The sequence below is a fragment of the Hyla sarda genome, chromosome 1, assembly GCF_029499605.1.
Source record: "Hyla sarda isolate aHylSar1 chromosome 1, aHylSar1.hap1, whole genome shotgun sequence".
NCBI classification, from domain to species: Eukaryota; Metazoa; Chordata; class Amphibia; order Anura; family Hylidae; genus Hyla; species Hyla sarda.
The window spans coordinates 306,291,731-306,412,166 of record NC_079189.1 but is presented as its reverse complement, the minus strand read 5'-3'; the positions used below and the strand labels follow the sequence as shown (position 1 = coordinate 306,412,166).

The following is a 120,436-nucleotide window of genomic DNA, read 5'->3' as shown; positions in this document are numbered from 1 at the left end:
AAAGGATAGGGGATAAGATGTCAGAACGCTGTGGTCCCCCTGCTGGGGAGCCCTGGGATCCCCGCTGCGGCACCCCGCTAACATTACAACACATCATGGCTCCGCCCCTCGTGACATAACGGATCGTCCCCTTAATGCAAGTCTATGGAAGGGGGCGTGACGACCACCACGCCCCCTCCCATAGACTTTTATTGAAAGGGACGGGCCGTGACGTCACGAGGGGCGTAGCCGTGCCGTAACGATGCTCCGGCCTCTGTATTGCCCGTCATTACGTGAGAGCGAACTCGCTCTGTGCTGTAATGATAGCGCAGTGCCGCAGCGGGGATCCCAGGGCTCCCCAGCAGTGATCTGACATATTATCCCCTATCCTTTGGATATGGGATAAGATGTCTACGGGCGGAGAACCCCTTTAATGTCTCTCATAGTTGAGGTATACCTATGATGAAAATTACAGGCCTCTCATCTTTTTAAGTGGGAGAACTTACACAATTGGTGACTGACTAAATACTTTATATTACAGTTGACATTTGTCTGCAGCTACTGCTATTGGACATTAATCTGACTGACTGCAGAATTTTGAGGAGTTATTTGACAGGTGCTGCTCCTGTAAGAGCTCCAAATAACACCTCCGTAAGGCAACTACGGGGTGTCAATCTGTGGCCATGACAGCCAGGGGCCTTTCTGAATGCTTGTCACGGTCATGGTAGATTTTCTATTCTAGCATGCCCCCTTAAGTTGTAAAGTTTCATGTTTTTGGGTTATTTTTGGTTAAAAACCAGAAGTTAGTCGGTCATTAAAGGGATTTCGCACATCTTTAAAAGAAAAATCCCTCTGCATTGGGTGTCCGTTCTAGCACGTTTTGATTGATGTCTATACTTGAAAATGAATAAACACGTAAGCACATTAAAGATACAACTTAATCTTTATTTTCTATACAAACCTCTTTACACTATCTACAGAAGAAAATATAGTTTTCATTCAATAACAGGGCTAAATTAAAACAACAAATGCAAACTGTACAGAGAAACTGGAGGGACAGATGAGGTTTTATTAAATAAGAAAAACTAATTAAAAAGAACAGTTCAGTATAATTCCACATTATGGTTGTATGAAGTTTCTCCCTGTTTGTTGGTATAGGGTGGTGGACAAGAGAAATGTAAATTCTGGACTTTTAACAAAAGAAATGACCTGCTGAACCAAATAAAATCTTCCAGGCAACCTCAGACACAGATAAGGAGAATTTATGTGTAAGACAATGCCAGTAGCAGTTATACTTCACAACTTTATTACCAAACTAAACAATATATTGTTCCTTATGTAATTATAATGTATGTGTTAGAAGTAGTTTGGAAATATAATCTGAGTTAGTTTAGAAAATATGGTTTGATGACCGGTACTCTTTAAAGCTGGAATCCTCTCCCCCCATTACTCATGATCTGTTCTTTATGGAGTCATTTATGCTCTGTTCACAATGGTGTTTTTAGGATTCCATCACAGGGTCTACAGTTTTTTTGTTTTTTTTTTATCTTGAGAATAAAGCAGTCTGCAGCATTATTCTTGCCATTAAAAATATCATAAGATACCTCTTTATAAATCAATAGTGTCCACCAGAATTTACTAGACACTGTTTGGGTAGGGATTGGGTTTACTGGTCATGACTTGGTAGTAAAGTCATGACACCAGTGTGAACAGAGCCTTAAACATTATGTTGGGATATATAGATGTCGTGATACCACATGTCTGCCACTGTATTAAAATCCCTACAGCAGATTTATAATTAACAGTTTAGGGACATAATGCATACAACTAAAGTATTTGCATAAAATTAACATGTTAAACAAAATATTCTAGCAAAAAATAATAAAAAATAAATAACCCCCATAATTAGATCAGGCATCATAAAAAGTATAGCCAGTCTAACACTTTCTAGTGTGGTTTAGTACAGGAGCTGAATATTTGTGCAACATGAATGGGGATGGATTAAGACCAAAGCAATAATTTATTTTGTTTTAACACCACAATAAAAAAATTTAAAAAAAGGCTTCCCTGCTTTGGTCCGATGCCATTCTTATAACAAAATATATGGCTCCTGTATAAAGCTGCATTATGGCATTAGATACATTTACAATAAACTATATTACATCATAGGGCAGCCTGTATTTCTTCCATGAAGCAGGCAATGCTGGGAGTAAAAGGAACACCATTTACTACATACAACTGTGCAGTGGTATATTAAAGTGTATATTTACCTTATTTGCATTAACAAAAGTCCTGGTTTAAGGTCTCCTGTGCCATAGGATGAATACAGGCTGCCATAAGAGTATTCTGTTAACAAAGGGCAGCTTGGGAGAATTAGATTTACAGTCCTGCTTACAGGAATACATTAAGAAACGTCTGTAAATATAATTTCCTACTACATGATCATCACTTTGTCACAGGTGCACCCTACTTTATAACTCACTTCAGTCAGTCATGATTCTTAAGTAAGGATTATGATCAATTAAATTTAATACAGTATCAGTCACATTCAGGCATGTTAAAGGGTATAAGTCAAGAGTATTTCTGGCATGTACTCTGATGTGTCCAGACACCCATGCACCTAGCATATGCAAAAAGGAGTCAGTGGCCAAAGCATTTTAAGGTATACACCTATATAGTGGCATATGTTGCACAAATTAGTTGGGGAATACACCCAGGTGTATACTTCCAGCATGCCTAATAAAACTAAGTGTGAACCTCTACTTACACACATGAACCTGAACTTGTTTGTTGTTTTTTTTAAGTTTGTAAAGTACAATTTAAGCATGATGAGTAATTTAGAGTATAAGACATACATAAGGAAAGTATAAAACAAAATATGTTCAGCTAGTAAAGTGACCATAATAAGTCACATGAAATTAATTTTCAGTGGTTTGGAAAATATTTCAAGGTTATGTTAATAGGGGGCGCCATTCATTGATTTCTGGAACTGTATAGTAAACTGTAAACATAAGTAACATGGATAAAAGAATAATTACCAAACAACAAGCGTGATATTCCTAAACCCACATCCTCTGTAAGGGAATTGCTCATTGGCAGGGCACTAACCAGTGTCAGGTCTGTATGAATGGAAGTTAATATCTTTAAAGCCTCTAACTACACTATGCTTGTGTGTTAAGCTGGGTTTATACAGACCGTTTTCAAAATTATCTGTTATCCTTGCTAGAGACATGAGATATTTATCTGCAGGCCATTGGCACATACAGCTCTCATAGCATTATTTCTGAACATTTCAGGTATACATCAGCATCCCTTAAAAAATGCAAAATATACAGATTTATGCCAAGGCACACAGCAGCGGATACATATACTTTAACGTCCCAAACAGGCAGCTAGTGACCACATTCAAGCCACATCCCACGTGTACATATTTTGCTGTGCTCTGTACCACGCTATAGAGTACAGAAACAAATGACTGTGGGAAATGGCCTTAACATAGTGACCAACTGACCATGTTTGGCCATTTGACCTACTGCTGCGCGCCTCAGAATACATTTTTTTTTTATGTATGCACATAGGAGTGACTTGTAAAAGATGTTACCAGTCTAGGGCGATATAAAAAAAAACAAATATGTTAAATAAGTCATAAAATAATCAAAAACTACATTCCAATAAGATATTTATTAGTTAGAACATAATGGGGCCCTGTTCAAGCCCTTCTATGGAGTACCTGCCTGTTAGCTGTAGGTCCCCTGTCCTTATTACCTGGGCCTACACCGGATACCCCCTAGTTGGCACTTATCTAGGTCGGGGTAACATAAGTTACGCTATGACTGTCAAATGGTTTCAGACAAAAACATTACCATGAAACAGATGTTGTCAATAATGATGCACACAATAGGTTGCATGACAAGTAGAAACATGTGATAGATAATATAGCAATATAGACCCATGGGCATACCTCAGGGGTATTAAACAGTATTCATCAATTAAACATGAACATTTATCTCAGGGCCTTACCAATTAGATAGCATTATGCATATTTGGATAATACCATATACATCCACATGTGGGTATATATGGTATTATCCAAATATGCATAATGTATTTGTATGAAGTCATTTGACACTGTAATACCTTAACCTCTGTTTGTATCCCCGACCTAGATAAGGGCCAACTTGGGGGTATCCGGTGTAGGCCCAGGTCATAAGGACAGGGGACCTACGGCTAACAGGCAGGTACTCCATAGAAGGGCTCTAACAGGGCCCCATCTCTCATCTGACAAATTGGCTTCATATATCTGTACAATTTTTAGTATTTGTCACCAGGTCTTGAACCACTAATATTTTGTTCCAACTAATAAATATCTTATTGGAATATGTCGTTCTTGATTTTTTTTGATGGTATGCAGACATATATAGCTGGGATGTACGGCAATAATGCCATGTGAACAGTTTAAATGTGGTGTGATCTGCTCACAAGCTATTGTTTGTGTTGGTTATTTTATTAGTATCTGCTTTTATCCTAGGTGTATAAACCAGGTCTGCAGATGAATATTCTATGGCCAGCATTAAAGAGGTACTCCGGTAAAGTCAAACTATCCCCTATTCCAGCAGTTGGATCCCCCATGATCAAATACTTATCCCCCTATCCTGTCGAGTACCCCTTTTAGATTGACCTAACAGCTGTCAACCAAACAAACCAGCAGCTATTCTAAACCCCCCAACCCCGAAATACATGCACGCTCAGCTGACTATACACATTCAATATGGGGACAACTAAATACTCAGATACCAAACACCTGCCAGAAACGAATTCCCTGTGAGGAATAGGTGATAAGAAAAAACCCTTATGAGAAAGATCAGCCCGTTACACACTCCTACAGTTCTATCTATTGTTACGAGAGCCAGTTTATCTTCCCCTTCTGTTTTAGGTAAAAAATGAATTTTTTTTTGTACTCACCGTAAAATCTTACTCGTAGCCTTCATTGGTAGGCACCTATACTGATGGGTATATGCTCCTGCCACAAGGAGGCACTGAAAATAGGATAAAAAGTCGGCTCCTCCCTGGCAGGATATATCCGCCCACTGGAAGTGAGGTAATCAGTATTGTCACAAAGCAGTAGGAGAAGCCAACAAAGAAATATGTCCAAAAGGACTTTAGAAAAGAATCCCGGATTAAACAAAAACACACAAACAACCGGGAAAGAATATCCGGATAAAAAAATAATAATTAAGAAATGGGTGGGTGCAGTGTCCCCCCAATGAAGGCTACAAGAAAAATTACTGTGAGTCCATAAAAAAAAAAAAAAATATTTTCTCGGTTGCTCTTCATTGAGGGACACCTATACTAATGTGATGTACAAAAGCAGTCCTCTAGGGTGGGAATAACACCCCAGTGAAATGGAATCAGTCCCAAGACCGAACCCACTCGTCCGTAAGGCCTGCAGATGAGACCCCAGAAACCAAGGCCCAGAAACTGAGCTCCCGGAAGGTCCCCGGCTATGGAGATGGGCTAGGACGCAAAAAGAAAGGCATGTAGAGACTCAACCTACGGTCTGTATAGAGGGACAAGAAAAGGTCAACTAGGAAGCCAGATGGGCCAGAACCAGGTAGGAGGTAGGAAATCAACTCTACAGAACAGAGAAACAGACCGGAGGGCTAGCCCAGCTGGAGAGAAAAAAATTGAAAAGGGCACAACAAGAGAACCCCATGCAGAGTGAAACGATTCAAGAGAACATGGCGGAAAAAAAACGCCAGAGCAGTGTATGCCTGAGCAGAAGGCAAGCACATAAGGTGGAAAACAGAAAACCACTGTAAAAAAAAGACAAACCAGCTCTAGAGAGGCCTGGCGCAGAAGATCGATGATCCTAACATCTGCTGACCCAAAACCCCTAACAAGGTGCCTGCCACGAGCACCTGGGAGGTGAAACAGCTCAACTGGAGTAATCCGGAAGACCGTAACACCCTCCATCTCAAGAGAACATGGACCCTGAAGGAGGAGCCAGATGGGAATAATGGCCAAGAAAGGAGCGGAATGGCCAGAAAGAGGGGTATCCTGGACACCGGAGCAACAGACATGGGAACTAGAGGTTCCCGAGTCACCTGGAAGACAGACAAGGAAGAATAAATGGCCAAGAAAGGAGCGGAAGACCCTGAAAAGGAGTATCCCGGAACACTGGAGCGGCCGACATGGGATTTGGAGGTTCACGAGTCTCCTGGAAGATTTACACCCGAAGGGTAAGTAAACCAACATCCGCGAAAAGCTCCAGGTGACAAACATCCCTGCAAAGACAAGAAGAAGTGCGGTGCTGAAAGACCTGCCCATAAATAGGATCGCGGAGAAGTCTAGGCAGGACCGCTACACATGCCCGAGACCTCAACCATCACTAAGGCCCAAGGAACCAGGAGGGCCAACCTAGAAAAGAAGGCACGCCACAGAATCCAAGGATAGTGCCCAAGACAAGGAAACTAACCAGTCTTGGACCCCGGCGGTCCAAGAGAACCAGAGCACTCCGAAGCAACAACCCATCAGGACGGGAACATAGGGGAAACAAAAAGGGAACCCGGCTAGGACACAGGAAGGTTACTCCAGAAGACTGCAGCGTCAGTGTGAACACACCCTACCAGGGAGATTGTGCAGAGGGTGGGGGGGGGGGGGGGAGGAGAAAGCAATGACAGGACCTAAACAACAGACTGGGGCTAGAAAGGCTGTCGCCGAGCCATACATGATTGCATAAACCCCTCCAACAGAGGAGAGTGCCTAGGCAGCATGAGCAGCAGTAAATAACCAAGAAACAGTAAGGGAGCCAGGCTGCAATAGTGAGCAGAAAGCACACATGCAGAGACGGAGAAAAGCTCTTCCGAATGCTCTCAGCAAAAAACAAGGGCCCAGCCAGATACCCCACCTCTAATAGTGGGAAGAGAGAGATGGCTCCATCTCGGCAGTAGAAAGAACCCAGGCAAAGATGCAAAGGCGCGACTACAAATGCAAGGAAGAAGCACACACACACAAACGCAGCAACCAACAGCGTTGGGTAAAACCCTGGGCCAGATGGGTGCCAACAGAGCCAGTCTGTCGTGTGCAAGGCTGAGCCACCCTGCACAGGAATCCATGAAGATACCTGGAGGCATGCATGGGGGGGGGCTAAACTGACTGCGATGCCCCACCGGGCTCCATGCCAGAACAGAGATGTTGAACCACCGCGACCGAGCCGACAGGTGACCTGGCGGTGTAGGAGACCCAGCAGATAAAAGTCTGGCTGACTGGTATCAGACCCGTGTTATTGCAGGGACCCTCATCCAGATTCCTCACACCAGCAGTGATGTCTGGTTGTTGCCACTAGTTTGCCTCTTGAAAACGCCGTGGGGACGGCGAAACATGTAGAGGCGGCAATCTAGCGTTTTTAGTTGATGTCAGAGTAGGCGTACTGGGCTACTGCAGAACCCCTTATAGTGGAGCAATGATGCTCAGATCGTACAAACACTAACCTACCTGACATCCCATTTTTAACATTGATCTCACTGGGTTTATATAAAAATTTTTATTTTATTTGGATATACAATAAAAGTTATGTTTTAGGGGGTACTACTTAGAGGTGTATTGCACCCCAGGCTACGGCCTTGGGGTTAGGTAATTAGCTGTGTCTGGGAACCTGACCATGCCCGTGGCAGGCCTGAGATGGGAGACTGCCTGCGGCGGAATCCGTGCAGACAATAGTCTGGTTGAACAAGTACACTTCCAGGCACTGGTATAAAAAAATTTAAAAAAAGGAGGGGGGGCGACAGCCAGATAGGCGATCGCTGTGCCATTCTGTTGCATGTGGGAGGGGAGGCCTAAGAGCCATGGATAGTATCCCCGCCACCCTGTGAGATCAGGGGCGGCTGAGGAGCGGTGGATTATATCACTATCCCCCCTTATAGGGTCCAAAGGACAAGCCGGGTCACTCCTTCATACACCTTGCACAGCAGCAGGGTACTAAAACTCCAGCCGAAGATACATCAGCTGTGTGATGAATGACAGGCGGCAGAGGAACCACACAAACCACTGTCTGGCTTAATAGTATTGGCCCATAGACAAAGGGTCACTCCTTTGGATACCTTGCACTAGCAGCAGGGCACCAGAATCCAGCCTCAGCAGCTGTGAGATGAGTGACAGGCAAGACTACTGTCTGGCATATTAATATCAGGTCCCATCGCTGCCCACGCAGGGACACTTCCACGGAGACCTCACACTGGACGTGGGGATCCGGAGCACTAGCAGTGGATGTGGCAGCCTGTGGAGCAACATGACGCCACTGACCCATCGGGTTCGCAGAGCAGACTCGGGCGCAGAGGTGTGGTGGTGGATCCCAGCACATGCTAGGAGCTAGGGAAGAGCCGGCGGGTCTGTAGCAGACCAGTTCGAAAGTAGATGGCTCCGGCGCTGGCTTAGAGCGTGGAGCCGCAGAAAGTGAAGGGCTGGCAGCTCCTGGTGACCACCAGAAAATAAAAACTTGCAGAGAGCTGGTGGAGAACGTTGGAGTAGCTCCCTCTTAACTACCCCACCCTAGCGGCTTTAGACCGGGGATGCAGCAGAAGCTGCCGGAATAAAATAGCGAGGGTTAGCCCCTCACTGTCCAGATCCCAAAAACAGCTCCAGAAGCAGGGCTACTATTGCTCGTCCGTTGGGAAGGAGGGGGGTTACCTCAGTTGCCACATACTTACCCCTTGATTGCTTCAGCCAGCATTAGGCCACGCTGCATCATGCCAGGCTGCCAAACAAGGGCAATGGGGGACCCGGACTCCAGGTACAACCACCAGGCGCTGGCGATAAGGGCCCATACTCTTCTGTTCCGTGCCCATTTGTCGCATGTGGGAGATCAGGCAGCACCATGCTCCTGTCACCGAACCTAGAAAAATAACTAAGGAAGAGGAACCTAAATAGACCTACTTAACTAGAAAATAATAAACTAATAGACCAGGTCTGGGAGAGCTCCCAGACCTGTGTCTTGCCTCCTACTGACACTAGATAAAACTGATTAACTTACTTCCAGTGGGCGGGTATATCCTGCCAGGAAGGAGCACACTTTTTTCCTAGTGTAAGCACCTCCTAGTGGCAAGAGCATATACCCATCAGTATAGGTGTCCCCCAATTTTTTAAGATGTCTTTTAGATGCTGTTTTATACACTTCAATCCTTGTGGCAATAAAGACAGATTAGTTACTTGTTTTCTGCTAATGACAGGAAGAGCCCCTTTATCAATACCTTTACTAAGGTTTTTTTTTACATGGGTGATTATTGGCTGAACAGGCAGATGTAATAGGCCCAGCAACTAACAAACAAGCAAGCAAACACTCGGCTGATCACTGGTATTGTGCAAACCTGAAAATAATTGTCAGCCGCACATCTTCCCATGTACACAGACAATGTACTAGATAAGATGACTGCATGATCTCCACGAGCCTCATTTCCTTAGGTTTGCCTATTGTTTCCATTGTGAAAGTTAAGCTTCAAATAAATACAGCTTCTCACCACCATTCTCGGGAGACAGATAAATAAGACAGAACATGTAACTCCATTTCTAACAATAATCATCACAAAAACAAAAGTTCAGCAAGTTAAAGATCTTTTGTACAGAAACCTGAAGCATAATAATTTGCACTTAATAAAAAAGTTATGATTTATAAAAATACATTTCCTATGAAAAATGTTTTATATACAATAGTCTACTTTATGTACATAGGCATAAAATGTGACAGCTAATGTTAAAACCTATACAGTATCTGTTGTGGCCCACCCTATTTTAATATATCCCCAACTTATCTTTAGGTTACTATATCAGGTGACAATATATGTACAAATCTCACTTGCAGCCCAGACCCAGTAATTTCATATTTCATAGCTTAAATACCCTCACTGGAAAGCAGTACATACTCACCCATTTAAAACAGTATCAATATTGACACACCCATACATCAAGAAAGCTAGCACCCATATAGAAAACAAAAAAAATTGTGAGCAAACAGTCCAGAAAGGTGTCTGAGAACAACCTAATTTACATACATTAGTGAAAAAAAGCAGCTCTTTTATAAACTACATTATAACAAACTGCCAACTTTAGGTAGAGAGCCCCAGAAAAGTTACCATTGATCCACGGACATACTATATTTTGGACTGACTTGTACATCACACTCATCGGACACTCATAGGTCATACTGCTGTCCTGCTCTGTCTAGGAGACCATGTAACTACGATAGCTTAACCACCATCTACAGATGCAACTGATGACGTTCTTAGCAGTTAATAATCAGATTATATTTACTATCGATACAGAAACACTATCCTGGACATTTACACTAGACAATTAAATTTTAAATACTGCATTCACATTTTATTCCAGAGGGTAAAAGAAGATAGTCTACAGTGGCTCTCCTTGGTATGATGTAGAAAACACTAATTCTGTGATGAAAGTCAGTGAAAAAGCATTGGTCTCCAAATTCTGAGGATCAGTCTCAAATCCACCAGCACAAACACATGAAATGACAACTGAAGACGCATGGTAGAGAGGTGGGACTCTTCAAGAAAAGACAACACCACTTATAATGGGCTTTCCAGGCAGCTTTTGGATGTATGGGTACTATTACTATAAAAGTGGTAACGTTATCTAGGCACCTAATACATGTCTATAGTTTATACATGCCTGCACCATTGTATCTTAAAATATTTCTTGTTATGAAGTTACAAAAACACAGTAACTTTGCAAACACCTTGCTTTACTTTTGTTGCATGAGTGTTTTCTTTGAGCTCACACGCAAAGGCGCAGTAAAAGGGCACTGTAGCAGTAATGGCCAGGTGGAGTTAAAGAAGCACACCAGTTTTTTTTTTGGCTTGTATTGTGCATACTTCCATACTTCTCATCACCAGTTCTACAGCTCCATCTGTTTCTTTCCAGCACAGTTGCATCTATGCATAAATGGGTCAATGTCATCACCAGCCTGACCCTGTTTAATGAGTCATAGAAAGTGGTCTGTCCTGCAACAACTAACTTCCACCGGATTACATCATTACCTACCAGATCACTCCTAGCAGCTCAAAGACTCCTCTACCACCAGACCTGGATACTGCTGCTATCTCAGTGATACACCTCCCTGACGCTTTGTTTATATGGGGGGGTTTAGCTGAAATTTTCTGTGATTTTCAAAAAAATTAAGCAAAGGGCCACTATTTTGCTATGATTGGGCAAATCATGATAACGCATAGGCCCAGTTTTATCAAACTGTGTTAGAAAAAAAATTGAGGGATTTTCCCATAACAACCAATCACAGCTCAGCTAACAAGTTCTGGTAAAGTGAAAGCTGTGAATGGCTGCTGTAGGAAAACCACTCATTTTATCTCACAGTTTGAAAAATCTGGGCCATAATTCTTGGAAGGGAAAAAAAAAAAAAAAAAGCACAGCCTGAAAATATTCATAAAACATATCGTGATTATGGGTTCAGTCACTCTGCTCATGGGAATCTCTCTTTAAAAAAAATGCACTATTATAATATAATATAATATAATATATATATATATATATATATATATATATATATATTTTTTTTTTTTTTTTCCTGGAGTGCTTCTTTAAAAGGGGTTTTCTATCAGAAAGACAGCCGATTTCTTTAAAAAAAATACAGCACCACGCCTGTCCTCAGGTTGTGTCCTATTGCAGCCTAGTTTCATTGAAGTGAACTGAGCAAAGCTATAATACCACACACCCCCTGATAGGCGGTGCTGTTTTTTGGAAAATATGATGTATTTTTCTTACTCCTTTTACCTCAAGCTGTTAATCTATGCATGAAGACATTCGCATGTCATGTAGCAAGTTGAATAGTTATGGAAGCAGCGCTAAATTTGATTGGAAAAAAATAAAAAAGCTGTAAATAAAAGTCTGTACAAGACATGTAAAGATGAATTAGTGCCAGTTACACAACATAACTGTAGATTTACACTGTGGAATGTTAGACATGACACCTCATATGTCTAATAAATAAAAGGCATACAAATATGCAACGAGCAGGATAAACTGTAAACCGGTCTACAGAGACATGTCCTTCATAAAAAGGTATCCAAGAGGCTACTGCTGCCATCATGGATGCCACCTAGAAGATACCTGAACAAAAATTGGAGGTACTATTGTAAAAAGGTAAACCTGAATATCTATGATAATAACATATAAAAGACTGCCATTGTTATGAACAAGTCACTGCTTAATACAGAACTGAGAAAAGTGCCCATCATAAGGAGGGTGACACAACATAACTGAATTTCATGAGCAGGAGACACTGTGTTGGAGGATGTGAGCTTTGGAACCATAAAAACTAAACTAAATTTCTATTGGTAATAGTGTATGGGGGCTGGGAAGATTGCATGGGTATGAATACTTACGAGTAGTAGCATGATAAATAAAAGGCATAAAAATATTTCAAGATTATTAAAAGATGACAGGCCTCAGTTTATGCTACTGAAGTCACATGACTTGATTGCTAATCATCTGGCCCCCTCTTGGCTGTAGCGAGGGGCTCTGGGTAATGTTTGCCTACAAAACTATATCAAATATCAAAACCATTCCCGTGAAAATATAATTTATCAAAAAGGGGGAATGAAATAGGGAAAGCAGAAACCTCCCGTGCCCCAACAAAACCGTATTTTTGTGCACAGAAAAGTTTTAAAACATTGATAAACTTAAGTATTATTTATATATATATATATATATATATATTTATGGATATAAAATTTAAAAAATGCCCTTCTCTGTTAAATCTATTCAGTAGAGGAAAACAAAGCTAAAGGCAGATATTAAATATAGCACAAAAATATTGTTCCAAGGTAATTTAACCCCTTATCGTGCTGTAGAGAAAGCTTGACCTTTTCCACATCATATACTTGGGGAGGGAGCAAATATTACTTGCAGACAAGGGAGTGTCAAAATTTTGCAGCATGTTGATAGATCGGTCTCCAGTTTCCAGAGTCACTGAACTGAGGACAAAAATTCCTTTCCATCCTGTTAGCATGTCCAGAACACAACATCCCTTCATCTCTACAGTTGGCATCAACTGCATTGTGCATTTTTTCGCAGTTGTAGACCCTCCACAGTTTTGTATGCAGAGAGGAATCCTCTACAGTGAGTGCTGGGTCTATCCATGGAAGGTCTTTGTCTTCATAAGAGGCTAGCTAGGCTGGTAGTAGGTCCATTCTGAGCCTGAAATTGTACAGGTGGCGACCCATCTGTCCACTACAAGGAAAACAACAACTGTTAGGTCAAGAAAGGAAGAGAAGAGAGTGTGAAGCTCCTCACAGGCCTCAGTGACAGTTCTGAACTCCGTTGTAGTCTACGCTACTTCCAGTGCCTGTTAGGTGCACTAGGAGGATCACTGTGATGCCTCATAGGGATAACAATTTCGATCGAGTACCCCTTTAAGCTTTGAAGAAAACAGTCTAGTTCAAACGTTTTCTGAATAATCAATAATAAATCATATGCATCACATTATTACCCACATAATCCTCCTGCCAGTCATTCCAACGCTTACCAGGTCTCCACTGCTTACTGCTTAACAATCCTGTCTCAACACAAGGAAATATGCACTCCACCAATTACTGTCTCCCACAAGTTTCTGCTGCAGCTAGTGATTGGCCAAGTGGACCTGGGTGACTGGAAGCTAGATTCGTCAGAGCTGAGAGGAGGGGCCTGTATCATTGATGAAACTAGATCCAACATATTTGAGCTGCTGCTTATTAACACTAACCGTTGTGAGATTGTGTTCAGGAAGACTGCAGGCTTCTATGTGGTCCTGTAGCAGCTGCTGGGAGAAGTTTTGGTGCATCTGTGCAGCCTCATGGGCATCAATTGTATTTCCACATGCTTTATTCAGGTCTGCATACAATATAAAACAAACATGTAACACCAATTTCATCTAAAGCAACACAATGGCCCAGAATGATCAATCTGCCTGAAACCAAAACGGTTTTGTTTTGCCCACAAATCACAGCTCAGTTTTCATACCTTAACGAACCCTGAGCTGTGATTGGTTGTTATGCGTAAATTCCCCAGTGTGCACAGAGCAACAGAACCCCACTGAAAACAATGGATCCCTGCTGCAATTAGGATTCCCTAGCAGAATGTCCACAGTGTAAACTAGCCATAAAAATAAATTCCTTTCTAAACTTTATTCAAAAGCTGTGTAATTAGAGAAATGATCACTCAGGTATGCCAGTTTTATTTGTTAAAAAGGTGCACATTTTTGTAACTGTTAGGGTGCTTTCCCACAGGGCGTATACGCAGTGTATTTGACGCTGCGCAAAATTTATGGCAGCAGCGGGAAATAGGCTGCGTATCCCTCGCTCACTATACACACAGGGCTTTCCGCCAACAGCCCTGTGTGTGCAGGGAGTTTTGGAGGCGGGGCCGCGAGTCACAGACACGACGGCACACGGCTCCACCTCCAAAACTCACTACACACACAAGGCTGCTGCCGGAAAGCCCTGTGTGTATAGTGAGCAAGGGATACGCAGCGTATTTCCCGCTGCTGCCGTAAAATTTGCGCAGCGTCAAATACGCTGCGTATACGCCCTGTGGGGACGCACCCTTACACTTTTGTGCCATTCACCAGAAAGTGTCATGGGCTTAGTGGAGAGTCATGGCCTCCTGAGAGACAATCGGGGGAGATTTATCAAGACCTGTGAACAGCAAAAGTGGAGTAGCAGTCCAAAGCAACCAGTTTGATTATTTAACCACAATTTTATTTTTAAGTTTTCATTTTTTCCTCCTCGCCTTCAAAAAAATCATAACTCTTATATTTTCTTCAACAGACTAGTATGAGGGCTTGTTTTTTGTGCGACCAGTTGTCCTTTGTAATGCCACTCACTTTACCATAAAATGTACGGCGCAACAAAAAAAATACTATTTGTGTGGAGAAATAAAAATAAAAAAACGAAATTTTGCAAATTTTGGAAGGTTTCGTTTTCAAGTCATACAATTTATGGTAAAAATGACATGTGTTCTTTGTTCTTTGGGTCAATACAAATAAAATGATACCCATGATTACATACTTTTCTATTACTGTTGTGCAAAAAAAATAAAAAATAAAAGTCGCAAATTTTAACCAATAGTACGTTTAAAATCCCTCTATTTTGAAGACCTATAACTTAAATTTTTCCGTATAAGTGGCAGTATGAGGGCTAATTTTTTGTGCCATGATCTTTACTTTATTGATACCATATTTGCATATATAAAACTTAATACATTTATCAATTTTTGGGGGGAATAAAAGGTTCTAAAAGAGCAGCAATTTTGGAATTTTTTTTAATGTTCACGCCATTCACTGCACGGTATCATTAACATTATATTTTAATAGTTCGGATATTTACGCACTTATTTACGCGCTTATAAAATGTATTTTTTATTTTTATTTATTTTTACACTTTTTGGGGGTGAAATGGTGAAAATGGGACATTTTACATTTTTATTGGGAGAGGGGATTTTTCTAATTTTTGTTTACTTTTATTTTTACACTTTAATAGTCTCCATAGGGGACTATTTATAGCAATCATTCGATTGCTAATACTGTTCAGTGCTATGCATAGGGCATGATGAAGCTGCTTTCCCAGAGCGAAACGTGTTGCATCTTGGGAAATAATTTACCTCTATTTTATCTGATCTCCATTCCTTTTGTATCCTGCGCCACGTGGAGCCGGCGTTCTCCTTGAAGCCAGACCGATTGAATACCTTGCCTAGCCAGAGGGTTGTAGATACACTATCTCTTGATGTGCTTACCATTGTTGTGTATGACGTTACACAACCACATCAGCTGTCTTATTTCACTTTTATACTGATTTTCTCTTTTAAACACACCAAGAAGCGCTCTCCCTTTTCTCCCCTTTAGACCTATGCATAGGGCATAGCATTTATCAGTGTTATCTGTCATCTTCTGCTCTGGTCTGCTCGATCTCAGACCCGAGCAGAAGACCCGTGGAAGGCAGCGGAGGCAGGTGAGGGGACCTCCGTCTGCCGTTCTGGATGATCGGATCGCCGCGGCAGTGCTGCGGGTAATCCGATCATCTATTTTAGTGACCGCAGCATTACAGATGTCGTGGTCTGTATTGATCACGGCATCTGAGGGGTTAATGGTGGACATCTGCGTGATCGCGGATGTCGGCCATTACCGGTGGGTCCCAGGCTGCTATCAGCAGCCGGGACCTACCGTGCATGACCCGAGCATCACTCCGATGCTCACCGTTATGTATAGGACGTAAATGTACGTCCTGGTGCGTTAAGCAAGCTTCCTCAGATGCCAATGGCCGCTGCTCACTGCCAAGAAAGTAGCCCAGAGACTGAGCTGCAGTGTGTGTCATGCTGCCTCCAGCCTCCTAGCAGCCTTTTCTGCTTGACAGACACTCAGTATTACAGGAACTTCATGCAAAGCCCACCCTGGTCATAATGGTTCTGGGGCTTAATACCTCACACTGCTGCTCAGCCAATCACTGAGGTGGGACATCACTGTGGAAAGCTTTTCGCCTAGATGCAGTCTGACAAGTTGACCGAAAGAACACGAAAGAAGTCTGCACCGGAGGACGGCAGCAGGATACCAGCCGCCAGCTGAGCAGAATTTTAAAGAAACGTTATTTCCCGAAGTAGCCCTTTAAGAGTATTATAGTATTATTTGATTTGGAGCATCTTTAGCCATTTCATATGAAGTGCACTGTATTGATAGAGTTACCCCACAGTGTTAGTTACCCCACAGAGACCTTTTAAACCCCTTAATGACCATGCCAATCTTCATTTTCAAATTAAAGTCTTTACTGCCTTGTCTTCTAAAAGCCATACCATTCCACAGAGCCACGTGAGGGCTTTATTTTCGTGGGACTATTTGTCCTTTCTAATTACACATTTAAGCATAAAATATACAGCAACAATATAGCGTATGGTTTTCTGTGTTCATGCCACTGTGCGGGATCAGGAATGTGAACATTTCATAGCTCAGACAATTCTGTTGATATTTGAAGTTTAAATGAGTAGTGTAATGAAAGATAACTTATCCCGTATCCAAAGGATAGGGGATAAGTTATAGATCGGGGGGCGATCTCCAGAACAGGGGCCCGGCAGTCTGCTGGAAGGAGGCGTGCCGACCTCTGCACAGAGTGGTGGCTGACACGCCCCTCCATGTATCCCATAGAAATACGTGGAGGGGGCGTGTCGGCCGTCGCTTCCTGCGGGGGTCGGAAAGGCCACTTCCAGCAGACTGCCGTGCCCCGTTCAGGAGATTGCAGGGGTCGCAGCACCGCTGGATATCCGATCATCCATTTTACCAACCACACTTCCGCAGCAGTGATCTGTATTGATTACGGCATCTGAGGAGTTCATGGCGCACATCAGCGTGATCACTGATGTCCGCCATTATTGACGGGGGTCCCTGGCTGGTTATAGCAGCCGGGACCTGCAGCGCATGACATGAGCGCTCGCGGTCATTTACAGGATGTAAATGTACGTCCTAGTGCGTCAAGTACCAGAACGTACATTTATGTCCTTTGTAGTCAAGGTGTTAATTAACGTTATATTTTTATAGTTCGGACATTTACGCACACGGCGATACCACATATTTATTTTAGTTTACATTAAAAAAAAAACTAAAAATTTTAATGGGGGGAAAAAATGTAAATGGGAAAAAGATGGTGATTCAAACTTTTATTATTAGGGAAGGTGAGTTCCCATTTATTAACTTATTTATTTAATTATTTTTTAACACGATTTTTAAGTCCCCATAGGGAACTATCACATGCAATTCTTGGATTGCATACACTGTTCAATGCTAGCATTGATCAGCGTTATTGGTGCTCTGCTGCTCAAGCTTGGTGGCATTGAACGGATGACGTGGAGGCAGGTAAGGGCCCTCCCGCCGTCCTCTCAGCTTATCGGGACATCGTGATGGTTATGTCTGGCATTAGACATGTGTTCACACCGCTATGACTCGGGGTCAGCTCCTGAGCCTGCATCATAGAAGGGCAGCAGGCGCAGGGTGTACAGGTACGCCCTGCATCCTTAAAGGGGTACTCCGGTGGAAAACTTTTTTTTTTTTTTTAAATGAACTGGTGCCAGAAAGTTAAAGGGGTACTCCGCACCCCTAGACATCTTAACCCCTATCCAAAGGATAGGGGATAAGATGTCAGATCGCCCCGCCCGCTCCCCTCACGCCCCGCCCCCTCAATGCAAGTCTATGGGAGGTCCGTCACGCCATTTCCCATAGACTTGCATTGAGGGGGCGGGGCATGACGTCACACGGAGCAGGGCGTGACGTCACACGGGGCGGAGTCGTGATGTCACGCTCTTCCGCCATTGTAGTTAGGATCCGAAGCCACAAGCAATGCCGATGTGAGGAGGATGCCGTACAGGTGGGTTCTGCAGCCGAGATCTCGGGGGTCCCAAGCAGCGGGACCCCGGCGATCTGACATCTTATCCCCTATCCTTTGGATAGGGGATAAGATGTCTAGGGGTGCAGAGTACCCCTTTAAACAGATTTGTAAATTACTTCCATTAAAAAAATCTTAATCCTTTCAGTACTTTTTAGCAGCTGTTTGCTACTGAGGAAAATCTTTGTTTTTTTTATTTTTTTGTGTTGTTCACAGTGCTCTCTGCAGACACCTGATCAGGAACTGTCCAGAGCAGCAGAAAATCCCCATAGCAAACCTATGCTACTCTGGACAGTTCCTGACATGGATAGAGTTATCAGCAGAGAGCACTGTGGACAATGTGGAGAATTTCCTCTGTAGCATACAGCTGCTAAAAAGTACTAAAAGGATTGATTTTTTAATAGAAGTAATTTACAAATCTGTTTAACTTTCTAGCACCAGTTCATTTAAAAAAAAAAATAAAAAAAAAAAAAAAAAAAAAAAAAAAATTAATAAATTTACACCGGAGTACCGATTTAAGGAGTTAAAGGTTTCCTACCCCAACAGCACAGGGACATGTAAAAAACGAAAACTTTGAAATTATCAAAACATAGAACAAATCTAAAAGTATAAATAGAAGAAAAATTAAGTGATAACTTTACCTCTAAGCAGAGCTGATGACCAAAGCTGTACAGACATATCTGGGATCTTGCTAGCCAGCTGCATAGCTGGGACAACCATATTGTTGCTCTCCTGAAGATACATTTAAAACATAGTTTATAGCACAGGATAGCCTGTAGATAGCTCTAGTAATCCAACTGCAAACACAAGGCAATAAAATCTTTTGAATACAGTACATTATATAGAATCACTAAAAGAAAAAACTAGATAGTTTCATAGGTTAGTTGATACTAGTTGGTAAACTAACTGTTCTCTCAACCAGGACCGCTTTACAATCACATGAAAGTAGTGCCAAATTAAACAATATTGATACTTATTTGACCCATACTTCACAGATGAGGCAAAATCAATACCCTGCTAACAATATCGGTTCACAGAAGGGGTAAGGACATATAAAACATAACGTTTAATCGTGCTAATTAAAACAACAGAATCCCCACTGACAAACAACAAGGAGATAGATCAAAGAGGCCCAGAGGCCACAACTAGCGATGATAGTTGGAGTCAAACAGTTCAGTGGCCTGAGTAGAGATAACAAGTGGGGGGACCGGGAAAAGGTGGAGACCAGGTGGGGTGGGACTCGGACCCTAGTGTACCCTGCCAGGGGAGATGTTGTGCCCACTAGCCCTGCTCGATCAGGGAGCTGTCGGGGCACTCGTCCTTGAAAGGACGACCCCTGCCCCGGTCTATCCCTTGGTCAGCCCCTAAACTAGAACAGATGTAAAGCCCACCCAACGCGTTTCCCCCAAGTTAATGGGTTCATCAGGGGCTCCAGGGCAAACAAAAAAGTTAATACTGCGTTACCGAATGTAAACAATAATACATAAGGTGCGATGCAAAAAGTGCAAGCAAAAAATCAATTAATAGGCCAGCAACGTGCAACAATAATAATGATAAAGTGCACTAATTAGAACCAACACGCGAACATAGTCCACAAAAATAAACAAACACAATTCCCTTAGAGCAAAACCAAAGGAGAAGGTGAAGTAGGTGTGCTGGTTACCCAGAGCAGAGCCCTGCTACTGGGTTTGACTCACGTGACCACAATGGCGGTCGGCGAGATGTCGGGAACTGCAGTGGCAGAGTGCGCGGTTATGGCGTCTGTATCCCGTCGGTCACATCAGTGAACCTGGGATCCTTAAATAGCACTTACCAAACAGGCTGCTTCCACGCTCGAATGTGCGCGCGCCACTTCCGGGCGCCGGCGCCCGGAAGTGGCGCGCGCACATTCGAGCGTGGAAGCAGCCTGTTTGGTAAGTGCTATTTAAGGATCCCAGGTTCACTGATGTGACCGACGGGATACAGACGCCATAACCGCGCACTCTGCCACTGCAGTTCCCGACATCTCGCCGACCGCCATTGTGGTCACGTGAGTCAAACCCAGTAGCAGGGCTCTGCTCTGGGTAACCAGCACACCTACTTCACCTTCTCCTTTGGTTTTGCTCTAAGGGAATTGTGTTTGTTTATTTTTGTGGACTATGTTCGCGTGTTGGTTCTAATTAGTGCACTTTATCATTATTATTGTTGCACGTTGCTGGCCTATTAATTGATTTTTTGCTTGCACTTTTTGCATCGCACCTTATGTATTATTGTTTACATTCGGTAACGCAGTATTAACTTTTTTGTTTGCCCTGGAGCCCCTGATGAACCCATTAACTTGGGGGAAACGCGTTGGGCGGGCTTTACATCTGTTCTAGTTTAGGGGCTGACCAAGGGATAGACCGGGGCAGGGGTCGTCCTTTCAAGGACGAGTGCCCCGACAGCTCCCTGAGCGAGCAGGGCTAGTGGGCACAACATCTCCCCTGGCAGGGTACACTAGGGTCCGAGTCCCACCCCACCTGGTCTCCACCTTTTCCCGGTCCCCCCACTTGTTATCTCTACTCAGGCCACTGAACTGTTTGACTCCAACTATCATCGCTAGTTGTGGCCTCTGGGCCTCTTTGATCTATCTCCTTGTTGTTTGTTTGTCAGTGGGGATTCTGTTGTTTTAATTAGCACGATTAAACGTTATGTTTTATATGTCCTTACCCCTTATTTGACCCATATGCAAAATTATATTTAGCGTAAAGGATAATTTAAAAAGGTATTTTAAACGTTTGAGACTCAAGAGGCCTTGGAGTATACAGGGACTGCCAAGTATCAAAGATAAAATTGATAATAGGCAAGTTACCATATTGCATCTTCACATTTGTAAGAAACATCCTGCCTCCTCATCTTACCCTGTGATTTCCTAGTACATAGAAGATGTGGCCAAGAAGCACTAAAGAGCACGCCGTGAGTCGGTTTAGATCCTCGGCATTTGACATCTTTAAAGTTTCACGCAGAAATCGCCTGTAATGTAGAAAAACCTTTTAGGTCAACATCTAGTCAACACAAGTTACCAAAAGATAAGGTTTAAAGTGTATTACTAAGTTTTTTCATCTAAATTCACCACTTCCCTTTATCCAGCAGTCTGTTACCCATGACAGGTAAGACAAGACTGACAAGTTACACAACTGACTATGACGTTTACATACCACACACAGTAAATAACATGGGACATAAGTTGTTTCCCCTTTAGCTTATTCTTTACTTTGTTAACTAGGGATCGACCGATTATCTGTTTGGACGATATTATCAGCAGATATCCACGATTTTAGACGTTATCGGTATCGGCAATTACCTTGTCGATAATGCCCCATGAGGACCCCAGGACAGGCAGGGGGAGAGAAGCGATGGCGGCGGCAGTCTCTGGCCCCGCAAAAGCCGCTGCAGTTCATTGATTTAAAGCGCCCGGGGGGTAGATGGATGGGGGGGTAGATGGATGGAGAAATAGCCAATAATTTATACAGACATTCCGGTATGATGTGCAGGTAGTTTGCACACCATGACGTTTATATAAGTCATTCAGTTAACCCGGCGATCGCACAGGTTAACTAGCGGAAGTCTTGCTGTTACCAGCTGAGGACAACTTCGGCAACCCCCCCCAGGACCATCTGTGGATGGTACTGGTCAGCGATCACAGACTGGGGGGTTTAAATTCAGATCCCCCGCTGTGCAGACCCCTATAAGTCTGGCAGAGCGGGTGAAGACGATCCTAAGAGCTGCTGGGGGTGCAACGCGGCACTGGGGACCGGCGGCAGGCACACGTGGAGGCGGCAGTGAAGGTCGCTCTAAAGTGATCTTCACTGCGGTTTCTAGGAGTTTCAAAACTACAACTCCCAGCATGCCCAGACAGCCGAAGTTCTCCAGTGGTCTCCAATCTGTGCTCTTCCAGATGTTGCAAAACTACAACTCAGCATGCCCAGACAGTCCAGGCATGTTGGGAGCTGTAGTTCTGTAACATCGGGCGCTTCAGATGTTGCCGAACTACAACTCCCAGGATACCTGGGCAGTCTAGGCATTCATGGAGTAGAAGTTTTGCAACATCTGGAGGGCTACAGTTTGGACACCACTACTTAGCGGTCTCCAAACTGTTCTTCTCCAGTTGTTGCAAAACTACAACTCCCAGCATGCCCTTCGGCTGTCTAGGCATGCTGGGAGTTGTAGTTTAGCAACAACTGGAGGCACACTGGTTGGGAAACATTGTGTTTCAGGTGGTTTACAGCGAGTTTCTAGCTGTAAGTTTGGGATGCAGCAAATTTTCTATTGCAGCTCAAACTCCCAGCGGGAAACTCCCTGTGAACCCTCTCCTGTGTGAATGTACCCTAAAAACACTACACAAATACAAAATAAAACACTAAATATACCCCTACACAGCCTCCCCCACCCCAAAAAAAAAAAAAAAGAAAAACCATCAGGTACGGCATGGTTTCAAAAACGGAGCCTCCAGCTGTTGGAAAACTACAACTCCCAGTACTTCCAGACAGCCATTGACTGTCCAGGCATGCTGGGAGTTTTGCAACAGCTGGAGGCACCCTGTTTGGGACTCCCTGGCATAGAAACCCCTATGTCCATCACTATGCAAATCCCTCATTTAGGCCTCAAATGCGCATGGTGCTCTCACTTTGGAGCACTGTTGTATTTCAAGGCAACAGTTTAGGGCCACATATGGAGCATTTCCGCACTCTGGAGAAATTGCCTAACAAATTTAAATTTTGTGGGGCTTTTTCTCCTTTGATCCCTTATGAAAAGGTAAAGTTGGGGTCTACTCCAGCGCCACGTACATTTGAGGTGATTTGCACAGGGGTGGCTGATCATTACAGCGATTCTGACAAACGCAAAAATAGAAACACTCACATGTGACCACATTTTGGAAACTACACCCCTTATAGGGGTACTCCGGTGAAAACCTTTTTCTTTTAAGTCAACTGGTGGCAGATAGAAGTAAATTACAAATATGTTTAACTATTAAAAAATCTTAATCCTTCCTGTACTTATTAGCTGCTGAGTACTACAGAGGAAATTCTTTTCTTTTTGGAATGCTCTCTGATGACCTCACGACCACAGTTCTCTCTGCTGACGTAATTATAATAATAACGCTTTATTTATTGTTGTCCTTCGTGGGCTTTGAATCCAAGTCCCCAGCACTGCAAGGCAGCAGTGCGAACCACTGAGCCACCATGCTGCCCTTAGCATACATCTGCTATGCATGGTTGCTAAAATGGACAGATGTCAGCAGAGAGCACTGTGTTCGTGATGTCATCAGTGTTCCAAAAAGAAAGGAATTTCCTCTGTAGCATTCAGCAGCTAATAAGTACTGGAAGGACAGTTATTTTTTCAGTGACAGTTTTGTCAATCTAATGGTGGAGCAGACGAATCTGTACGCCAGGCAGTTCATCGCCCACCACCCTGATTCTGTTTTGGCCAGGCCCAATGAATGGTACGCCATTGATGCAGCAGAGATGAGGACATTTTGGGGCCTCTTGCTGCATATGGGCCTGGTCAAAAAACCAAGTGTCAGACAGTACTGGAGCGGGGACATCCTCTACCAGACCCCGCTTTACAGTATGGTCATGGCACGGAGGCGGTTCTAGGCCATTCGGAAATGCCTGCATTATTGAGATAATGTGGCATGTCCGCCCGGAGGTGACCCCGCCCATGATCACTTTGGGGCCAAATTTTTGGAGGCCTACGTACCCCTCAGGGAGCTCTCGGTTGATGAGTCTCATCAGTTTTAAGGGGAGACTCATCTTCCGCCAGTATATACCCTCGAAGCGGGCGCGGTATGGCGTGAAGCTCTATAAACTTTGTGAGAGTACCTCCGGGTACACTCTCAAGTTTAGAGTGTATGAGGGACGAGATTCCCATATTGAACCCCCAGATTGTTCCCCCACTCTGGGTGTAAGCGGGAAAATAGTTTGTGAGCTTGTGCACCCTTTGCTGGATAAGGGTTACCGCGTGTATGTGGACAACTTTTATACCAGCATCCCTCTCTTCACATCCCTTGCCGCCTGCTCCACGTCCGCTTGTGGGACCGTGCGGAAAAACCAGAGAGGCCTCCCTCTAAATTTTCTGCAGACACCTATGCCCAAAGGTGAGTCCCGTGCCCTTACCCATGAAAACCTGTTGTTGGTCAGGTATAAGGATAAGAGGGATGTCCTTATGCTGACCACTATTCATGGTAACGGCAGCTCACCTGTCCCTGTGGAGGTACCACAACACTTGTCTTCAAGCCCGATTGTATTCTGGACTACAATCGGTATATGGGGGGAGTTGATCTTTCTGATCAAGTCCTCAAGCCATACATGGCCATGCTGAAAACACGGGTATGGTACAAAAAAGTTGCGGTCTACTTGGTACAGGTTGCCATGTACAACGCTTTTGTACTGTCCCAGTACACTGGCAACACAGGGACATTCCTCCAGTTCCAAGAAGAAGTCCTAAAGGTCCCGATCTTTGGCGACCGGGAAAGAGCAGGCCGGACTTCCCAAGGAACTGCAGTTATAGGTGCCAGGATCGTCCCAGGCCAACACTTTCCAGGTGAAGTCCCCCACACTGGAAAGAAGGGACAATCCCAGAAAAAATGCAGTGTGTGTAACAGGAGGGGGATTCAGAACGTTACCAACACTCAATGTGACACTTGCCCGATCATCCGGGCCTCTGCATTAAAAACTGCTTCAGGGAGTATCACACTTCCATGCAGTACTAAATTTTCCCTTTTCATTTAAATTTTCCATAATTTGACCCCAATGTACCATGTCCAGAGTACATTCCAAATTTTAAACACCATAAAACCACTAAATTGCCCAAAAAAAAAACTCACCTAAAAAAAAAAAAAAAAAAAAAAAATGATGAGACCTCTGGGGGTATTTTTTTCTCTGGGTCATGGGTTACTGACTTTTGTTGCCTCAAATGCGCAGCGCTCTCTCTCCACCTGAGCGGGGTGCGCATTTGAGGCAACAGGTTAGGGACGGCCACACACGTCACATTCCCAGAATGATGATTCAGAGCAAAGGGTTTGGGGTGGGCATATTTTTTAGTCTTGGCTATGTTCTGGGTCATCATTCTGGGAACATAACCTGTTTTATCCTTTTATGTCCCACTGTACCCCATTTTAGTTATTTAGTGTACCCCAGTTATTTACCCCATGTAATGCCCCTTGAGGGGGGGTCCCACTGTTCTGGCTCCATAGGCCGCAATGCAGAAGCTCAAGGCCCCTGAATGCGACCTGCTCCTCTCAGACCAGTGTGCAAGCTGTTTACGCCCAGACTTGAGGTATGTCCTTACTCCAAAGAAATGTATTTACAAACTTACGGTGACATTTTCTCCTTTTATCACTTGTGAAAATGAAAAATTTGGTGTAACCCCAGCATTTTAGTGTAAAAAAAACAAATTTTTCATTTTCACATCCCACTTCATGAATATTTATCAAACACCTTTGGGGTGTGAAGACTCACTGTACCCCTTGTTATGTTCCTTGAGGGATGTAGTTTCCGAAATAGTATGCCATGTGTTTTTTTTTTTTTTGCTGTCCTGGCACCATAGGGGCTTCCTAAATGTGACATGCCCCCCGAGCAAAATTTGCTCTCAAAAAGCCAAATATGACTCCTTCTCTTCTGAGCATTGTAGTTCGCCCGTAGTGCACTTCAGGTCAACTTATGGGGTACCTCCATACTCAGAAGAGTATATGCAAAAGTTGTGAAACCCCTGTGGGGTATTAAGGCTCACTTTATTCCTTGTTACTTTCCTCAAGGGGTCTAGTTTCCAAAATGGTATGCCATGTGTGTTTTTTTTGCTGTTCTGGCACCATAGGGGCTTCCTAAATGCAACATGCCCCCCAAAAACCATTTCAGAAAAACATACTCTCCAAAATCCCCTTGTCGCTCCTTCCCTTCTGAGCCCTCTACTGCGCCCGCCGAACAATTTACATAGACATATGAGGTATGTGCTTACTCGAGAGAAATTGGGCTACAAATATAAGTATACATTTTCTCCTTTTAACCCTTGTAAAAATTCAAAAATTGGGTCTACAAGAACATGCAAGTGTAAAAAATGAAGATTGTGAATTTTCTCCTTCACTTTGCTGCTATTCCTGTGAAACACCTAAAGGGTTAACACGCTTAATGTCATTTTGAATACTTTGGGGGGTGTAGTTTTTATAATGGGGTCATTTATGGGGTATTTCTAATATGAAGACCCTTCAAATCCACTTCAAACCTGAACTGGTCCCTGAAAAATAGTGAGTTTGAAAATTGTGAAAAATTGGAAAATTGCTGCTGAACATTGAAGTCCTCTGGTGTCTTCCAAAAGTAAAAACTTGTCAATTTTATGATGCAAACATAAAGTAGACATATAGGAAATGTGAATACATTTTTTTTTATTTGGAATATCCATTTTCCTTACAAGCAGAGAGCTTCAAAGTTACAAAAAAGCTAAATTTTAAATTTTTTCATCAAATTTTGGGATTTTTCACCAAGAAAGGATGCAAGTTACCACAAAAATTTACCACCATGTTAAAGTAGAATATGTCACGAAAAAACAATCTCAGAATCAGAATGATAAGTAAAAGCATCCCAGAGTTATTAATGTTTAAATTGACAGTGGTCAGATGTTCAAAAAACGCTCTGGTCCTAAGGTGTAAAATGGCCTGGTCCTTAAGGGGTTAATGTCTGTTTTTAAGATAACATGTAAAATAAGTGAAAAAAATTTAACCACTGTGTATATATATATATATATATATATATATATATATATATATATATATATATTTTTTTTTTTTTTTTTGTTTTTTAAAGCACAAGGATATGTTGTAACAGAACAGAGAAGAGAATATTATAGACTGATTTCCACATTCATTTCTGTCTTGGGAAAATAAAATATAGAGCATGATGCTGTGTGTGAAGAATCACTTACTTTGCTTCATTATATCTGCCTTGAAAGAAAGAAAAGAGTCCTCGTATGTAGAAGGCAGCAGCACGGAGACAGTGTGAGCTAAAGGAATGAACAGTAGAACAGTTTATGTCAGTAATGCTTAGCACTTTATTACAGCTAACTTATCTGGTAACTACAATAACTAGAAAAATACTACAAAGATTATGAACGTTTCAGTATTCAACCAGTGTCCAATCTGTCTATATTACTTCTCTATGTCCACCAATATATTTGTCTTTATGTTTACATGCAAAATACATCCAATTATAAGGGATAATGAACTGATCCTGGTCACAAATGGATACAAAATAAAAAGATTTTTTCCTAAAACTTAAGTTCTAATCGGCTCTATACATCACTAAAAAGAGTTTCCCAACTCACTATTCACTGCCTGTATGTCCTCATAAGGGAGAAGCCTACCCAAGCCCCGACACTCTTAGCTCTGGTATGGTGGCAGGTAAAAAAAAAAAAAAAAAAAAAAGAAGCTGGCTACATTAAAGCTCCAGCCTTCCTCTAGCATGTTAGCTGTGTGGTGTCACTTTGTTAAATGACTGAATTAAGACTACTTATCAGTCTAAAATAATTTCTCATATGTCTTCATAGAACAGTTGAAAAATCTCACCTGGTTATCTCCATATAAAAATATGCTTGGCATATACTTTTTGGCAAAAATGTATAGCCAAATTCTTGACCTTATAAAGTGTGAATGAGGCATAAGTCTTCATGCACATGGTTGCATGTATCCTTCTAGTTGGTTCTACTATATTCCTGTGTGCTTTTGGTTGCATGTATAGCTTACCATATGAAGCTAACAAAGTCTAAAATAGTGGCATGCCATGCTTCATAAAATGCTGTTTCGGTGAGTACCAATAGAGCTGTACTCCATGCCTTCGGAACAGCCACAGAGACACAGCTTTTCCCCACAAAGCCTCCAACATATGATTTTTTTCATGTACACAAGTTAGAACAACTCACATGTGCAGTTTTTGCATGATATACAGTTGCTGTATAATTCTAAAGATCTGTTCACATACCAGAAAATTATCTAATGTGTTTTTTTAGATGCAAAAACCTGAGGTGGATCCTGTGACCAATTTTCACTTTGGAAGTGTGAATACAATTTCTTTAAAAAAAAAAAAAAAAATCTCATGCACAATGCTGCTGTTATAATACAGTAATTCTGCAAGCAGATATGCTACGGAAAATCTACAGCATGTACATCACATGTAAACACAATCTTGAACATATAGGACACTACTAGTGCATTTGGAGCTGGGTCATCAGATAAATGTAAAGCTTTATGACCCTTGTAAACACACCCTAAAGGAGTAGACAGCTGTTATTTTGTAGCAGGACTCCAAAAAAAAATGGGTCAGATAGTGGAGTAGTTGACCACAGCAACTGATTATAGTTTTAATTTTTTAAAGGCCTTTGAAAAAAGCACTTTCCCCTGATCTGTATCATGTATGTCACATAAAAACACACCCTTGAACCTATACAGTGATCCCTCAACTTACAATGGCTTCAACATAAAATAGTTTCAACATACAATGTTCTTTTTGGACCATTGTAAGTTGAAACCAGACTCAACATACAATGTTACGGACAGTACAGATCTGCAAAACATCAATAGCTGGAAGAACTGACCAATCAGAATGAACATTTCACTGATAAAACACCTGTATTACTGAAGCGTATGCACTGACTGATGTCTGGAAGCGCCCCCTACAGTATAGGGAGATATTACATGTTCTGTACTCTTTACCTGTACCAGGGTTACCTGGTCCTTAGGACACCAGGTGAGGGCTACTCCATGTTACTTTTTTTTTAGGACATTGCGTGTTCTGTACAGGACCCAGAAGAAGCTCCTGTCCTCTATATAGACCAGCGTTTCCCAAGCAGGGGGCCCCCAGCTGTTGCAAAACTACAACTCCCAGCATGCCCGGACAGCCAAAGGCTGTCCGGGCATGCTGGGAGTTCTAGTTTTGCAAAAGCTGGAGGCTCCCTGCTTGGGAAACACTGACAAGACAGTGATTACAGCTCCCAGCAGATCTTTCTTACTTTAATATGTAAGGATTTGCTTTATATATCTATTAGTTATCTACTTATTTTTCTTTAATCCTCACTTTTTCCTATTTTTGGATGACATTTGGAGCCTTTAGAACCAATTACCAGGTTTCCATAGAGTTATGGTCTCAAGATACAATGGTTTCAACATACAATGGTCGTCCTGGAATATATTCATATTGTAACTTGAGGGACCACTGTATGTCACTACTGGTGCATATGAACTGTTAGGGTAGGGTCACACATAGCGTAAACGTTACACATTTCAAGCATGTGCGCTTTTCAGTGCTAGCAAAGTATATGGGTTTTATTATTCCTTTCATAGACTTTGGTAGCACAGAAAAACGCACGCGAGTCAAATACACAGAATTTACGGTACATGTGACCCTACCCTTCTAGGGATATAGTCTGTGCTTTATCCTTATAAGAAGGGAGAAAAAGAAAAAGAAAAAAAAAGAAAAAAAATGCAACGTCCCCCTAAACATACCCAATTTGGAAATCATACAGTGCTTGGACACGCAACAAAAGTACACATTATCTACATACAGACATTGATACAGCCTGTTAACTGAAGGGAGATTTTACTAAGGAGAGTGTGTGATTGATGCCGCTAGAGATGAGCAAACTTACAGTAAATTCGATTCGTCACGAACTTCTCAGCTCGGCAGCTGATGACTTATCCTGCATAAATTAGTTCAGCTTTCAGGTGCTCCTGTGGGCTGGAAAAGGTGGGATGCAGTCCAAGGAAAGAGTCTCCTAGGACTGTATCCACCTTTTCCAGCCCACGGGAGCACCTGAAAGCTGAACTAATTTATGCAGGATACGTCATCAACTGCCGAGCCGAGAAGTTCGTGACGAATTGAATTTACTGTAAGTTCGCTCATCTCTAGATGCCGCTATATAGCTTTTTGTCACATGACTTTGTTAAGCATATACATTAAGTTATAGTGATGTAGATGTCCACATACATACATCTCACTGGAGCGTTCTCAGGTGGAGATTTCTCAATGGAATGCTCTACCACGCAGGGAGGCATCAGCAATGTTGGGCATGCTACACTTACAGTTCTCACCACTAGCATCTACCATAAGCACTGCTCTGGTTCCTCAAGGAGAAGGGGACTGTATTTGCAAAATATTTCATTGTATGCCTGTACAGTGGGACATATTTCAGGTTTTCATTCGAGGTTGTTGGAATGCACTCAAAGTATACCTCCAACAGAAGGCTCTGGATGTAACATGTACATTCCTAATACAACAACTAGTATGGCAAAAAAAAAATTAAAAAAAATAAACACATGCTCAGCAACTTTTGGGTCATGAGACAGATAAGTGTGCACTGACCAGCCACAATAATGTGCAGCAGGATGCAAGGACTGTGGTAGATTTCTGTAAAAGGACTGAATAATTCATACTTTCTCCATACTAAAATAGGTCTTACCTCACTGGGAAATTATGATCTGGGTTAATTCTTTCCAGTAAACTATAAAGCTGCACAACAAAATAAAGACACTAAAATTAGATAAGCATTTTACACGTATACTACACATCATTAATGTAGAAAATCTAGTAAATATCTGCATTACTTGTAATCGTGATTTTATAAGCCTGTTGGGAAAAAAGGAGATTTTTTTAATACTAACCGTAAAATCTCTTTCTCATAGCCTTCATTGGGGGACAGAGACCATGGGTATTAAGCTGCTGTCCACTAGGAGGCCGACACTAGGCAAAAAAAAAAAAAAAAGTCGGCTACTCCCAGCAGGATATACCCGCCCACTAGCACTGAGCTAATCAGTTTTGTCACAAAGCAGTAGGAGAAGCCAAAACCACAAAAGGAGAAAATGTCCGAAGGACATCAAAAGTAATAACAGGCAACAAACAACCTGACCAGGTAACTGTAAATGGGTGGGTGCTGTGTCCCCCCAATGAAGGCTACGAGAAAGATTTTACGGTGAGTACAAAAAAATAAATTTTCGGTCGCCTTATTGGGTGACACAGAGACCATGGGATGTCCCAAAAGCAGTCCCTGGGGTGGGAGAAAAGAACCACCGGAGAAGGGAAGGCCAGGCCAGAGATTGAGCCATAACAATTCGCCCAAGAAATTAGACGAGGCCAAGAGGAAACAGGAAACTGGCAAACAACCACACGGAAGCCCCCGCAAAACACGAGGGGCGAAACAGGACCCAAAAAGGAAGGAATTGTGCAGGGACTGGAGTCAGATAGGCAACCAAATAAGACAACAAATGGTCGCCCTGAAGGCCTGCTGGGCCGAATCGGTCCTCACAGGAGAGCAGAAAACACCTCTGATGAAAAGACAGAAGACGCCAGATCACCAAGGCCTTGCCAAAATGCAGGAGAGAGAGAAGAGAACCCTAATGCAGAGATTCGTCCAAGTAAGGCAAACGTGGCGAGAAAACACCACTCCCAGAAGAGAAAAGCACCGGTGAAGCTGGAAGGGAGAGCCCTGACAGGAGTCCAACTGCAAACCATAGGGCAGAGGAGAGAGAACAAGAAAAAAACAGCTGAGCACGCCCAGCAAGAAGGCAAGGCTCAGAAGGCGGATACCAGAGCCGCTAAAATGGGACGAAGAGTGAAATAAAGCAAAACTCATGTATAGTCCCGAGCGCCCGAAGAAACCTTCCCGGAAGGAGGCTAGGGCAGATGCACCTGCCGACCACCCGAACCGAAAGGGCCAGACTCAACTCCTCAATCCTAAAGCCACCCCTCGAAAAAACGGAAATAAGGGAGAATGCAAGAGTGCGACACATAGCCATGAAGTGACCAGGTGGACTACGCCTGTACGGCCAGACTGGGCAACCAGAAAGACCGGCAGGCCCTCTACCCTGAGACCTGCTATCCGGGCCCCTCCTACTCCGGAGGGAGAAGGAGGAACGCAAATAGACCAGAGGGAAGGAGCAGAGACATCTGGAACACTGGAGCCGTTGCCCAGAGAAACAGAGGATCCCAGATCCAGAAAGAAATGGAGGGACCCGAGTCCCAAACCAGGAAAGGCAGAGAAACTCAAGCCGGAGTGAACACTATGGCTGACGGGCACCTAGGCTGGGGCAGGATATGGAGTGGCGAACAAAGACTGTCCCTGCAGAGAAATGGTGGAGAAGAGCGGGACCGGAACCTCGCCAAGGCCAGAAACAAGAACCCCCAGAATGGTGGAAGCATCAGGAAGAACTGCCCCGGAGCGCAAGGCATGGAAAGGCCACCCAGAAGAGAGCCCAAAGCAAGGAGAGCCTGAAAAGGCAAAATACCAAGGGAGAGGGACCAGAACGACTCTGGGGCTGCCAGGTAAGAGTGACCTACCCTAGGGGAGAATAGTGGTCAAAATAAAAAGGCAAAGCTACCCCTGAGGTCCCCGGCACTCTCAGACACAAGAGACTAGGGGACAGACAAGGCCGATCAAGCAGGGGACTCCAATGGTCGGAACGGACTGGAAGACCGAGAGAGTAAGGACTCTATGTAGACTGAAACACGTCACCTTGCCTGTCCACACCTGTAACTTCATATTACTATGGAATAAACTTGAAGTTTTCTTACACGAGTTTTCCGGCTGGACATCCTCTTTATGCTGCTGGATGACCGACAGAGTAACAACCCAGAAGGACAGTCACCAAGAGGAAGACAGAGGGGACCCAGCGAGATGTCAACCGAACCAAAGCAACAAGGCGAGGTAAAGACGACATTACCAGTACGCCCACCTAGACTGGCGGGCAAGCACAGGACAATGGACTCACTCCAAAAAAGGAGGAGTGACTTGCCACAGCTGAGACTGTAGAAAAACCCCGGGGAGCCAAAAAGGCACCCAGAACAGAAAGGCCTCAAGAGGTAGGCCTAGAGAGACACTAAGCAGAAAGATCACAGGAGAGTAAGAGCAGAGAACAACAGAGCCTTCACATCCAGAAGGAAGCACAAGGACAACCAGGATGGCTTCTAAGCAAGACATAGCCCGACAGGGAGAGGGCGGGCAGCGCAAGGAGCTGGAGAAGCCAGGGTATGGACCTGGCAAGAACAAACAGAACCCCACCCAGAGAGAGGGGAGAAAACAGGAATTTCCTCGGCAGGACAAAAAAGTGCCTCAAAGAGGGTCAATGTGAAAGCTAGGATGGCAACAGCTGCAACTAAGCCAAACCAGCAGAACTCCGAGGGCAGGAGCGGAATAAAGGAAACCTCAGATACTGGGAGATCGAAAGACAACGGCTGCAAACGCAAAAGCAGGAACCATACCGTACAAGGGCCACACTACCCCTTATAAGACGGGGGAAGCACAAGGGCTGAGCCTCGATAGACACCCAATAAGCTACCCCCAAGTCGGTAGCGGAAGGGTTCAACGAGATGGCTGAATCAGCCACAGGAGGAAGCATCGAAGACAGCACTCCGCCTAGAAGAGGAGGAGAAATTCAAAGACCGCCCATGCAATAGCAGAAACTTAGGAAACTCCACCAAAACTCCAAGGAAGCGTTCGAAGACGTACGAGCAACGATAGGCATCCCAAACTAGGCAATAGTAGTGCGTAGCCGGACCACTAATACACCCTCTCTGTAGAAAGAAAAAGAAAATAGCCGGAACAGGCGGCCTACCTAGCCCACTAAAGTGCCTCCCTTGGAGTGGGTAATGGAAATCCTGGGTGAGGCAGAGGTGGAACCAACTAAACCTTGACAGGAAGGTACCTCAGCAATGGCAGAGACACTGCAAACAACTCCACCCATAAGTAGGGAAAAGAAATGGCTAGAGCAGGCTCTCCACCAACAACCCTGTGCTGTGTAGGCTACAGCAGGAAACACGCAAACCACTGGCACAGGGAGGCCAATGATATCCCCCCTCCTAGGGGGAGAAAAGGCAGATGCCATTACCACAGAGCGTAGGAATACGCAGGGTCACTAACTGGATCCCTCATACTATAAACCAATTCTACGGCAAACCAACGGGACATCACCCATGTAAGCGGATGCTGCTGCCATAGAAGGTCCCTTGCATGTGCAGGGACAGATAGCTTGGTTGTCTCCCACCGGTAGCGGGGGTGCAGAGTTCAGCCACAAAGTTGGCGGAAAGCACGCTCCCAAGGACATCTGGAAAACCTGGGTGCATGGAGGAACACCCTCCCGACAACACCCACATGCCACGGTGCACCAGGACTGCAGGCATGGACATAACGTCCTGCATGGGCATTGCAGAGGGTTTAATAAAAGTCAACTGACACATAGCAGGGTACCAAAGCTGCAACCGCGGGTGCGGCAGACGTCGCCACCTTTATGGATGGTGTAGAAGATTCATGGTACATCGGTCAACTCTCACTCCCAGTTGAGTACTGGAATAGCAGCTATGGCAGACGAACCAACCTCCATGGGTGGTGTAGCGGGTCCATTGTACATCGGTTAACTCTCACACAGTTGAGTACCGGAATAGCAGCTGCGCCAGACAGCACGTCCTCCATGGGCATTGTAAAGAACCATGACCACCCATGAGGAGTCCGCAAAGAGTCCATTTCCCACACAGGGGCACCCCTTTAGTCGCTTCACCCAGGAAGTTTGACACTGGGACTGCAGTCGTGGACACGGCAGATGCTGTAAGGGTGGCCGGTGGAGTAGGGAACAGGCTGAATGTCACTCCCTGTGAAAACATGCAGAGAACATCCTGTAGATGTTGTCCTTGGGGGGGGGGGGGGGGGGGGGGGTTTAACCCAGGACCCCAGCATTGCAAAACAGTGTTAACCATCCTTGGCGAGCAACTCTAGTAACAGTCCCCAAGTCCGAACCTCTGGCATAACTGCACACCCCAGCGAAAATGACCAATGGGGTGCAAGGGAAAGCTGGGAAAATCCGAAAAGAGGTTACCCAGTAAAAGGGTCGAGAAGCACCTAGTGCGGACTCTAGGTCCGCAGCCTATTTGAGCATAAGGGTTCAATGCACAAGGCTTGTGCCGCATACACGATCAAAAGCCTAAACTTTCCAATATATGAGGTGCACCAAGCCAGTTTTGGGGAATTGACAGTCCACCAGACTGTGCCCTCCACGTGGCACCTAAGGCGATGAGGGGACCCTCCCAGCACAGCCACGTATAACGGTGGCTGAGGAGCTGTGCACTATAGAAAAGGGGGACCCAAGGGAGAGAGAAGGGGGGGGGGGGCTGAAGTTCATACTCACCCACGGACTGCATCTTCTCATACTCACCATTGAAGTCTTCAGTTAGCTAAAGGCCGTGCTGCATCGCGCCAAGCTGCCATAGCGAAGCAGGCAGGGGCAAGTGGGGGACCAGAACCCAGGGTACTACCGCCAGGTGCTGACCGTTGGCGAGAAGGGGTTGATGGCCCATACTTTTATGCACCGTACCCCCCTTTGTCGTATGTGGTAGATCAGGTAGCACCATGCTCCTGTCGCCCAATCTAGAAAAATAATAAAAGGGAAAAAATGCTAACTAGCCGTACCTAGCTAGAAAATAATTAAAGATAGAAGACCAGGTCTGGAGAGCTCCAGACCTGTGTCTGCCTCCTACTGACACTAAGCTAAAACTGAAACTCAGTGCTAGTGGGCAGGTATAGCCTGCTGGGAGGAGATGACTTTTTTTGCCTAGTGTCTGCCTCCTAGTGGACAGCAGCATAATACCCATGGTCTTTGTGTGCCCCAATAAGGCGACCGAGAAATAAGGGCGTTTCAATTTACAAAGACCTAAGTTACCAGTGCTGTATCATACACATACCATGTATCTCAGGCATGCAGTAGATATTAAACACTGCCTTCCCATATATGGCACATATGCTATGGTTTGTTTGATAGATCCATCATGATCCTGTTTTTTTTATCCCCATTGCCTTATATTGAAACCATAATTTTTTTTAAACTGTCAAGAGGCCATGCTAGTCTGACCATGAAGTCAGGAAAAAAAAAAAAAAAAAAAAAAAAAAAGGAGAAAAAAGTGAACACAGCCTTACATTCTGAGCTTGTTTTAATTAAACACATTTTTGTGGTTCATATTATATAAATGTATATGATATTTTTAATATACATCTGTTCTATTCATCATAGCACTGAAAAGGTGTGCAGTGCAGGAAAAAAAACATACAGATTTCCAATATTCTATAGAGCAGAGTTAAACCATTTATTTCCATTACATACATGTCTATGGAAATTTTTATTCTATGGTCCCCATAAATAAATAATGACACTACCCTCCTGGAGAGACGGACACCCTTTTGTCCATGCCCAGATACAACAAAATAATTGCATGGCAAAATTTATCAAAATAAAAATGTAGTCTGTAAAGGGTAAAAGATTGACACACAAGTTATTGTCTCTTTCAAAAATTGCTTCTACCAACCTCTTGATGTCTGTTTCCTTCCCGAATATACACACTTGCCAGGTTTGTTACTATAAACGTCCATAACTCTTGGTGTGTAGTGAGCTGTAAAGATACAGTCTACAAATAAAAGCAGTTCTACTAAATATACTATCACGTCAAAAGGGTAACTATCACTTTTAGAAACGTATGACATTGTCATTGTTTAGAGGGGTCTGGGTGCTAAATCCTTACAGATGTGGCCATTGGTTTCTCTGCTCTGAAAGACTTTCTATAAATCTGCACATGGAATGTGCTGTTCTTCTGGCACGGCTGACCAGAAGTGAATGTGCAAAGCACTCTAATCAATACAGCCCATTCATTTTAGTGATCAACAGGGACCTTGGCACTTAAAAGGACAAGTATCGTGTTAAAAAAAAAAAAATGGAAGGATGGGGGATAAGTTTTAGATTGCGGGGGGTCAGAGCCCTGCCCTCCCACGATCTCCTGTTTAAAGCCCGGCTCTCCTACACATCGGCACGCCACGACTCCCGACCAAAGCGGGGGTCCACCACGTCCCTTCTGTATAGTTCTATGAGAGAGCAGAAGATTGCCGAACAGGAGAGCCGTGGGGGGTGGGGTTGGGTTCCTCAGCACTCGGACAGCCCGCGATCCAAAACTTATCCTCTATCCTTTGGATAGGAGATAAGTTTATTTTACATGATACTTGTCCTTTAAACTCCCTTCAGAAATTGAGACTTGACCCTGTGACTGATTATTCTGATGCTCATACACAGCATGCACACGACAATGTTGCATACAGAGACTATTCCAGATATTCGGACCATCAGGCATCCTCATTTCTCGTTTAGCAATATGGCACGTCATGACATATTTTTCTTGCAGATTCTAAAGTAATCAGTTAGCAAAAATAAATCCTTGGGTCTCAATGTGTAATATTAAAAGGTACAGTATGGATCCATAGAATTTTTTGAATGTCATCAGGATGGTGAAAATTTTCACATGAACTGTACACTCACCCTCAGTGCTGTTGTGAACTGTGCCTCTGCGTTATCCATACAATTCACAGAAATGCAGTATAAACCCTGAGTAAAACAAAAAGGTGAATGCATTTAGCAATATGGATAAATAGTCATAATTAATGTATAAAGAGAAACTATATGCTAAAAGTTATATTCAGTTTAAACATTTTATTAAAAAAAAAAAAAAGTTAAATTTTTTCATTTTATAAACATGTGGCAATTTCCTTGCAGAAATTCTGAGCAGAATGGAGGACATTTATCATTGTCGTCCTTGAAAATTGAGTTTAAGTAATTTTTTTTGCTTTTGATTTGCTTATGTGCAACATTTATCATCCTATCAAGTTCGATTGATGAATTTGGCACACATATGCAAGAAAAAAAATCACTTCAGAAAACTATTTTGTATGATTCCTCCTCTCAGCAAATTTTTTTTGCACAGAAAGTCCCCCTTGAGACTTTGTGTGACTTTTTAAACGTGCTCTCCAAATGCAGTTCTGTGAGCCAGGTATGGCCGGGTTTAGGTTTTACTTTTTGGAGGGGTTACCAACTTTATGCCTATGAGACCTTCGCACTTCATAATTCCGCAACCAATGCAAAGTGAAAACTGAAGGTTGCTTAAATAAGGCTGCTACTGTTTGCTACTTGATGTGTACCCACAAAAGTCACAAAAATAAAAAAAGTTTTTAGGCGCATGTGCAACATTTTGTGCACTCAGAGTAAGCGAAGAAAAAAATAAAATAAAAAGGGCTCTAAATGCAATAAATCTCCCCCTATGTCCATAGTGGTCAATACGTACCAGCAAAGTGTGAAGTTGGGCTGCATGGTTAGAAAAAAGCCTCGGTGACTGTTGACATAGTTGACATACTTGAGAGATCTAAAAGAAGAAGAAGAAAAAAAAGAAATCAGTTGTGATCAATGTGCCAATTGTTACACAAAGTAAGTGCAAGCTTCCTCATCCCATCCTTTACCTCTTGTAAGGCTGTGGCTTTGTGGCCTGTGACCAGACGGCACATGATTATGTGCTCCAGCAGAATTACTTGGAAGGAGGACAAGATTGGGCTGCTATCCAGCACTGCAATGGGAAAAAACAGAAAGGTGAAAACGCAGTTAATTCAGGTGGCCTGTGGTGCATTGCAGCTGTTTGACGTAACAGTAAGAGCTAGCTGGCTATGTTCACTGTATAATCATGTTCTGGTGGAAAATATCTACCTATACATGGAGGATGACAGAGCAGATAGGACTGCTGCATACCAGCAAACATGTATATACATGATATTTCAATGTAAATTTGAAACGTAATTATTGATGTGGACTGAAAATTATAAACTGAAAAACAGAATTGGGGTGAATAAGACACGCTTCAAACAATAAGTAAACCTACTTTTCAGTTTTTCCAGCTGCATTAGAGCCTTATCTGTGTATTTTTGAGCCTTCTCAAGATACCCTGCCTGCATGGAGTGCATGACTGTCACCTGTTAAGAGAAAACAATATCTATAAGGACGTAAAAGTATTTCTTGTTGCAAATAACTTATGGTACATTACTTTGATCTAAAAGTCTGAATGATGTGGGTCTGTCCAACTGGATCCACAGGGACTCAAAGAATGAGGGTGACTAGTACTTCACCCCCAGCTAAAATACTTGTAATATAATGTGACAGTAACACATAAGTACTACACAGATCCAATGCATCTATCCAATCACAAATTATTTCCGTTAACGGATCAAACGTGGAAGAAATTAAGTCCATGCAACAGCCCTGCCTGGAATAAACAGGAGACAAAATCGCTAGTAGAGATGAGCGAACTTACAGCAAATTCGATGAGTCACGAATTTCTCGGCTCGGCGGTTGCTGACTTTCTGCATAAATTAGTTCAGCTTTCCGGTGCTCCCGTGGCTGGAAAAGGTGGATACAGCCCTAGGAGACTCTTTCCTAGGACTGTATCCACCTTTTCCAGCCCACCGGAGCACCGCAGAGCTGAGAAGTTCGTGACGAATCGAATTTACTGTAAGTTCGCTCATCTCTAATAGCTAGCCTATTTGGAGTGTGATAGGAGACACAGCATGAGTCATAATGAAAAGAATAAAAAGGCTGAGTTTACACAGACATTAACATTATAAAAGTCAGATATGACATCAGAGTCACAAAATTGTGATCTACCATGATTTTTCACCTGACTAAAAATCTGATTACCGTATTTTTCGTCCTATAGGACGCACCGGAGTATAAGACGCACCCAATTTATAGGTGCAAAATCTAAAACAAATAAAGATTTTGAACCCAATAGTGGTCTTCAACCTGCGGAACTCCTGATGTTGCAAAACTACAACTCCCAGCATGCTGGGAGTTGTAGTTTTGCAACATCTGGAGGTCCACAGATTGAAGACCACTGCATAGGAGGTATTACGTGTCCCCGCTGCTCTGGACCCGTCACCGCTGCCCTGGATGTCGCTCCATCGCTGTCGCTGTGTCCCCGTCGCTCCGGAACGTCTCTGCTGCCGGCCGGGTATCCTCCCTTTCCGTCGCCGCTATCACTTCGTTACGCACGCCGACGCACGTACGTACGCGACGACGTGATTACGAGGAAGGAGAGCGCCGGCCATACAAGGGATCCCTGAACGGAGAAGACACTGAGGGGGCAGGTAAGGTCCCTCCCGGTGTCCTGTAAGCACTAACCCGGCTATTCAGTCGGGCTATTCGGGACCGCCGCTGTGAAATCGCGGCGGTCCCGACAGCCAGACTGAACAGCCGGGTTAGTGTCACTTACCCTTCAAACGCGGCGGTCAGATTTGATCGCAGTGTCTGAAGGGTTAAATGCAGGGCATCACCGCGATCGGTGATGTCCTGTATTAGCCGCGGGTCCCGGCCGTTGATGGCCGCAGGGACCGCCGCGATAGGGGTGTATTCGCCATATAAGACGCACCAACTTTCCCCCCCCCAGTTTTGGGGAAGAAAAAGTGCGCCTTATATGGCGAAAAATACGGAAGTTAAATATGACTAGAAATAAGATTGTAGACAATTTTTAGGTGACAAATTGCATTAGTCGGATGTAAAAAGTGTGATGTGAACCCAGACTTAGCACCAAACCTACTAGTAGTTTTTCTAGTTTCGACATTTTACTACAGTTAGTACTTGTAAACCAAAACTAGGAGAGGAAACAAGACAGAAAATAGATGTCACCTCTTTCAGGGTTTCCAATGCTGGTTTAGGCTTACAAATACTGTTCTAAAATCCCGCATAAGTGGTCTTTGTGCAGTTTTTAGCAAAAACCAGTATATTCTAATATAAAGTGCATGTCGCATCTCATCAATGTATTGTTATATATTTTCATCTATTGACATCACACCTCCTATAACTATGTCTGACATTAACGTTGACAAATTTTGTATACAAAGTTGATAATGGGAATAAATGTAAATATGTCTAATTTTCAAGAACATGTGGCACACATTGCTTTGTCAGATCTACATACAGAACATAAGGAGGACTACTTTTTTTCCAGTTCAGGAATCTGAAAAGGATTTAAAAAAAAAAAAAAAAAAAAAAAAAAAAAAAAATCATCCAACCCTGGTTTTTACGCTATAAAATCCTGGCTACCAGCACTGGATGATTTTCAATTTTTGCTAAAGAATTCCACAAAATGTCCCCCTCCCCTCTCAGACTGATAGTCTCAGGCATTGGGTTCCACTGTGAGGTCTCAGTACCTGGGCCAATAGCCTTCTGTAATCACTTATTGGTTGCTGCCCAGATTTGTAAAAGGGATAATCAACAGGAGGAGCAGTATACTTGGATCACGCTAGATTTGGCACGTTTATATTCCTGCAACCCAATGATCAAGCACTAAAAACAAACCAGTGGACTATGCAGAGATTCTCATTTAAATCAATTGTGTTAAATTTTAATTTCAGACATATTTTCTGTTGGGTTACAACTATTTTAAAATGTAATATCCAGTTCTTTTTACAGATTGAAGGAGCCCTGATAGGTTCTAAGTTCTCACCATCACTGGCAAATTTCTACATGGCACTATGGGAATATTGCTTCATCTTCTCAAATGACAACCCATATAGAGTTTGCGTGGTGTGGTACGTGCATTACAAAAACTCAAAATGTCATTGATTGGGAGGGAGATGCAACACCTGGGGGCCACTTTGTGCAATATACATATGACAAACTTTGCATTTTATAAGAAATGGTAAACAGTGTACATTTTCTTGATATCACACTAACAGAGATAGGGTTAATCACAGAGGTCATAGCATGCCTCTACAGAAAGCCTACTTTGGGCAAAACAGCATTGAAGCAACCCAGTCACCTTCCCCATATCCTTAAAGGGGTACTCCGGCACTAAGACATCTTATCCCCTATCCAAAGGATAGGGGATAAGATGTCAGATCGCCGGGGTCCCGCTGCTGGGGACCCCCGGGATCTACCATGCAGCACTCACCTTTAGCGGCTTCCGGAACCGCTGGAGGTCCTCAGGCTCAGTCCATCTCGACCACGAGGACGGAGAATAGTGACGTCACCGTTCCGCCCCCTCAATGCAAGTCTACTGGAGGGCGTGACGGTTGTCACGCCCCCTCCCATTGGTTTGCATTGAGGGGGCGGAGCGTTATATCACACGGGGCGGAGCCGTGACGTCACTATGCTCCGTCCCCGTGATCGCCAGTAATCAGACCCGGAGCGAACACGCTCCAGGGACTGATTCTAACTCTGTGCGGCGTGGAAGATCACGGGGGTCCCCAGCGGCGGGACCCCTGAAATCAGGCATCTTATCCCCTATCCTTTGGATAGGGGATAAGAGGTCTTAGCACCGGAGTACCCCTTTAAAGGAGAAGAACTACTCAAGAGGATAAAGAGCTTGCTCTACAGAGTGTCTCATAGCATCAAAAGACGCCAGAATTATCCCATATTCACATGTCAATTTACGTGCAGGATTTCGCATTGAAATCCGGCACAGAGATTCCGCTGCAACAGAGTCCCATTGAATTAAATGGGATCCTGCTACACTATACACAGCTGAATTTACGGCACATAAATACCATTTTCCATGTCCGCACAAAGAATGAACACATTGATTCTTTGTGCAGAGTCCGCACGAAATGCATAGCAGTCTATGAGATGAACACAGCCTTAGACTCTAAATGTGGGTATGAAAATTGGATGATCAACTCCTTAAGGACTGAGGGCATATCCATACACCCCCGTTTTAGAGTCCTTAAAGGGTTATTCCAGGCAAAAACTTTTTCTTATATTTCAACTGGCTCCGGAAAGTTAAACAGATTTGTAAATTACTTCTATTAAATAATCTTAATCCTTCCAATAGTTATTAGCTTCTGAAGTTTTCTGTCTAACTGCACAATGATGATGTCACGTCCCGGGAGCTGTGCATGATGGGAGAATATCCCCATAGGAGCTGCACAGCTCCTGGGACGCGAATCATCAGAAAGCAGTTAGACAGAAAACAGCAACTCAACTTTAGAAGCTAATAACTATTGGAAGATTAAGATTTTTTAATAGAAGTAATTTACAAATCTGTTTAACTTTCCGGAGCCAGTTGATATATAAAAAAAAGTTTTGGCCTGGAATACCCCTTTAAAGGACTGCGGGCATGGAAATCCTGGTCCCCGTCGCTAGCCGGTCTGGGACCAGGATGCCTGCTGAAATAATTCAGCAGGCATCCCAGCACATCGCTGAGGGGGGGTCCTGAGACCCCCACATGTCGGCGATCGCCGGAAAAAGCCGGTCAATTCACACCGGCGATTTTCAGCAATTCCAGTTCCCACCGGGCGGGGAACGGAGCCGGATGCCTGCTGAAATCATTCAGCAGGCATCCCGGCAAAATGCCAAGGAGGATCCTGAGGAACCCCCATATTGGCGATCACCGCAGATCGCCGGTAAATACTAACCGGTGATCTGCAGAGATTCCAGGTCATCTGGGTCACATTTGACCCGATGACCCGGATAAGGATGATGATCAGTGGTGTAATATACCAATCATCGTCCGTACTATACTGAGAGGTGGCAGTGTTGCCACCCCCACCAGTACAGCTGATTGGGTGGCCGTAGTGACCGCACAAATCACAGCAGTATGAGGAGGGGGGAGGTGGGTCAAGAAGCACCTTGTTCCGTTCTGCCCACCATTAATGTGAGATCTGGTGTGCAGGACAGAGCCTCGTGCTGCCATCTCCCCACTCTGTTAAAAAAGTGCCCCCTTGCTGTGGCCCATTAGCACAGAAAGCAGTCAGGGACAGTTTAGATATTTTTTGGGGGGCGTACCGACTTTAGGTGTCCGCGGGTCCATAGCACCTTTAGCTGTGTGACCCCGACCCTACAGGGTCACTGCGGTCTGCCCCCAGCGTTTTTTTTTGGGGGGGGGGGGGCACAGACCTCTTTTTTTGCTAAACATGTGGCCAGGCCCATTACCTATAAAAGAGCGGTCTGCCACCGTTGGCTAAAGCCCACCCGCCGCTGTTCAGTACCGTAGTACTGATCCAATTTTATTTGGAATATGCATTTTCCTTACAGGCAGAGAGTTTCAAAGTTTGAAAAATGCTACATTTTCGTGAAATTTGGGAATTTTTCTCTAAGAAATTATGCAAGTAACCACGAAAATTTACCACTATGTTAAAGTACAATATGTTACGAAAAAAAATCTCGGAATCAGAATAATCGGTAAAAGCATCCCAGAGTTGTTAATGCATAAAGTGACAGTGGTCAGAATTTCAAAAAAGGGCTCAGTCCTTAAGGTGTTAAAGGAGCCAAAAAATTCCATTCTGACTAGGTTGCATAGCTCCTTGCTCTACACTAAACGAGACATTATGTCAAATACCTTTCCAGATTGTTCTACCAATAGGGAAAACAGTTACTGTGGGTTAAAGATACAGGGAAAACCCAAAATAACCAAGAATAAAAATCCAAAAAAGTGGAATTGTCTTCTCTACTGCATCTAGAAGAGAATTCAATGTGGTTAAAAAGTTTTATTGTTTTTTTTTTTTAAATACCTACATGCATAGCATTCGGATTCTATCCTGGGTAAAATTTTAAATGAGATACCCAAACGCACAAGGACCTTAGGAGAGCCAATTTGTAGGTAGATGCATATGTAACAATTGGCTATCCACATAGGGTTTCTTTCCATATGGGGGCAGGTGGTGTACGGTATGTAAATATACCAAAAAAAAAAAAAAACTCAGTTCCACTGACGGAAACAAATTTAAGTTAAAGTCATTTATCAACTGCGACACTGCTAAGATCATATACCAGATCATATGTACACAATGAAATGAGACTTATGTAGGTTGCACGTCCAGGAAAGTCAAAACAAGAATAGTGGAACACATATATCCAAAAATGCCTATATAATGTCTCAGGAGCGGCCAGACATTTCATCTCTATACATAAGGGCAGTCTTGAGACTCATGTGGCTATTGAGAAGGTGTTTAGCCACTCTAGAGGCGGAGATTGGCAGCACCTGCTCCACTCTAGAAGCATTTTGGATACTTCAACTCAAATCACGTATGCCATATGGTATGACCTGGCAAATATCTGCTTTATTTCTACTAACCATACCAATGTAACTGTGTCCACTAGCCATTCTTTTTGGTTTATCTGTTCCTATTCTAGGCTTCTGTATAAATCTTTTCATAAGTTCTTGTCTAAATATGTTAGTTATTAGGAGTTTCCCCATAATCATTATCATTTGTTTTTGCTATGCAGAATATTCTATAGACAATGAATAGAAGCAAGCAGTGCTGGAAACGCATCAGTCCTGTTTGCCATTGTGATGTACTTAGAATGTTTTTGGAATTTTTACACTTGCTAAAAATGATCATAATAGGAAGAAACTGCATCTTTTACAAATGACAGCAGTGCAAATAATGTTGATGCATATATTTATACAATTTCACACTTACCAGGTAAACCAGAACACACATGTGCTCTTTGGGGAGCCAGTGAAAGAGATCAGCAGGATTGCTCGGTAAAATTTCATCATCATGAAGTGTTGAAATTATTTGTATGCATTGCTGCAGTTGTTTAAGACATGGCTTTACACTTTTTACCTGCAATACAGCAACTCAATATAAAATACTGTACACAGAAGCTTGACAGCAATCACTTTAAGCAATTTTGACAGCACTTCTAATGCTAGGATATATCTAGAGTTTATTAGTAAAGGACTCTTTCCTATAATTTGACACAGTAACATCTGATATGATTCATCAAAGCACTCACTCCATACGCATACACATATTTTCACTTTGGCGTTTTCATTTATCTCCAATTTTAAAACCCCTTTTCAATTTTTCATTTAAAAGAGCCATAAGAGGGCATATATTTTTTTAACAGAAGCAACTGTACTTTGTACACCTTTCATTTAACCGTAAAAAGTACAGTGAGGCTGTAAGGAGAAAAAAAAAACATTTGTGCATGAAATTTTTTTTATGTAGTGCATTTTACTTATTTACCTTATTTTGTAGGTCATTAAGATTACAGCGATACCCGATTTAAATAGTTTTACTACTTTTATAAAAGTTTTGTACCATGATACAGTCGATGGTTTTGTCGGAAGTTTTTTTTCCCTTATGATTAAAATTGTCCCTTATTTTTTCATATATTGTCTCTTATTTTTCCATATACCGGGCTGTATGAGGCTCATTTTTTCCAGTTTTATCTGTAGTTTTTATCGGTATCATTATTGTTTTGACTTTTTGGTCACTTTTCAATACATGTAATTTTTTCCTGGTATATGAAGTGACAAAATTTGCATTTTTTTAAATTTATTTTTTTATGTTTATGCCACTGACCGTGCGGATTCGTTATATTTTAATAATTCTGACATTTATGCACGCAGCAATACCACGTATGGTTACGTTTATTTTTCTTTCCATTAATTAATTTCAAAATGGGGAAAAAGGTGGGCGATTCTAACTTTTATTAGGGGAGGGGCTTATTAACCCCTTAAGGACCAAGGACGTACAGGTACGCCCTGGAACTTAAGGACCCAGGGCTTATCTGTACACCCGTGGGAATTTCGGTCCCTGCCACGTGCCAAGCAGGGATCGGACCGGGATGGCTGCTGATATCTATCAGCAGGCATCCAGTGCAAATGCCCAGGGGGGGTCCCCGAGACCCCTCCATGTCAGCAGGGGTTTCCTGCACTGCCCACCCACTGTGGTCCGGACAGAGCAGGTGAACCGATGGTGAACGGCGCCAAAGGTCCACTTACCGGCGGTGATGATGTGCGGCTGACTCCATGGTGAGGCGAGCTGAAGACTACAGAAGCCGGTATGTTGCCTAGCAACATCTGGAGGGCTACAGTTTGGAGACCACTATAAAAACTCTCAGCATGCCCAGACAGCTGTTTGCTGTGTGGGCATGCTGGCATTTGTAGTTTTGCAACAGCTGGAGGGCCACAGTATGGAGATCACTGTGCGGTGGTTTCTAAACCGTGGCCCTCTAAAACTACAACTCCCGGCAAAACTACAACTCCCGGCAAAACTACAACTCCCGGCAAAACTACAACTCCCGGCAAAACTACAACTCCCGGCAAAACTACAACTCCCGGCATGCACGAACAGCAAACGGCTCTCGCCATGCTGGGAGCTGTAGTTGAGTACCTCCAGCTGTTTCATAACTACATCTCCCAGCATGCCCTTCAGAAAAATTCTGGGAGTTGTTGTTTCGCCGGAGGCACACTGGTTGGAAAATACTGAGTTAGATAACAGAACTTAAGTGAAGGTTTCCCAACCGGCTAGTTTTCCGCCGCAGCGCAAACTCCTAGCGGGAAACTCACCGTAAACCCCCCGTGTGAATGTACCCTAAAAAACACTACACTAACACAAAAAAGGTAAAACACTACATATACACCCCCTTACATGTGTCCCCCCCCACAATAAAAATGAAAAATATATCGTACAGCAGTGTTTCCAAAACTGAGCCTCCAGCTGTTGCAAAACAACAATTCCCAGCATTTCCGGACAGCCACTCACTGTCCAGGCATGCTGGGGAGTTTAGCAACAGCTGGAGGCACCCTGTTTGGGAATCACTGGTGTAGAATACCCCTATGTCCACCCCTATGCAATCCCTAATTTAGTCCTCAAATGCGCATGGCGCTCTAACTTCGGAGCAGTCGTATTTCAAGGAAACAGTTTAGGGCCACAGATGAGGTATTTCCGTACTGGGGAAAAATGGTGTTACAAATTTTGGGGGGCTTTTTCTCCTACCCCTTATGAAAAGGAAAAGCTGGGGTCTACAACAGCCTGTTAGTGTACAAAAAATAAAATTTTTACACTAACATGCTGGTGTTGCCCCAAACTTTTTATTTTCACAAGAGGTAAAAGGGGAAAAAAAACTAAAAAACTAAATTTGTAATGTAATTTCTCCTGAGTACGGAAATACCCCATATGTGGGCGTAAATTGCTCTGCGGGCGCACAAGGCTCAGGAGTGAGCGCACTATGTACATTTGAGGACTAAATTGGTGATATGCACAGGGGTGGCTGATTTTACAGCGGACATGTGACCCCATTTTGGAAACTACACCACTCACGGAACGTAACAAGGTGTATAGTGAGCCTTAACACCCCACGGGTGTTTGCTGAATTTTCATTAAAGTTGGATGGGAAAACGGAAAAAAAATAAAATATATTTAACTAAAATGCTTGTGTTAGCCTAAATTTTTAATTTTCACAAGGGAAAAAAAGAGCCCCCCCAAAATTTGTAACCATTTTTTCTGAGTAAGAACATACCCCATATGTGGATGTAAAGTGCTCTGCGAGCGAACTACAATGCTCAGAAGAGAGGGAGCGCCATTGGGCTCTTGGCGAGAAAATTTGTCCGGAATGGAAGGCCACGCGTGTTTCCAAAGCCCCCATAGTGCCAGAACAATGGACCCCCCACGTGACCCCATTTTGGAAACTACACCCCTCACAGAATGTTATAAGTGGTACAGTGAGCATTTACGCCCCACAGGTGTCTGACAGATTTTTGGAACAGTGGTCCATGAAAATGAAAAATATAATTTTTCATTTGCACAGCCCACTGTTCCAAAGATCTGTCAAACACCAGTGGGGTGTAAATACTCACTGCACCCCTTATTAAATTCTGTGAGGTGTGTGGTTTCCAAAATGGGGTCACATGTTGGGGGGGGTCAACTGTTTTCTCCTTCACTTTACTGCTATTCCTGTGAAACAACTAAAGGGTTAATACACTTTCTGAATGTTATTTTGAATACTTTGGGGGGTGCAGTTTTTATAATGGGGTCATTTGTGGGGTATTTCTAATATGAAGGCCCTTCAAATCCACTTCAAACCTGAACTGGTCCCTGAAAAATTTTGATTTGAAAACTGAAAAATTGGAAAATTGCTGCTGAACTTTGAAGCCCTCTGATGTCTTCCAAAAGTAAAAACATGTCAACTTTATGATGCCAACATAAAGTAGACATTGTATATGTGGATCAATATATAATTTGGATTATCCATTTTCCTTATAAGCAAAGAGTTTCTAAGTCGTAAAAATGCAAAATTTTAAAAATTTTCATCAAATTTGGGAATTTTTCACCAAGAAATTATGCAAGTATCTACGAAATTTTACCATTATGATAAAGTAGAATGTATCACGAAAAAAAACTCGGAATCAGAATGAAAAGTAAAAAGCATCCCAGAGTTATTAATGCTTAAAGTGACAGTGGTCAGATGTGCAAAAAATGGCCGGGTCCTTTCGGGGTTAAAATTTAATACCATTTAGTTTTTATATTTTTTCTCACAATTTTATTAATCCCCATAGGGCAGTGTTTTCCAAACAGTGTGTCTCCAGTTGTTGCATAACTATAATTCCCAGCATGCCAAGAAAGCCAAAGGCTGTCCAGACATGCTGGGAGTTGTAGTTTTGCAACAGCTGGAGGCACACTGTTTGGGAAACACTGCCATGGGGACTATTACATGCAATCTTGTGATTGCAGACACTGAACAAGGTTGCACCATAGGAGCACATAGCACAGCATTGATCAGTGTTATTGGTGCTCCATTACTACTGGCTGATGACGCTGCCAGCATTATTACAGCACCGATCAGATGAGCCGGAGGCAGAAAGGGAACCTCTGCCCACCCTCTCAGCTGATTGGGACCCCGTGGGTTTTACCGCTCCACTGAGCTACCGGCACTTTGGATGCCGCGATCAACTTAGATAACGGCGTCTAAAGGGTTAATGCCAGACATCACCCAGATCAGTGGTGATGTCTGGCATTAGCTAGTATGAAGTGAGCTCAGCTCCTGAGCTTGCTTCATTTACCGGCTGCACCATTTATTTATGGCGGCCGGCCGTGGTGGGGTTAACCTTCTTGCCTGATGTATGCCGCCAATCACAGGAGGAGAGCGCAGTCACGTGGACTGCTGAGCCAATCCTCACCACCAACGAAGGTAGGGGAGCGTAATCCTCGCCGCCACCACAGGAGCCCCTGCTGCAGTCACCAGAACTTCTACAGTTGGGCCACCGTCACCGGAGCCACAGTGGCCGGGGAGCAGGTAAATAATCGCACTTTTTTAGCAACGGCCAAAAACCACATATCACAATTGGCAAAAATCGCGATACGATTGCCGTTGCGATATATAGTGCAGGCCTAAATGGAACTAAACCAAAAAGAGAGGAAAAAAGCAAATTGGATACAATGTCACACCAAACTCCAAAAATGGGCTGGACAAAATTATTGGCACCCTTTCAAAATTGTGGAAAAAAAAAAAAAGATCGCTTCAAGCATGTGATGCTCCTTTAAACTCACCTGGGGCAAGTAACAGGTGTGGGCAGTATTTAAAAAAAGAAAAAAAAAATATCCCACCCGAAAGCAGATAAAAAGGAGAGAAGTTAACTTAGTCTTTGCATTGCGTGTCTGCGTATGCGCCACACTAAGCATGGACAACAGAAAGAGAAGAGAACTGTCTGAGGACTTGAGAACCAAAATTGTGGAAAAATATCAACAATCTCAAGGTTACAAGTCCATCTCCAGAGATCTAGATTTACCTTTGTCCACAGTGCTCAATATTATCAAGTGTAACCCATAGCACTGTAGATAATCTCCCTGGGGGTGGACAGAAGAGAAAAATTCATGAAAAGGTGTCAGCGTAGGATAGTCTGGACGGTGGATAAGCAGCCCCAAACAAGTTCCAAAGATATTCAAGCTGTCCTGCAGGCTCAGGGAGCATCAGTGTCAGCGCAAAATATCCGTCCACATTTAAATGAAACGCTATGGCAGGAGACTCAACAAGACCCCCACTGCTGACACAGACAAATAAGCAAGACTACATGAGGCTTACAAAGAAAAGAACATAGTACCTATAGCGAAATATGGGGGAGGTTCAATGATGTTGTGGAATTGTTTTGCTGCCTTTGGCACTGGGTGCCTTGAATGTGTGGGAGGCATCATGAAATCTGAGGATTACCAACGGAATTTGGGTCGCACTGTACAGCCCAGTGTCAGAAAGCTGAGTTTGCATCCGAGATCTTAGCAGGGATGTGGAATTTGTCATTGATTTAGCCCTGTATCGGGCTAGCAGGGACAGACCGACTTCCCCCTTATTTTTCTTTAATGCCGGTGTGAGGCGCAGGAGCGATTGCAAGTCTGTACCTCACACCGGCGCTCAGAGTGTATGGGGGGGGGGGGGGGGTCTTTGTGTGATGTGTATGTAATGTGTGATGGGGCAGCGGTGGGTGTATGTATGATGTGTGTATATGTATGGTGTGAGTGTATGTTGTATCTGTGATGTGTGTATGTAATGTATGATGTGGGGGGGCAGTGTGTGTGTATGTATGATATGGGGGCAGTGGCTGGTGCATGTATGACATGTGCATGTATGTATGTTGTGTATAGGGGTGGACTGTCATGTCGGGCATTAGGGCAGTGCCCAAGGGCCCGCGTATCGGGGGGCGGCGCTGCCGCCGCCAGTTGTGCCATCTAATTTTATTTTTAGTGGCTTCTGGCCACCCGCACTAAATTGCACCCCCAGAATCCCGCCCCCTTCATACTCGCCCGCCGACCAACAGCCCCACGGATGCACGCAAACACGCCCGAACCAAAACTACCACTTCCAGCATGTTGCACCATAACCTGAACTGTAGAGCTATAAAGTGCAACATGCTGGGAGTAGTAGTTTTGGTTCCGGTCAGCTGCAGAGCCATAGGCTGCATCACGAACAGCTGACACGAACCAAAACTACAACTCCCAGCATGTTACACAATAACCTTAACTGTAATACTATACAGTGCAACATGCTGCAGCACCAACACAACCATAGGCTGTATCAGGGCATGCTGGGAGTTGTTATCTAGTAACTAAATGCAACTTCCAGCATTTTTTATGACACAAAATGCACCACAAACTGGAGAAGCAGAACAAACCCCCAGTAACACAAGTCCCTATTGAGACTGAAAAATTGTGATTAAAATGTTTTAAAAAGTGCGTGTATATGTGAATAAGCCCCTTTCCTAATAAAAGTTTCCAATTTTCTTTAAATAAAAATAATGTACAGAAATAAACATAAGTGGTATCGCGGCATGTGGAAATGTCCAGACTATTAAAATATAATGTTCCTTAAACCGTACGGTGAACGGTGTAAATGTAAAAAATAGTCCAGAATTGCTCATTTTTGGTCACTTCATATGAGAAATTTTTTATAAGGTGATCAAAAAGTTACATCTAGACTTTTCTGGGCTTGTCTAGGGTGTAAAAGGAGCTACAGCTCTCCTGCCGCTAATAGCCTGGCATGCTGCGATCACCATGGCCGCTATTAAACCATTAGATCACCGCTGTCAAAGTTGACAGCAGTGTCTAAAGGGATCTTATATCCATCCCTGGTGGTCTAGTGGGGGGGGGGGGGGGGGGGGGATCAGACTATTTTGGTTGAAATTATTTTATCTACCAGGACAAGTGGATATTCTTGAGGGACAAGTAGATTGTGTTCCGCTTTAGTCCCTTGGACAAGTAGTTTTTTTTTTTTTTTTTTTTTTATTTCCACACCCCTGCTTAGGTCTTCCAGCAGGACAATGACCCCAAAGATACATCAAAAAGTACCAGAAATGGATGGCAACAAAGCGCAGGAGAGTTCTGAAGTGGCCAGCAATGAGTCCAGATTTATATCCCATTGAACACCTGTGGAGAGATCTCAACATTGCTGTAGGGAAAAGGCGCCTTCCAATAAGAGAGACCTGGAGCGGATTGCTAAGGAAGAGTGGTCCAACATTCCGGCTGAGAGGTGTAAGAAGCTTATTGATGGTTATAGGAAGGGACTGATTTCAGTTATTTTTTTCCAAAGGGTGTGCAACCAAATATTAAGTTAAGGGTGCCAATAATTTTTTCCAGTCCATTTTTGTAGTTTGGTGTGACATTATGTCCAATTTGCTTTTTTCCTCCCTCTTTTGGTTTAGTTCCAATACACACAAAGGGAACAAACATGTGTATAGCAAAACATTTTTCTGTGAGAAATACTTCATTTTCTAGAAAAATTTCAGGGGTGCCAACATTTACAGCCATGAATGTATGTGATTTATTTAACATTTTGGTTAAAATGGGTCTTGATTTTTGCATATGCAATTCTTGCATATGGTGTGATTTCTGCAGTTCATGGTGCAGTATAAAATTTTAATAGTTTGGAAAATTCCGCAAATAGCGTTAACAAATGTGCAAGCACAAAAGCCTAGTAAAAACCTCCTTCTGTCACGATAACTGATCGACAGGAGACATCATTATGCTATTAAAATGCTGCAATCACTATTAATCGCAACATATAGCATAATCATGTTGGATACCAGCTGATACTCGCTGGCTATGAAGCAAGCTTATCTCCTGAACTACCTTCACAGTCCCTGCTGGTGCTCATGAAGTAAACGTAAGTCATGCTGTGTCAAAGAGTTCAAATGGACAAATGACATTTTCAACCATTAAAAGGGTTCTAAAACATACCTGTCCAGCATCCAAATAATGTGTCACTTGTAGAACCAAGAAGAAAACCCGTAGGGACTCTTTCTGAATGGGATTTCCCTGCCAATTCTCCACTATTTGTCCACACAAAGTCAGCAGGGGGTGTACTTCTTGTAGCTTTCTCTCCATAAGCAAAAGCTTTAGTTGGAAATGAAAAACATTCATGTTATTATACAAGTACAGTTTAGCTGTCATACATATGATCTACATTTTGCAGAGCGATTCAAAAAGGATGGTGGGAAGTACTAGCCTCTGTCCGTATTTTTAAGTGAGAATATAAATATATTAAGAAAAGACGCTCCATCTATCAAAGATTTATCAATACCCTAAACATGTTCAAAGTGATTTCCATTGGTGACACATCCAAGTAGCAGTCCTGTCCTGTCCAGAGGCGCGTCAGCAAATTCTCAGATATAGACTCCACTGAGGAAAGCGTTTTTCTTAGGTCCTTCAGATCCTGTGGCTGGGTTTGGGGCATATTCACACGTACAGTATCCTGTGCAGGATTTCATGCTGCAGATTTCAATGTAAACTAAATGACTGAACACAGCATCAAATTTGCAGCTTCAAATCCTGGGGATCAAATATGAGCAAGATACTGTACAAGCAGACACACTGAAGCGATGTGCGAGTCGCTGCGCATGCGCGGTGTACTCAAACACATTTCGGCTGCTCCCTCTGTTCTATGAGCTAGGCCGAGAGCTGCCACGATGAGAGAGCACATTGCAGTGTGTCTGCTCGTAGCAGCGTATTACCTCTCTGAGCAGGGACCTGTAAAGGCAGCATATAGAGGTCCTTCAGCGGCAGATCCTTTATATAGCTCTATAAAGCTATCATTTTGCCATCCTTTTTCAATCACCCTGTATGTGGCTACTGCTATTGAAGCTGACCCCTGTTTTAGCATATTCATCACACTGGATCCCCCTCCCCATCTTTAACCTCGTAACACCTGCGCCTGTTTGGGCCTTAACCATTCCCATGCCAAAGATATAATTTTTGTGAGAAGGCATTTTAGCAGTCAAGCATGTGTCTGATATGTCCCTGCTACTTTAGACTAAGATCACAAATAAAGATGCAATCTGTCTTGTTTTATAGCCACACCTTGATCTATTACCTCTGCTTGCATGCGAGTCTTTAATGCAAATGTAGGTTTGTTTTCTCAATTCTCATAAGTTACTGTTAATAGTTGCACAGAAAAAGCCATGAATTGCTCAACAGCAGGGTGCCAACATCTAGCACCCCCGATGATCAGCTGCTCAGCACAGCCAGAGCACTCATACTAAAAAGTAAACAGTGCAAAAACCCTGTCTCCATTCATTTGTGAACTGAGACAAATGCATCTGGGTGTTCACTATAAGCCATCAATGTAAAATGCCTGGAAACCCCATTTAGAAATCAGATTTTCTTTTTAAGTTCATGTGATTTGATGAAGATACATACATGGAGACATGGGTTGTATGTAGGGATCGACCGATTATCGGTTTGCCCGATATCATCGGCCGATAATCACGATTTTGGGCATTATCGGTATCGGCAATCACCTTGCCAATAAGCCGACAATGCCCCGCTCCTCGCACCGCCCCGCAACCGCCCCCCCCCCGCATCGCACCCCCCACCGCACCGCCCCGGCCCCATTGCCTCCCCCCCATCCCCGGTTTTATAATTACCTGTTCCCAGGGCCCGAGGTCCACGCTATTTCTGGCACCTGCTGCGTCCTGCGTTACGCTGTGCGCAATGACGAGTGACGTGACGTCACCGCGCACTGTGACAGCTCAGGAGGACGCCACCGGAGCCAGATGTAGAGTGGGCCCCGGTAATTATAAAACCGGGAATGGGGGAGGCAATGGGGCCGGGCCGGGGGGGGGGGGGGGGGGGGAGCGGTGGCGGTGATAGGACTCAGGACCCTCGGACAGGCAGGGGGAGAGTTGCGGGTGGGGGCGGTCTATGGCACCGCAAAAGCCACTGCAGTTCATTGATTTAAAGCGCCCGCTTTAAATCAATGATCTGCAGCGGTGTCGCGGGGGGTAAATAGCCGATAACTTATACCGATATTCCGGTATAAGTTATCGGCTATCGGCCCTAACCTGCACCGATTATCGGTATCTGCCCTAAAAAAAACGATATCGGACGATCCCTAGTTGTATGTATCGACCCTGTACCTTCCTTATTTATAGAAGTTATTGATTCCCCTTTCCATCTGCTGTAAGGGTAAAGCATCAAGAGGCGCCCATACATACAAGATAGTCAACACCTATAGGTGACATGTGTATAGGTAGTTCAAAGCCATTTGAACAAATTCTGCAATGAGTAAACCAATATGGTTTTAACATCACATTTCCATTGGTTAATTATTGCTGTACAAGAAAAATTTATTGTATGATTCTCTGAAAAAAATAAAAAGAGGACATGCACACTTACCATTCCTTTGCTCAGCAAGAATAGTGCTCTGCAAAGAAAATATATAATATAGTCATCACTTTTAGGGATTTTTTTCACATACCAAATATCTATTAGAACAAGTATTAGTGTTAATGCAGTATTTCAGCACTTAAAAACTAAACAGTCATTTTCTGATGACACATTTAAGTGAACCATATAAAAAAAAAAAAAAAGGTTTAATTTTTTAATTTGTTATTTTTTATTTAAGTTTTTAAGCGCTGAAATACCCCTTTAAGCATGGTGGAAAATGTAATACAGTGTGTTACTCCTTTTGCACACTACTTTAAGGGCTTGCAATGTATACAACATATTCTGAATAAAACAGAATTGGGTGCGGCAGCAGAAAGGAAAAAAAAACTATTGGAATCAATTCATGGTCTGGGGGGAAACAAATAGGGAAAATATATTCACATTACATTAATATCAAATTTAGAAACAAATAGGATTTCTCCATCAGGATAAATCAATTTTGTTTATCCTACACAGGATGCCTTGTGATGTATTTTACAGCTAGGCTGTTATTGGGAATAGGGCCTCAAACTGAGGGTATAAGATGTTTATGAACGACAATATCTAGAACTAGTGACATGTGAGCAACCAAATAGGTGATTGTGTAATATATACTCTGCTCAAAAAAAAATAAAGAGAACACTTAAACAACACAAGGTAACTCTAAGTCAATCACACTTCTGTGAAATCACACTGTCCACTCAGGAAGTAACACTGATTGACAATCAATTTCACATGCTGTTGTGCAAATGGGACAGACAACAGGTGGAAATTATAGGCAATTAGCAAGACACCTCCAATAAAGGAGTGATTCTACAGGTGGTGACAACAGACAACATCTCAGTTTCTATGCCTCCTGGCTGATGTTTTGGTGACTTTTGAATGCTGGCGGTGCTTTCAATCTAGTGGTAGCACGAGATGGAGTCTACAACCCACACAAGTGGCTCAGGTAGTGCAGCTCCTCCAGGATGGCACATCAATGCGAGCTGTGGCAAGAAGGTTTGCTGTGTCTGTCAGCGTAGTGTCCAGATCACGCAGGTGCTACCACCAGGAGACAGGCCAGTACATCAGGAGACGTGGAGGAGGAACCACCTAGCAGCAGGATCGCTATCTCCACCTTTGTGCAAGGAGGAGCACTGCCAGAGCCCTGCAAAATGACCTCCAGCAGGCCACAAATGTGCATGTGTCCACTCAAACGGTCAGAAACAAACTCCATGAGGGTGATATGAGGGCCCGATGTCCACAGGTGGGGTTGTGCTTACAGCCCAACACCGTGCAGGACGTTTGGCATTTTCCAGAGAACACCAAGATTGGCAAATTCGCCACTGGTGCCCTGTGCTCTTCACAGATAGGGACACCGTGGAGAACATTCTGCTGTCTGCAACATACTCCAGCATGACCGGTTTGGCGGTGGGTCAGTAATGGTGTGGGGTGGCATTTCTTTGGGGGGGCCGCACAGCCCTCCATGTGCTTTCCAGAGGTAGCCTGACTGCCATTAGGTACCAAGATGAGACCCTCAGACCCCGTGTGAGACCATATGCTGGTGCGGTTGGCCCTGGGTTCCTCCTAATGCAAGACAATGCTAGACCTCATGTGGCTGGAGTGTGTCAGCAGTTCCTGCAAGAGGAAGGCATTGATGCTATGGACTGGCCCATCCGTTTCCCAGACCTGAATTCGATTGAGCACATCTGGGACATCATGTCTCGCTCCATCCACCAATGCCACGTTGCACCACAGACTGTCTAGGAGTTGGCGGATGATTTAGTCCAGGTCTGGGAGGAAATCCCTCAGGAGACCATCTGCCACCTCATCAGGAGCATGCCCAGGTGTTGTAGGGAGGTCATACGGGCACGTGGAGGTCAAACACACTACAGAGCATCATTTTCACTTGTTTTAAGGACATTACATCAAAGTTGGATCAGCCTGTAGTGTGGTTTTCCACTTAGATTTTTTGAGTGTGACCCCATATCCAGACCTCCATGGATTGATAAATTTGATTCCCATTGATAATTTTTGAGTGATTTTTTTGTCAGCACATTCAACCATGTAAAGACAAAAGTATTTCATACGATTCGTTCATTCAGATCTAGGATAAAATAATAAGTTAAATGATCCTGTACAGTAAACTGAGTAAAAAAAAAAAAAATATATAAAAAATGTATTAAAAGTTTTATATACACAAATGTGGTATTAAAAAGTACAGATCACGGGGCAAAAAAAATGAGCACTCATGCGGCTGCTTATATGGAAAAATGAAAAAGTTATAGGTCATCAAAAGGTAGGGATTTTAAACGTACTAATAAGGTTAAAAAGTTAGAGATTTTTTTAAAGCGGTACAATAATAGACAAGTATGTAATCATAGGTATCATTTTAATCGTATTGACCAACAGAATAAAGAACACGTCATTTTTACCATAAATTGTACAGTGTGAAAAGAAAAACCTTCCAAAATGTGCTAAATTGTGGTTTTCTTTTCAATTTCCCCACACAAATAGTATTTTTTTGGTTGCACCATACATTTTATGGTATAATGAGTGATGTTATTACAAAAGACAACTGGTTGCACAAAAAACCAGTCCTCATACTTGTCTGTGGATGAAAATATAAAAAGTTATGATTTTTAGGCTGCATTCACATCACGATTTCTTCATCCGACTTGAGTAAACGATTTTATAGCCTAAAATCGTATGAAGTCGTATATAAAGTCGGATCCGTTGACCTCCATTAAAAATTGGATCCATTACACGCATCCGATTTCACACGATTTTTGTTCGGGGCTGAAATCAGGGTTCACCACGATTTAAGACATGAAAAAAAATAGTGTGAAATCGGATGCGGATCAAATCGGATGTGTGTAATGGATCCGATTTTTTAATGGAGGTCAATGGATCCTACTTTATATACGATTTCATACGATTTTAGGCTATAAAATTGTTTTACTCAAGTCGGATGGAGAAATCATGATGTGAATGCAGCCTAAGAAGGAGAGGAGGAAAATAAATAAAAAATTAAAAAAAAGTCCTTAAAGGGGTACTCCGCCCCTAGCATCTTATTCCCTATCCAAAGGATAGGGGATAAGATGTCAGATCACGGGGGTCCTGCCGCTGGGGACCCCTGGGATCTCTGCTGCAGCACCCCGCTATCATTACAGCACAGAGCAAAGTCGTAATGACTGGCGATACAGAGGCCGGAGCATCGTGATGTCACGGCTCCACCACCTCGTGACATCACGGCCCGCCCCCTTTATGCAAGTCTATGGGAGGGGGGGGCGTGATGGCTACCACAACCCCTCCCATAGACTTGTATTGAGAGGGCAGGCCGTAACGTTTCGAGGCGGAGCAAGTTTGCTCTGTGTAGTGATGATAGCGGGGTGCTGCAGCCAAGATCCTGGCGGGACCCGCACAATCTGACATCTTATCCCCTATCCTTTGGATAGGGGATAAGATGCTAGGGGTGAATTACCCCTTTAAAGACCAAATGGGCTGAGTCGTTAAAGGGTTAAGTCGATTGACATCTCTTCCAACTTCCTCCTTACACATGCGTGCTTTGCTCAGCTAAAAAAGCATGATGAAAGAAATCTCACTAGAGGTTATGGCATTGAGTAGTGATAAACATGTTACATAGCTAGTAATGTTAAAAAGTCCATCAAGTTCAACCTAAAACCCTACTGTGCTGATTCAGAGGAAGCTAAAAATTAATAAAAAATAATAATGTCAGGAAAAATCTGTTTGCAAAAGAGACCAAAGTTTTAATCACTAGGGACTATTATCTGATGCAACATGGATGCAGGACTGATGTAAGAAGAGATTATTATATAAATAAATTATGCACCCAGGTGCTAGACCTGAACCACATTTTTTAGTTAAATCTTTTTGGAGAAGGGGGGTTCTGCCAAAGTAAAGAATGAAGCCAAAAATGTATTATAAAGACTGTCAGAAGATGTGATGATTTCTCTGCTTCCAGACATTCATTTACATGTAAACTCTGAAGTTTTTAAGCCATCTAGAATGATCTAAGGATGCCCCAATAGCTACCAACACCTAGTGCAAATCTCTCTATCATGAAGATTCATATAAAACCAAATCCTTGTTGCTTTAAGCATTATTAACAAGAGTCTATGAAGCAAAACTACACTTCAACAGGCTGACGTTATTTAGGCTGGGGAGGGCCGGTAACAATGGTTCTCGCCCACCCTGGTAACGTCAGGCTGTTGCTGCTTGGTTGGTATCTGGCTGAGAATAAAACTAGGGGGAACCTTATTCACTTTTTTCATTTTTCACATTGAATCGTCTCGCCAAACAAAGGGATAGCAGCAATATAGCAGCAAGAAGTTTAAACATTCTCTGTGCCTTCCCCAGTCATGGCACCAACAACAAGTGTCACCTGTTAAAGGGGTACTCCGGTGGAAAACTTATATTCATGCCAGAAAGTTAAACATATTTGTAAATTACTTCTATAAAAAAAAATCTTAATCCTTCCAGTACTTATTGATGGCTATATACAACAGAGGAAATTCTTTTCTTTTTAGGATTTATTTTCTTTCTGACCACAGTGCTTTCTGCTGAGATCTCTGTCCATGTCAGGAACTGTCCAGAGCAGAAGAAAATCCCCATAGCAAACATATGCTGTTCTAGACAGTACCTGACATGGACAGAGGTGTCAACAGAGAGCACTATGGTCAGACAAAAGAAATCCAAAAAGATAAGAATTTCCTATGTAGCATACAGCTGCTAATAAGTAGTGAAAGGATTAAGATTTTTAAATAAACTAAAGTGATTTACAAATCTAACTTTTTGGCACCAGTTGATTTAAAAAAACACAACACTACTTCCACTAGCAGTTCAGGTTTGCCGGAGAACACTTTTCAAAGTAAAGCTCCACCATGGAATAACATTGACTATACAGCAACTGTACAGTTTAGCATCATAGCAACATAAAAATAAAGTTGAACTCAAGAAAAAAAATAATGTAATAAATATATGTATTCACAGGAAGTTTCACATTGCAAATACAACATTATATGTTTATTCCATATAATATAGCCATTATTACCTGGTATACTCTGAGCCTACAACACGTGCGTACTCTGCTCCAACGCCAAGAAGGTCGCATGCTGACACAAGATCTTTCTCAAGTGTGTGAAGTTGCTGAAAATAACATTAACATGATTTAGTGGTTGAAGAGTACACGATTGCTTTCATTTTAACTGTACATGTCACTTACTGCAAGCTGGAAGAGCAGCCTACAATGCCAGTAAGGCGTTTGCTGAGAGATCTGGATTGCCTTACGAAGGAGAGGTTTTGCTGCATCCACAGAATTCTGCAACAGAATGTGTATTGGCAAATTATTTTAAAATATATTACATTTATACTTCAGATACAGCCGCAATAATTTATTATTTATGATAGAAAAGCTGCCTTAGTCACCATTATGATGACATACAATGACTGGGACTGCCTTGCTCCACTGCACTACAATGTTTTACAACAGGGGTCTCAAACTGGTGGCCCACCAGATGTAGAAAAACGTCAACTCCCAGCATTCCCAGATAGCGATTAGCTGCAGCTAAAGCTGTCTGGGAATGTCCGGGAATGCTGGGAGTTTAAGTTTTGTAACATCTGCAGGGCCACCAGTTTGAGGCCACCGTTTTACAACAACAGTCAGCAAGGACAGAATTTTTTGTATGATCACTTCAATGCAAACACTCAGCAAATACAACCAAGATCATTGATAGTTGTCTCTGGATTATATATATCAGACTAAAGTAATCAGCCAGTCTACTAACATATATGGTGGTTTCTTAACTCTTGCCCAGCAGATGTCAAGGGAGAGTGCAATGTATTTTATCACGTCTAATCCTTTTGTTCTCTAGGAGATAAACTGCTGCCAGAGGTGTCCCTTCAGAATACATGTCCTCTAAAGATCTTGACCATTCTGTCACTTTTTGGGTATGTTCATACAGGGTTTAAATTGTTCATTTTTGATTAAATATTACCTAAAAATATTCAGGGACATCCATCATTGCTTTCATAAGAGAGTTCTGTAGGCATTTTTTTCTTGTTGTTGCTTATGTGTGACATATCAATCATACTATCACAGGGGGTTGATAAATTTGGCTTGCATAAGCAAAAAACGACAAATCACTTTTGAAAACCATTTTTTTAGCACACACAAGCAAAAAAACTAAATGACTTCAGAACAACAATTTGCAGCTTTGAAAAAAAAATTAAAAAAAAGTGCGATATGGGTTTATTACATCTTTTTCAACCACTTTTTTTCCCCTAAATGTATTAACTTTTTTACTTCTCATTTCAGATCCGTGAATCCTGTGGATTACTTTAGATTCGGAGTACTACGGTGACCAGCGTTTTTTTGGTTTAATGTTAATAAAATGGTTAACAAGTTTTTTACATGTTTTTTTTTTTATTTACTCGACTGGCTTAGTGGAAGCTGTCTTATGGACGGAATCCATTACTAAGCCAGCTTAGTAGCCACAAAAACAGCTAGCGCTAACACCCAATTATTATTATTATACCCACTGCCACAGGGGTACTGGGAGGAGCCGGTACCAACAGGCCCAGAGCGTCAACAATGGCGCTCCTAGGCGGTAACAGGCTGGCATTATTTAGGCTGGGGAGGGTCGGTAACAATGGTTCTCGCCCACCCTGGTAACGTCAGGCTGTTGCTGCTTGGTTGGTATCTGGCTGAGAATAAAACTAGGAGGAACCTTATGCATTTCTTTTTGCATAAATAATTAAATATATTTTTTTTTAAATGCATAGGGTTCCCCGTATTTTTATTTTCAGCCAAATACCAACCACGCAGCAACAGCCTGACGTTACCAGGGTGGGCGAGAACCATTGTTATTGGCCCTCCCCAGCCTAAATAGTGGCAGCCTGTTACCGCCTAGGCCCAGGAGCGCTATTTTTTACACTCTGGGACTGTTGGTACCAGCTCTTCCCGGCACCCCTGTGGCGGTGGGTACCAAGTAATAATTGGGGGGGGGGGGTTAGCGCTAGCTGTTTTGGGGGCTAAAATTAAGCCCCAGTTTAGTAATGGACTCCGTCTATAAGACAGCTTTCACTACTAAGCCTGTCAAGTAAATAAAAAAATAATATAAAAAAAAGTGTATTCAAAAAAAAAAAAACTCCCCCGCAAGCTCTCGTTAACCATTTTATTAACATTAAACAGAAAGAAAGGAAGATAAATAAATAAAAATGCTAGTCGTTGACGCAGTCCACAGGATACACTGATCTGAAATGAGAAAAAAAAAAAAAAGAATGAAAAATAGGTTAATACATTTATAGTCACCCGCCCGTGCATCTCCCTTGCCGCACGACTACAACTCCCAGCATGCCCTTACAGTAAGGACATGCTGGGCGTTGTAGTCATGTGGTGCAGGAGATGTGCGGCCAAGCGTCAAGCTTGTCACCAGCCCCCACCGCACAACAGCAACTCCCAGCATGCCCTTACTGTAAGGGCATGCTGGGAGTTGTATTTCTGCAAGCCAGGGAAGCGGGCGGTAATGCGCTCCACTCCCTGGCCCGCGGTGATCAGAAAATCATTGTAATTTCATATTTCCCGGCGGGAAATTTGAAATTACAGTAAACTCTGCGGCGCTGTAGAAAGGGGAGCCCAGGCTGACATAACACTGCAGCCGCCCAGGACTCCATCAGCCTGGCCGGGAGATGTGCAGGAGCAGTCTATGCCATCTCTCAGTGTGTACCGCAGAGCTGAGTGATGGCTCCATCTGATGCTATCCCCCCTACTCTAACTTAATGAGGGGACGGGGACACTGCTTTACATCCCCCCCATTGTCTCCAACTCGCCCGCGGAGCACATCTCCCGCTCACTACAAGACTACAATTCCCAGAATGCCCATACAATGAGGGCATGCTGGGAGTTGTAGTCTTGTAGCGGGTGGGAGGGGATGTAAAGCAGTGTCCCCGTCCCCTCATTAAGTTAGAGTAGGGGGGATAGCATCAGATTGAGCCCGGGTGGCTGCAGAGTGATGCCAGCCGGGGCTCCTTTTAACATATGACGGAGCTGCAAAGTTTTAGTCCCTACTGTAAAATCAAATTTCCCGCTGGGTCCTGTGATTGGCTGCTCGGTCTCGGACAATCACGGGATCCAGCGGGAAATGTGAAATTACAGTAGAGACTAGAAAAACTCTGCGGTGCCGAGGTAGGTTTGGCATCACTCTGCAGCCGCTTGGGCTCCAACATATTTTCTCCCCGCTACCCTAGCTTAATGACGAGAACACTGATTTACATCCCCCCCTTGTCTCTCTTGGGGGGGGGGGGGGGGGGTCTGCGGGGTGGATGTAAAGCAGTGTTCTTGTCATTAAGATAGGGAAGCAGAAAGTATGACCCAGTGTGATGCCAGCCCAGGCTCCTTTGTACAGTTGTAATATCAAATTCCCTGCTGGAGCTGTGATCACGGCTGACAGGGAGAAATATAAAAATTTGCTCTCAAAAGCCGTTTTGTAAGCCAGGTGCGGCCTGGCTTACATTTACAGAGTTTTTGAGGTGTTGCGACTTTGTGCGCCTTTCACACTTGATAAATCCCAAACCACTGCAAAGTGAAGACTGAAATTTACTTTGGTAAGCTCTTTTGTAGCTTTTTGCTTACAGCCAAAAGTCGCACAAAAATTCTCTCAGGTGCTAATGCGACTTTTTGTGCAACTTTTGTAAGCAAAAAAAAAAAAAAGGTCCCTTGATAAATTTCCCCCATTGTCTCAAAAATCCAATGAATTCTACAGAAAGGCCTGTTATATAACAAGCTAACTAGAGTGGAAATAACATGTCACCATTTCTGTTGGGAGGTTACTTTTCAGCAGATTGCCTCCGTTTACACACCACATTGCAATGACATGAGAAAAGTCAGCTGAAAACTTTTGCTTGCTTACCAGGTACCCAGGGAAACCTTCTACTATCATGTATGGTCAGATAATAGATAAGAATTCTGTGGTCAGACAATACGTAACAATCTAATATCCAGTAAATTACTTTCACCAAGGTATGCGCAAATCTTCAGATAGCTTATATTTCACAATGCAATGCTTGTAACTCACCTCCCGGCAATAAAGCTCAGACAGCAGGCTCGCCGCTTCAAACTTAACATCTTCAAACTGAGGAATCTGAGGTCAGAGAGTTAAGTTCGACAATGTAAAAATATTTTTTACTTTTTACAAAAGTGATGACTGAGAAGTTCAAGTGTAGCAGCAATATGGCACCTGGCAAAATTCGAAATTGTTTTAGAGCTTGCCATTGTCTTCAGATGGCCATATACATTAGGTATAGAGTGAAACCTGTCCAGATCCCCTTATCTAGACTACATGTCATGACACTTTCAGTTCCCCATACATTATAGATAGTTGCCAATTTTATTTTTTGCACTCATTTTGAGTGGTCATCTCAAGAAGTTTCACTCTATAGTAAAACCTTGTGAGAAGTCCTAGACCATTATAGTTTATAGTCTATGGAAGTTGCCCCTCTATAAAACACACCACCCCCCTTATCTGACCAAATACCACTTTTTTTTAGATTATTTTTCCAGTGGAAACGCCTTTGGTAAGACCTTACATTGTTACTGCCATGCCTCAGACCAGGAATAAATGGAAAGCCATGCTGAGGAATAGAAATGAGATGGGGAGCCAGAAACTGTGCATGCGCAGCGTACTCACAGGCATGGCGGCCATTCTCAGCCTAGCTCAGGTAGCAGGGGGAGTGACCACGTTGTCTGTGTGTACACTGCGCAGCTGTGTGTCTGCTCGTAGAGTTGCTGCTACAACAAAGCAGGGTGCATGGGCACAGCAGGAGGCACACTCTAGGGGCAGCAAATAGCGCATCTGCAACGTCAGATGTGCTACGTGTCACCCTGTCCTAAAAAGGAATTGAGTTATCAGTGTCACACGCATTAACCTGTTGCTACAGGCTGGTAGTGTAAGTGATCCTGATGATAATGATACTTTCCTATCCCCAATCGGAGGCTTCGTTTACCAATTATACTCCTCATTCAGAAGGCAGGCTTGGAGCACAGGCAGAGCTCGATGACGTCACCACTGCAGCTTCCTCACTCGGCCCGACTGCTAGCAGGCTAGAAGCAGCAGCCGTGACATCAGTGCCTGACGCCTGGAATATTAGGATAACAGGTAAAGGGATAGACTGATCAGCATCACTATCTATAGCATCACCCGTACTACAAGCAGGTTCGTGCAGGTGACACTGACAGATTCCCAGCACTCTGTAAAATGTATTTCTTTGAGAGGACCACCCCCATTAAAAAAAAAAAACACTTTGTGCAAGTTAGGTGGTTAACTCTAAGAACTTTACTGTAAATAGTAAAAATAGCTGTTGCTTTAAAACTATTGTGTTTAAGCTCCTCAGTTGTGGCAGTTTATGGTTTGCTGGCTGTTTCTACTGTGGGGAAACTAAAATCCCAGTAATCCTAAACTAATAGGAAAGCAAACTATTCACATGAGTTGTTCATCTAAAAGGGGTACTCCGGTGGAAAATATTTTTTTTTTATTTATTTATTTTTTTAAATCATCTGGTGCCAGAAAGTTAAAAAGATTTGTAAATTATGGTAATGTAGAAGAAATGATGGCACTCACCCGAAAACGGACTTGCAAGAATGACTTTTATAATGTGCTTGTCAACCAAAGTACATGTGCATGGCAGCGTACAGCATTAAGGCAGGTGATGCGGGCAAGGACGCCGGGGGAACCAGCATGCAGATGGTTACAGCTGTCTCGCACTTCCGTGCTTCGTGAGACCATGGTCTCACGAAGCACGGAAGTGCGAGACAGCTGTAGCCATCTGCATGCTGGTTCCCCCGGCGTCCTTGCCCGCATCACCTGCCTTAATGCTGTACGCTGCCATGCACATGTACTTTGGTTGACAAGCACATTATAAAAGTCATTCTTGCAAGTCCGTTTTCGGGTGAGTGCCATCATTTCTTCTACATTACCATGTTGTAAGAATTCTTTCTTTCTGCAAGATTGAGCACCACCCCTAGGACTATATCCACACTTGCACTTTATGTGCGGACTTGGACTCCTTGTACAGCAGTGCCGGATAGTGTTTCTACCTTGTTCGTGTAGATTTGTAAATTACTTCTATTAAAAAAAAATCTTAAAGGAGTACTCTGGTGAAGAGTACTCCTGCTCCGGGCTGCAAAAAAAAAAAAAAAAAAAAAAAATGAAACTGAACCATCTCTCACCTTCCTGGGTTCCCGCGGAGCACCACTACAGCTCAGCCTATCACCGGCCGCCGCGATGTTCTGCCTCGGCCGGCGATAGGCTGAGTGCCATGTGACGCTTTGTTACACCCGGAAGTATGAAGAGGATGGACCGGAGGACCGATTAGCTGTGGTGGTGCTCCTCTGCACCAGAGTACTCCTTTAATCCTTCCAGTACTTATTAGCTGCTGAATACTACAGAGGAAATGGTTTTCTTTTTGGAGCACAGAGCTCTCTGCTGACATCATGAGCACAGTGCTCTCTGCTGACATCTCTGTCCATTTTAGGAACTGTCCAGAGTGGGAGAAAATCCACATAGCAAACATATGCTTCTCTGGACAGTTCCTAAAATGGACAGAGTGGGTCAGCAGAGAGCACTGTGTTCCAAAAAGAAAACCATTTCCTCTGTAGTATTCAGCAGCTAATAAGTACTGGAAGGATTAAGATTTTTTTTAATAGAAGTAATTTACAAATCTGTTTAACTTTCTGGCACCAGTTGATAAAAAAAAAAAAAAGTTTTTCACCAGAGTACCCCTTTAAAGTGTCGCTGTCGCCAACACAAACTTTTGATATGATGTAGATAATACCATTATATGTTTATTTGTAATATACATTGATTAAAAATGTGTATATTTTTGGGTGAAAAATGCTGTCCCTGCAGCTATTGCCTTTGTGTGTCTATGAGGAGTCCAAATACAGGAAGTGAGGGCAGGAGAAGCAGGGCTCTGTGCAGGCTCCTGGCTTGTCAATCACCCCTGCTGTGTGAGCCAGGGGTGTGTCATAGAGCCTCAGGTGGCAGTGCCCTGATTGTCCTAAGTGCACAGAGCCCTGCTTGTCCACCCTCACTTCCTGTATTTGGACTCCTCATAGAGATACACAAACAATAGCTGTAAGGACAAAAAACACACATTTTTTAACCAATGTATATTACAGATATACATAAAATGGTATTATCTACATTATATCAAAAGTTTTTGTTGATGACAGGTACACTAAGCTGCAAATCATAAATACATGCTCTTTCTGCAAAAATAGAACCGTTTTTAGTCACAGAACATTCTGTAACTAATCTGATGCACATGCTACCAAGCATGGAAACATTGCATTTCAAGCTCACCCTCCTCAGTGACTTACCCTGAAGGGGAAAAAAGAAAAGAAATAGTGCCCCTTTCAGTAAATTCAGTTCCTCTGACAACCACCCAGCATATTACTTCCTTGGGTGGCACGCTCTCCTGATGTTCCTTACATTGGAGCCCATCGCTCATCATTAGGAGAGGATGTAAATGGACAGTACTGAAGCACTGGCACTGTGTGTGTATATGTGTGTATATATGTGTATATATATATATATATATATATATATATATATATATATATATATATATGCTGTAGGTTTTTGTCGTTTTATCTCAGAAACAACCTTAATCTCCCATATAGTCTTGATCACTGTCATAACATAAAACGCATAAGTGAACAAACTGTCTGGCATCAGAATCCTGTACATGTGTAACCACAGAAAAAGGATACTTGCTGCGAAATTAACCACTGAAAAACAAGAACAAAAAAATAAACACATTATCCAACTGTATTTCAAAGTGTGATCTATTTCCAATACAAGAGCATTCTAGGGTAAAAAATACACTTGCAGTATATTTTGTTCTTACAATGGCAGATACTTGTGACTATAGAATCATACATCAGGGTTATATGGCGGGAGATTATGAGAAAAAATTGGGCTCCATAGAAAGCTCCTACTCCTGGCATCAGATGTCAGAACACACATTTCAGGTAACTAAGGTTCTATCCATACGCTGTGCAAGGTAACTGTTTCTCAGTATAATACCGCATGCCATAAAGTCACATATCACATATAATAGTTCGGCTAAAAAATAAATAAATAAGTGCAACAGTCTGTATACTAGCTATTTCAGAAATCTGCGGAAAAACAACATTTATGGCATTCAGAGTCCACAGGATCCTCCATAAACCCACTTGACACCTTACATAACTGTAGGATGCTGTGGTCTTAACTTCCACATAGAGCCACACAAGTGCAGCCCCCCCATTCTCTTATGTGAATCAGAGGGGTCCATTTAGGGTTCCAGAAGGTAGAATCATAGTCTACAAAACAGACTATTTAGTTAAAGGGGTACTCCGGCCCTAAGACATCTTATCCCCTACCCAAAGTATAAGGGATAAGATGTCTGATGGCGGGGGTCCCGCTGCTGGGGACCTTCTCAATCTCTCATGCAGCACCCACCTGTGTGAGCAGCATGCAGCGCTGGAGGCTCCATGTCTGAAGCCTCACAACCAAGTGCAGCTCACACAGATGGGTGCTGCATGAGATTGAGTAGGTCCCCAGCAGCGGGACCCCCACCATCAGACATCTTATCAATAGGTCTTTACACATTGTAGTTATACCTTACAGATGCAACCAGCTGTGATATAGGAGAAAAAAAATCTGGTTCCATTGCAAAGTCAAAATGCATAAAAGACTACACAAGACAAAAAGGAGTAGCTAAAATAAAAGATGGCAGGATGGAGTGTATATCAGTGTTCAAACATTTCCAGCATCATGACATTTAAATCAATAATTTATTCCATTATTGTCATTGAAAAAATGGCTGTTATGTCAGACATAATAAAATACAGATAACTGCTAGAAGCCACTATGAGAAGCACTGAGCTGAGCGCTTCTCTCCCCATCTGAAGACAGATTCTATACAAAGTCTATGGAGCCCATCTCCTGCAGTGGAAGAGCTTAGGAGGAGGATGTTCAAGCGATCATCACATGACCTCAGCAAATCCGCCAAATCCTTCTTTTGGTGGATCCCGGAATTAAAATTTCCGTAGCTGAATTTTCTGCTGCAGAAATTCTGCAGTGTGCATAGTAAAGCAGAATCCTATTACAACAATGGGAGGCTGCTGCACTGGAATTTCCCTGCTCTGAAATTCTATAATGAACGTAACCTAACACTAATGACCAAAGTCTTTCATTCCTCAGGGTCACATTTGGCTAGACAAGCCTTAGGCCAACTACTGACTAAAGTATACGGGGATCTTCTGCTATAACTAAACATGAACAGGCCCAAAACGCATAAACCTTTAAGGAATGACAATCTTTGGAATAACATTTTAGATTTTAACTCTTATTTTCTAGATATACCATGTCCAAAAGCTTGGACAATGTCTTCTCTAAGGCTCCTTTCACACCGCCAGCAGTGCCTGGCAGCGTGACGGCCGTTAGAAGATAAGGGGGAGAAAAAGTTGTGCATGCAACGTCTTTTTCTCGCAATATCTTCCGGTGGAATATCGGCCGCAATAACGGAAGTCAGAGAATCCCGTTGAAGTGAATGGATCCTCTGTGGTCGTTATGCCTACCGTTGGGCTCCGTCACACTAAAGGCCTTTAAAAGACAAAAAAAATTACAAAAAAGTAAGATCTTAATGGCCGTTTGTGGCGGAGCCCAGCGCCAGTGTGAAATTAGTCTAAGCAAGTCAGATGTACTGCATGTCACACCTCAGTGATTGGTCATGCCAGGTCCGGCACAGCAGTAGCTGCATTTGGCAGAGGGTGCACTTTGGCCAATTGTGGGTGGGAGTGCCCAAGCATTCCTTTGCCTTGATAGGCGTTATGACCAGTAGGGAAAACACTGCAAAAGGTCCCCATAAAACTGGCATAGGCAGCTTTCAGCGCTCTGACACTGATGGGAATGAATCCTAATAGAACATGTGAAGAGAGAGAAGGTTTGGACACCAAGTGGATTTCATTTGCCTTCTTAGAGGATAAACTGCTGCCAGAAGATTTAGCGCTTACTTGTCCTTTAACCATTAAGACAGTATTTCCCAACCAGGGTGACTCCAACTCTAACAAAACTACAACTCCCAGCATGCCCAGGAGACTTTGGCTGGGAGTTGAAGTTCTGCAGCAGCTGGAGGCACCCTGGTTGAGTAACACTGCATGAAGAACACAGGAACTTTTGGCTGTGCCATACATTCACATATATGGCGAGATCAGGAGAGCTACTGAAGGTCTATCCTGCACATATTTGATGCACAGGATTTGAAGCAGCAGCAGATTTAAATCAGTGGTCAGTAATTTAGTTTAAAATCTGCAGCTTCAAATCCTGTGCACCAAATATGCTATGGATACTGCATGTGTGAATACATCCTTCAGGTTTGTGCCAGGCTCTATCAGTGTTTCCCAACCAGGGTGCCTCCAGATGTTGCAAAACTACAACTCCCAGCATGCCTGGACAGCCGAAGGCTGTCCAGGCATGCTGGGAGTTGTAGTTTTGCAACATCTGGAGGCACCCTGGTTGAGAAACAATGCTCTATCATGTGGTAGTCTTAATAGCCCATCCCTAAACTTTATTCCTCTGTGTGGATGAAATGTCCTATACTTATTATGGCCTGCTTTCACAGGGCCTGTTCACACCAAGCATCCTACAGCCCAGGCACCACAAGCCTCCATACAATGCGCCCTATGGGAAGATGAATGGATGGGTGAAGCGCGGCCCCTGCAGCTCCCTCTACCTCCCGGAGGGCAGTAATGGTAGCCGCTCCCATTCTTCCCTATGCGGCCTGTCCCCCTGAGCCCCCCACATCCCCGGCCCCCCCGCTCAGCCCTCACCGCTTTCTCCAGGTGCTGACGGGCCAGCTCGCTGTTCTTCGTGTGGTGATACAGGACCGAGCCGAGCTGCAGGTGAGTCCGGGCCTCGATGCGCTGCGGCGGCTTAAACTGGAAGACAGCTTGCAGGCAGTGCACACACAGGCGGATTTTCGGGGGGCTAGAGGTACGAAAGTGCTCTGCAAAACCCAGCAGCGCCAAGTACCAGGACTCCGAGGCCTCAGCCTGCGGAGACACCACCGCCGCAGCCGCCATCACTGACACCAACAACAAGGCCCTGGCCACTCCCCCGCCTCAAAACTCGCGAGAGAGCGCGGGGCGTCCTGGGAGCTGTAGTCTTGGCATTGTCTGCGAGCTTTGGCGCCTGCGCGTCGTGGGTTGGATTTCCTTGTAATAGAAAGGAACCTTGTTTGTCGCTACTTTGTGACTTTTCTATTTTACAAATTCCCAGACAGTCCGTACAGTCCAGTCCTTCAGCTCTGCAGCCTTTCTGTTTGGGGTGGACTTTCCTGTAAAAGTGAATATTGGAGAGCATAAGTTCTGTACAAGCCAAGTGAAAATGAACTGATACCCACAGCATAGGGGATAAGTGTCTGATCGCAGGGTCCGAATACTAAGACCCTTGTGATCCCCTAAATGGGGCTTGGCTCTTGGGCTGGGTTCACACTACGTTTTGACTATACGGGGACCAGACCTGGACCCCATCTCATTCAATTAAATGAGCCGTCGCTAGTGACTCCGGTCGGCTCATTTTTGCCCCGTATCCGGTTTTGTGACCAGATCTAAAACCGTGGTATACTACCGGTCCGGCTGGGGTACAGGAGCGCCAGGTTTTCCCTCCCCCAGCCGGATCCGGTCCCCGTATAGCCAAAACATAGTGTGAACCCAGCCTTAGAGTGCACGCTGTAGATCAGTATTGGAGCATCGGAGATATCTGCGTGTTGTACTGGACATTTCCTGTCATCCCTCAGCAGCACAATATGGGGTGTTTCTGCCCCTCTGAGCTAATAGGACAGGGGATTTTTTAATGAAATCAAACAAAAAAAAACTATAGGCACCTCCCCCTTTCCCGATACAGGACAGGGAGTTTTTATTTGCTGTCCTGATGTGAGCATGGACATCATGCTGTCCCCTTAATCCTTCTCTCTTTTTCTTTCTAGGTTACCTGGTAGTCCTGTTCCAGTCTGCTGGCAGCTCCGGTGTACAGCACCATCTTGGTGAAGCCCGTTAGGCCGCAATCCCCAGAATTTGTGTCGCGCGCGCATACCGCGTGCGTCACTTCCGGTGACGTCACCGGAGGTTTTTGGACAGCCGAGAAAAGAAGATTTCTGGGGGCAGCTGGAGGGAACCAAAGGAGGTTCCCTGCGTTTTCTTTACAGATATAGGGGGAGATTTATCAAAACCTGTGCAAAGAAAAGTTACCCAGTTGCCCATAGCAACCAATCAGATTGCTTCTTTCATTTTGCAGAGGCCTTGTTTAAAATGAAAGAAGCGATCTGATTGGTTGCTATGTGCAACTGGGCAACTTTTCCTCTGCACAGGTTTTGATAAATCTCCCCCATAATGTTTTATTTAGTTAATCTACTAGCTGAGTACCCGGCGTTGCCCGGTTTTTCCTTCCTAATCCTTGTTGGGGAGGAAAATAAACAAAGGAGGAAGCTTTTCACTTCATATCCCGTCCTCATATATTGTTGTCATATCCCGACCTCCTATCCCGTCCTCCTATCCCGTCCTCCTTTCCCGTCCTCATATCTCGACTTCCTTTCCCATCCTCCTATCTCGACCTCCTTTCCCGTCCTCCTATCTCGACCTCCTTTCCCGTCCTCCTTTCCCGTCCTCATATCTCAACCTCCTTTCCCGTCCTCCTTTTCCGTCCCCCTATCAAGTCCATCTATCCCATCCTCCTATCCCGTCCTCCTATCCCGTCCTCCTATCCCGACCTCCTATCCCGACCTCCTATCCCGTCCTCCTATCCCGTCCTATCTCGACCTCCTATCCCGTCCTCCTATCACGACCTCCTATCCCGTCCTCCTATCCCGTCCTCCTATCCCGTCCTCCTATCCCGACCTCCTATCCCGTCCTCCTATCCTGTCCTATCTCGACCTCCTATCCCGTCCTCATATCTCGACCTCCTATCCCGTCCTCATATCTCGACCTCCTACGTCACTGGAGGTTTTTGGACTGCCGAGAAAAGAAGATTTCTGGGGGCAACTGGAGGGAACCAAAAGAGGTTCCCTGCGTTTTCTTTACAGATATAAGGTTTTGTTTAGTTAATCTACTAGCTGAGTACCCGGCGTTGCCCGTTTTTTCCGTCCTAATCCTTGTTGAGGAGGAAAATAAACAAAGGAGGAAGCTTTTGACTTCATATCCCGTCCTCATATATTGTTGTCATATCCCTAACTCCTATCCCGTCATCATATCCCGACCTCCTATCTCGTCCTCATATCCCGTCCTCCTATCCAGTCCTCCTTTCCCATCCTCCTTTCCTGTCCTCCTATCTCGACCTCCTTTCCCGTCCTCCTATCTTGACCTCCTTTCCCGTCCTCCTTTCCCGTCCTCCTATCCCGTCCTCCTTTCCCGTCCTCCTTTCCCGTCCTCATATCTTGACCTCTTTCCGTCCTCCTATCCCGTCCTCCTATCCAGTCCATCTATCCAGTCCTCCAATCCCGTCCTCCTATCCTGACCTCCTATCCCGTCCTCCTATCTCGACCTCCTATCCCGTCCTCCTATCACGACCTCCTATCCCGTCCTCATATCTCGACCTCCTATCCCGTCCTCCTATCCCGACCTCCTATCCCAACCTGTAATATGTGTACCAGTTATTTAAATATATCCAGCCGTACAGAAGTTACGTGGGAACATACATTTCCCATTGATTTGCATGGGACTTTAAACAAAAACCCTGACCCTCACAAATGGGGTAGTTAAGGGTTAAATTAACTATCCTATATTTTAAGTGGATATATAAGTAACATGTGACCAAGTATTATCAAAATATCTCCAGCCGTTTGGAAGTTATGCAGTAACATATATTTCCCATTGATTTGTATGGGACTTTAAACATAAACCCCGCCCCTGGCAAATGGGGGTGAGTAAGGGTTAAATCACCTATCCTATGTTTGTTGTTGACATATAAGTAACACGTGTGCCAAGTTTCATGTTAATATCTTTAGCTGTTTGGACGTGATGCTGGAACATACACACACATACATGTTGAGTTTTATATATATAGATTATTATTCCAAATTCTTTGTTTAGTTTGCTTTCTCTTATTAACCCCTTAAGGACCAGGAGTTTTTCCGTTTTTGCATTTTCGTTTTTTGCTCCTTACCTTTACAAAATCATAACTTCTTAAATTTTGCACCTAAAAATCCATATGATGGCTTATTTTTTGCACCACCAGTTCTACTTTGTAATGACTTCAGTCATTTTTCCCAAAAATCTACAGCGAAACGGGAAAAAATTCATTGTGAGACAAAATTGAAAAAAACCCCGCCATTTTGTAACTTTTGGGGGCTTCCGTTTCTACACAGTAAATTTTTCGGTAAAAATGACACCATATCATTATTCTGTAGGTCCATACGGTTAAAATGATACCCTACTTATATAGGTTTGATTTTGTCGTACTTCTGGAAAAAATCATAACTACATGCAGGAAAATTTATACGTTTAAAAATGTCCTCTTCTGACCCCTATAACTTTTTTATTTTTATGTGTATGGGGAGGTATGAGGGCTCATTTTTTGCGCTTTGATCTGAAGTTTTTTGTGGTATTGTGATTTTTGTATTGATCAGACTTATTGATCTTTGGAATTTTTTTGCGCGTACGCCATTGTCCGTGCGATTTAATTAACGATAGATTTTTATAGATCGGACATTTACGCACGTGGGGATACCACATATGTTTATTTTTATTTACACAGTTTTTTTAAATGGGAAAAGGGGGGTGATTCAAACTTTTATTAGGGAAGGGGTTAAATGATCTTTATTCACTTTTTTTTTTCACTTTTTTTTTGCAGTGTTATAGGTCCCATAGGGACCTATAACACTGCATACACTGATCTTTTACATTGTTCAATGCTTTCTCATAGGAAAGCATTGATCAATGATTCTGCTGCTTGATTGCTCATGCCTGGATCTCAGGCACTGAGCAGTCATTTGGCGATCGGACACCAGGAGGCAAGGTAGGAGACCCTCCTGCTGTCCTGCAGCTGTTCGGGATGCCGCAGCTCCCTGAGCTAACCGGCATGGTTTTACTTTCACTTTAGACGCGGCATTCAACTTTGAACGCCGCGTCTAAAGGGTTAATAGGGCACCGCACTGCGATCAGTGCCGCGCGCTATTAGCCACGGATCCCGGCCATTGTTAGAGGCTAGGCCCGACCCGCTATGACGCTAGAGTTTTTGCTCTGCCTCCTTTTTCTTATACTTGCTAATGATTTTTTATGTATATTTTAGATGTCATCTATGGAGTCTGGCAACTATGGAGGATGCAGAGAGTCACGTGGAAAATCTGCGCATAAACACAGACACTTTGGCCCAGATTTATTAAACTGTGTGAGAGAAAAAGTAGAGAGATTTTCCCACAGCAACCAATCACAGCGCAGCTAATGAGCTCTGGTAAAGTGAAAGGTGAGCTGTGATTGGTTCTTGTGGGAAAATCACTCTATTTTTTCTCTCACACAGTTTGATAAATCTGGGCCTTTGAGTGTAAAACTCCTCTTCCAGAATGATATGAGTTCTCTATTTGCCCCTCATGTCATCCCAGACTTCCGCCCAATCAGGAGCCATCCATGCAGGATATGTTTGTGTGGGTTATGGAGTTAGTTTTTGGATCCATTAAAGATCTAAAGGATTCCTTAGCTGTTGTCCCTCCCGCTAGTAAAAAATCTAGACGGCCACTATAATCCACTCTGATGAGGAATTTAGAATATTGGATGAAACTAAATCATCTTTACAGGTGGAGGAAGAGGTTCAGGGAAAGAATCATTTTCCTATGGATACATTTCCAAAATTTATTAGAGCTGTGTAGATTGAGAGTTTGCCAGATAAACAGGAGGAAGCTCATTCCACCTTGAGAAGACCTAAGGTTTTCTTTGTGGATGATACACTCCTGGGGGGACATGTATCAAAGATTTTACCCCTGTTTTGTGTGTATTTTTTTGCGCAAAATTTTGCGCAAGCCCTTTTTTTGCGCAATTTTTTTGCTCACGTTTTTGTAGAGCATGTCCTCCAGATGTGGCTGAATCAGGGTACCTTGGAGTGACATCTATAGTACACATGGATTTATTAACTGCGTACTTTTTTTTTTACACCAAAAATTTTGCCGCAAGAGCTGTTTTTTTGCGCAAATATAAGCCATTTTGGACTTAACGTAGCAAGATGCTCTAAATCATTGATTCTATTTTCCAAAGAGTGGATTGAGGAGATTACTATATTTACCCGCAATTTATGAAGCTCATTGCGCTTGATTGATACATTTAGCGCTTCTGCACATAATTTAGAATTCGGGAAAAGGGGTAAAATGCTTCTACCATACACAAATAATGATACATGTCCCCCCTGGAGCTTATGAAGTCAGAATCCTGAAAAAGCTCCTGTCTTGAGCAGGCGTTTTAACCTTAAGGACCAGGCCCATTTTGGCCTTAACCCCTTAAGGACCACGGGTTTTTCCGTTTTTTCACTTTCGTTTTTTTTCTCCTCACCTTTTCAAAATCATAACCCTTTCAATTTTGCACCTAAAAATCCATATGATGGCTTATTTTTTGCGCTACCAATTCTACTTTGCAGTGACAGTAGTCATTTTACCCAAAAATCTACGGTGAAACGGAAAAAATCATTGTGCGACGAAATTGAAGAAAAAACACAATTTTGTAACTTTTGGGGGCTTCCGTTTCTACGCAGTACATTTTTCAGTAAAAATTATGCCTTATCTTTATTCTGTAGATCCATACGATTAAAATGATACCCTACTTATATAGGTTTGATTTTGTTGTACTTTTGGAAAAAATCATAACTACATGCAGGAAAATTTATACGTTTAAAATTGCCATCTTATGACCCCTATAACTTTTTTATTTTACCGCATTTGGGACGGTATGAGGGCTCATCTTTTGTTTTTAGCAGTACCATTTTTGTGTTGATCAGACTTTTTGTTCGCTTTTTTTTTTTATTCATTTTTTCATGACATAAAAAGTGACCAAAAAAATGTTATTTTTGACTTTGGAATTTTTTTGCACGTACGCCCTTGACCGTGCGGTTTAATTAATTATATGTTTTTATAGTTCAGGCATTTATGCACGCGGCGATACCACATATGTTTATATTGATTTTTAATTACATGTTTTTTTTTATGGGAAAAGGGGGGTGATGTGGACTTTTATTAGGGAAAGGGTCAAATGACATTTATTAACTTTTTTTTTTTACTTTTTTTTTTTTGCAGTGTTATAGCTCCCATAGGGGGCTATAACATTGCATACACTGATCTTATACATTGTTCACTGCAAAGCCAAAGCTTTGCATTGATCAGTGTTATCGGCGGCCGATTGCTCAAGCCTGCATCTCAGGTTTGGAGCAATCAATCGCCGAAGGGACGCACCAGAGGAAGGTAAGAGGACCTCCGCATTTTCACTGTGGTGGTCCCAATCAGCCCCACTGAGCAGCTGGGAAGCTTTTACTTTTAGAAGGGTTAATAGCGTGCGGTACCACTATTAGCCCCGGGAGCCGGTCAAGGACGTAAATATACGTCCTTCGTCGTTAAGGTGTTAAGGACCAGGCCAATTTTATTTTTGCATTTTCGTTTTTTCTCCTCGCCTTCTAAAAATCATAACTCTTTAATATTTTGATCCACAGACCAATATGAGGGCTTGTTTTTTGCATCACCACAACTTACTTTGTTGTGACATCACTTATTTTACCATAAAATGTACAGCGCAACCCAAAAAAATATTATTTATGCGGGAAAGTTCAAAAGAAAACCGCAATTTAGCAAATTTTGGAAGGTTTTGTTTTCATGGTGTACACTTTATGGTAAACATGACATGTTTTCTTTATTCTGTGGGTCAATACGAAAAATCTCAAACTATTTTTTAACAAAATTATTATGTTTGAAATTACCCTATTTCGACCACCTATAACTTTGTAATTTTTAGGTTTTACTTTTTATTAATATTTTATAATTTTTTTGGGGAATAAAATGTGACACAAAAGCTGCAATTTTGGATTTTTTTTATGTTTACGCCGTTCACCGTATGGGATAATTAACAATATATTTTGATAGTTCCGACTTTCATGCACGCGACAATACCAAATATGTTTATTCATTTTTTTAAAATGCTTTTTTTGGGGTAAAATGGGAAGAACAGATGAATTACATTTTTTATTGGGGGAGGGGATTTTTTAAATTTTGTAACTTTTTTTTTTTTTACACTTTAATAGTCCCCATAGGGGACTATTTATAGCAACCATTTGATTGCTAATACTGTTCAGTGTTATGCATAGGACATAGCACTGATCAGTGTTATCGGCTATCTTCTGCTCTGGTCTGCTCGATCTCAGACCAGAGCAGAAGACTCCTTTAGACGGACGGAGGCAGGTGAGGGGACCTCCGTCCGCCATTATGGATGACCGGATCCCCATGGCAGCGCTGCGGGTTATCCGATAATCCATTTAAAGTGCTGCACTGCCGCAGATGCCATGATCTGTATTGATCACGGCATCTGAGGGGTTAATCGCAGACATCCACGCGATCGCGGATGTCCGCCATTACCACCGGGTCCCTGGCTGCTGATAGCAGCTGGGACCTGCTGTGCATGATGCCAGCACCGGTCCTTTGGGAAGAGTTCAGAATACTCAAGTTATCTGCTGCCCACATAAAGGGAGTTCAGAATGTCATTGCGGACCGCCTGAGCAGAGATCTGACAGTTCCTGCAGAATGGACGCTGGACCAGGAGGTATTCCTTCAGCTTATGGGTCTTTGGGGTCTTCCAGAAATAGACCTGATGGCTACAAGAGCCAATCGCAAGTTAGACAATTTCTGCTCCCTTTATCTGGCGGACAATCCTTCTTGGATAGATGCCATGACAATTCCTTGGAGATTCAATCTGGCATACATCTTTCCACCAACTTCCATGACACCCAGGGTATTGATGAAGATCAGACAGGATCAGTGATAGCAATCATTACATTTTGGCCCAAGAGATCCTGGTTCTCCCAGCTAATTCAGATGAGCAGAGGAGTTTATTTGAGACTTCCCCCCCAAGCAGAACCTGGTGTCTCAGGGCACTTGGCTCTGCCACAACTAGAGAACATTCAATCTGACAGCATGGAGGTTGATAGGTCCTTATTGAAAGTCAGAGGGTTTTTGGACCGCATACTTCAAATGCTATCTCACTCTAGGAATGAGGCGACTAACAGGACTTACGCCAGAACTAGAAGAATTTTTCCCAAGTTGTGTGCTGTCAAGCAGATTGATCCCTCCTCTCCTTCTGTTCCATCAATTCTCGAATGCCTACAGGATGGATTTGACAAAGGCCTTTCTCCCAACTCTATCTAGGCACAGTTAGCAGCTTTATCAGCATTCCTTCACAGATGCCTCACTCAAGAGTTGGTAGTCAAATCCTTTTTTAAAGCCATCACCAGAATTCATCCAAGATCTGTGAAACCTGTTGCCTCATGGGATTTGGCGTTAGTCCTGCAACAAATTTGTGCTCAACCTTTTGAACCCTTAGAGGAAGTGGAACTTAGTTTCCTCACTCTTAATCTGGTTTTATTGTTGGCTGCCAAGAGTGTTAGTGAACTTCAAGCTTTGGCTTCAGTTGAACCTTATACCACCTTCTTACCTGGGAAAGTCCTTCTGAGATTCCTTCCATCTTTTTTGCCTAAAGTTGCTTCCATCAAGTAATTTCTCTTCCACAGTTTTCTCCTGAGTCTGGATCTTCTCAGAAGGATTTTGCTACCCTAGATTTAAAAATCTATTTGGAAAGAACTAGGGGGGAGATTTATCAAAACCTGTGCAGAGGAAAACTTGCCCAGTTGCCCATAGCAACCAATCAACTTGCTGCTTTCATTTTTATGAAGGCCTGTGAAAAATGAAAGAAGCAATCTGATTGGTTGCTATGGGCAACTGGGCAAGTTTTCCTCTGCACAGATTTTGATAAATCTCCCCCTAGATCCTTTCGTATTTTAATCATGATCCAAAGAAGGGTTCTAAAGCATGAAAAACGTATATTTCCTGGTGGATTTGTGAGTGTATTCATTTTTGTTATACTTCTAAGGGTTCGACTGCACCAGAGTTCACTAGAGCACACTCCACAAGTCTATTTCAACCTCTTGGGCTGAACATAATTCTGTCCCTTTGGAACATATCTGACATTCTGCAACTTGGAGTACACCATTGACTTTTCTAAAACACTAGAGTTGACACTTTTCTATCTATTGAAACTATTTTTGCTAGAACTATTTTGAATTCTGCACAGCAGGAGAGCCCTCCCTATGGGTTCTACTTGCTAAATCCCCATATTGTGCTGCTGAGAAGGGAAGGGAAGACTATATTTTGTTTGTTAATTTGTTTTCCCTTAGTCTCCTCAGCAGCGCAAGCTTCCCTCCCTTTATATTTACCTTTTTTTTGTTACTTGAAAAGTTATTCACTGTCCTGTTGTGTAGCAGGTGTTTATATAGGCAAAGTGGGAGGTGCATATAGTTTTTTTTTTTTGTTTGATTTCATAAAAAAATCCCCTGTCCTATTAGCTCACCCCATATTGTGCTGCTGAAGAGACTAAGGGATAACAAATTAACAAACAGATTTAGTCTCATATATATTGTATGCTGAAAAGTGTCAATAAAGCTGTAAATGGTATAAAAGAACTATTACTCATGAATAACTCAAATTCCAATGACGTTAAAATACACCATTCATGTGACCCCCTGCATCAAATCATTGTGTGGTGTAGGGGTGTTGCAATGATATAACAGGGTCTGGTGGTATTAACCCTTATTTTTCGTGACGCCAGGGTGCGGTTTGCTTAGTATTGGAGGTCCTGCCGCCAACCGGCCCACAAACGGCAAGGATAATAAACGGAATGTCCACAGCAGATTTTGTGAGAAAACTGGAAACTTTTACTTGAACTTTTATGCAACAGTCTTTACAAGCATACAGTGTCTCTCGAGGTAACCGGGATGCAGGTTCCTCACAAGCTTTGCTGGGATGGAAAGTCTTTAGCTTTAAGCAGGCCACTGTGCTACTAATTAGAAGATTTGAGCGAAATAGTAGTCACACAGGATTTGTAGGTAGAGCTATAAAACTCACGGTTTTAGTGGCTGCTGGTTCTTTAGGCTTTGGCCTAGTTGAGAAGAATGAAGTTGTGCTGATTGTGCTTGCTTTGGATCCGGGAGCTAAGAGAGAGCAGGAATCAAGAGAGAGAATTTAGTGACTACAGCCCCTTATATACTAGGGGGCTGGATTAATCCCATTGGTTGCAAAGCCTGTAAGTCCTGAACCCAGAGAACTCTGGGTACATCACATGGCATTATCACATGACCCCTGAAGGTCCTAAATATCTATACAACCATTATAATAAATCATGTGACCCGGGTAGATCCTATACATTTATACACTATACAAAGATATTTATATGAGGCGACCAAGGGGCAAGCCCTGCAGGAGAGCCTTGTGGAAATGGAGGGACTCTAGTTGAGGTGACTTTAGACAGGGACAGGACCAGGTCCTGTACCGAGACACCACAATTGACCATGGCAGAAACCACTGGTGCTGTACATGGTCAAGTTCCATAGTGGAGCTAAAAAAAAAAAAAGAAAAAAAAGTTAAAGAATTGAAATAAAATGTTTAGGAAATAAATAAATAAAAAGATTATTAGTATTCAAAAGGAATGGGAATATAAGAGAAGGAAAACACTAGAAAAATCCTGTGTGGAAACCTTGCCATAGGGCTTGTTCACACAGATGGATCCGCACCATATTTTATGCTTTCGATCCACCAACAATGGACCCTACAGAGTGGCCTCCATCTGTGCCTGCTTATAGCGGTAATCCACCGTTACGAGCAGACACACTGCGATATGCGAGTGTGAATGAGCCCATAATGAGTGAAGCGATTCTAAGATAGTTTTGATATATTGTACTTTAAATTAGTGGTAAATCTGTGTTGATAGCATTTTTTGGGAAAAGCAAACTCCAAAATATTGTGAAAAATGTAAACATTTCTGCCATAATTTAGAAAAAAATTGATGACATTTGTTGTGCAGTAAAAATGATGTTACCTGTATTCTGTGGGTCGGTACGATTATGGCGATACCCTATTTATATAGATTTTAAGTTCTTTTTCCTTTTCACTACAAAATCCTTTTTTTGTGTTGCCATGTTTTAACTGCCATAACTTTGTTTATGGTACCATTTTGGTGATACATGCTGCCTTTTGATCATTTTTATTCCACCTTTTTGACTTAAATTACCGTATCCCTTTTTTTCTTATGGCATTTATTGTGCGGGATATAACATTATCATTTTACAGTACAAGCCATTACGAATGTGGCAATAGCTATTATGTATAGTATACAGGGCTTTATTGGAAAAAGGGACATTTGTTTTATTATTTTTCATACACTTTATTTCTTTATTGACAAACCTTTTATTTTTATACTTTTTACCTGCCTGACCGCATTGTGCCAGTTCTACATTTTATTGGAGAAGGGCTAATGCTATTGGTTTGGTTTTCAGTGTTCAGCCAAGGCCCATTAGTTCAGAATTCCCAAACATTTGGGACATTTGGATGCTTCCATCTTGGAAACAGTTTGGGGAAATTTTCTCAATTTCTTATTCAATTGGAGCCTTTCACTTGACATCACTGTCATCAATGCTCTTTTGGATGAATTGCCAAAAATGTCCACAGACGCCTTCTCAGAAGAGTTTAAGCTGTTATACCTGCCAAGGGGAAACACACTATATAGTAATGTATTTAAAATGGAATATCCTAAAAGCTTTCGTTGCTGTAATATAGAGGCCTCCCAATACTTTTGTCCATATAGTGTATTTAGTAATAGGAAAATAGTAAAACATAGTAAAACCATATAGATGTAGTATTGCAGGTAACATATTAACATAGTTAATAAGGTTGAAAAAAGACCAGAGTCCATCTAGTTCAACCTATATCCCTAATAAGTCCCTACTGAGTTGATCCAGGGGAAGGCAAAAAACCCTCATACTAGAGGTAAAAATTACTTCCCGACTCCAAATATGGCAGTCAGAATAAATCCCTGGATCAACGTTTTGTCCCTATAAATCTAGTATACATAACCAGCGATGTTATTACTCTCCAAAAATGCAGCCAGACCCCTTTTGACCTCTTTTACAGAGTTCACCATGACCACCTCCTCTGACAGAGAGTTCTATAGTCTCACTGCTCTTACAGTAAAGAACCCCTGTCTGTGCTGGTGTAGAAACCTTCTTTCCTCTAGACGTAGAGGATGCCCCCTTGTTATAGATACAGTCCTGGATATAAATAGATCATGGAGAGATCTCTGTACTGTCCCCTGATATATTTATACATAGTTATTAGGTCTCCCCTTAGCCTTCTTTTTTCTAAGCTAAATAACCCTTATTCTGATAATCTTTCTGGGTACTGTAGTCCTCCCATTCCCCGTATTACCCTGGGAATGGGAGGACTACAGTACCCAGAAAGATTATTATGATAAACCGATACAATAGATATTAGTTATATTTTTTATATCATTTTTACTGCACGGTTAATGTCTTAAAATTTATTTCATAAAGTAATGACGAAAGGTAAGAATAGTATTATTTTAAACCTATGTAAAAAAAAAAATACCAATGTCCACATTTGCGTATTTTGGTCACTTCATATACCATAAAAAATTTATAAAATGTGATCAAAACAAAACCCCAAAAAGTCCCAATAAAAACAGATAATGGTGCAAAAAATGAGCCCTCATACATCCCCATATATGGAAAAGTGCAAACGTTATAGGTGTCAAAAGGAGGCCATAAAAGTGATCCTTCATACATGGCACAAAGAAAAAAAAAACAATTATAGGGGTCAGAAGAAAACAATTTTAAGCATACTAATATTTGTAAAAAAAAAAAAAAAGTAATAGTTTTTAGTATTAAAATAAAATAAAACCAATATGAACTGGAAACCACTGTTCTCGTATGCTCCTACAGAAAAAACTTTTCCCCCTTTTTTTTTCTCATTCCTGTTCACATTGGTTTCCCTGCCCATTGATGTATTTACATAAATGCATGTGAATATGTCTCCACTTTTTGCAATATTATGTTCTATTGTATATCAATACAATATCAGAAAAAGCAAAAAAATTTGACCTATTGAACATTTCATTTAGTGTAAACCTGCATAAATACATTTGTCTGTGACACATACTGTAGAACTGCATCTATATGCATGGACATTTTTTAGCTTTTTCTAGACAGCAATACCATGTGACTGAATAAATGGATATATAAGAAGGAACTGGTTATTGCTTTTTTATGCCATGACGAAGGACATGCTTGTCCGAAACATGTAGGCTGCTGTGCCCAGCTTGTATTTTATATTTATGCTTCAATAAAGTGGATCTTTTTACCTGCCGTAAGTGCCGGATTACTTTTTTCTGCTTGTACAGAAAAAACATAGTGTGTAATCTTTATCGAAAAATTTGCCCCACAAATAGCTTTTATTTTTATTTTTGCAAATAGATTTTTTGATTTGATTACAAAGTAGAATTTGTGGCGCAAAAAACAAGCCCTCAAATGGGTCTGTAGGTGGAATATTGAATGTAGGTGGAACAAAGTACAAAATCCTCAAGGGCTTAGAAGTGCATCCTCAAGGGGTTAGAAGTAGGAAAGTAAAACAAAAGTTATACAAATTGGGTATCGCTGTAATTGTACTGACCTCCCCTAAAGTTGTAACATTGTGTTTTAATTTTATTAATCCCTTTCCTCCACAAATAATTTTTAATTTTTGTTTCATGGTACATTTATGGTAAAATTAAAAGTTGGCATTACAAAGAACAATTCTTCCTGCAAAAAAACAAGCCCTCATGTGGCTCTATAGATTTATTTCTAAAAAGGCTAGGAGGCAGGGACAGCTCTTGCCATAGGCAAAATAGGCCACTGCCTAGAGTGGCCCCTTGAAAAGGGCGCCCCCTGTGGCCACAGTTTTTTTGTGAAGTCGGCGATGCTGCGCTATCTTCTCTATCTTCTCTGGCTGTCAGGAGTGCAGCACTGTCAAGTCACATTCACAGTAATTATTACCTTGTATGTCATGTCATGTGACAGTGCTGCTCCTAATGGCCAGATAGAGGAGACAGTGAAGCCCCGCTGCTGCACACTCCTCCACTATTATCCAGGGCTAGAGCCCTGCAGGACCGACCCTAGAATTCTGCTTACCCCTCCCTCCACCTCTTCCCCTGGCCGGGCTGACAAGATCCTGAAGGTTAAGGACCTTTGTTGATGTCACCATCATGAGACCAGTTACATGTTGTGGGTGGAGCTTTACCATGCAGGATTGGTGAGATGGTTGCTGAAGGATCTTTGGTGATGCTGTGGAGGAGGCGGGGCTAAGCTGAAGTAGAGGTGACATAGTTCCTGCACAGTCACTGCTGTTGTGTGTGAAAAAATCTGCACCTCAGTGTCACCCCAGTAGTAAGATAATTACATGTAGAGGAGGTTTGTTACAGTGTGTCACCCGTGGAGGGGGTTTGTTATAGTGTGTCCCCACAGTAGTCAGGTGTTTACATGAGGAGGGAGTTTTTTTTACAGTGTGTCACCCCAAAAGTAAGGTGATTACATGGGGAGGGAGTTTGTTACAATGTGCCACTCCAGTAGTAAGGTAATCACTTGTGGAGGTTTAATACAGTGTGTCAACTCAGTAGTAAGGGGATTAGAAAAGGAGGAGGTTTGTTACAGCATGTCACCCCAGTAGTAAGGTAATTACATCAAGAAGGGGTTTGTTACAGTGTGTCACCCCATTAGTAAGGTGATTACATGAGGAGGGGGGTTTGTTACAGTGTGTCACAGCAGTATTAAGGTAATTACATGAAGAGAAGGTTTGTTACAGCGTGTCACCCCAGTAGTAAGGTCATTACATGTTGAGGTTTGTTACATTGTGTCACCCCAGTAAGATATTTACATGGGGAGGAGGTTTGTTACTGTGTGTCACCCCAGTAGTAAGGTGATTCTGTGGCTACCTTACTACCTACATATCTGGTTACCTAGCTACCTTACCACATACATACCTGGCTACTTAATTATATACCTGGCTAAGTACCTACATACATGGCTTTCTAACTACCTACATACCTGGCTACCTAACTACATACCTGGCTTACATATCTGGCTTCCTAACTACCTACATATCTGGCTACCTAGCTACCTAATCAACTACATACCTGGATTCCCTACTAAATACATGGCTACCTACCTACATACCTAGCTACCAAACATCCTACATACATATCTGGCTACCTACCTACATACCTAGCTACCTAACTACATACCTGGCTACCTACCTACCTGGCTACCTAACTACATACCTGGGTACCTACTTTACATACCTGGCTACCTCACTTACTACCTACATGCAGAACTACCTACATACTGGGCTACCTAGTTATCTACCTACCTACATACCTGGTTACCTAACTACCTAGCTAGATACCCATCTACCTACATACATGGTTACCTTAATACCTAGCTAGCTACCTATCTGCCTACATACCTGGCTACCTAGCTAGCTACCTGGGTAACTACATACCTAACTACCCAGTTAACTACATGGATTCCTAAATGCCCGGCTACCTAACTACCTAATTACATACCTACCTACATACCTGGCAACTTAACTACAGCACCTAACTAACTACCTACCTACATGCCTGGCTATCTACCTGGCTAGTTATCTATCTACATACCTGGTTACCTAACTACCTAGTTAGCTAACTACCTGTCCTTTTAATGTATAGGACACCAAGGAGGGCATTATAACAGTTTGGGGTCTATAGATGGGAATATTGTGTAGAGTAGGAGACGGCACTGGAAAAATACAGAGTTTTAACTGCTTGTCCTGCAGATGTTAAGAGATGAGTTTTGGCAGGAAGAAGTCAAGATATAACTTAACCCCTTAAGGACCAGGCCAATTTTCACTGTAGGACCAGAGCGTTTTTTGCACATCTGACCACTTTCACTTTAAGGCTGCATTCACATCACGATTTCTCCATCCGACCTGAGACCACGATTTCAGAAATCAAAATCGTATGAAAACGTACACAAAGTCTGATTCATTGACTTCCATGAAAAAATCAGATCTTTTATACACATCCGATTTGATCCGCATCCGATTTTAAACGATTTTTTTTCGGGTCTGAAATCGGGTTTGACCACGATTTTTCCCCCAGTCTGAAAACCGGATACAAATCGTATCTGAAAAAGATATAATGAAGTTCAATGTAAATCGGTTAAGATCTTTAACTGTGCGATTTCATCAGATTAATCGCACCCGTATTTTTTGTTCACACATGCGCAGTAGCCACAGAATGGTCCAGCAAGTTCTGGAAACTGCTACAAACTTTGAGAATCCTCCTCCCAGCAGTCTCTGCTCTATATATAAAGGTCAGAGCAACCTTCCCCCCACACACACCTAGTCTGTGAAGCCTGGACACCATCTTGATGCACCCAAGGAGTGAGGTACCCTTCTGAAAGTAAGTTTCCTCAGATATCTCTATGCAATAGATGTTTTATGTTATCAATATATAATTTTCAAACATTTTATTTTGTGTAGGATTTATTTTCTATGTTTTATGCATGTTTTTATTTCCCTATATTGGCTGTGTTCTCATTGTATAGCCACAGTAAATTGGCTGTTTGGTGCTGCTACCATGTTTTCTTGCATTCAACATTGCACTTTATATTACTTTGGGGGATAGGGGGGTTATATAGTGGATAGCTGCAATGATAACTTTATAATGTTTTTGGGTGGGATCCTGCTGTTTTTATTTTTCACCATGTGTTTACAATGCATGCTTGCTTGTGTACTTCCAATATTGTGTGGTGATTGGGGTGGGCTCCTGCTGTTGTTTTTGTACCATGCTCTCACAGGTGGAGATTTATCCAAAGCTGAGCAGTGGAAGAGTGGTGCTGTTGCCCATAGCAACCAATGTGATTGCTTCTTTCTAGAGGCCTTTTCAAAATGTAAATCACTGATTGGTTTTTATAGGCAACTGCACCACCTGTCTGTCTCAGTAGATTCACATTATTATCTTTTTTTGTGTTTAAACAGATGTTTAGTGATGATGATGAAGATGAAGTACCAGGATATACGCAGGAATCCTTTCCTGGGGTAAATTTTTGTGTGTATATCAATATGTGTAGATATGGATACCTAGATATAGATGGGGTGTGTATGTGTATAATATATAAGAAAAAAAAATACATATATATATATATATATATATATATATATATATATATATATGTATGTGTAATGTATATGGTGGAGATGTATCAAAACATGTGTAGAGCAAGGGTGGTGCAGTTGCCCATAGCAACCAATCTGATCGCTTTTATTTTTCAAAGGCCTCTTTAAAAATTAAAGAGATGACCTGATTGGTTGCTATGGGCAACTGCACCACCCTTACTCTACACATGTTTTGTTAAATCTCCCCCTATGTGTATGTATGTCTGTGTGCGTGTGTGTGTATATATATATATGTCACGATTCGGCTTCCAGGTAGTGGATCCTCTGTGTCAGCGAGGGATTGGCGTGGACCGTGCTAGTGGACCGGTTCTAAGAGGCTACTGGTGTTCACCAGAGCCCGCCGCAAAGCGGGATGGTCTTGCTGCGGCAGTAGCAACCAGGTCGTATCCACTAGCAACGGCTCTACCTCGCTGACTGCTGAGAAGGCGTGGGACAGAAGGACTAGGCAGAGGCAAGGTCAGACGTAGCAGAAGGTCGGGGGCAGGCGGCAAGGTTCGTAGTCAAGATGGATAGCAAGGGTTCAGGTAACACAGGCTTTGGACACACTAAACGCTTTCACTGGCACAAGGCAACAAGATCCGGCAGGGGAGTGCAGGGGCAGTGATCAGATATAGTCTGGGAGCAGGTGGGAGCCAATTAAGCTAATTGGGCCAGGCACCAATCATTGGTGCACTGGCCCTTTAAGTCTCAGAGAGCTGGCGCGCGCGCGCGCCCTAGAGAGCGGAGCCGCGCGCGCCAGCACATGACAGCAGGGGACCGGGACGGGTAAGTGACCTGGGATGCGATTCGCGAGCGGGCGCGTCCCGCTGTGCGAATCGCATCCCCGACGGCCATGACAGTGCAGCGCTCCCGGTCAGCGGGACCGACCGGGGCGCTGCGGGGAGAGAGACGCCGTGAGCGCTCCGGGGAGGAGCGGGGACCCGGAGCGCTAGGCGTAACAGTACCCCCCCCCTTAGGTCTCCCCTTTTCTTTGTCCGGTAACTGCCTCCCCTGGGATGAGGACACCGGGAAAGAATGGAGGGTTTCCTCAACGGCAGGCAGCACAGCAGGAGTGGGAATGGGGAGGGAGGGCAGAGGGCGAAGCCTGGCACGGGGCAGTGTGACACCAGGACGGGGGCCATGAGGAGGCACTGAGGCTTGCCTGACGGGACTGGGAGGGGGGGAGAGGCACTTCCTATGACAGACAGAGTCCCAGTTCTTGATCTCCCCGGTGGTCCAATCAAGGGTGGGAGAATGAAGCCGGAGCCATGGCAGACCGAGGAGGACCTCAGAGGTACAGTTGGGAAGGACGAATAACTCAATCCTTTCGTGGTGGGGTCCAATAGACATCAGGAGGGGTTCTGTGCGGTAACGCACGGTGCAATCCAATCTGACTCCGTTGACCGCGGAAATGTAGAGCGGCTTGACGAGACGGGTCACCGGGATGCTGAATTTATTCACAAACGACTCCAAAATAAAATTCCCAGAGGCACCAGAGTCCAAGCAGGCCACGGCTGAGAGGGAGGAGTTGGCTGAAGGAGAAATCCGCACGGGCATCGTGAGACGTGGAGAAGCAGACTTAGAACCAAGAGACGCCACACCCACGTGAGCTGGGTGCGTGCGTGCGTTTCCAGACGTGGAGGACGGATAGGGCAATCCACCAAGAAATGCTCGGTACTGGCACAGTAAAGACAGAGATTTTCTTCCCTACGGCGATTCCTCTCTTCCTGGGTCAGGCGAGACCGATCCACTTGCATGGCCTCATCGGCGGGAGGCCCAGGCGTAGATTGCAACGGATACTGTGGGAGAGGTGCCCAGAGATCTAAGTCTTTTTCCTGGCGGAGCTCTTGGTGTCGCTCAGAAAAACGCATGTCAATGCGGGTAGCCAAATGGATGAGTTCTTGCAGGTTGGCAGGAATCTCTCGTGCGGCCAGCACATCCTTGATGTGACTGGATAGGCCTTTTTTAAAGGTCGCGCAGAGAGCCTCGTTATTCCATGATAACTCGGAAGCAAGAGTACGAAATTGGATGGCGTACTCGCCCACTGAAGAATTACCCTGGACCAGGTTCAACAGGGCAGTCTCGGCAGAAGAAGCTCGGGCTGGCTCCTCGAAGACACTCCGGACTTCAGCGAAGAAGGACTGGACTGTGGCTGTGGCAGGATCATTGCGGTCCCAGAGCGGTGTGGCCCAAGACAAGGCCTTTCCTGAAAGAAGGCTTACTACGAACGCCACCTTAGACCGTTCTGTAGGAAACAAGTCCGACAACATCTCCATATGCAGGGAACACTGAGACAAAAATCCACGGCAGAGTTTAGAGTCCCCATCAAATTTGTCCGGCAGGGACAAGCGGAGGCTAGGAGCGGCCACTCGCTGCGGAGGAGGTGCAGGAGCTGGCGGAGGAGATGGTTGCTGCTGTAGCAGAGGCAGAAGTTGCTGTAACGTGGCGGTCAACTGCGACAGCTGCTGTCCTTGTTGGGCAATTTGCTGCGATTGCTGAGCGACCACCGTGGTAAGGTCAGCGAGACTTGGCAGCGGCACCTCAGCGGGATCCATGGCCGGATCTACTGTCACGATTCGGCTTCCAGGTAGTGGATCCTCTGTGTCAGCGAGGGATTGGCGTGGACCGTGCTAGTGGACCGGTTCTAAGAGGCTACTGGTGTTCACCAGAGCCCGCCGCAAAGCGGGATGGTCTTGCTGCGGCAGTAGCAACCAGGTCGTATCCACTAGCAACGGCTCTACCTCGCTGACTGCTGAGAAGGCGTGGGACAGAAGGACTAGGCAGAGGCAAGGTCAGACGTAGCAGAAGGTCGGGGGCAGGCGGCAAGGTTCGTAGTCAAGATGGATAGCAAGGGTTCAGGTAACACAGGCTTTGGACACACTAAACGCTTTCACTGGCACAAGGCAACAAGATCCGGCAGGGGAGTGCAGGGGCAGTGATCAGATATAGTCTGGGAGCAGGTGGGAGCCAATTAAGCTAATTGGGCCAGGCACCAATCATTGGTGCACTGGCCCTTTAAGTCTCAGAGAGCTGGCGCGCGCGCGCGCCCTAGAGAGCGGAGCCGCGCGCGCCAGCATATGACAGCAGGGGACCGGGACGGGTAAGTGACCTGGGATGCGATTCGCGAGCGGGCGCGTCCCGCTGTGCGAATCGCATCCCCGACGGCCATGACAGTGCAGCGCTCCCGGTCAGCGGGACCGACCGGGGCGCTGCGGGGAGAGAGACGCCGTGAGCGCTCCGGGGAGGAGCGGGGACCCGGAGCGCTAGGCGTAACAATATATATATATATATATATATATATATATATATATTGATTTGTGAGTGTATATAATTTTTTTTTTTTTTGCAGAGTCCATGTTCATCTGACCATAGCACTGTATGTACCCTTTTTTTTTTTTTTTTTTTTTTTTTTTTTTTTATAAATGACATAGGTAAAAGCACAGTTGACCTTTAAAATTGCTTTTATATTTACCATTATATATAGACTCAGGCAAGGTTTAGCCCAGAGCCGGAGGAGCGGTGTCAATCTCCCCATCTGCCTACCACTAGCCAGGTTATTATTTATTTATTTATTTTTTTAATTCTACATAGTTTTAGCATGTTCATTAATTTTAAATTTTTTTTAGGCATCTTCTGTTACCACAAGCCAGAAATCAAAGAAGCCTTCATCTAGTCAAAGCACAATTGGGGTAAGTATGCTCATCTTTTCAAGACTATTCTGACCTTCAAGGGTACCACAAAACCACTATCAAACTTTACATCATTCATGGTGATGCAAATTGCCAATATTTCCAAGGATCTATTGTATAATTAATTTATTTCCAAGGATCTCTTCATGTATGTAGCTTTTTTTTTTTTTTTTTTCATCATGAAGGTTGATCATAGTAGCATGCTTTGGACACAATGGGGGAGATTTATCAATAACTGTCCAGAGGAAAAGTTGCCCATAGCAACCAATTATATTGCTGCTTTTATTTTAACAAGACCTCTGCAAAATGAAAGTAATCTGATTGTTTGCTCTGGGCAACTTTTCCGATGGAAAGGTTTTGGTAATTCTCCCCCAATTCACCCTCCATTCCTGTCTATTGGTCCTGTGCCTTTTGGTTTCAATTTGTGCTTAGACCAATTATGTTTTTTTAATTTAGGTATCCCAAAAAAAGAAAAGATCAAAGGGAAATGAGGGTGAAATGGTGCCTGACTTTCCAACTGAGGAATTAATCCTATTAGTCCAAGATCGGCCAGTACTGTGGGATCATACCCATTAAAAACACTCAGACAATTATCATACAAGAAAGATGTGGCAGGAAGTGGGGGAATGTTTAATTCCGAACTATGAAACCTTGTCTTCCTCAGTCAAGACTAAATTAGGTTTGTTTGACAGTCTAAATGTTTAGATATTTTATTTCCAAAGTTTATCCTATGTAATTAATGAAAAATGTATTGTTTTCATTAGATGAGAAGATGCAAAAAAAATGGCGGTCAGTAAGAGATGCTTTTAAAAGATATTGTACTAAAGAGGAACAAGCGTCTAAAAGTGGTTCTGGTGCCTCCAAACTTACAGTGTACAAGCATGCCAATAGTCTACAATTTCTTCGAAAATGCTTCAAACTTCGAAAGTAAGTATATTTAAGTCCAAAAAAATTGCATCTTTAAATTTTCACATGAATCTTTAAACAGAGGCTGACTGGTTACTATGGGCAACTCAACTCTTTCTCTACACAGGTTTTGATAAATCATCCACTATATGCCTTTGAAATATTATATTTTTTTGATTTTCAGGACAACATCAAGTCTTTCTTCAACATTACAGACAGAACAGATAGAACAGACTGAGGGTTCCACACTACAATCAGAAACTGCTCCACCAGTAGAAGGAGAACCTTCATCTCGCATGTCTGTTGCAGATCGAATACAGCATCAAATTATGCATGCCAGTAGACGCCAACGAAAAGACCATGATTTTAGAGATAGCTTAATGTTAGAGGGATTTCAAAAAATAGAGGACAGCTTTGAGAGTAGATTAATGTCCCAAGATTTAAGGATTTTGCGTTTGGAGGGAGAGTGGAGTGGTGAGAAAGAAAATGCAGATCGTCAATTCCTTCTCTCACTACTCCCTGGTATGTCTACAATGACATACTCTGAAAAATTATATTTTCAGCGAAAAATTCTTAATTTAATGACAGAGATAGACAAAAAGCACTGCCAAACGCCCACATTTCATGAACCATCACCAATGCAACAATATCAACCACTAGATCCCCAGACACGTGTGCCTCCAAGTACACCACAGCGTTTCATTCAATATGGTCAACCTCAAGTTGTCCAAAAACAGTTTCCCAATGTTCGTACCTACTCTCATCAATATGTCCAGGAAAGCACACCTGTTCGGGGATCAGAGGTTCAATTCCAAAATTTGTAGCTACTTTTGTCTTTGCACAATATGAACCAGCTTTCTCAAATAGTGCGTGAGAAACATTGGTGTGAATTTCCAAAAGCAAATGCTATTGTAAACTCACTCCACTGTTTCACACTGATTGAGAGATCAGGTTCATTAGAGATCTTTTATTGACAGTGAGTTTTGGTTGGTTCAAAAATTTTTGTAAAATGATCTATAGCACTTTATTGAAGATTCTCACTTATCTCAATCTGGATGTTTCCCAACCAGGCAGCTTACAGCTTTTGTCAAACTACAATTCTCAGTATTGTTGGTGTGTGGAGATGCTTTAAATTGTATTTTGACAACAGCTGTAGGCCCAAAAGAGTATTGTTCTGCCAAGAACTTGAGTCCATTGTGAAGAACTCACCTGCCTCCGTTACCCCGTTGCTGTTCGGTCCTTTGGTCTAGTCTTCTTCCTCCTTTTGTGAGCATGGATCATCACACTGAGCTTAGCAATATCACCTGCCACAGATGTACAAACTTGGCTGAGTGCAGTGTGATGATCCATGCACACAAGAGGAGGAAGAAGGTGACACTCAATTTTTTTGCAGAACAATACTGTGATGGAGATTGTAGAGAGTCATGGAATTCTATGCACTAGTATGCCGCTTTTTGCTGCCTTATGTTTTAAAAGTTTTATAAAGTTATATATTTCTAAACACATATGTAGGGTAAATTTTCAACGTGGCAAAATATACCAACATTGTAATGAACCTTTTTTGTGAAGGTTTAAAAAAAAATGCCAGCAGAATTTATACCTGTACTGTTTGTTTCTCAAAGGATTTGTTTGAATATTCTTTGATTTTTACCCAATTGTGGGTAATGTTTACATTTTATTATACAATGTTTTTTACTTTTATAAAGTAAAGAAATTTCTAAAAAAAAAGTCTTCATTATTTTAAGTTCACAAATACGAAATTAGTTTAACAAACAACATTAATATTAAAATTGGTTATATAATTGGTTCTTGTTGACCGTGTCAAATGCCTCCAGATGAAGTCTGTGAAGAGAAAAATAATAAATGTTAGTACATTTATAGAAGATTAAAGATAATAAGGGGGAGGGGAATTATCAAAAGCTGTGCAAATAAATAGTAGGCAAGTTGACCATAGCAATCAGTCAGATCCCTTCTTATTAGCAGAGGCAATTTTTATAAATGAAAGAAGCGATCTGATTGGTTACTATAGGCAACTGGGAAACATTTATTCTGTAGAGGTTTTATACCCCCATGAGTGGACCCAAAGCTCCTCAAACCAATTACATACCTAAAGATTATCTTGCCATGGAACTTTGCCTTGTGGGCTGATGAAGTACTCTGCATATTGGTCACGGATATTAAGGACAGCTCTGGTGGATCGTGCAGAAACAGTTTGTGAACTGTCCAGCTGGGACTCGCTGTCACTTGGGTCCATGTTCAGTGGTTCCAAACTGGTCACATAATTGTGCAACACTACACATGCTTTAACAATTTGGTCTATGTTATCTGGAGAAAGTTGAATAGTAGTGTTCAGGATTCGCCAACGTGCAGTCAGTATGCAAAATGCACACTCTACAAATCTGCGGGCCCTGGTCAGCCTATAATTAAATATTCTTCTTATGGGGTTCAATCTTCGTGACCCATACGGTTTAAGAAGGTTTGGACACATTAGGAAGGCTTCATCTCCTACCAAGACAAATGGCATTGGGGGTCCCTCTGATCCTGGGAGTTGTTGTGGAGCTGGGATGTTAAATGTCCCCTGGTATAGTCGTTTTCCCATGCAGGATTCTTTAAAGACTTTAGAGTCATTTGTACGGCCATATGCACCAATGTCGACTGCCACAAATTGATACTGGCATCAGCTATTGCCATTAATATTATAGAGAAAAACTTTTTATAATTATAGAAACTTGAACCACTGTGAGCCGGCTTCTTGATGCGAATGTGCTTGCCATCTACTGCCCCTATGCAATTAGGGAAATTTGCAACTTCATTAAATTTTTCAGCAATGGCCAACCACTGATCACAGGTGGGATGTGGCATGTATTGTGGTTGCAGCTTTTCCCAGATAACCTGACAGGTCTCTTTAACAAGGTAGCAAACAGTAGACTTGCCAAGGCGATATTGGTAGTGCAGGGAGCTGAAACTTTCCCCAGTGGCAAGGTACCTGAGTATGAAGAAATATAGTATTCAGACTAGACACAGGCAATATACATTCTCGGATATTCAAGCAAATCCCCCACCCACCTCATTCACCCCCCAAAAAAGTGTATATAGTGAATATCTACCTTAGGGTGACAGCCAGTCTTTCTGTTGCAGAAACACATTTCCGGAACCTTGTATCCTGGCGTTGTAGATCAGCTCCAATCAGCTGCAGTAGATAATCAAAACTGTCTACAGTCATTCTAAAGTAGTCTTGAAACTTTATAGGGTATCTTCGAAGCTGGCTATACAGACCATGAAAGGCCCCATGCTTCTCCCTAACAGTATTGACAGGGTGTACCCAATAACGGCGCTTGCTGCACTTTATGCAACCTCCTTTGCCTCCTCCTCAATTGCAGCATCCTCATTCGCATAAGCAATGATATAATCATTGTAAATTTCTCTCACACAAGCACTCCTATATCTCCTATCTCCTTGTACACTCAATAAATCTTTCAACACGCCCCTTTTATGAATTGAATAATAAAGCTTTATTTACCCTTGACAACGAACATGATCCAATTTTTATGAAGCAAATCAGATAAAATCGGATCAAATTTGGGAACCATACGATTTTTTTAAACAATTCTTTAATCGGATGAGTGTAATTTTTTAGATACGATTGTATACGATTCTTACAATCCGTATCCATCAGATTTTTCTGTCCTATATTCGGATGGAGAAATCGTGATGTGGACGCAGCCTAAGCATTAATAACTCTGGGATGCTTTTACCTTTCATTCTGATTCCGAGATTGTTTTTTCATGACATATTCTACTTTATGATAGTGGTAAAAATTTGTCGATACTTGCATCATTTCTTAGTGAAAAATTCCAAAATGTGATGAAAAAATGGAAAATGTAGCATTTTTTTTTAACTTTGAAGCTCTTTGCTTATAAGGAAAATTGTTACGCCGAGCGCTCCGGGTCCCCGCTCCTCCCCGGAGCGCTCGCAGCGTTTACCTGCTCGCAGCTCCCCGGTCAGACCCGCTGACCGGGAGCGCTGCGATTGTGTCTCAAGCAGGGATGCGATCTCCGATGCGGGACGCGCCCGCTCGCGGTTCGCATCCCAGCCTGCTTACCAGACCCGTCCTCCGTCTGTCCAGTCCCGGCGCGCTCGGCCCCGCTCCCTAGGGCGCGCGCGCGCCAGCTCTCTGCAATTTAAAGGGCCAGTGCACCGCTGATTGGCGCCTGGCCCAAATTAGTAATTTCACCTGTGCACTGTCTATGTTACCTCACTTCCCCTTCCCTGTATTGCCGGATCTTGTTTCTCTCGAGTAAGAAAATACCTCATATGTGTATGTCAAGTGTTCAGCGGGCGCAGTAGAGGGCTCAGAAGGGAAGGAGCGACAGTGGGATTTTGGAGAGTGAGTTTTTCTGAAATGCTTTTTGGGGGGCATGTCACATTTAGGAAGCCCCTATTGTGCCAGAACTGCAAAAAAAAAAAAAAAAAAAAACCACATGGCATACTATTTTAGAAACTACACCCCTCAAGGCACGTAACAAGGGGTCCATTGAGCCTTAACATCCCACAGGTGTTTGACGACTTTTCGTTAAAGTTGGATGTGTAAATTATAATTTTTTTTAACTAAAATGCTGGTTTTCCCTCAAATTAAAATTTTTTACAAGGGATAATAGGACAAAATGCCCCTCAAAATTTGTAACCCCATCTCTTCTGAGTATGGAAATACCCCATGTTAGGACGTAATATGCTTTGCGGGTGAACTACAATGCTCAGAAGAGAAGGAGTCACATTTGGCTTTTGAAAAGCAAATTTTGCTGAAATGGTTTTTGGGGGGCATGTCCCATTTAGGAAGATACAATGGTGCCAGGACAGCAAAAAAAAAAAAAAACCACATGGCATACTATTTTGGAAACTACACCCCTCAAGGCACGTAACAAGGGGTCCAGTGAGTCTTAACACCCCACAGGTGTTGGATGTGTAAGTGATTTTATTTTTTTTTCACTAAAATGCTAGTTTTCCCTCAAATGTAAAATTTTTACATGGGGTAATAGGACAAAATGCCCCCCAAAATTTTAAACCCCATCTCTTCTGAGTATGGAAATACCCCATGTGTGGATGTCAAGTGCTCTGCTGGTGCACTACACTGCTCAGAAGAGAAGGAGCGCCATTGAGCTTTTGGGGAAAAAAAATTGTTTGGAATGGAAGTCAGGGGCCATGTGCGTTTACAAAGCCCCCCATGGTGCCAGAACAATGGACCCCCACATGTGACCCCATTTTGGAAACTACACCCCTCATGTAATGCAATAAGGGGTACAGTGAGTATTTACACCCCACTGGCGTTTGACAGATCTTTGGAACAGTGGGCTGTGTAAATAAAAAATTACATTTTTCATTTTCACGGACCACTTTTCCAAAAATCTGTCAGACACCTGTGGGGCGTAAATGCTCACTGTACCCCTTATTACATTACATGAGGGGTGTAGTTTCCAAAATGGGGTCACATGTGGGGGGGGGGTCCATTGTTCTGGCACTATGGGGGCTTTTTAAACACACGTGGCCTTCAATTCCGGACCAATTTTCTCTTCAAATGCCCAATGGCGCTCCTCTTCTGAGCATTGTAGTTCGCCCGCAGAGCACTTTACATCCACATATGGGGTATAAAAAATATATATAAATATATGTATATCGGCGCTATGGTGTCTATGTAACTATAAATCCACTTACTTAGTGTCTGAAGGGATCATGCATTCCTAGTACATAGATGAAAAAGGAGCTTCTGTGTTTACTACAATAAAAAAGCAAATAAATTAATAGATCTGTGTGTTGTGCTCCAAATTGCATTTATCCATAGGCATAAGCATTCAATAGAAAGTAATAGCTGATAGTTACTCTAAGCAGCACTACATGTGCTGGTGTCCGTGGTACCTGCTTCCTGTTGCTGATGCATGTAGTTCTACTGCGGGATAAGTGTCTCTTTAATCTTCACGTTCGTTCCGGGTAACTTTGGGGGGCTTCAAATAGAGATCCTCTGCTGAGCGATACGAAAGGAAAGCGATACGGAAGGAAAACGTATTTTCCGAAACGCGTTAGATCCTTTTTGGCCCCAGGCCCATGCAGTAGTGACGTCACTAGCAGAACCTGGGTTACGGCTAAGCACTATTACACCAGGGAAGCCAGCCGGTGAGACGCTTCCGGCCGGAGCAGATCTCCTGGCGTTTGGCCCCCTGGTACAGTACATCGTATCGCTCAGCAGAGGATCTCTATTTGAAGCCCCCCAAAGTTACCCGACACGGACGTAAGGATTAAAGAGACACTTATCTCGCAGTAGAACTACATGCATCAGCAACAGGAAGCAGGTACCACGGACACCAGCACATGTAGTGCTGCCTAGAGTAACTATCAGCTATTACTTTCTATTGAATGCTTATGCCCATGGATAATTGCAATTTGGAGCACAACACACAGATCTATTTATTTATTTGCTTTTTTATTGTAGTAAACACAGAAGCTCCTTTTTCATCTATGTACTAGGAATGCATGATCCCTTCAGACACTAAGTAAGTGGATTAATAGTTACATAGACACCATAGCGCCGATACACATATATTTATATATATTTTTTTATTTCTGTTGAGTGGAAGTACAGAGATCGACTCTTGGTTGTATCTTGGCAGCTCTTTTTAAATCCTTTTTATGCCGGTACTGTATTTTGATATAATCACATATGGGGTATTTTCTTACTCAGAAGAAATGGGGTTACAAATTTTGGGGGGCTTTTTTCCTATTTTCCCTTGTGAAAATGAAAAATTTACGGTAACACCAGCATTTTGGTAAAAAATATTTTTCTTTTCATTTTTCCATCCAATTTTGAAGAATTTTCATTAAACACCTGTGGGGTGTTAAGGCTCACTATACCCCTTGTTACATTCTGTGAGGGGTGCAGTTTCCAAAATGGGGTCACATGTGGGTATTTCTTTTTTTGCGTTTATGTCAGAACCGCTGTAAAATCAGCCACCCCTGTGCAAATCACCAATTTAGGCCTCAAATGTACATGGTGCACTCTCACTCCTAAGCCTTGTTGTGCACCCGCAGAGCATTTTACGCCCACATATGGGGTATTTCCGTACTCAGGAGAAATTGCGTTACAAATTTTGGGGGTCTTTTTTTCCTTTTAACGCTTGTGAAAATAAAAAGTATGGGGCAACGCCAGCATGTTAGTGTAATTTTTTTTTTTTACACTAACAAGCTGGTGTAGCCCCCAACTTTTCCTTTTCATAAGGGGTAAAAGGAAAAAAAGCCCCCCAAAATTTGTAGTGCAATTTCTCCCGAGTACGGAAATACCCCATATGTGGCCCTAAACTGTTTCCTTGAAATACGACAGAGCTCTGAAGTCAGAGAGCACCATGCGCATTTGGGGACTAAATTAGGGATCGCATAGGGTTGGACATAGGGGTATTCTACGCCAGTGATTCCCAAACAGGGTGCCTCCAGCTGTTGCTAAATTCCCAGCATGCCTGGACAGTCAGTGGCTGTCTGGAAATGCTGGGAGTTGCTGTTTTGCAACAGCTGGAGGTTCCATTTTGGAAGCACTGCCATGCAATATGTTTTTCATTTTTATTGGGGGGAGGGGGGACAGTGTAAGGGGGTGTATATGTAGTGTTTTACCCTTTATTATGTGTTAGTGTAGTGTAGTGTTTTTAGGGTACATTCGCACTGGCGTGTGAAGATGAGTTTCCTGCTGCGAAAAATTTGCCACAGCCCAAACTTGAAGCAGGAAACTTACTGTAAACCTGCCTGTGTGAATGTACCCTGTACGTTCACATGGGGGTGGGGGGCAAACCTCCAGCTGTTTCAAAACTACAACTCCTAGCATGTACTGACAGACCGTGCATGCTGGGAGTTGTACTTTTGCAACAGCTGGAGGCTCACTGGTTGGAAAACCTTCAGTTACCTAACTCAGTATTTTCCAACCAGTGTGCCTCCAGCTGTTGTAAAACTACAACTCCCAGCATGTACTGATCGCCGAAAGGCATGCTGGGAGATGTAGTTATGCAATAGCTGGAGGTACACAACTACAACTCCGAGCATGCTGAGACAGCTGTTTGGGCATGCTGGGATTTGCAGTTTTGCAACATCTGAAGGGCTACAGTTTTAGAGAACACTGCAAAGTGATCTCCAAACTGTGGTCCTCCAGCTGTTGCAAAACTACAAATCCCAGCATGCCCAGAAAGCAAACAGCTGTTTGGGCATGCTAGGAGTTGTAGTTTTGCAAGATCTGGAGGGCTACAGTTTTAGAGACCACTATATAGTAGTCTCAAACTGTAGCCCTCCAGCTGTTGCAAAACTACATATTACAGCATGCCCAAACAGCTGTCTGGGCATGCTGGGAGTTGTAGTTTTGCAACATCTGGAGGGCTACAGTTAGAGACCACTATATAGTGGTCTCAAACTGTACCCTCCAGATGTTGCTAGGCAACTCACCGGCTTACGTACGATCTAGCCGCAAGAACTCGCCGCCCGCCGATCTCCGTCGCCCGCAGTCTCCGTCGCCCGCCCGGACAGGTAAGTGGATCTTTGGCGCCGGTCCCCGTAGTTTCCCCGTTCTGCCCCGCCTATTGTGGGTGGGCAGGACAGGGAAAACGAAAGTAAACCCCCCCGCCCTCGATCTGCTATTGGTGGTCGCGTCTAGACCACCAACAGCAGGGATAGGAGGGGTGGCACCTCTGCCACCTCACTCCTATCCCTTCAGGGGGATCATGGGTGTCTTAGAAAACCGCGATCCCCCTTATATTCCGGGTCACCGGGTCACCATAGACCCGTAATGACTCGGAATCGCACAAATCGCAAGTGTGAATTCACTTGCGATTTGCAGCGATCACCGACATGGGGGGGTCTGATGACCCCCCTGGGCGTTTGCACTGGATGCCTGCTGAATGATTTCAGCAGGCATCCCGGTCCAATCCCCGCCCGGCGCACGGCGGGGACCAGAACTGCCCATGATGTAAGTCCTTGGTCCTTAAGACCCAGGGTGTCGGGACGTAACGTTATGTCATGGGTCCTGTAGAGGTTAAATCACTTTTATGGTATACAGATCCTGCGTACAGCCGGTATCTACCTCTATATAGTCCCGTATTTAATCACTTATATAGTATAAAGATCAGGTGTACAGCTGATATCTACCGCTGTATGGTCCTGTATATAATCACTTATATGGTATACAAATCCTGCGCACAGCTGGTATCTACCTCTATATGGTGACTATAAGTAATCACTTATATGGTCTGCAGATCCCGTGTACAGCTGATACCTACCACTATATCGGCACTGTATGGGTCCTGATTGTTATCAGTCTGCCCCTGCATTGTAATATTATTATAGAAGAACCACAGTCAGCACTATTGTGACACCATTTCTATAGAACTTAAGACAGCGTAATTGAGACATCTTTATAGTAGAACATAATCCAGCACCATTGTGACCTCATGACAACAGAACCGATGCTAGCAAGATTGTGATGTCATTACAGTAGGTCCAGGACAGCACTCTTGTGACATCATAACAGCATCAGCGAGACAACCTCTGTTGAAGCATGATTACTGTATAATCCAGTAGAGTAACAAAAATAAAAAGACTTGCACTACAGTACTTCGAGGTGTATGCATTTTTATGCATTAAAATGGAAAAGAGCCTCTGGTTCTGGCCCGACCATGTAAGCAGGGACAAGGCAGCCATCCTCCCTGCCACCGGTGGTAACCAGTCTCTGAACCTGCTCTTAGCCGCCCATCATTAGCCCTGCTGCTCTCTCCAGTTGTGGCTTCTGCTGCATGGAGAGGTACCTCCTCCATGCTGCTGCTAAGTCACACTCCTCTCCAGTCCCGCTGAGTGCTCCGCTAAGCGCCAAGTCCAAAATGGTGCCTGCTCAAGTGTTCTCAGACCTGGATTTGCTGACGGGGGCTACTGTTCTCTCCTGCAGCCTGTCAGCAACCAAGCGCTGCGTCAGCTTGAGTGAGGAAGTGGCTGCCTCTGCTCCCCCAATTACTGTGGCTGCTTCTGCCTCCTTAAAGACTGTGGCTGCTTCTGCTGTTATGGCTGTTACTGTGGCACCAGGGGTGACTCAGCCCTAGCTCCAACCCCGCTCTCTCCCTGCGGGGACTATGGATTATATTCTGCTAGCAGCTGAGGTGACCAAACATATAGCCCCCAGCGTGCAAAAAATATTGGAAGGTACCCTGCAACAGTCGCAGATTAACATCAAATCCTACAACGCTAGGCTTGATGGTGGCGGGTGGCGACCCTTGAAGACACTGACAACGCCATTGTGTCCTGGTTACGGAGGAAGACCTGATTAAAATTAATTAAAAGCTCAAAGATCTTGAAAATCGCTCCAGGCGCAACAATTTACATATGATGAGAGCGAAAGAAGAAGTGACTTCTTCCGATCTTCATCTCCGAGCGGGACCTGCCTAAGGCGCTATGACTATCGCACTCGGTAAGAGTGGAAAGGGCTCACCTCATAGGCTCAGCACCAGAACACTGCAGGGGCGTGCCTCATGCTCTTGCGGACCGTTCATATGAAGTTATATTTAAACTGCTGGACTTTAACAACAAGGTTGACCTCCTGAGGTTCTACCGGAGACTGTCAGCAACTTACCATCCAGGGCATGAAGATATTGTTGCTTGAGGATGTCTGTGTGGATGTCACAAAGCAAAGGCGAGCATTCTGTACTTCTCTTTTCCAGGCAAACTGCCTCTTCCAATTACAATATCCAGCCACACTGAGAGTGTTTGACGACGATAGGACCGTCATTACCTTCACTACTCCTGCTGTTTTGGAATCCTTGCTACCGTCATCTCAGCGGACATCACGATGTGGCACTAACACAAACCACTCCTGCTCTCCTACTCTCCACATGGTTGTGACTCCTTTCCACCTCAGAGGGATCAACAAAAGTGTATTTGCTCACTGAGACGCTGCACCAGTGCTAATCATTCTCCTTCTACAGGCTGACTTTGACGGTTGTCTTGAGGACTTGGCTCCTGTGATGGATTTTGTTCGTCTACTGCGCTAGAGACTGATGACATCATATTTTTTTGTTTCCCTTTCTCCTTGCTTGTTTCTCTGTGGTGGGGGACTCTTAGTGCCTTAATGAGGTTGCCTTATTTTTCTGCTGTTGAGGGTGGGTCTGTCCTTAGCCAGGGATAATTGGGGGGATCCCGCTTTGTGTTAGCCTATATGTACGAAAATAGGGAGTCCATTGCCCACACATCAAGGGAGATTAACCTCTTATGCACTCGAGAGGGTATCCTTTTTGCTTTCTTTATGTTTTATTTCCTATGTGTGTTTTGTATTGTGTGGTTCTTTACTCTGTTCCAGCGTGTGCCATCTTATAGCCTATGTGTTATTTGACTTCCCACAGTGTGCCTACCACAATGCCTTCTCATATAGGATACCCATATCGCTAACACTTGGCCCTACTCCAATGTTGCTGCTTCCTCATGTGTTTCCTCACTCCCTCTTCTCCTCCAGCTCCCAGATGGGATGCCCCTATAGTCATTGTAATCACTTGGAATGTTAAGGGTTTGTGCTCCCCCCATAAGAGGTGCCTAATTCTTAGGCACCTGAAACACCTTTAGCCAGATGTTGTACTCTTTAGGAGACCTGTCTAGCAAACTGGACTTATCCAGGATGCAGCAACAGTGGGTTGGCAAAGTGTTCAGCTCTTCAGCACTGGAGGGAGGCACAAGGGAGGGGTTCTCACCCATAAATCCTTTCCTTTCACCTTAGTGTCGCATACTGCTGAATAGGGTGTCTCATCATTTGTTAGACCACCACGGTGAATGCTTTAGTTTTCATGTGTATGCCCCTAGGGGTTAAAATCAGATATTTTTTCAGTCTTTGGCTGTGTCCATGCAAGGAGATCTGGAATTGGGTAAATACAGTTTTAGATTCTCCGATGGATAGGGGCTAACATCTATCCAACCCCCCCCCCCCCCCCATTCGTTGGCGTGATTGAGTTCTGTAGTCATTTTTTTCTTGCTATTTTTTTTGCTTATGTATGACATATTTATCATACTATCACAGGGGGTTGATACATTTGGCTTACATGAGCAAAAACCAAGAAATCACTTTTAAATACCATTTTTTTAGCACACATAAGCAAATAAAATAATGACTACAGAACACCACTATGCAGCTTTGAAAAAAAATGTGTATATATATATATATATATATATATATACATATATATATATATATATATATATATATATATAATGTGTGTGTGTGTTTATTACATTTTTTTAATACTGTTTTTTCTCCCTAAATGTACTTACTCATTTTTTTTTTTTTTGTTACTTCTACAGATCTGTGTATCCTGTGGACTCCTTCGGATTCGGTGGACTACTTCGACGACCAGCATTTTTCTTTGCTTGATGTTAATAAAATGGTTAACGAGGGCTTGTGGGGGAGTGTTTTTTTGTAATAAACTTTGTTTTAAACCTGTTGCGTTTTTTTTTTTTTTGTTTGTTTTTTTTACTTACTGGACAGGCTTAGTAGTGGAAGCTGTCTTACAGACAGAGTCCATTACTAAGCTGGGCGGCTTAGCCTTAGCCACAAAAACAGCTAGCGCTAACCCCCAATTATTACCCTGGTACCCAACACCACAGGGGTGCCCCCTATTTTTATTCTCAGCAAAATACCAACCAAACAGTAACAGCCTGACGTTACCAGGGTGGGCGAGGACCATTGTTACTGGCCCTCCCCAGCCTAAATAACACCAGCCTGTTACCGCCTAGGCCCAGGAGCATCATTTTTGATGCTCCGGGCCTGTTGGTACCAGCTCTTCCCGGCACCCCTGTGGTGTTGGGTACCGGGGTAATAATTGGGGGTTAGCGCTAGCTGTTTTTGTGGCTAACACTAAGCCCAGCTTAGTAATGGACTCCGTCTAAAAGACAGCTTCCACTACTAAGCCTGTCAAGTAAAGTAAGGAAAAAACACAACAGGTTTATAAAAAATTTTATTACAAAAAACACTCCCCCACAAGCCCTCGTTAACCATTTTATTAAAATCAAACAAAGAAAAACGCTGGTCATCGAAGTAGTCCACCGAATCTGAAGGAGTCCACATGATACACGGATCTGAAATGAGAAGAAAAAAAAATGGGTTAGTACATTTATTATCACCTGCTCGCACATCTCCCGCCCCGCACGACTACAACTCCCAGCATGCCCTTACAGTAAGGACATGCTGGGGGTTGTAGTCCTGCAGCTGGGGGCAGGGGGCAAGCTTGTCATTCGCCTGCACTGCATAACTACAACTCCGAGCATGTCCTTACAGTAAGGGCATGCTGGGAGTTGTAGTCCTGCAAAGGGAGCCCGGACACACACACACACACAGAGTCACACACAGTCACACACACACAGTCACACACACGCAAACACACACAGAGTCACACACAGATAGTCGCACACAGACAGAGACACACAGACAGAGATAGAGACAGACAGAGAGACAGACACACACACTCACTCATCCAGCGCAGCGATCCTTCTCTCCGGGCGCCCTGCGAGTGACGTCACTGACGGAGGGACGTCAGGCCGGCGCAACCGAAGATGTGGGAGCGGAGGCCGGCGCAACCGAAGACGTGGGAGCGGAGGCCGGGCAAAGTGCAGGGGAAGGCCGGGGGTCTGGGGGGAGTAGAGGGGTGCTGGTGGGGGCGGAGGTCGGGAACAGTGCAGGTGAAGGCCGGGGGGGGGTTAAAGACGGGCACAGCGCAGGTGAAGGCCGGTGGAGGCAGGGGCAGGGGGGTGCTGACGGACCCCCCCCCCCCCTGACAGACTCCTATATCCCCTAATCATGTCACTGTTCCGGTCGGGTCCCGTGATTGGCTGCTGGTCCTGGCCAATCACAGGATCCAGCGAGAAATGTGAAATGACAGCAGGGGATTTTGGAGTCTGCGGCGCCGGTATATGTTATAAGGAGCCCGGGCTGTAGCAGCCGCTGCTACAAGAATACAACTCCCAGCGTGTCCTCACTGTAAGGACATGCTGGGACTTGTAGTCTTGCCACAGTTAGCAGACAGATGGGAGTTGTGTGGCGCTGGCAGGTGAGAGGGGTGGGAAGTAAATCACTGCAGTGTCCCTGTAGCGAAGTGAGGGTAGCGGGGAGAAAGTATATCGGAGCCCGGGCGGCAGTAGCTTTTCCTGCTCCATGTTGGAGCTGGAGTAAATTTAGTAAATTTTTACGGCCGTTGCGACATCTTATTGCGCAGCTGCGACTGTCGCAGTTAATAAATACCTGACTAAAGCAAATCCATTTTGAAAAATTAACTACCTAAGCAAGTTTGAATTTTCTTGCTTTTCTTGTTCTACACGCAAATTGTCGCACGAAAACACGTGTAGTCGCAGTTGCGACAATTTTGCAACAAATATAGTAAAGAAAACCTGACTAAACCCCTTGATAAATGTCTGTCATAGAGGTACACGACACGTGCTCCTGACTGAGCGGGGACCCCAGCAGTCGGATCCCCTGTGAATAGGGGATAAGTTACTTCTGGCTGCAGTACCCCTTTAACTCACTTCTCCAGTGCTCACCAGTCGCAGTCTTGCATCCCTTACTCTATTAGGAAACGGCCAAAGTAGTGATCCACAGGAATCTAAAGGCTCACTTGTTTATCATTACCAGGATCAGGATCATTACTCAGGACCATTACATACAAGCTAGCACTGCCCTATGTGCCGCTTACGCTTTGTTCCTAGAATACCCGCAGAAGCCCATGGGGAGGAATGATGAGGGCTAGAGCCACCTGAACTATGGCTTGATAGAAGGAAAAGGTTGCGCTGGTTCAAATTTGCTACCGAACTCTTCTGCCAGGGCAACAAAGCAGGGAAACTATTAGCTCGTCTAGCTAAGGGTCGTTATCAGCCATCCCCTGTAGTTGCGATGTGATAGATCTGGGGAGGTGTACACTGATACTCACCATGTTAATCGACTCTTGGCCGACTTCTATGAGGGCTTTGTATGTAGACTCTCCCTCTGACTTTTCTAGGGGGGGCCAATTTTCTTTGTCAGCTTTCCCTTCCCTCTCACAGAGGATCAGAGTAACAGTTTGAATTGAGCAATGTCGGAGGAGGAGGTGCGATTCACTATCGAACATCTCAACAAAGGCTTCCCTGGCGACTTCTACAAGTCATTGGTGGATCAGTTTACACCCTGCCTAACTGAGCTCAGGGAGGTCAGAAACCTTCCGTGGTGCAGAAGGGCAGCCTGCAGCCTTCTGCAGGAGCCCTTCCTCAAAGTGCGTCTCAAAGCCTGTAAAGACCCTGTTGACCCTGGATTGTATCGGCCAATATTGCTGATCGATCAGGATGTTAAACTGCTTTCTAAAATGATGGCTAATTTCCTGTCGCAATATATAGTGGGACTGGTAGAGTCTAACCAGGTTGGCTTAATTTACAACCGCTCTGCCACCACTAATATCTGCAAGGTCCTAGCTGTATTTGATTTTCTTCAGCACCAACCCCAGTCGTACTCCCAGCCAACCCTTTTGGCCTTGGACACAGAAAAAGCCTTTCACAATGTTCGCTGGGATTGGCTGAGCTTGGTGTTGAACAGGTTTAGGATCAGGGTGGCTTTTTGCACCTATCTGTCGGGCATCTACACAGCTCCCAAGGCGAGTGTCTATACCCTTCCACATTCCGGTTATACAGAGAAATTCGACAAGGGTGCCATTATTGTTTGACCTGGCAATTGGGCCATTGGCCCAGCACGTACTACACTCCACCACCTATGAGGGAATATCAGTGGGCTTGGAAATGGTCAAATTGGCAATGTTTGCCAATGACATCCCAATCTTCCTTAACAACCTGGCTTGCTCATTAGCAGACTTACTGGATATCTTGAATCTCTATAGTTCTTTCTCAGGGTATAAGATCAACATGGTGAAGACCAAGACTTGGCTTTTCTCCTCCACGCTGGCTTCCTGAGATTACAGGCTTGGGACTTGGGGCTCCCATTTCTGTTACGTATTTAGGACTCATAATAGGCAAAACCCCAGATTCCTTATACACTTTGAATTACCCACCCTTATTTACAAAAATCCAAGTTGAGTTAAACCTTCATGGGCCATTGTCATCTGGTCAAAAAATTAGCTTCCAGTGGCTCCTTTATCCCCTACAAACTGTAACGCCTGCGCACTGGCTGGACACGCCGGCCGGGCACACCGACCGTGAGAGCTGTTTGCTCATGTCCCCGCTGTCGGCGGGACTGGGATTCGCATCGCGGGACGCGCCCACATGCAAATCCCAGCCCGCCACTCACCTTCCTCATCTTCCGCCTGTCACGGTCCGGTCAGATGGCAGGAGGTGGATCCACTGGACCAGAGGAGAGATGGCTTGGGCCGTACCAGGGGAACGGAGTCTAAGAGATTACTGGTTTTCACCAGAGCCCGCGGGATGGTCTTGCTGCAGCGGTAATCCCCAGGTCGTTCCACCCAGTAGCGACTCAACTCCTCTGGTTGCTGAGGTAGACGCGATACAGGAGAGATAGGCAGAAGCGTAGTCAGACGTAGCAATGATCAGGGCAGGCAGCACAGGTTCTAAGGTAGTCACGGGCAACGGGTCGGCAACAGGCAGGGTAACACTGGAACAACAGGGAATGCTTTCACAAGGCACAAGGCACAAAGATCCGGCAGGAGGCTGTGGGAGGAGAAGGTATTTATAGGCAGTGCACAGGTGAATGCCTAATTAAGTCAAACCAGCACTGCCTCTCACAAACCTTAACCCTTAATAACCACTTTGGGCCAGGCACCAATCACTGGTGCACTGGCCCTTTAAATCTAAGAGTCCCGGCCCGCCCTAGAGAGTGGGGACGCACACACCGAGATGCCGGAGCGCTGCATGGGGACACACGCTGTGAGCGCTCCAAGGCCAGCAGGGGGCCCGGAGTGCTCAGTGTAACACCACCTCTCCGTGTTCTCGCAGCCCGACCCGCGTGCCCCCGCCTCCACGGGCGTGCATGCCCCGGATCTCTTATTCTTAAAGGAACAGTGCTCATTTAATTAAGTGTCTGCACCTTGTCCTTAAATATCAGCTCCTCCCTTGGTTCCCTGCCGAATCTTTGGTTATCTATTGCCATAGTGAAAGTTCTGTGTCTCGGTTACTGTGTACCTGTTCCTTGCTACCTTACCTCACCCTGAACCTGTGCCACCTGCCCTGACCTACTGCCATCTTGCCACTTCCTGACAGTCTCCTTCTGTGCCACGTCACCTCCTGCTACCGAGGTGGACGAGTCATGCCAGGGGAAGCGACCTGGGTGCCACCTGCCACAGCAGGACCATCCCACTTTGCGGCAGGCTCTGGTGAAAACCAACGGCACCTTAGACTCCGCTCCTTGGCATGGCTCACATCATCATCCACACAGGCCCAGAGGATTTACCACCTGCCGTGTCCCGTTACAGTAAGATCCGGCCATGGATGCCGCTGGCGTGCCTTTGACAGATGTCTCAAATCTTCCCACCGTTGTGGTGTCAACAGTCGCAGCTGTTAGCCCGTCAGGTGCAACAACTGAATCAACTCTCAGCCATGATGCAGCAGCTTCTTGACGCTCAGCAGAAACAACAGCAACAGCAGCAGCCACCTGTTGCTGAGCCTCCTACTGTGTTTGCAGCTTCTTCAGGGACCAAGCTTCATTTGTCCTTGTCTTCTAAGTATGAAGGAGATCCCAGGCTGTGTAGAGGCTTTGTGACACAGTGTTCTATCCACCTAGAATTTGAGAACGAAGAGGCCTTGTCTGCCACCTTTAAAAAAGGACTTTCCTCTCGAATCAAGGATGCTCTTGCTGCACGAGATTCTCCGGCTTAACTAAGCGAACTTATCCATTTAGCCACTAGAATTGATGTGTGTTTAGCCGAGAGGCAGGAGGAACTTCCTTTGGATAAAGAACCTGCCCGAACACAGCGTTTACCTTGTCTGACCCCTGTGTTCCAACATCCACCCCTACTCTCTACTTTGCCTCTTGCCAAAGAGGCTATGGAAGTGGACCTTTTTCACTTAATGCAGCAGGAAAAATCCCGTCGACGCAATGAGAATTTGTGCCTATATTGTTCCAGTCTGGAGCACTTTCTCAAAGACTGTTGGAGTCTGAAAGAACACTCTTAACTTGGACAAGTAGGAGTGGCTTCCCTAGATGTTAATATTACCTCTCCTCACATGACCACCCCGGTTCAAGTATTTTCCTCTGCCAAGACGTCTTTCATCGCTTCTGCTCTTTTGGACTCCGGTTCCGCTGGTAACTTCATTGGTGCCTCCCAGGTCCATAAAGACCATCTTCCAGTATCTCGCCTTCCCAAGCCCTTCTACATCTCTTCTGTTAATGGACAAAATTTGAACTGTAAGGTGCAATTTCGCACGGTACCCCTTGTCATGCAAGTAGGAAATCGGCATAAGGAAAAAATTTTGTTGTATGTGCTACCACATTGTACTTCGGAGCTTCTTATTGGTCTTCCTTGGCTTCAACGTCATTCTCCTCAACTTGATTGGAAATCTGGTGAAATCACTCGTTGGGGACAATATTGCCAAGATCACTGTCTTGTTCCTCCTGTGATATCTTCTGTGCCTGTTAAACTCAGACATAAAGTCTTGAATTGGGGACATTCTTCCTTGCCAGTTGGTCACCTTAGAAGACGGAAGCCTCCACGACAGAAGCCTGCAAGTTCCTTACAGCCTTTGTCCATTCCAGAAACCCCCTGGTCTCATGTAGTGGAGAACTCTCTGAATTCCAAAGAAGGGAGGCAGACCAAGGGGGGGGGGTACTGTAATGCCTGCGCTCTGGCCGGACATGCCGACCTCGAGCGCTCTTTGCTCATGTCCCCGCTGTCGACGGGGCTGGTATTCACATTGCGGGACATTGCATGTGAATCCCAGCCAGTCACTCACCTTCCTCATCTTCCGCCTCTCCGTGTCCTCGCAGCCCCAAGTGAAAGTTCTGTGTCTCGGTTACTGTGTACCTGTTCCTTGCTACCTTACCTCGCCCTGCCCCTGTGCCACCTGCCCTGACCTGCCGCAGCAAGACCATCTCCCTTTGCGGCGGGCTCTGGTGAAAACCAGCGGCACCTTAGACTCCGGGGCACGGCTCACGTCATCATCCACACAGGCCCAGAGGATCCACCACCTGCCCTGTCCCGTTACACAAACTCTGCCTCTTTTATTAAAACATCTAGACGACCGTTCTCTTAACTCAGCCTTCACTAAATTTATATGGGCTGGCAAAAGACCTCACATCGCCCTTAAAAAATTGATGCTGAGCAAACCTAGTGGGGGATTAAATTTTTCTAATATTAGAGGGTATAACTTAGTGTGTCTATTCAGATATGTCATTGATTGTCTCCATGACATATCTATCATGTTAATCTATCACTGGAACGAGCACTAGCTGCCCCTTGGGGTTTGGTGGCCCTTCTCCATACCTCCTACGCTTCCCTATTGGCTCAGGTGAGACACTCTGTCCTCCTTCATGACACCATTGTTGTGTGAAAGGAAGTGGGAAAACTACTCAACCTGCCTTTTCTCCTGTCCTGTTCGGGGACATTCTTACTTATCCCAAGATAGCACATTCAACAGATGTGCTGTGTGGCGCGATGAGGGTCTTACTAGGGCTGGGGACCTTATGGATGTAACTAACCGCAAGTGGTCCTCCTCCAGTGACGTTATGGCTCATTTTGACTTTCCACCCTCCCACTCACTCGCCGTTAATCAAGCTCTTTCTTTCTGCAGCTCTAGATTGCGTAATTTAGACAATAAAGCTCCCACCCATCTTCTTGATGATATCCTTGGTACCTGCCCCCATAGGGTTTCCATTTCACTCCTGCACAATGCTCTCTGGGATTCCTTTTTGAAAGTAGCTTCTCCCATCCTCTTAGACTCATGGGGCTCATGGATTCCTGACGAGGACATCTCGAACTGCATTCTCCAGGGGTAGCGAATAGTTAGAAAGTGTATTATCAGTGATCACTGGTGAGAAACCTACTTTAAGTTGTCCCATAAAGCTTTGGCTATGGCTTTAATATTCTACCCTCCCCACATTCCTTGACAGAATTAACAAGTGTCCAAACTGCTCTCACTGAGGTATTTGTGACTTGATACTTTGACCTGCTCGTTTACAGCTCAATACTGAACAGAGGTCCTGGCTCATATACGAACCCTCCAGAGCGTCACTGCCCATTTTACACCCCAAGCTATTCCATCAACTCAGACCCCCTAAAACTAACTTGGGAGGCTCTAGGCCACCCAAGATGATACAAATAGTTTTCCATGTAGCCTTCCACTACTTCTTTCATTCTTGGTTGTCCGCTAATCCCACGGATAGCTCTCTTTTTGTCTCTCAATTAAAACTTTATTGTAGGGTTGATAGGCTGAACAACTAACGTCACAAAAACACAGGCAAATGAGCTCTTTCCACCATGAAAAAGGGAGAGAGGGTAGTTGGAGGAAGGATGTGCTTAAAGGGGTACTCTGGTGGAAAACAATTTTTTTAATCAACTGGTGCCAAAATGATAAACAGATTTGTAAATTACTTTTTTTTTTTTATCTTAATCCTTGCCGTACCTATCAGCTGCTGTATGCTCCAAAGGAAGTTCTTTTCTTTTTTTAATTCCTTTTCTGTCTGACCACATTGCTCTCTGCTGACACCCCTGTCCATATCAGGAACTGTCCAGAGCAGGAGAGGTTTGCTATGGGGATTTGCTCCTGCTCTGGACAGTTCCTAACAAGGACAGAGGTATTAGCAGAGAGCACTGTGGTCAAACAGAAAAAAAAGAACTTCCTCTGGAGCATACAGCAGCTGATAAGTACTTATATAGGAGTAATTTAAAAATCTGCTTAATTTTATGGCACCAGTTGATTTAAAAAAAAATTGTTTTCCACCGGAGTACCCCTTTAAGCCAGGTTTCCAAGAAGGTCACTGCATTGGACCCCTCCACTTTTTCCAAAGACCCACCAACCACAACCTTAACTTTCTTCTGAGCTTCTGAGGAGTGGTTATTTGTTAAGGTATTGGGTGTAGGGCATAGAAGACAGCAGCAGAGCACAGTCATTAAAGAGCCAGTGTATACAGCCAGAAGACACAGCGAGGAGAACCCACTAGCACAATTTGCAGAGTCCAGCAACAGGGAGAAGTGCCATAGGGGTGCACAGTTAACACTTTAGTAGACAGCAGCAGAGCACAGTACTTAAAGGGCGAGCTCACACAACAACAGGCACAGCATGGATGGACTGTCAGCAACAGGGAAGAGTGCCAAAGGGGCGCACAGAGCATTGTCGTAGATAGCAGCAGAGTATAGAAAGGGCCAGCACACAGCACTTGTAGGCATTATGTAGGAACCACCATCACACTTGACAGAATGCAGCAACAAGGAGAAGTGCTGCAAAGGTACACAGAGCACAGTAGGAGAAAGCAGGCAGAAACAGTAACAGGGGGTCTGTCTTCAGCACTTCAGGCAGAATCCAGTAAGAGAGCAACAGCCCCAGCAGAGCACTGATATAAATTGGAGACGTACCAGCGGTACTCACTATGCCCTGAGGGCAATACAGCCCAGTTAGCCACAACACCAGGTCCAAAGCAGCAGCTAACTCTGGCATAGGTAAGGAGTAGTACAGAACATGTAGTATCTACCCATACTGTAGAGAGGTGCTACCACCACAATGCACGCACTTAATAGTAATACAGGTATTTTACCAGTAAAATGCTCATTCTGATTGGTCAGTTATTCCAGCCATTGACACAATTTGCAGATCTGGGCTGTCCATAGCATTGTATGTTTAATATGGTTTCAGCCCTAACCTCTGACCCTAACCAAACTCTGTTGGTGAGATTTTGCAAAACCTGTATATAGAAAAAGTTTACCAATTACTCCTAGCAAATGGTCAACTTTGCACTTTAGTTTTTCCCTTCTCACCTTTAAAAAAAATCATTCTTTTTTTGTGCCACCAATTTTACTTTGTAATGACATCAATAATTTCACCACAAACTCTACGGCTAAACTAGAACAAAAATATTTGTGATGCAAAATTGAAAAAAAATTCCATTCCACGCAGAGCTCTTTTCGGTAAAAATAACACCTTATCTTATTCTGTAGGTCCATATGATTGAAATGATACCCTACTTATATAGGTTTGATTTTGTTTTACTTCTGTTAAATGCATGAAAATTAGGATGTTTAAAAATGTCCTATTCTGACCCCTATTACTTTTTAAACTTTCCATATACGGGGATGTGTGATGGCTAATTTTTTGCGCTGTGATCTCTAGTTTTTATTGGTGCCATTTTTGTTTTGATGGGACTTTTTGATTGCTTTTTATAATTTTTTTTAAGAGTATACAAAGTGACCAAAAATACAAAATTTTGGACTTTGGTATTTTTTTTAATATATATATACGCCATTAACCGTACAGTTTAATTAACTTTATATTTTTATAGTTTGGATATTTAAGCACATGGTGATACCACATATTTTTATTTTTATTATGTTTACATATTTTTTATATGGAATTTGGAAAAAGGGCGGTGATTTAAACTTTTAATATGGAAGGGGTTAGTGTTTTTTTTAATACTTTTATTCAACTTTTTTTTTCTTTTTACACTTTATTAGTAGAGATGTCGCGAATTGTTCGCCGGCAAACAGTTCCCTGCGAATTTAGCATGTTTGCGTTCGCATCTCCGGGCGAGCATATGTGAAGTTCGATCCGCCCCCTATACTTTAACATTGCAGTAAACTTTGACCCTGTGAGTCAGAGTCAGCAGACACATTACAGCCAATCAGCAGCAGTCCCTCCCTTCCAGACCCTCCTACCTCTTGCACGGACGCCATTTTACCCTCATTTAGCATGCTGCAGGCTTAGGAAGTGGAGGGTCAGAGAAGCTGCTCCTGCTGTATAGGGAAAGCGATAGCTAGGTTGCTGCTAGGTGGTGTATTCAGGTTCCAGTTTACTTCTAAAGCACTAGTGTAATCTGCTTTAAGGACAGCACCCAAAAAAGCCCTTTTTAGGGCTGAAAGATATCAGTCCGTGTGTCTTGCAACAGCTGGAGGCACCCTGGTTGGGAGGGAACCGCTGGTTAAAAGGGGTACTCCAGAATCAAACTTAAGTTCCTTCAAGCAACTAAGTACTACAGTATTCAAAGGGCTGAAAGATATCAGTCCGTGTGTCTTGCAACAGCTGGAGGCACCCTGGTTGGGAGGGAACCGCTGGTTAAAAGGGGTACTCCAGAATCAAACTTAAGTTCCTTCAAGCAACTAACTACTACAGTATTCAAAGGGCTGAAATATATCAGTCCGTGTGTTTTGCAACAGCTGGAGGCACCCTGGTTGGGGACCACTGCTTAAAAGGGGAACTCCGCTGGCAAGCTTTTTTGCTCATTGTCACACTAGTGCAAATCACATTTGGTGTGACAGTTGTGCAATTTTTTTTAAAAATACCTTTTTTGGCTGTTAAATAAAATCAGTCGTCACTGTCAGTTCACGTCACAGTTGCCATTATTTTTGCCTGCAGGGCAAATTGTGTCACCCTAGTGTAAATCACATTAGGTGTGACAATTGTGCAAATTTAAAAAAAAATACCTCTTTTGGCTGTTAAATAAAATCAGTTGTCACTGTCAATTCACGTCACAGTTGCCAGTTTTTTTGCCTGCAGGACAAATTGTGCCGCCCTAGTGCAAATCACATTAGGTGTGACAGTTGTGCAAATAAAAAAAAAATACCTTTTTTGGCTGTTAAATAAAATCAGTCGTCACTGTCAGTTCACGTCACAGTTGCCATTTTTTTTGCCTGCAGGGCAAATTGTGTCACTCTAGTGCAAATCACATTAGGTGTGACAGTTGTGCAAATAAATAAAAAAATACCTTTTTTGGCTGTTAAATAAAATCAGTTGTCACTGTCAGTTCACGTCACAGTTGCCAGTTTTTTTGCCTGCAGGGCAAATTGTATCCCCCTAGTGCAAATCACATTAGGTGTGACACTTGTGCAAATTTAACCAAAAAAAATACAGACAGAGGAAGGCCACCCCACAGGGGCCGTCGTGGTGCTGGGATTCCCTTTGGCCCTAGAATGGCCAGTGTTCAGAGGCCACGTACCCTGAACCCCCAAAGTTCTGAGGACTTAGTTGACTGGCTATCACAAGACACCCAAATTACTACAGCTTCCGCTCGGAACCGTGACGCACCGTCCTTCTCCTCTAGCTTAGCTTCGGGCACCTCTCATGCTACCACTTGCCCGCCTGCCGCCACCACCAACACTAGCACCACAGCAGCTTTACTTGATCCGTCAGAGGAGTTATTTACACATGAGTTTGAAAACATGAGTGATGCACAACCATTATTGCCAGAGGATGTAGTTAACAGGGATATGTCTCAGTCAGGCAGCATTACACACATGGACGTACGGTGTGATGATGATGTTGTACCCGCTGCTACATCCTTTCTTGAGGTGTCAGATAGCGGTGAAGGTGTTGATGATGACGATGTGTCCGTGGATGCCACGTGGGTACCCGCTAGAAGAGGGGGAAAGTTCAGATGGGGAGACAGAGAGGACGAGGAGGAGACGAGTTGGAAGCAGGGGGAGGTCGTCGCAAGGAGCTAGTGGGACAGTCAGACAGCATGCATCGGCACCCGGGGTCAGCCAGATGGGACGCCAATCAACGAATGCTGTTGCCACCACCAGAATGCTGTCATCGCAGAGCTCAGCAGTGTGGCATTTTTTTTGTGTGTCTGCCTCTGACAACAGCAAGGCCATTTGCAACATGTGCCAGAAGAAACTGAGTCGTGGGAAGTCCAACACCCACCTAGGCACAACTGCTTTGCGAAGGCACATGATGTCACATCACAAATGCCTATGGGATCAACATGTCAGTACAAGCAGCACACAAAGTCAAAGCCGCCATCCTCCTCCTGGTCCAGCATCTTCAGCCAGGTCAACCACTGCTACCCTTCCTTCCCCCTCTCAACCATCCGCCTCTCCGTCTCTTGCCTTGAGCAGTTCCTGCTCATCTGCCCACAGTCAGGTGTCTGTCAAGGAGATGTTTGAGCGCAAGAAGACAATGTCTCAAAGTCACCCCCTAGCCCGGCGTCTGACAGCTGGCTTGTCGGAACTGCTGGCCCACAAGCTTTTACCATACAAGCTGGTGGAGTCTGAGGCCTTTTAAAAAATTTGTAGCCATTGGGACACCGTAATAGAAGGTGCCCGGACGAATTTTTTTTGCACGAAAGGCAATCCCCAACCTTTACTCCATTGTGCAAAAGGAAATTATGGCATGTCTGGCACACAGTGTAGGGGCAAGGGTCCATCTGACCACTGATACCTGGTCTGCAAAGCATGGTCAGGGCAGGTAGATCACCTACACTGCGCATTGGGTAAACCTGGTGACGGCTGGCAAGCATGGAATGCGTGGCTCTGCAGAGGAGTTGGTGACACCGCCACGACTTGCAGGCAGGCCTGCTGCCACCTCCTCTACTCCTCCTACTCCATCCTCTTCCATAACGTCCTCGGCCGAATCCTCTTCCACTGCCACATCACCGCCCCCCCAGCTCCCCAGGTGCTATTCCACATCTCGGATACGGCAGTGTCACGCCATCTTGGGGTTGACTTGCCTCTAAGCGGAGAGTCACACCGCACCACCGTCCTGCATTATAGAGTCTTCTGGACTTTATGATAATTTAAACTTGAATTTTCCAGAGTACTAACCATTACACAAAGGAACGCTTGTTGCGTGTGATTTTTAACTTACATTTTCAAAAGTAAAATACAGAGAGGGAAGAACTCTGTTTCTTTATTTGATGAAAATTTTTATTTAGAAAAGATTTTCTTTTTCTGTTTCTCCGTCCTGCATTATATAGTCTTCTGGACTCTTGGATATGCGCTTGTTCTTATATTTCAGCCATGTGTACATGCCTAATTTTTCTGGCCTCTTGTGCTGCACTTTTCTGCTATTGCAATTTTTCTGTCCGCTGCTTTCATCTTGATTTGATGAAAAATTTTATTTTGAAAAGGATTTCTCTGTGATTTTCACCGTCCTGCATCATAGAGTCTTCTGGACTTTCTGATAATTTAAAATTGAATTTTCCAGAGTACTAACCATTACACCAAGGAACGCTTGTTGCATGTGATTTTTAAACTTACATTTTCAAAAATAAAATACAGAGAGGGATGAACTCTGTTTCTTTATTTGATGAAAATTTTTATTTAGAAAATAATTTCTTTGTCTGTTTCTCCGTCCTGCATTATAGAGTCTTCTGGACTCTTGGATATGCGCTTGTTCTTATTTTTCAGCCATGTGTACATGCCTAATTTTTCTGGCCTCTGG

At 43.7% G+C, this 120,436-nt stretch overlaps 2 protein-coding genes across 3 annotated transcripts; one reads left to right on the top strand and one right to left on the bottom strand.

Moving 5' to 3' along the window:
- Window positions 1–11,574: 11,574 nt before the first annotated feature.
- MAU2 (MAU2 sister chromatid cohesion factor) lies at window positions 11,575–72,307 on the bottom strand. 2 transcript variants are annotated; one of them, XM_056518210.1, is made up of 19 exons: window positions 72,034–72,307; window positions 68,929–68,946; window positions 65,234–65,299; window positions 61,384–61,479; window positions 61,213–61,307; window positions 56,130–56,157; window positions 53,694–53,849; window positions 45,660–45,806; window positions 39,125–39,215; window positions 38,712–38,815; window positions 38,540–38,617; window positions 37,741–37,806; window positions 36,743–36,841; window positions 30,861–30,910; window positions 27,336–27,413; window positions 21,281–21,392; window positions 19,043–19,133; window positions 13,745–13,872; window positions 11,575–13,233 (listed from the first exon to the last, which is right to left on the bottom strand). In XM_056518210.1, the coding sequence occupies exons 1-19, from the start codon at window positions 72,283–72,285 to the stop codon at window positions 13,159–13,161; spliced, it is 1,830 nt and encodes a 609-aa protein (XP_056374185.1). In that variant the 5' UTR covers window positions 72,286–72,307; the 3' UTR covers window positions 11,575–13,158. The 2 variants fall into 2 exon arrangements, with proteins under 2 accessions (XP_056374185.1, XP_056374186.1); XM_056518211.1 differs by having other exon boundaries at window positions 36,743–36,826.
- Window positions 72,308–92,858: 20,551 nt separating this feature from the next.
- On the top strand, window positions 92,859–94,929 carry LOC130359677 (uncharacterized). Its single transcript, XM_056562877.1, has 6 exons — window positions 92,859–92,886; window positions 92,995–93,063; window positions 93,137–93,199; window positions 93,656–93,878; window positions 93,964–94,126; window positions 94,290–94,929. The coding sequence occupies exons 4-6, from the start codon at window positions 93,806–93,808 to the stop codon at window positions 94,927–94,929; spliced, it is 876 nt and encodes a 291-aa protein (XP_056418852.1). The 5' UTR covers window positions 92,859–92,886; window positions 92,995–93,063; window positions 93,137–93,199; window positions 93,656–93,805.
- Window positions 94,930–120,436: the final 25,507 nt, after the last annotated feature.

What these genes read in the sequence shown, in the direction of transcription:
- MAU2 (XM_056518210.1), bottom strand. Translation starts at nt 72,285, where the DNA reads ATGGCGGCTGCGGCGGTGGTGTCTCCGCAGGCTGAGGCCTCGGAGTCC. An exon ending in GGCTGCTCTTCCAGCTTGCA is followed by an intron (nt 61,308 to 61,383) that starts GTAAGTGACATG and finishes TGTTATTTTCAG; the next exon opens with CAACTTCACACACTTGAGAA. An exon ending in CCCAACTTCACACTTTGCTG is followed by an intron (nt 37,807 to 38,539) that starts GTACGTATTGAC and finishes TGTTTTACTCAG; the next exon opens with GGTTTATACTGCATTTCTGT.
- LOC130359677 (XM_056562877.1), top strand. Translation starts at nt 93,806, where the DNA reads ATGTGGCAGGAAGTGGGGGAATGTTTAATTCCGAACTATGAAACCTTG. An exon ending in CTCAGTCAAGACTAAATTAG is followed by an intron (nt 93,879 to 93,963) that starts GTTTGTTTGACA and finishes TGTTTTCATTAG; the next exon opens with ATGAGAAGATGCAAAAAAAA. An exon ending in AAATGCTTCAAACTTCGAAA is followed by an intron (nt 94,127 to 94,289) that starts GTAAGTATATTT and finishes TTTGATTTTCAG; the next exon opens with GACAACATCAAGTCTTTCTT.